This window comes from Biomphalaria glabrata, chromosome 8 (genome assembly GCF_947242115.1).
Source record: "Biomphalaria glabrata chromosome 8, xgBioGlab47.1, whole genome shotgun sequence".
Lineage (NCBI taxonomy): Eukaryota > Metazoa > Mollusca > Gastropoda > Planorbidae > Biomphalaria > Biomphalaria glabrata.
In genome coordinates, this window is record NC_074718.1 from 39,362,280 (window position 1) to 39,470,607 (window position 108,328).

General features: G+C 33.6%; 7 protein-coding genes across 8 annotated transcripts; 5 read left to right on the forward strand and 2 right to left on the reverse strand.

Annotated features, from left to right (window-relative positions):
* The first annotated feature begins 18,500 nt into the window (after nucleotides 1–18,500).
* LOC106076327 (malignant T-cell-amplified sequence 1-like) lies at nucleotides 18,501–27,662 on the forward strand. The gene is made up of 6 exons (XM_013237187.2): nucleotides 18,501–18,612; nucleotides 22,016–22,168; nucleotides 22,816–22,916; nucleotides 24,010–24,143; nucleotides 24,256–24,323; nucleotides 26,158–27,662. Exons 1-6 carry the CDS (start codon nucleotides 18,602–18,604, stop codon nucleotides 26,237–26,239), a joined length of 549 nt encoding a protein of 182 aa, XP_013092641.1. The 5' UTR covers nucleotides 18,501–18,601; the 3' UTR covers nucleotides 26,240–27,662.
* A 2,858-nt stretch (nucleotides 27,663–30,520) lies between these two features.
* LOC106076318 (putative methyltransferase-like protein 7A) lies at nucleotides 30,521–33,073 on the forward strand. Its single transcript, XM_013237175.2, has 2 exons — nucleotides 30,521–31,178; nucleotides 32,801–33,073. Exons 1-2 carry the CDS (start codon nucleotides 30,657–30,659, stop codon nucleotides 33,038–33,040), a joined length of 762 nt encoding a protein of 253 aa, XP_013092629.2. The 5' UTR covers nucleotides 30,521–30,656; the 3' UTR covers nucleotides 33,041–33,073.
* A 2,878-nt stretch (nucleotides 33,074–35,951) lies between these two features.
* Nucleotides 35,952–38,414, reverse strand: LOC106076275 (thiol S-methyltransferase METTL7B-like). Its single transcript, XM_013237140.2, has 2 exons — nucleotides 37,767–38,414; nucleotides 35,952–37,545 (listed from the first exon to the last, which is right to left on the reverse strand). Exons 1-2 carry the CDS (start codon nucleotides 38,271–38,273, stop codon nucleotides 37,306–37,308), a joined length of 747 nt encoding a protein of 248 aa, XP_013092594.2. The 5' UTR covers nucleotides 38,274–38,414; the 3' UTR covers nucleotides 35,952–37,305.
* A 3,693-nt stretch (nucleotides 38,415–42,107) lies between these two features.
* Nucleotides 42,108–57,728, forward strand: LOC106076248 (transmembrane protein 272-like). 2 transcript variants are annotated; one of them, XM_013237116.2, is made up of 6 exons: nucleotides 42,108–42,211; nucleotides 46,791–46,890; nucleotides 47,783–47,896; nucleotides 49,458–49,517; nucleotides 50,446–50,649; nucleotides 52,227–57,728. In XM_013237116.2, exons 1-6 carry the CDS (start codon nucleotides 42,170–42,172, stop codon nucleotides 52,409–52,411), a joined length of 705 nt encoding a protein of 234 aa, XP_013092570.2. In that variant the 5' UTR covers nucleotides 42,108–42,169; the 3' UTR covers nucleotides 52,412–57,728. The 2 variants fall into 2 exon arrangements, with proteins under 2 accessions (XP_013092570.2, XP_013092577.2); XM_013237123.2 differs by lacking the exon at nucleotides 42,108–42,211 and adding an exon at nucleotides 42,439–42,726.
* Nucleotides 57,729–62,019: 4,291 nt separating this feature from the next.
* Nucleotides 62,020–68,846, forward strand: LOC106076264 (ras-like GTP-binding protein rhoA). Its single transcript, XM_013237131.2, has 4 exons — nucleotides 62,020–62,458; nucleotides 65,180–65,346; nucleotides 65,879–65,976; nucleotides 66,215–68,846. The coding sequence occupies exons 1-4, from the start codon at nucleotides 62,428–62,430 to the stop codon at nucleotides 66,510–66,512; spliced, it is 594 nt and encodes a 197-aa protein (XP_013092585.1). The 5' UTR covers nucleotides 62,020–62,427; the 3' UTR covers nucleotides 66,513–68,846.
* Nucleotides 68,847–76,465: 7,619 nt separating this feature from the next.
* On the forward strand, nucleotides 76,466–87,253 carry LOC106076237 (hyaluronan mediated motility receptor-like). Its single transcript, XM_056038540.1, has 8 exons — nucleotides 76,466–76,693; nucleotides 79,349–79,408; nucleotides 79,602–79,670; nucleotides 81,539–84,368; nucleotides 85,017–85,108; nucleotides 85,381–85,514; nucleotides 85,819–85,948; nucleotides 86,860–87,253. Exons 1-8 carry the CDS (start codon nucleotides 76,648–76,650, stop codon nucleotides 86,877–86,879), a joined length of 3,381 nt encoding a protein of 1,126 aa, XP_055894515.1. The 5' UTR covers nucleotides 76,466–76,647; the 3' UTR covers nucleotides 86,880–87,253.
* Nucleotides 87,254–90,454: 3,201 nt separating this feature from the next.
* Nucleotides 90,455–107,688, reverse strand: LOC106076225 (chromosome-associated kinesin KIF4-like). Its single transcript, XM_013237096.2, has 26 exons — nucleotides 107,534–107,688; nucleotides 105,724–105,963; nucleotides 102,356–102,549; nucleotides 101,945–102,034; nucleotides 101,186–101,352; nucleotides 101,001–101,095; nucleotides 99,951–100,070; nucleotides 99,574–99,749; nucleotides 99,005–99,066; nucleotides 98,619–98,855; nucleotides 98,111–98,231; nucleotides 97,931–97,981; nucleotides 97,206–97,501; nucleotides 96,674–96,818; nucleotides 95,964–96,074; nucleotides 95,774–95,857; nucleotides 95,417–95,533; nucleotides 94,814–94,957; nucleotides 94,573–94,676; nucleotides 94,367–94,416; nucleotides 94,093–94,172; nucleotides 93,576–93,746; nucleotides 92,975–93,055; nucleotides 92,783–92,851; nucleotides 92,607–92,699; nucleotides 90,455–92,376 (listed from the first exon to the last, which is right to left on the reverse strand). Exons 2-26 carry the CDS (start codon nucleotides 105,959–105,961, stop codon nucleotides 91,963–91,965), a joined length of 3,510 nt encoding a protein of 1,169 aa, XP_013092550.2. The 5' UTR covers nucleotides 105,962–105,963; nucleotides 107,534–107,688; the 3' UTR covers nucleotides 90,455–91,962.
* Nucleotides 107,689–108,328: the final 640 nt, after the last annotated feature.

The window sequence follows — 108,328 nt, forward strand, 5'->3', positions numbered from 1 at the left end:
GATAAAAGGTATTTTTAGATTTTAAAAAAGAAAACTATAATAAAACAACAAGCAGTAATAAAAACAAAATATATTAGTTTAGATATATTTGTTCGTCGTAAATGTGTGTTTAAATTAGCATCATTAGCAGTACAAGAATATTTTTCCGGTCAATTTTGTCTAATTTACAAAAATTATTAAAAAACTAAATGTCTTTTCAGAAAGAGAAAACTTTTTAAAAAAATGAAATAGATCTATAAAATTTTATTTTATAAAATGCTGACAAAAAATCTAATCTAATTATTTACCTGAATGTACGCGATAAGATAAATTAATGTTGCTTTTTTTTCTTAAATTCTTATGTTGTGACAAAGATGATGGGCTGTAATATATCCTGATCATAAAATTATGAGAAAATAAATATTTGACATTACTTGTAACAAAAGTTCTAGATATAAATATAGTTGTATGCAATATTCTTTTAACAAAAGTTTAAATTTATTCAAGTTTTTTTTAATTATTAATCGATTTAATGTTTTAATAAAGTTTAATGTTTCGGTACTTAGATTACTGTTGCTAATATATATATATATATATATATATATATGTATATATATATAGAGAGAGAGAGAGAGATGTAAAAGCAATTGCAACATACGATTGCAATGCTTTATTACTTTTTTTTTTTTTTATTGGCCACTATTTAATTCTATTTTTAGAAACATATTAATGTAAAAAGATTTAGTTTTACATCCGTGATATATTTTTAAATATTATATTTTGCTATTTTTGGATAATAATAATAATCTTTATTGTCCGTATGGAAATATTTGTCTTACAATTTGCGCATTACACCTAACAAAACCTTGTAACTAAAAAAAAAACAATGTACTCACCAGGTTCACTCATAATTTACATGTGAAAAGTTTATATCTTAATGATTTGATTGCCAGGGGCAAAAGAGTGTTTGTGTCTGTTTGTCTTTGCTATCGGTGTCTTGTATCTATTTTGTGAAGGTAAAATCACAAATCCTGACTCAAAGGGTGATTTTTCATTTCATGAAATCTGTTTAGCTTTTTTATGGATGTTTTTCTCAACCAGCTGCCCAAATGGGATTAGGTTTTTGCCAATGACTTTACCAGCAGCATTTAGGGTTCTATGGAGCTTATTTTTAATTTTAATTCTTAGATTGCCATACCAGGCAGTCATATTAAAACTTAAAATATTGCAGATGTGAGCGTGATAAAACATTAAACGAGGACAGTTTTCTCAGTATTTTCTCAGTATTCGTAATCTTTGCTGCCCTTTTTTGCTGATATAATCAGTATTTGCAGTAAAATTTAGTTTATTGTCGAGGATAGTACCATACTACCAAACCAAGGTATTTAAAGTGATCTATGTCATATAAGTAGCTAATTCGCATATCATTAGTTCTCAGTCCACAGGTTGTAAATTGTTTATTTGGCCAGAACTTCCCCTCAAGTTGAAACTGGGCACAATTATTTCTTGTAACTGACTGAACCTGAACCAGAATCAATAAAAAAAAATAAAAAAAATAGCCAATTAGTTAAATGACTATTTGTAATTAATTATTTTGTTTGGTATATAACTTAAACTAATAATTGAAACACACATTTACGATGAAAAAATATATCTGAACTAATATATCTTTTTTGTTTATATTGATTGTTATTTTATTATAGTTTTCTTATTTAAAATCTTTTTTTTTAAATCCCTAAAATGTGACCTCTAAAGTAAAGAAAGTAAACGAAGGATACTGAGACAAGAAGATCATCCCCATATGTAAAAACATCAGGATAACATATAATTTTCCTGATTAGGCCTATATAGATAGTACCATTCTTTACACAACACAGACTCTCAATGACATAAAATTTTTAGTACTTGAAAAAAAAATTCAAAGCAGTGCATCATTGGAAGCTTTATTTTTAATATGGACTACACAGCGGACTGCAATATGGACCAAAGGTAATGATCCAAGTACCGGTAAACCAAAACAAAAACAGTGTCACGCTTTAAGAGGTCACAATGTGCATATGCGAAGACCTGTTCGGATATATGGGTCAAAATTTTAGTTGTGTATCAGACCGAAACGACGTAAAGTAATTGAAAATATATTTATGTAATAAATGTAGGTGAACACAGTAAGATAGAAGCTTCGAAGAAAGGGTCAAGAATTATATAACTGACTAAAAAGTAAAAAGTCATTTGGGAGACTATAAAAGTAAAACAAGTCTGGGAGATTGGGGTGTTGTTACTCGGTCGTTAGTAGCTTTAAACCAGCGGTTCTCAACCTTTGTAGCTCCGCGACCCCCTTACACAATTTTTCACTTGGTGGCGACCCCCCATCCATAAATTTTCGTTCATAAGCTTTGGTAAATATGATTTAGCTAATGCTATGAAATCGTTATCAAAATGTAAATAACTGATGTTACTTCCATGGTTAGAGATTGAACATATTGCAAGAGCTTTATTTAGTGTAAAATAAAAAAAAATTTGTATATCTTTTACAACATTTTTTTATTTAGTTTTTTTTTATTGCTGTTGCATACTTAATGCCATTTTAAGAAAAAAGACTAGGCTTGGAAAACGTAGATTCTTTGACACAGCAAACTTAAGCTATAATTGCCTATAGTGTTGTTGCGACAGTATTTTCAAACACGCCAAGTTATTGCAAAGGTTGAGATATAAGAGATCTATAGATAAGTTCGGTTTTTTAAAAATGCGCATTCGAAATTTAAAATACCCAGATTTAAGTATTAATATACCCATATTGGTAGGGCCGCGTTAATCATTTATTAGATCTATTAAAGCATGTATATATAAAAGATATTATTATTAAAAAAAATATATTATTATATAAAAGATATAGTTGTGAATATTTACTAAAAAAATTAAAATAATAAATTTTTTACTTTTGCCAATTAACACTCTGGCTGGCAAAAAGGATGACTCCTCAATACTGTGAAAAGACGATAACTGCATGAGTTGGTTTGGAATTGTATTTTGTAAGACTAACTTTAAAAAAAAATATCCTTTAAGAGAATAAACGAAAAAAGGTTTGTCAGAAGAAAAGCTGGCTGGACTACGCAAATAATGGACCAGCCTCTCTCTCTTGTTAATTAAGAACATTGGTGACCGGGAAAAGTGGAGGATTTAGTTACGCGGGACAGATGATAATGATTTCATGTACATAAAAAAAATCCAGATTTTGTGTAAAATACCCAAATATGAAAGTACTGAAAACAGCTATTTTAATGGGGTGGCCTTAAAAAAATAACTTTTGTGACGATCTTTTATTCAGGAAAATTTTATAAATCACAAAACATTGTGAGAAAATGGATGAAGTTTTTAGAGATCTAATAAAATAAAGCGTAGGAAAGTTTTACTCTCATTGAAGGTCAGTCCATGTGACTGGAGGAGTAAATTTCTTCTTTTGCATCCTCCTGAATTTCTCCATATTGCACCATGCGTGAAAATGATGCGCGACGGCACTCCCCTAGTAAAAACTAGGAGCTGTTGTTCCATTAGTATAGTTCCATGGTTGAGTTTGTTTTTATTTCACTAGATTATGATTACTTTTTCTGCATCAAGTTTTTTTTCTGTATTTAGACTTGATAACTAGCAGGCAGAAAAAAAAAACATGTTTCAAAATAATGTGTTGTTGGAAATGGGAGAGGATGTTGCGAAAATATCTCAAATAACTGCAAACAATAGATCCAGAAATCATATTTAGTTGCACTGCTATTGATGTAATGCTTGTGGCAGAATCATTGTTGCTAATATATATCGATGATACATACAGCTAGTTGCGATGCATTCTTATAATGACTCATTCTGTATCCACTGGCGGGGGCTCCGCCCTGTCCTGTACACTTTTCATAGCCTTTCTTAATGATTTGCCCAGCTCACTACGGTCCAAAAAACTGCTATATGCTGACGATATTGTCCTCTGGTCAACCGGGAAGAAAGCCGACCAAATTCAGGCGGCACTTCAAGCAGACCTCCATACCATCTCCTCGTATTGCGACAAATGGCAGATTCAGATAAACGTTGCCAAAACGACCTGGCCCCTGTTCAGCCTAGGAATCGACATCCTTAAGGCTCCATTCGAGCTTCAACTCGGTGGGCTGCGACTCCAGCGTGAAAATACGCCAAAATATCTAGGGGTGACCCTGGATAGAAAACTGTCAATGCTCCAGCACGTCCAGGAAGTTGAACGAAAAGCCTCGGAGAAGTTAGCGTTATTAAGAAAGCTGGCCAGCACAAAGTGGGGTGCCAAAGCTGACATGCTACGCACATTGTATCTAGGGGCAGTCAGATCACAAATCGAATACAGCTATACAGTTCAAGTATATGCTAGTAAAACTGCCCTCGAATCACTCGACCGGGTACAAGCACAGGCTCTACGGTTCATTTGTGGCACCTTTAGGACAAGCCCAACAAACGCTGCTGAAATCTTTACAAACGTGGCACCCTTATATCTTAGGAGGGAGAGGGCAGTACTTACGGCCTACGAGCGCTATAAAAGGGGCGACTCTAGGCTACCCACCTCAATTTTAGTGCGACAGTGGAGAGAGAGGAACCGCATTAAAATGCGATCGTTCCTACACATAGCGGCCAATTTGTCAAATACAGCTGGACTCTCCACTGATAGAATTCCCATTAGGAGAATCAGTACGTGCCCTCCGTGGAGGAGATTGCCGGCCCCACATATAAACCTGTCCCTGTTAGGGCAAGAGGGAGCCACCAAGAGGCGATTAACACCTGCCATTCTCCAAAATTTGGCATCCATTACTATAAAGTCCTACCCATCAGATGCCATATTCTGTTATACCGATGGGTCGGTAATGAGGGACCCCGATAGATCGGGGTATGGGGCCCTTATTGTCTACCCCGACCGGACTGAACCAGATAGGCTCTCTGGTCCATGCGGCTACGCTGCATGCTCCATGGATGCCGAACTGAAAGGGATAACTAGAGCGTTCGAGGCCATTAGGGCCCGAATGCTCGAACGCGAGACTAGCGCCACTACGGTGGTGTTAGTCACCGACTCTCGCTCCAGTCTCCTAGTTATGGGTGGCGGCGGGGGAGGGTCGCCCGTAATAGAAGAGGCAATCGGCGCCGCAGATAACATCCGCCGAGCTATTGGAGCTGTCGTTTATATGCAGTGGGCGCCTTCACATTGCGGCGTGAAGGGCAATGAAACGGCAGACGCCCTCGCAAGGGAGGGTGCAATGGCAGCCACACACCTCGAAGCACCAAGCACGTACTTACAAGCAACGGCACAAATCCGAGCACTCATTCATGAGAAGTGGTTAAAGTCCTGGGAGGAATCCGACAGAGCACGTGGTGTCTGGCAGCGCATGCGTCACCCAGATCGCGACGATCCATGGTGGCGACTGAGGAGGTCAGAGCAGTCACTAGTTGCGCAGTGCAGGACGGAACACTGTCCTATTGGGGCATACTTTGCCCGGTTCCGCACTAACTTTGACTCCCGATGCCGTCACTGTGGAGAGAGCGTCGAAACAGTGTCGCATGTCTTGTACGAGTGTCCCCAGCTCCGCGAGCTAAGGGGGGACTTGCTTGTGCAGTCACTCGACTTGTATGGTAGCTATGAGGCACTACGCCGGACGGCTAAGTTTCTTGCCAGAGCACTACGGGAGGACTAGTCCTTCCTGCTCTGATTTTTCAATAGGAGTTCATCTCAGGTATCCACTGGCGGATCCAGAACTTTGGAGTGGGGGGACGATTTTTTTCCAAACCCTATATAACCCTAACCCTATGCATAAAGTGCGTACGGCATATATATATATGTATATATTTGATATATGAGAATAAATAAGACTGTTTCTCAATCTTCGGCGAAAAAAAAACAGTCATGGGAGAGCGCTGTAAGGTTTCTCAGTGGGGTTCGGGGCGAAGCCCCGACACCCAAAAGCGTTTTCTTGCATTTTTCACTGCAGAAACGCATTCTCCTGACATCTACAGCTCATTATTTATCAGTGGTGTTCGGGGCGAAGCCCTGACGCCAAAAGCGTTTTCTTGCATTTTTCACGGCTGAAACGCATTTTCCTGACATCTACAGCTCATTATTTATTAGTGGGGTTCGGGGCGAAGCCCGACGCCAAAAGCGTTTTCTTGCATTCTTCACTGCAGAAACGCATTCTCCTGACATCTAAAGCTTATTATTTATTCTATTATAAAGGACCATTTGAAAAATGTTTCAAAATATTCTAATATGAATTTATAGTCCCTGAATGCATTGCAAATAAAACCGATTTGTTCCTTGAAAAGATAAGATACCACACATATTTAGATTAAGGCTTTGAGGATCGCCGCCGAAAAAAATAATTATTCGATAAATAATATTCAATAAAATTCAAGCATAAATTGTGAATTATAGTCCTAAATTTATTTAACTAGAAAAATATGAGATAGAGTAACTAATCTCAACCGTGACTGTTATATTGAAAAATTTTGTTTGAATTATAACTTTTCCAAAGCAAAGTCTTTCTTAAAATAGTTATGATAAATTCATCTGAAATTACACAAACTCTGTCTGGAAAGGGGAAGGCGGAAAAATGAAAACGATTAATCCTCGCTCCTTTTTATAATTTCTGCTAATGATTGCATTGTGCATTAAAGAATAGGGTATGGGCGACTCGATATAAGAATTTACTTTATAGCATATATAAATTATATTAGTGACAGATTTTTTTAAATTTTGTAATTTCTTACTATAATACAAAAAGTAAAAGTATTGGTTTGTCCGATGGGGGGAAGGTGATTGCATGTATCGCACTTCCACCTGTTTATATTATATAGATATTCGACTAATTTTGTTCACATACTATGATTTCTCCATAAAAGTAGGACCGCCCCCCCCCCACTCGAAAGTTTATGGTGGGGGGGGGCGGATTGACGCCATCGCCCCCTCCCGACCCTACCAAATCGGCCAAAATACTAGAAGGGGGGCGGCGAAATAATCTAAAAATAGGTTGAAATATAAATAATTAGAATATATTATTAACATAAGTAATAAATTCGTATACAAATTGTGTGAATTCTATACTAAAAGTCGTCCCCCCCCCCTTTGGGGGGAGATCGGCCGAGTGGGGGGAGGGGCAATCGCCCCTACCGCCCCCTCCCCTGGATCCGCCAGTATCTGTATCAGACATTTAAATACAGCAGCATCTGTGCAGACATCATAAATATTTTTCCAAGCGGTCTTTTACTTTTCCATTTTTTCCCTCTGTGAACAGTGTCATTAGATAATAAAATTGCACTAAATTTAGTAGAGAATTTGGTTCCAATCATAACACCATGCCAAGAGTTAAGACCCTGGCAATATTAACTCTTGGCATGGTGTGAGATTTCATAGCTCTGGCGATTCTGAGAAACATAAAATAAAAAGCTTCAAGGGCTGATGTGTTTTTATTAGGGTTTTTTTTCTACCTATGTCTGGATTTCTTTCTCTTTTATCAGCATTAAAAACTAAAATACTAGATGACCTTATCCGCAAAGCTCGGATGTTTGTTCGGCCTCATGCATTTTGCAGAGATAACTTCATTACAAATGACCCATTTGTCACCCCAACTTTTTAGTTTATTTTATTGATGCTTAACAATCGCTTTATATTTTGTGTCATAATAATGTAAACTAAGTAGTTCCCCTTTCCCCCGCTATTGGGAATGTATATGCATATCAAGCATGGTACAACACGTTAAAAAAGTAAAATAAATTTTAAAAACTTCCGATGAAAAACATTTTCCGACGGTCTTAGGCGACCCCTGGCAAATGGTCATTCGACCCCCCAAAGGGGTCGCGATCCACAGGTTGAGAACCCCTGCTTTAAACAGATAGGACAACAAATCAATGTAGGTGTATTAAATTCTAAATGAATTAAACATGCAATAAATTTGAACACAATTCTTTTAAAACAAACTATTTATAAATATAAACAATATGTAGGCTATGTAGTTACAAATGAAATGATAATTTAAAATCTAAGTCACTGCAAATACGTCGTTACTTTCTCGCGTCTCTACAACTTTCACAACAGTCCTTTTATTTCTCTTGAATTACGTCAGACCTCCTCGTGGTTTCACTACACGACAATTCGTTCACTGACATTTCGTTCACCGACAAATCGTTCACGACTTTTCGTTCACGCGACTATTCGTTCACTAGACATTTCGTTCACCCGACAATTCGTTCACGCGACATATCGCTCACGGACTATTCGCTCACAGACAACTTGTTCACCGACAACTTGTTCACCGACATTTGGTTCACGACAAATCGTTCACGCGACAAATCGTTCACGCGACTATTCGTTCACGGCACTGACAAATTGTTCACAGACAAATCGTTCACTGGATAGTAACATATTGTTAATATTATATATTCTCATCGCGTGTTTAATTTATTTACATTAAAACTTTTGTAGCTATTATTTCCAAATGCAAAAAATTTCTAGAGATCAGGTCAAATCCGAGTTTCTTTAATTTCGTTGTTGTTGTTGTTGTTGATATTTTGTTAATGAGGACAGTATGTGATACAAATTATACTTAAAATAAAAAATAATAAAAAAAGAGATCTTACAAGCTAGCTGAAAAATGTAAACGGGACTTCACTTTACTATAGGTAACATTTTTACTTTCAACATGTAGGCCTTCTTTTACACTCATGTCCATCATGTAGTCTTGTTCGACCTACCCATATTTGCTTATCTTCTTAATAGCGGTCCAGATGTTTAATTAACATACCCATTTTATTGATATCGTATTAACAAAAACAAATCTTATCTTATATAATACAGACGTTTCTTCTAAAAAGAAGATTATTACGTCCTACGCGTCATGCATTCTGCCAAGAGACTGGTTTTCCTGGCTAGCTCAGACACACTAGTATTTTTTCCACAATCCTTGCAGTGTTTTTACGAGAGATAATTTAGATATTTAACAATGGTACTAGATTTGGTACAATATATGGTTTCACTGTTCAACTCTGAACGTCACATACTAGATACAGGTCTAAGGTTGATACTTATCAATTAAGACATCTAAGAAGAAAAAAACTAATTACATATACAACACTAGGAAATATTTTGGTTCCCTATCAAAAAATTATAATTTATTGCAATACAACAAAATAAAATTGTTTCAATAAATTTGTTATTGAGGTCCAAGCAATCAAATTAGTCTACCAATGGGTGGTCACATATAGAAACAAGGTAACTAAAATAAAAATAAAATAAAACTTCTTTTAAACTTGATGGAAAGTACTATACTAGTGTCTAGTAGATATTTTCAATGTTTAACAGATTGATCATGTGTATAGGCAATGTCCAATAAAGTTTTATTACTTCCAGAGGAGCCAGTCTGTGTAGCACTCCACTAGGCTTGTAAGATCTCTTTTTTCTTTTAAGTATAATTTTTTATCACATACTGTCCTCGTTAACAAAATATTAACAACAAACAAACAAAAATTTACAAAGAATTTCGGATCAGGCCCGATCTCAAGCAATTTTTTGTTTTTGGAAATATCCAGTGAACGATTTGTCTGTGAACAATTTGTCTGTGAACGAATTGTTAGTGAACGATTTGTCGCGTGAACGATTTGTCGTGAACCAAATGTCGGTGAACAAGTTGTCGGTGAACAAGTTGTCTGTGAGCGAATAGTCCGTGAGCGAATAGTCGCGTGAACGAATTGTCGGGTGAACGAAATGTCTGGTGAACGAATAGTCGCGTGAACGAAAAGTCGTGAACGATTTGTCGGTGAACGAAATGTCAGTGAACGAATTGTCGTGTCCCCAAACTCACCAGCCTACCCAACCAAAACCATACGCTCCTTTTTCCTCATTGTTACACCATAAACACTCACATACACTACACTGGGTCATTGGTCATTATTTATTAGACATTACTATTAGCCGTCCGTGTTTTATTCACGTCTTATTATTAGTTACTCAACAATTATTCACGGTGCTTTATTAAACATGTACTAATTTGTCTAATATTCATGAGATTTGTCAAATTAATTTACGTTTATGTTCATTGATGGAATAGTAATTTTGTTGAGTTGAGTTTGAAGATATTAAACTCATTGAACTAGTAATCAACACTGTTTTTTCTTTGGTGTGTAGAGGCACGTCCGAATCTGCATACGTTAGTATTATGAGAGACAAAAGTCTAATTGATAGTGTAAACAAAACAAACAAAAAATTTAACACATACCGGGTAGGTTAATGAATTATTAATGAATGAAAATTATTTTTATTTTCAATTTATACACATTTAAAAGACTTTTCAATTGCCACTATAACGTGTACAGTTTTTAATTAAGTATTTTATAGTACTTTAAAATAGTTATTTGAACACAAATAACTGTCCTCAACATTAGACTTTGTAATGAAAAATTGAGTAGGCCTATAAGTTTTCAGCCAACAAGTAAAGATAGATCTATTAAGAGTCAATCAATTGACTGTCATTGCGAGTAACTACGCTTCCAGGAAGGGCACCATCTTCCAACGCTGAAGCCATTCGATATGCAGTTTTTAAAAAGTGATGGGACATACAGGACAGAAGCATTGCAGAATAATACACTTTTGATGAGACAAATAGACCAGCCTCACTCTAGCAGCACATTAAAATTGTAATTGTCTCAAATCAACAGACCAGATGCGAAACGGTTATCTAATGACCACTTTAGAAGAATCGAGATATTTTTTTTACATTGCCTGACGTCAATCTAGTCATTCTAAACAATTCATAGGCATAGTAAAAACAGGTGAAGTCAAGGAAAACGGATTCTGAAACCAAGAGTGATCTTAAAGCAGTGACTACGGGGTAGACAAGTCCCAAACCACAATATGGAGAGAGATGAGGATGATTAAAGAACGCTATGAATCATGAAAAAAACATTAGCCTTATCTCTGGGTGCAAAGTGAGACAAACGAAAAATGTCTGTTTTCTCTAATACAAAGCAAATACCACCTTAACATACGTTGTGTTTGAACAGGAATGTCTCCTTAGAATATAGATGTAGGCTACAATCACATGTTTTATCACGCTCACACCTGCAGTATTTTGAGTTTTGATATCACTGCCTTGTATGGCAATCTGAAGACTGAAAATAAAAATAAACTCCAGAGAATCCTAAATGCTGCTGGCAAAGTCATTGGCAAAAAAAAACATGCCCCATTTGGACAGCTGTTTGATAAAAACATACATAAGCAAGCTAAATAAGATAAGATAAGATAACTTTTATTGATCCAATCAAATGGGAATTCGGTTTGACTACAATTGACAACCTCAGCGTAACTACTGTACAATAATAATATTGATGCACATACAAACGACATTCACACACGAAAAACACATGCACACTCATAACCAGCGCTTTATAAATAGACTTCTATGTACTTCTCGATGACGACAGAATGTTAATTTTTAATGTTGGTCATCCAGGGTCTATTATTACTGAATGTTTTAATTTCCTTCTTTGGTACAATCATGTTTTCACAGAACTGGATGTACGAATTAACAGTTGTGGTAAGTTTATCTGTCTGGACAGTTGTTTACAAACATGTCCCAATCTGTTTGCTCCAGACAACTTTGTAGCTGCAGAATAGCGTCGTCAGACCATGACTGGATGGACTATACTTCTGGTTTTCTTGTTCTAAAACCGGTTTGTACATGGGTGTAAGATGGATCATTGTGTGGTCCGACTCTCCGAGGGGAAATAACGATCGAGATGTGTAGGCCTATGCCATCTTTATGTTGCTATAACACATGTCCAAGGTTTTATCGTGCCTTGTGGGACAATCAACATATTGAGTATATGTTGGCAAGTGTTGAGCTAACGAAAGATGATTGAAATCTCCCATAACTAGTCGGGCAGAACTTTCTGTCACAGTCAGAGGCACAATGTCTAGTATATGTTTTGTTGCTTTCTCTGTGTTGGCTGTGGGTGGTAGGCTATATGCACAAGTATGACGTAAAAGTGTGTAAACTCTCTCGGCAGGTAGTATAGTCTGAAATTGTTACATAGTAGTTCAATATCTGTCGTACACACTTTAGTTTTGATTAAAATATTGTTGACACAACAGTACTGTTTATTGACATAAATGGCGCCAGTCCTCCTCCTCTTGTTTTGCCACTATCTCTTGTTCTGTCTGATCTGTACAAAAGAAACGCATCCAAGTCTACTGATGCGTCGGGAATAATTCCATTTAGCCATGTTTCAGTGAGACAGATTAGCAAACTTTCACGGTAGAAATGTCTGCAGCAACAATCAAGTTCGTCCATTTTGTTATTTAGTGATCTAACATTGCCAAGACAATAGGAGGCAGATAGATACTTTGTCCTCTTTTCCTGCTTTTAACTCGAACTCCTCCTCTACGGCCTCGTTGGTTTCGCTTTGTCTGTGTGTTGATGGGCTCATGTCGGTTTGTTATGTATCGGCTATTTGTTTCCAAGATGGCGGGTGTGTACATATAGATTCATTGATGATCATTTATTTATGCTATCCACTGAAACACTGGTTTTTAACATGCACACTTATAAAAAAAAAAGGTTCTAGAAATAAAAAAATCAGGTCAGGATTTTGTGATTTTACCATCACAAAAGAGATACAAGACACCGATAGCAAAGACAATCAGACACAAAAACTCTTTTGTCCCCATGGCAATCAAATCACTAAATAAAATTTAACGATCTGATATAAACTTTTCACATGTAAATTATGATTAAGTCTGGTATGAATGTATATTTTGGTTTTCTATAGTTATCATGTTTTGTTTGGTATAATGCACAAATTGTAAGACCAATCTCCATATAGATAATACAGATTATTATTATTATGTTAGAAAAGAACGAGTAGCCCCTATTCATTCTCTGGCGCAGCTATAGGGTCGAGTTTCGTTAAAGGGAAACAAAATTCATCGTAGTCCCTTTATCAGTTTCCACTGGTGAATTTTCTAGTTCTTCTTCTTCTTCTTCATCGTTCTCATTGTTATGTTGGAGTGTTCATATGACTAGACCAATACATGAGATGAACTGCGCAGTGGTTTCCAAATCAGGGAGCTCCCATATAGTTTTCTTTCTATTGGGGTGATTTGGGGCCAATGTCTTATACGGGCCTCTTGGTAGAGAGAGCAGTTTTGGAGGACGTGGTCGGCATTTTCTGGTGATACTCCACATGGGCAGATTTCACTGGTTCCAATTTTGAGCTTCCGGAACATGTGTTGTCGCATTCTGTTGTGTCCGGTCCTGAGTCGAAAGATTAGACGTTGGTCTTGTCGGGATAGCTTATAGTAAGCATCATCTTTCTTGTGATTTGGATGGGAGCTCGTCCATTTCTCATTTATTTTATCTACAATTAATTTCTTCATTTCTTCTGGATAGAGAGCAGAGATTACTTGTGAGTTTGTTCTCCCACTCTTGGCGAGTGTGTCAGCCTTCTCATTTCCTGCTAGTTGTATGTGAGCTGGTATCCATTGAATGACAGTTTTTTTGCTGTTGTGGTTGAGCTTTGTGAGTGCTGTTCTGAGGTTTTTAATATAAGGGGAATCAGAGTTTTGCAGGCTTTGGAGGGTTGTTTTTGCGTCTGTTAGAAAGACAATCTGACAGTGAGGGGAACTTGGATGATTTGCTAGCATGGTAGCAGCTAGTGCTAGTGCTTCCCTTTCTGCTCTGTGACTGTCAGAGAGCTCTCCAGTTGCAAAGGATTTTTCTAGTTTTCCTCCATCTGGCCATTCGATAAGTATTCCAGCTCCTCCATTAGTGGTGGCTTTATGGGATGAGCCATCCGTGTAAACTCTGATCCACTGATTGCTAGGGTAATTGGTATGTAGAAAACAGTTCACTATTTCCTTGAGCTCTGTTGGTCTGTAATCAGATTTTCAATATGGTCCCTTATAGTAGGAAGAGGGCTTTCGTCCCAGGGTGGAGATTCATTATAGTGTATCGAGGATTCCAGAGTAATTTTTTCAAGTTGGTGTTTCTTTTTTAGGTTTAGAGATTCCTGTATGAAATTGGTCCTTTTGAGACGTTTTTTTTTTGCCAGTTTTGTGGATTTTTGTTCTGAGTGGGTGCCTCTTCAAGGTTTCCAATTTTGTGAATTGGGAAAGGATTTTTATTTCTCTTCTTTCATCCAGAGAGATCAGGGCAGCGGTTTCCTCCATAGCTCTTATGGGTGTTGTTTTGATTGCTCCTGTCATTATCCTTAGACCAATATTTTGAACCTTGTCTATTTTTCTAAGGTTGGTTTGGGCTGCTGAGCCCCATGCTGTGGCACCATATTCTAGTACAGGTCTTACATAACTGGTATAGGTCTTTTTCAGGATGTTGTGATTTGCTCCCCAATCTGTGCCAGCTAATTTTTTCAAGAGGGATAGTCTCTGGATGCCTTTACTCTGTGTTTTATCTATTTGGTTTTTCCAGGTTAGTCTCGGGTCATAGGTGACTCCAAGATAAGTAGGGCTGTCATTTTTTTCTAAAGCTTCCTTATCTAATGTTAATTTTATTGTTTGTTGTTTTGTTGACAGTGAGAATATGGTATATGTTGTCTTTTTTGTGTTAATGGACATGCCCCAGTCTTTGGACCAATTATTGAGTTTATCAAGAGCATCTTGTAATCGAAATTTCGATGTTCCTACATATTCTTCTGTGCTAATTAAGGCAAGGTCATCTGCATACATGCTGCTCTTAACTTTTTTGGGTAGGTTTTGATTTAGATCGTTTATGAATATTAGGAAAAGTGTTGGGGATAGGATTCCTCCTTGGGGGACACCATTTTTTATACCCACTGTGTGGCTTCTTTGTCCTTGCATGCAAACTAAGGCTTTTCTATTATTTAGGTATTCCTTTATCCAGTTGTACATTCTGTGGGATATGTGATGCTGGATTAGCTTGAGCAAGAGACCTTGTTCCCAGACTTTGTCAAATGCTTTTTCTAAGTCAACCCACACAATTGTTGTTGATTTCTTTTCTTGAAAGCCGTCTTCTATTTCTTGTGTGATGAAGGCAATTTGATCTTCTGTTGATCTGCCTTTTCTAAAGCCAGCCTGGGCTTCAGTGAGTAGGTTATTTGACTCAAGGATCCATGTCAGCCTTCTATTTATCACTCTTTCCATCAGTTTGCAGGTACAGCTAGTGAGGCTGATGGGACGGTAGCTATCCAGTTTATTTCTTGGCTTGCCGTGCTTTAGTATAGGGATCATAATGGCTTTTTTCCAGATGTTTGGAATTCTGCCAGATTTCCAGCTAGCATTGAATAATTGTAGCAGTTTTCTTTTGGCTTGAGGACCCAAGCATGTCATTTGATATTTTGTCTGGGCCCGGGGCTTGTTTTGGTTTGAGGACTTTTAGGGATTCATCTAGTTCCTTCATTTTAAGATTAGTGGTCATTCCCAAGGAGTAAGCTGGATTGTTTTCTTTAAATTTATCTTGGATTTCTGAGTTTACATCTTTATTTCTACTTTCATTAATTTGTATTTGTCCTACGCTTTGGAAAAACTTAATGAATTCATTTGCTGCTTCTTGGCCTTTCAGGGGTTTGTTGTCCTTTTCTATTACTATAGGAGTTGTTCTGTTTTCTTCCTGGTTGAGACATTTGGCTATACGCCAGAGTTTGTGGCCATCTCTATCTACGTTGAGTTGTTCTGTTTTTTCATGCCAACTTTTCCTCATGGCGGAAAGGTAATTTTTCCTGAAAACTGCGTTAGCTGCTTTTAGATTTATGTTATTTTCTATACAAGGGTTATTTTCTACTGTGTTTCTGGCTTCAATAGTGGCATTGTGGAGTTGTTGAAGGTGATCAGACCAGTTGGGGATATAATCTTTTCTTGCTCCTCTAGGAATTGATTCCTTAGCTGCTAGGAGTATTGCTTTGGAGAAAGCTGAGAATGACTTATTAACCTGATTTGATTTGCAGTTTATTGAAGTTGTATATAGGTCTGTGAGCTTTGAGAATAGGTGCCAGTTGGCTTTTTTGTAGTTCCATCTGGGGATGGTGGAGTTTTCTGATATTTTGAAGGAGGTATCGATACTGATCAATATGGGTCTGTGGTCGCTGGTGGCTAGCTGGTCTGCAACTTCTCTAGTGCACTTTTTGGATAAGTTGTCTGTTGCAAAGGCTAGATCTGGAGTGGTTGATGTTAGCCAGGCTCTTGAAAAAAAGGTTGGTTTGTCCTCAGGTTTATTTAGCAAGATAAGTCTGTTCTCTGCTTGCCATTCTTCAATTTCTTCTCCCCTGGCATTTAGGTCTGGGTATCCCCAGCTCTGAGAGTGACTATTCATATCTCCTAAGATTAGACAGTCTTCTTGGTCAGGTATTTGAATGTGGTCAATCTCTATTTCCTTGTCTGGTGGGAAGTAGCAGTTAAATAGATTAATATTTCCATCTGGGAGAATTAGCTTAGTTCCCATTATTTCTGATTCTGAGGAGTTGGGCATAGTTATGTCTGTGGTAGGGATATCATTTTTAATGAGGGTGAGGATTCCTCCTTTAGGTCTGATTTCTCTATCTTGTCTCTAATGGAGAAACGAAGATTACTGTTCAAATGAGTTTCTTGGATGCAAGCTACATCAATTTCTTTCTCATGCAGAAATATTTTTAGAGCTTCTTTTTTCTTTTGGATGCCCTCTGCGTTCCATTGTAAGATTTTTAGACTTTTGGTCTTGGAGTGTTGGCCAGTAGTATTTACTTTCTTGTCCCTGCTCCTGGCTCCACAGGCAGAGATAGAAGAACCACCAGCTCGCTTGTGTGGGCTCCTTCGAGGCGGAGAGCCCGGCCCCCTACCTGTGCGGCGGGATTCCACAGGCAGGACGCCACATCTATTAGAATCGTTACTGAACTCCAACATAGATGAGGTTGCGTGTCAATGTGTTATGCGCCAGGAGGCCCATTGACTCCGACTTCAGCCTGCTTTTCTTTCTGGGTGTGCTCCCATAGCCTTTGATCATCCAAGATCATCTGCAAGGCAGCAGGTGTTTAGTTTCGGAGTTTTCTCTCCTAGATGAACTGCTATCCCTAGCTAACGGGTTTCATCTACCCGGGTTTAGAGTTAGAGCGCCCTATACTCGCTTTTTGCAATCATTTCCCTGGATTTCTGAGATGTTTTTAGTAAATATTCTAACCACTGGAATACTTCACCTCATCCTCCATGACTGCAAACCAGTTGGTCCGCGGCTGTTTATTTGCTATTCACAGCTAACCCTTATATCTAAGGGTCTTTCCCCTATCCGCCACCTGGGGACGCGCTTGGTAGAAGGTGGTAGCTCCCCCAAGAATTTTCTAGTGATGTGGCAGGTCTGCAGCAGTACCGCCCTCTGACAAGCAACGAGGATGTTCCTAGGAATGTTAAGGGCCTTGAAGGTATCTGTGAGGTCAGTTGTTATTATCCCCTCGGTTGATATAACAATGGAGTATATATATTGTTATTTGGATAATTTCCATAGAAGCTTTATCTCCAAGCCTAGGTTCCCATATTTTCTTTGTTTTTCTATCTCAGTTTTTCTTAAATTATGAGACATTGGTACGGCAATGTCGATAATGGTAACGTTTTTTTTTCTTTTTTATCAACGAACAGCAGATCAGGGCGATTGAAATCTACCGTTTTGTCGGTCAGAATTGGCGTATCCCAGTACAGCAGATGTTCAGTGGACTAGAATCGAGTATTTATAATAAGGATGAGTATCCTTACCTATCAAATTGTTTGTCAAAGCCAAGTGTTGGTGTATTAGCTTTGCAACTTGGTTATGGCGACCTATGTAGGCTGATTCTGATATGGCTGAACATCCTGCCATAATGTGTTTAATCGACTCACCCACATTTTTCACATTTTCGGCATTTGTCGACAATATTGAGTTTTAGGATATGCTTCTCGTATTTTTTGTTCTAATTACTCTGTCTCGTATTGCTGTAACAAAGCCTTCTGTTTCAGGGTAGATATGACCTTCTTTTAGCCAAGTCAAGGAAGCAGCTTTGTCGATGTTGTCCCCATCTAATAAAGCTGGGAATATTCCGTGGATTTTTTTTTCTTTCCATTGTCGAATCGTATGCCCTATTATTATTATTATTATATTTATGTTAGAAAAGAACGAGCATTAATTCTATAGCGCTGCCATGGTCAAGTTTTGTTAAAGGGAAACAAAATTCATCGAAATCCCTTTATCAGTTTCCACTGAGGAATTTTCTGGTGATTTGGCAAGTCTGTAGTAGTACCGCCCTTTGACTTATTATTATTATTATCTAGATCTGGATGTGGCAAAATATGTAGGTAACATCTGGGGCTGCGTAGCCATATGAAATACTCCATTCCTTATTAATCTTCGGACTCGAAGACAAGCCTTATTATTATTATTATTATTCTACGTGATGAAAAAGAACGACTGATGGACAACAATATATATAATAATATTATATATGTCTGTGATGTATATTTAGATCTTATTATATGGAAACTCAAATTTAGTTTAGACAACATTTATCTTCGTAACTTAAAGAGCTACCTTTCTATCCATTTATTCCGGTTATTTCATGTGGCTTTGCTACACTACAGAAACTCGTTTTTAATTACTTAAATATAAACATGTTTAAAAAGTAAGATATTTAACCTCTAGATCTAAATAAATGACGTAATCTAAAATTTAGATCTGGTCTAGAATTAGAAAAATAGATCTGATTATCATCAATTCATTAATTATTATATAAAGTTAAAAGTAGATCTAGTCTAAGTCTAGAGTCTACTCAGACTCAGACGACTCAGTGAGTCTAGTCACTGGTCTGGACTCACTTAACTCACTAGTTTCTAATTCTAGATCTAAACTGATTCTATTTATTATTTAACACATTATTATTATCTTAGACTGTATTAATAATAATATAGACATAGATTAGATAATCAGTAGATTGGTAACCCAGTAAGCCCAGTAGATCTACTAGAAATCTAGAATCTAGATCATACTAGATGAGTTAGATTAAGTTAAGATTTCTAATCTAGTAAAAAAAAATTATAGTTTAAATAATAGAATACTAATTGTACTAAATTCTATATATCTAGTTTAAGTTATTTATATATTATTATTAATATTGTAGATTACTAGCACTAGCCCAAACTAGCTAGATCTAGTAAAATTTATCATGACTCATAAACTGATACTGATAGATCTAGTTTTCTAGAATCTAGCTAGATCTACTCCCTAATAGAATCTAATTGGTAGAGTGATGCAGTAGACTAATCTAGTCTGTGGTCACTTTACTAGGCACTTGACTTAGTCTTACTTAGATCTAGAATTCTAGTAGAGATACTAAACTAAGTCTAAATAAGACACTAACTATCTATTTCTTCTTCGTTCTCATTGTTATGTTGGAGTGTTCAGATGACTAGAGCACTAGACTCTAGACCAATACATGAGATGAACTGCGCAGTGGTTTCCAAATCAGGGAGCTCTCCATATAGTTTTCTTTCTATTGGGGTGTTTTGGGGCCAGTTGTGTCTTATACGGGCCTCCTGGTAAAGAGAGCAGTTTTGGAGGACGTGGTCGGCATTCTCTGGTTATACTCCACATGGGCAGATTTCACTGGTTCCAATTTTGAGCTTCCGGTACATGTGTTGTCGCATTCTGTTGTGTCCGGTCCTGAGTCGAAAGATTAGACATTGGTCTTGTCGGGATAGCTTATAGTAAGCGTCACCTTTCTTGTGATTTGGATGAGAGCTCGTCCATTTCTCATTTATTTTATTTACAATTAATTTCTTCAATTCTTCTGGATAGAGTGCAGAGTTTATTTGTGAGTTAGTTCTCCCACTCTTGGCAAGTGTGTCAGCCTTCTCATTTTCTTCTAGTTGTATATGAGTAACTATCTATTGATAAGGCTTGTTTTCGAGTCTGAAGATAAATGAAGAATGCAGTATTTCCTGTGGCTATGTAGCCCCAGATGGGACGTATACATATATATATATATATATATATATATATATATATATATATATATATATGATATATATATACCTGTGTATTATATGAAGAATCAAGAATGAAAAGTCTCCTAAAATTCTCCAAAAAATTTGTCCACTCTCCTAAAAAAATTTGTATCCAATATTTTTGAAAATATAATTTTGCTTATTACTTGCAAAATATGTGGGGGGAAAAAAACAACAGCATTACTAGGCATTCTGATCGAATCACTTGTTAATGAGCTGACCAGTGACGTGTCTACACTGCCTTTCACTCACTTGTGAAGGGCGACCTCGTATTTGAAAATGACCTTGGCTCAAGCAAGCATTTCACCTGGCATTATTTTTCTCAAGGCAGTGTAGAAATGGTTGTTTCCATTCATTGCTACCACTGAAGACGCGCTAGGTCTAGTCTGTATTGACTATTGTCTATAATTAGAGCAATTACTAGAATAATCTGTGGCTACATCCCTCCAGGCCCTCCATCACCTAAAGTCTTCTTGTTGTAAGTGTGACTTCGCATGGAAAGTTCGTAAATCATCTAGCTAGAAATAGTATCTAGATTTAGATATTAGTTAGATCTAGTTAAGATAATTCGCACCTAACCTGCAAACTCCGTGAATTTTAGTGACTTAGATCAAGAGTCTAGATTTGACGAAAATATTTCGAACACAGCTGTGAAAAGTCTGTAATAGTTATTGCGATTGTAAAAGCCAGGGAAACTACATAGTTGAAAAAGAAATAGTGCTTGAAAAAAAAAACGCTAATAGGTCGAATACCCCTCCCCCCCTCGCATCCATTAATTAGTAAGCAAATGTCAACTAAACATACAAATAGGCCAGTATATTACAGGCTTTGTTTATGAGGAGGATTTAAGCACAGTTAATAAAAGAATAAAACATTACCTCAAATGCACACCATAACTCTAGTATCTATAAGATACACATAGGAACTAAAAATGTACATTTCCACCACAGAGAAGGCATGAAGGCATCTCTAAGAATGTTTCTTATTTTTAAAAAAATGGAATAGCAACCATTTGTAATGTTCTTATTAAATCTTTGATTAAAAAAATGTTTGTTTGAGGCTTTGGGATGACAGTGAAGTTGTTACTTGAGTAAATGATAACTTTCATTATATATTTTCTGTGGACACAGCTGCTGACATTGTTTCTGTTCTGGGTGGGATGTTGGCAAGATATTTATTATTTCCAAACTCAAGTAACAATAATTGATTTGATAAATTCATAGTTTTGTATATGTTTTACAATGTATCATATATATATATATTATATATATATATATACACTGTTATACATCATACATTTCATCCTTTAAAAACCTCCTAAAATTTTGTCATGGAAAAGTGCTTCTAACCCTGAATTGTAACTTCCTCTGTGTATTTTATGTTATAGCTCATTTACATTTATATTAAACTTAATGATGTTTGCTAGTGTTTTCATGATTTACGGTTTCATAATTTGTTATCATAATTTATGCATATATAGTGCATGTTAGCCATAATGTATAATGTTTATATGCTTGCATTAATATACTCTGGTTTTTTCCACATCCATTATTCTATTAATAATTTTGTACAATTTATATTATATTTTATATTTCATATTTCATTGTTTTCCACACAAAAAAACTAATATAGTTATAAAATATAGATTTTACTTAAAAAAAGAAGATGATTTCATCCCTCCTATGTATGTTCCTAGTTTGCATATATCCTATATCAATATATTTACCAGGTACTAGTATTAGGTCAGTGAGAATATCTGATTGCAACTCAGATTGTATCATTCACACAAATCAATATATTCTGAGTAATTCAGACAAAGTAAAATTGATAAAATCATTATTAAGTATATCAAATAAAAGCAGTAATTACTTTTATTTTTTTTTTTTTTTTTTTTTTTTTGTAGTTAAGAAGTTTTACTAATTTTGGTTGGTCTAGTTTGTAAGACAAATTTTCTCAAGGTTAAAACAGATGTGTATTATTATTAGTAGTATAATGCATTCATATTTTAATATTATCTTTAAGATTCGATGATAAAGAGAATGTTGGAAACACAAACATTGCTAAATCATCAGTTCAAAAGGGCATTCGGAACCAGATTTTAGATCAGTTTCAACACATTGAAGATTATTTGGATCAGATTATGCCCAAAAAGGAGCCATTGAAACTTGTTAAATGGTAAATATACAAATTGATTCTATTCAAAAGTAAATATACAAATTGATTATACTCAATATCTATTGAAAATAGACTAAAACCTTTGTTGCCTACCCACCTAGGAGAAGGAAAATTCTAACCCCCACAGTCTTGCGGCTAAACCCAAACTCGAGAAAAGCTTTGGGAGTCAGATCTTTTGATGAAAATTTGGAGCTTGTATTACACTGTACAGAACTCTTGACAGACACTGCTGACCCCATACTATATGGGCTATTGTCATTCCTTTGAACCCAAAAGCTGCATGGGAAGGGGGGAAACTGCTCTCTACACAATAATGCCTAGATGAGCCATATATATAATATATATATATATATAATTTATTTATTTATTTATAGTGCTATAATAATTTTCAGAATTATTGGGAAAACATAAATTGAAACATTACACTGAATGATGGACAGCACTAACCAGGAGTTATAACACCTGCGCATAGAGCTATAAAAAGAGATCTCTCTCTTACCCCTTACACATGCACTTTGAATGCTGGAAGATTAAGTAGCTTAAACATTTTTAATTTGCAGTCATGAGTATAGTTATTCACTATTTCTAACCAAGACATTATTGAAAAGTAAATGTTTATCTCTGTTTCTTTAATTTATCTGTTTCAGTACAGAACACATTGAGCTGTTAAGTAATCAAGCTGGAGAGGTTCTTTTCTTTCGTCAGCGTGAAGGGCCATTGTATCCCTCACTAAGACTTCTACATAAGTGTAAGCAGATTACTTTCTTTGATGTTATCAAGATTTATTATAATATTTTATTGACAAAAAGAGCTTTGCTGATGATGTTGAACCATTTGACTCATAAATACAGTTTAAGTATAACAGCTATTATACAACAAACAAATGTTTTGCCACTCATTCTAATATGCTAAAACAAGTATAGAAGGTACTCTTTTGTCAGATTGGACATTTGAATGTAGATCTAGTATATTTTACTACAAAACTATTACAGGCTTTCTAGCTTCCCATTGGTGTTTGGTACAATTAAGTTAATAAAATTATAAAAGATAATTTTCAAAATTAATACTTTTTTCATTTATAAAGATAATTTTCAAAATTAATACTTTTTTCATTTATAAAGATAATTTTCAAAATTAATACTTTTTTCATTTATAACTTTTCTAAAAATCAGTTTTTAAGTTATTCTGATTTTTTAAAACCATCAGTTAAACATTAATTGTACCAGTGTGAATTCACAAGCAAGGCTATGTAGTTTGTGATTTAGAATATCTAAATTCAGAACAAATTGTTCGAATCCTGGGATTTCAAATTCTTTTTGGGGCCTTTAGGGTGCCTCTGAGTCCAACAAGCTGACACTTGTTGGGGAAAAAAAGGCTGTCGGTTATTGTGCTGGCCATGTCATCCTTGTTAACTGTGGGCCACAGAAACAAATGAATTTTCCACCATCTGCCCTATAAGTTGCAAGGTCTGAAAAGTTTATTTACTTTACTTATACTTTCTGCCAATATTTGCTTACTGCATAAATGGCCTGTCTTGATTTAAGAGGCGATCATTATGGGCTTATATTCCCAGATATTTCTTATATGATTAATGTCTAAATCAACTCTTCTCAAACTTTTGGTACCAGTACTCACTAATATTTTTTTTGTTTTGGCATTAGTCATCTTTGTAGAGCCTGGATTAATAATGGTTAGTCTAAATCATATCAATACATAGTTTGTACTTATTCCACAGAATTCACATTTTCCCCCCTTTATTAGTTAGGAAACAGCATAAAATATTTTGGTTGAAATATTAAATCAATTCAAACTGTGTAATAAAATTTTAACTTTTTTTTTAGATCCTTTTATCCTGCCGCATATGCAAGTTGACAAAGGAGCTATTCGATTTGTTTTAAGTGGTGCCAACATCATGTGTCCAGGCTTAACTTCACCGGGGGCTCGTATGACCAATGTTGATAAAGATCAGATTGTTGTATCCTTGGTTTTACATTGCATAGGATAATTGTTTTTCTTTAATTGACATTTGTCATAATGAAATTCATCTCTCAAACTTTGATTAAACATAGAACTTAACCAATATCTAGGCTATTATGGCTGAGGGTAAACAACATGCTTTGGCGGTAGGTCTGACCAAAATGCCCACAGAAGAGATGTAAGTAATATTTTCTTATACTATTCCTCTAATTAGCTTGTAAATTCTTCAAGGGTAAAAAAAAAACAACAAACAAAAATGGAATCTGAGTGGTGGACATGGATCTTGAAAATGGCTCTAACTATTTTCCTTGAAATTTGAGAGTTTATGTTTATGTTGTTAAAAAACATTACTAACTAATTTGCCAGACAGGGGAAACTTTGGTTAAAATTAATTTTGGTCTGAAGTTTTAGATAGTCTGTATTTTGAACACACATACATCAGCAGGTATTCCTTCATGTATAAATTAAAAAGTCAAATAAATAGATGTTCAAGAACATATTGCACACCATCTTCTTCTTCTAAGTCTGGACCTATATTATAGGCCATCTGAGATTGTCTAGTAGAATTGTGCGTCACACTTGGAACTTGAAATTTGAGAGTTTATGTTTATGTTGTTAAAAAACATTACTAACTAATTTGCCAGACAGGGGAAACTTTGGTTAAAATTAATTTTGGTCTGAAGTTTTAGATAGTCTGTATTTTGAACACACATACATCAGCAGGTATTCCTTCATGTATAAATTAAAAAGTCAAATAAATAGATGTTCAAGAACATATTGCACACCATCTTCTTCTTCTAAGTCTGGACCTATATTATAGGCCATCTGAGATTGTCTAGTAGAATTGTGCGTCACACTTGGAACTTGAAATTTGAGAGTTTATGTTTATGTTGTTAAAAAAACATTACTAACTAATTTGCCAGACAGGGGAAACTTTGGTTAAAATTAATTTTGGTCTGAAGTTTTAGATAGTCTGTATTTTGAACACACATACATCAGCAGGTATTCCTTCATGTATAAATTAAAAAGTCAAATAAATAGATGTTCAAGAACATATTGCACACCATCTTCTTCTTCTAAGTCTGGACCTATATTATAGGCCATCTGAGATTGTCTAGTAGAATTGTGCGTCACACTTGGAACTCTTAGGCCAGGAAAAGTGAATAAGAGCTCCCTTCTACTAGCCTGAAGTGGGCAGCGAGTTCCTCCTTCCCGCCACCCTGTCTGGTGGGGTGGTGAGACTTGGGGTTAAACTTAGAGTTTGATTTTGCTTACACTCCGGACTTGGGGTTTAGACGCGGCCAAAAGCCGCACCACTGTAACCTCTGCCATGCTAACTGTGCAGGACACGCCATTTATGCAATGGCCACTTGAGGGACAGCACCTGGACGTTGACATATCGCTGCAGCTCTTTTTCATCCCCGCACAGTGCAATGTGGGAGCCTTGTTTCACCACCCATTTTGCCTAGTCATCCCCTCTCATGTCAGTTTCCATCCATCTACACCGCAGAGGCAGGGCAGCAAGCCTATCGCCAAACTCGAATCTTCTATAAGACTATACCATATATCTAGATCCAGTAGTCTAGTCTAGATTTACGTCTTTTAATGTTACAATGCCTGGAGCTGTATCACCAAACTAAAATTTTATAAACTCTAGTTTTATACATGCACTTAACTAGGATTTTTTTTTTAAGAGCAAAATAATTGCTGTTACAAAATGTCATCTGCTTCATAAAAGAGGAATAGTCTTTTAAAACAACTTTTTTTGTTACTTCTTTTACTATAAGAATACTGCTGACAGTATCAAATGCCAGGGTTAAAATTCTAAATTTGTCAACCTATAGTATTGTGATTACAACCTGTAATATAGAAAATCCATTTTTGCAATTATGTCAAAGAAGCCTTGGATATCATTAAAGGGTACAAATAGTGTACTGCTCCCATTCCCCCCCCCCCCCCCCTCCATTTTCTATGCATGTTTAAGAAATCGTTTTCACATTGATTCTCTGCAGATTATCTAAAAACAAAGGAGTCGGTGTCGACAACATACACTTCTTAAATGATGGACTCTGGCTTATGAAACCTATAAAATAGTCTTTTTTTTTTTGGTTTTGTTTTAGCAAGGAACTGTTTAAATATATAAATGTAAATAAATTATATGTATTAGGTGAAGTGTTGGTGTGAAAGAATGTTGGTTAATATATAGATTAAATACTTTTTATTCAGTTATGCATTTGGTAGTGTATGTCAGTTACGTATTGTCAATTTTTATTTATCTATTTATTGTATTTTTTTTTAAGTGCATTATTATGAATGTGCTTTTTATGGGTACTCTGGGAGTATACCTATATATATAGTAGATAATACTGATTATGAAAAATATGTAAAAAGTATGATTTTGAAATGATTTAACAAAGTTTTTTTCGTTTCTCAAAATTATTAAATAACTATTAATTATACTAAAATAAATGAAAACCAATTTTTCATAACTTTTAAAAATAGTTTAATTAGATTTTTAATAAAGTGAATTATAAATTTTAGATACTTCATTTTTCAGATTCATTCTCTCTGTTATCCTTGGGCCCCCTTTCCCCCCCCCCCCACACACACACAAAATAAAAGAAACAGTGTTCAAAAACATTATTACATTATTGTTTTAGCCCTTGTTTAAAACATTCTTGAGCATTGTAAAAACTTAACTGATAGTATAAAGGTTATGAAGAGCCTGTGGGCAAGTGATCTATGGAACTATACATGATGTCTCGAGTTTGAGGGTCTTTAGTTATGATATGACTTGCTTAGTGCATGGGTGTGTTTTACAATTATCTAAAGTTTTGTTCAGACTTTCCAGAAAATGTGTTTGTACATATGGTAATTCAAATTATCTTTTTGTTTAAAGAGAGTATTGTTCTAACTTATTATGACTGACACAGAAAAAAGTTTATTACTTTGTGTAACAAACTTAACATTCAAGCGTTTTGTTTTTTTTTAAAGTTGTTATAAAACGTACACATTTTCACACATTTCTGGGCAGATATATAACAGTATTTAATAAATGTTGGAGTGCTTGTCTGCCACCATTCCCATGTAGATTGGTAGATCGTTATGGAAATAATTTGTTGTTAAAATGAAAGGTTTACGTCTACATTTTAAATACAATTTTAAACATGCTAAGCTTACTTCAGCTAAACATTCTCTTTTTTTTTTATACTCATTTGTTTTTTGTTGCTGCTTGTTTTAAAACAAACTTTGAGGTAATATTTTTCTAATACAGCTTTATATAAGATTTTTTAAATGCCATATTAGAAAATATTGAAATTTGCCCTCTCTTTAATTCTTTCAAATGTTTGTTTCAAAAATCATGAGAAAATATTTGTATTGGATCAAGCAAGGTGTCGGTAGTAAGTTAATGATTAAAAAGTAGAGCACATTCTTCAGGTGACTCTGCTCCTCTTGTTCTCAAAAGTGTCACATTTTTGCCTGGAATCAAAATAAAGTCTGTTTTCCTTTTGTTTTATCTTATTTTGTCAGTTGTTTTGATTACTTATAGTCGTCTGGAATCATTATTCTCATTGATTACTTTATACCAGTATAGTGGTTTAGTTAGTTCTACTCTTACATTTTTTTTAATTAATTTTTTTTGTATGTCCACCCAGCTCTAATGGGTAACTGACATTAGTTGGGGAAAAAGTAAATGCATTTTTTTAAATTTTTTTTTGTGCTGGCCATGACACCCTCGTTAACCATGGGCAACAGAAACATGTGACTTTTACATCATCTGCCCTCTAGATTTCAAGGTATGAAAGGGGGTCTTTTTTTTTACCCATGGAGGATTTCAATGTTAGCCATAGTTTCCAGCAAACATCTCCCATCATTAATTTCATGCCATTCCCTCAGCCTTTACAAACTAAATAACCAACCTTTTCCATGTCCATTTTAGCCAGTGTCTATTGTATGTGGTTTGCACGGTTTATGGTTTAATCACTGTCATTTGTCTCTGCATTTATATTACCCATAATTAGTTCATGGATATTAATATGATGTATATTTTAAGCACCGGTACTGTAGCGCTAAGCATATAATTAAAAATGTTCTCAAACTGCAATTGGTTATCACAAATAAGAAAAAATAATGAGTTATTGCAGTGATGGGCAAATTAAAGCCCTTTTGCAAAATCCAACTCAGCAAAAAGTTCGATCTGGGCCATCGTATACAAGTGTAATAATAATAATTTAAAATAACCATTACACTCACAATTTAAAAATCTAGTTTTTAATGCGAATTTTTTTAAATGGGGTAATGTGGTGAATTATGATAAATATGACGTGGTACTGACTACTGGGGAAATACCAGGATCAGATGGAATTCATGCATAAGCTATTCAGGCTAGAAAAAATGCAACCATCGTTAGGCCTATAATTTAAAAAGAAAAAGGGAGACCGCTCAGATCGAAAGTTAGGAAGGATTTCATTGCTAAGCATTGCTGGAGTACTTCTAAAACAGTTGCTGATCTTGTCAGAAAGTAGTGGCTTTCTACAACAAATATGATTTTCTCCGTACGGCAGCTACAGAAGAGCTATCATTGATTATGACTTGTCTTTGGGTTGTTTGCCTTAGATTTATTGCAGTAATGTGATGCTATGTGACTTTATCTAAAACCGGTTTGTGCCGATCTTGGATAATTGGAGGCCCTAGGCAAACTGAATTTGGTGGCCCCAAATGAAATAGAAAAACAAAAAATAAGACTCGAAAAAATAAGATTACACAATTTATTAAAAATTTAGTGTACCGGTACCCCCAACAATAACATTGAGCACAAGTTTCGCTATTTCTTCTCTAAAAAAAATGTTTAGACTTGTGAGAGGCAGCTGCCTAGTTTGCCTATGCCTAAGGCCGGCCCTTGGAGACTGTTCCCATAGAGTGAGGCTCTCATTTTCCCCATACAAAGGTTATATTAAAATAGAATAGCCGAGCATGGGCCAGTTCTCTCTCTCAACATTTCCCGTTGCTACGTTAATTTACCAGCACAATGTCCCACTGTCTTCATTTCATTTTTGTTGTTGTTGTATACAGGGTGATATGTGGTATTGGTAGGCCTACTTATCTGAGCTGGGCACGTCTAAAGACAGAATTCCATAAATCAAATGAAAAGTATATAAGATATTATATATGTATTATTATTATTATAGCTTTTATATAGCGCAACTTTCATGCTTATAGCATGCTCAGAGCGCTTTGATCCAATCTCATTTGTGGACCAGTAGGGGGTATCTAGGAGTTGGTTTTCCGTGCTGCCTTTAGACAGATACCCTTCTAGGTAGCCAAGTTCAAGCGCACTTAGCCTCTCGACCACGCTTCCCAAACAAATGGAAATTCACTACATCATTATTATTAACAATAGGCTTCCAACACAAATAGGCCCACTGAGAATAATGTCACGATGCAATTAGGTCGCCTTTAGAGCAGCGCCCTCGAAAGTTTTTATTTCTTTTTAAAAATCAAACCTATTGTATCAAGCTGATGGTGGTCTATCATTTCTCATTAGTAGGCCTATTTATTTCGTACGATGCTTCATTATTGCTAGGAGGCATTTTTTTTTAAATTGCTTAATTTTGTATAGCGCAAATTTTAATGCTTATAGCATGCTCAATAATGCGCTATGGTCGAATCTCTTTATTGTAGACCAGTAACGTGGGGGAGGGGATATTTGGGAGGTTTCCGTGCTGCCTTTTAGGCACCCACCAAACACAACTCAGCTCGAGTTGGGAGTTTAACTCGAGGCCACCCCCCTCCCATTGATACTAGCCAAGCGGTTTTTGTCTCAGTCTTTCTAGTGAGCTTTGCACAATGACGTTCTTGATTTTATAAGTGTTTGGACTAGTACTTGTAGTACTTCTACATAACATGGTGTACACTGTACACAATTTTCAAGTATGTTCTTATTTATTCAACTCTACAAAGAAACATTTGAGTCGAGTCCGTTCATTCCCGCTGAAGACGAGATTAAAAAAAAAAAAGGCAAAAAACATTATTTGTTTTGACAATAGACTCTTAATCTTCCTCTTTACATTTTCTTACGCGTGTTTCTAGGGCAGGCCACACAAATCTAGTCAAGCATATAATGTTAATCAATAACTTATACTCTTCTTTTACTCTCTATTTTATTGATTAATGATCAAAATGTATTACAAAGAGCAGATTAATGATTAGCTTTCAGTGTAAAAAAAAACAATTCTACCCGCGCACCCCCCCCCCCCCCAAAATTAGATTAAAAAAAAAATACCAACACTGCTTTTCAAATCACTCTGTGATTCATAAGATCTATTATATATATAGGTAGTTAATGTTTGTAAACATATCTTTCCTATCTTCATGACATGAAGATTGACATAGAGACAGATATAGACTTTATCATAATGCTCAGATTGAGTCAGATCTACTACTCAACTGACATGTCATAGTAGTCATAGTCATCACATCTAGATATATAATATATATTTACTATAGTAAAATGGCAGAAGCAGATGCTGAACTCCACAATCGACTTATCTATTATGTTTTACCAACGATAATTGTATGTTACATTACATTTCGTTGGTGTGGATTCAAGAAAGCCAAATTTCAAGCTTTTCTTTGCAATCTAGTTTGCAGTTATGTTCACAATAAATTCTGTAAGAAGGAAAAAACATTACTCTTTGACCAAATGAAGAATTATGAAAAATCTAGGTCTAAAACGCATGCTGCATTTACGATACTAGAAATAGGCGCTGGAAGTGGCATGAATTTTAAGTTTTTTCCCTCTGGAAGTGAAGTAACTTGCCTTGATCCTAATCCATACAATGAAAAATATATTATTGATAATTTAAGAAAAGCAGACAACAATATCAGACTTGTCAAGTTTATTAAAGGTTTTGCAGAAAATATGCCAGATGTACCAAGTGATAATTTTGATGCAGTGGTGTGCACGTTTACCATGTGCTCAATAAGAAGACTAAACGATGCTGTTGAAGAAATAAAAAGAATTTTAAAACCGGTAAATTATAAACATTTTAGCCTACCTCCCTTTAGAATTTCAATACCATGAAAAATATGTTGAGATCTCTGAATCAACCAGAAAAACCAAAGACTTTGCAGAGTTTAAACTCATAATTTACAAATTTACATGCAAAAGAGCTTTAAAAAGAGGTTAAGAACATTCCACAAAAAAAAAAAATACATGCCCAGATTCAGACCTAGTGACCATCCATTCCAACTATTTTGTATGTGAATGGGTAGTTAGAAAGTTAGCCCAGCTCAAAAACTTCTGGGGAGGGTTATGCTCTTATTGTTGTCACAGCCAGGGGGCGTCAAATGGGATAAACTCGACAAAACTGCTCCTTTTAACAGGCGCAATGCTAAGGCTTCAAGAGACATCTAGAGGAAAAATCAGGCTTTGGGAGTATAAACTATGATATTCCCTTTGGCAGCTTCTGAAACTGAGTGCTGCAAAGATTTCCTTTGCATCACATCAGCATGTCAACAGAGGGATTATGACACATGGGCCACCCATGATTTCTTTATCTATGGCATTTTACGTCTCGAGAGACAATCTTTTCCCTTTGCAACTTCTTGTGTGACTAAAGAGGCCAATCCTTGATACACAGCTGCGGTCGCAGGTTGGGCATATATGTAATCACCAGGCGCAGTTGCATTTTCACCCTTCTTTCTGCTTCTGTTGTGTATGGTATCTGCAATCCGAGATCCTTCCTTTATGCTCTCTCTCCATGTTGATCTATCCAGTGCTACTTTTTCCCAGCTGCTAGTGTCGATTTTGAAGAGCTTCATGTCACGTTTACATACATCCGTATACCGTAAAAGTGGGCGACCAGCGGCTCTCCTGCCTTCTATTAGATCACCATACAGAATGTCTTGTGGAAGTCAACCTACTGGCATTCTATGAACATGCTGCTGATAACAGAATGGATATCCTGGCACCCTGCTTACTTAGCTCATTGATTATTTTATCTTGCCACCTTATTTTAAATGAGTTCTTCTTAAGAAGTTTAGTGTTCCTTTAATGATGAAGTGCAAAGCTTTTATGACAAAAAGTTCACTTTTGGCTGATTTGTTTTAAGGTTATTGAGGGTTCTCAGGTTTGTTTGAATCCTGGTGAAGACAAACATTTTGAATTTCTGGATTTTTAGGGTGCCCCTGAGTCCATCGAACTGTAATGGGTACCTTACATTAGTTGGGAAAAGTAAAGACGGTTTGTCATTGTGCTGGCCACTAGTGGCCACATGACACCCTTGTTAAACTTGGGCCACAGAAACAGATGACCTTTACGTCATCTGCACTATAGATTGCAAGGTCTGAAAAAAGATTTTTAAAAAGTATTAGAGGATCAATAGCATGTAAGCATAGTGATTTTGTCATGTAATTATATTTTTTAATTCATTGTAAATTTATTAGAATAATAAATGTAAGCAAACAGTGAAACTGTCTTTGTCATGGTTCATACAATGCTTGTGGGCATAAATAAATGTTTATTCCTTACTCATAAAGCGACATGTTTCCATTTCCATATTGACTAAATTTTTTAATTTAGATATATCTTTGCAGTTTTAGGCTAGACTGTATTTTGTATTTGAGTTGCATATTTATTTTTTTTTAAATCAGGGAGGACACTTTTTTTACCTGGAACATGTAGCAGCTCCAAAAGGTTCATGGATACGTTACTTTCAAGACAAACTTCAGTGTATTTGGCCATACATATCTGATGGTTGTAATATTAATAGGGAGACTTGGAACATTTTAGATCATTCAAATTTCAAAGAAGTCCAGTACTGTCATTTCTCTGCAAGCACATGGCTGGCATTTTTCGCCAGGCCTGGTTTGTATGGATCAGCAATAAAATGAGATAAATTTATAATTGATTTTAACAATTCTAAATGCCTGGTTATTTTTATTTTTTAAATGTAATGTGAAATCTTTTAGAAATGTGTAGAATATGTGTGTGTTTTTAAGACATAAAAATGTATCTGTTGCAAATTTGTTAAAGTGAGAATAAGCCATAAAAGTGTGCTAGGTTAAAAAATATAGTGCTGAGACATTTTTGTATTATGTTCAGAAAGATTTTGCTGAGCCATCAAGTGTCTTAGGTTCAAAAAGATTATGTTGAGCCATTAAGTATGCTAGGTTAAGAAAGTTTGTGCTAAGCCATCAAGTGTGTTAGGTTCAGAAAGATTGTGCTAACACAAGGCCTTGCTGAGAAATATATATATTTGTTAAGTGCCATTTTTTTAATCTGTCACTGAGTGTACCGGTATTTAAAATATAACAAGCAAGAGCTGAAATGTTTACTATTACAAAGCTTATATCAACTCACTCTGTGTCTGGTAAAAAGTGAGTACTCATTATTTCCCCCACACCCATTCTCTGATCAAGTTGAAACTTTGCACAATTATTCATTGGCATAGACAAAACATAAATCAATACAAAAAAAAGTAACCAATAAGAGAATTAACTACTGGTAATTAATCATTTTATTTGATACCAGCAAGGGAAACTTATACTTCAGTATTCACAGATATGGTTAAATATGTTGGATTTTGTCCCCTTAAATAATTAACGCTATTTCTCCCTTTAATCAACTTGATACTTTAAACAATAATTTATTGTACCAAACAAAACACGAATCAATAAAAAAAAGTATTCAATTAGTGAATTAATTATTGGTACCGGTAATTAATTTTGTTTGATATTGAATAAGGGAAATAACTACATAATTGATATAGTTTTAGGGGGGCAATTCTTCCACTTAAGATAAGCTTTGTTTTTTTTTAAAAAGCATTTAAAAAAAATATTTTTCTTATTTATTTTATCAAGTTTTGCTAAAAGACAAGTACAAATACCTTTTACTAAGAGTTTTTTCCATTTTATTTACAAATGTGTCATCTCATCTCTGCCTGTGGTCCCTTCTGGGGCATAGGCCACCAACCAGCTTCCTCCAGGCATCTCGGTTCTGGGTGAGTCTCTCCAACTGTCCCCACGTCTTGCCAATCTGCTTCCTAATCGGGGCGCAATGTGTATTTGATTACTATTAATTAGGAAATTATCTTAAAGGCCACCTTTTTTTTTAAAATTGTTATAGAAATTATATGTATTTGTCGGTGAGATCACAATTTTGTAAATGCATTACATCAGTTGTCAAATAATTGGAGTGCTGGATTATTTAAAATACTGCATTTTATGTTTGAAGTTTCATTACCTACACACTTTAGAATAATTATAAATATATAAATTTGTATGCATTAAAGTATTATTCTTTAAAGAAGATGTTCCTCAATTGAAACTGTTAGAAAATTAGAGAAAGTTCATTTAGCCTATAACTGATAATTGATAAGTAGATTAATAATTAATAATAATTAATAAGTAGATTAATAATTAATAATAATTAATAAGTAGATTAATAATTAATAATAATTAATAAGTAGATGCCTCACTATCAATATATTGCTTAAAACATAGTCTAATGAGAAATATCAATAAATCAATTTGCTAACACTGAATGGAAACAGAATTCGGTCCACCTTTGTTCCAGCTTTATATAGTTTATTGAAAGGGTGTGTTTTGATAGAAAATTTTATTTACACTAACACTGGCAATTTATTTTTTACATTCAATAGTATTTTAAGTTGTGTGGAAGTGGAAATTATGAAAAGCAAAATGTATCTTTCATTTTAATTTGGAAGTTCAATCTTTTAACCGTTATGTCTATGACTTGATGGTCTGACTGACATTCCCAGTACCACATAGCTGTATATTACATTAATAGTTTGTTGAATCCTGGTTAGGAGAATGTGTAATCAATAAATATGAAAATAAGTAAAAATTGTTTACAACGAAACCTACTGTGTCTCCAAGGAGTGAAATATTTTATACAAAGCTTAAATTGATTCACTCTGTCTGTCTGGTAAAATGTTAGTGTACATTATTTCTCTTGCACCTGATCTCGGATCAAGTTGAAATTTTTCACAATTATTTGAAAATTATTTCTAGTACCTGACAAAATAAAAATCAATAAAAAAATTAACCAATTAGTTAATAAACTATTGGTAATTAATGATTTTGTTTCGTATCGAACAAGAAAAAGTAACTGAATTTGACAGATGTGGTATAAATTGAGTTAGTCCCTTTGAGGAGGATAGGGCCTCTAGTTCTAACAATTTTTAATAACTTTTTTATGCATTTAAAAAGCATGACGGTAACATTCACACAAATACCCCCCTCCTCTTTTATTTTTTCCAAATGGTTCAGGCAAGTTTGTTAGGATCATAGTGTATTAAGAAAGCTAAAAGCATGAAATTGCGCTAAGCAACATCAATTGGTAAAATATTTATTTTTGCACAGATTTATTATTGTTAGTCTAGATCTATTAGAAATTTAAATACCGGTACATGTCTGATCCAAACTATTTTTTTTTCCTTATTTTAGCATTGGTATATCAAGAGACATCATTATTTTTTTAAAACATTTATATACCTACACAGTTTTTATCCTTAAAAAATATTAAGAAGACCCATGCCTTGCATTGATTATCAATTGAGTAGATTATTTTGTTTTGAATGTACTGATGGGCATGATACCTTATTTTGTAATACAATTAACAAAGGTAGATCAATTTAAATTAACTAGTAGATGCACAGTTCATTGACATTTTGCTTTTTACACAAAATCTTGTGGAGATTCCCTTCTCTTTAAATTTCATGTAAATTATGTTATGCCTATCAGAATAAAAACACATAAGTAGTGCTCAGCCTGTGCACTATTAAAATTCATACAGTTTTTAATGGTTGGCATATCTTTATAATTGTAATATTGAAGTACACTGTCTATTAAAATGTGTAAAAAAAAATAATTAATAAATAAAATACAATTTTTAAACATGTAGAAAGAAATTTTGATGTTTTAAACATTCTATATGGTAAGAAACTTTACTTCTTCTTCTTCTTCTGGCCAGCTTTTTGCTGCTGAGCTGTCAGCTCTTGTGCCAAGGAAATATAGTGTGCTGTTCTTTTCAGTTGTTCAGCACTGCTGTTTTGTAAAATGTTTGACATGTTTCGGATGTTCCTTCAGAGTTGAAGATAATTACTTCCTAGTCCAAACCTCCCGCAGGACGACGGGGGATGGGAGCGGGCAGGGTTTGAACCCGGGACCATTGATAAATCTGAACGACAGTCCATCGCGCAAACTGCATGACCAGGCAGCCATCAATTTGTACAGGGTATTGGTTATGTTGGGCTGTGGTGGTAGTAGGGTCTGCCTACGGTGGATCAGGAAGGGGCATTCAAAGAGGATATAGTTTACGGTTTCATAAGGGTTGCAGTGTCTACAAAGGGGGAGATGTGTGGAATTTATTTTGTTAAGATGAAGAAACTTTACAAAATATGTTAACAATTTTTTAGATAGACTGCTATACATAGGCAGAGATGAGAGATGATACTAATGGGAAATGAATATATATAAGCATAAGCATATATAAGTTTACTTTAGTTAAAAGCAAAAACACAATTATTTTCAAAATTACTATATATTATTACTATTATCACAAATTTACAGCTGCAATCTATGATGGAGTTTGAGAATGATTTCATGTATATAGTTTTCTTAACATTTTCTTTGCCCAATTGTCTACTAAATATTTGTTATGAAATGATGATAAAGTATTGATTCCTCCAAAACTAGAATCTTTTTTTTCCCTTTTTGTAAGTTTTGAAATCTTATAATGACAAATTACCGTTTTTTTTATTTTTACAAGACAATTCTGCAATTCTAAAAAGGGATACATTTTCTAGACCTATATATTTTTTAAAAGTATTATTAAAAAAAAAAAACAGACAAAAAAAGTAGCGTTATGAGGAAACCTAATTGCAAATACAAAGCAATGGATGTATAGGATTTTTACTTTCAAGGAAAAATAGTTTTCATAGCTTTCATTCAGTTTTAAAAACCCTTTGGCTTTTTCCATTATCTCATGGGTATAAAGGCATTTACTCAATTCATTTACAGTTAAACATTCTTTAATAAAAATAAAAAACAAAGTTAAATTTTTGTCATGAAGCATTTTCAATGGAAATTATGAGAGTTGAAAAAAAAATTGATATGAACATATTAAAAAAACATTATTTTGTAGCTGATCCATACATGCAGGGTTTAGCTAAAAATGCTAGAAAAAACTTTGCAGTGAAAAGGTGATACTGAACATCTTTGAAACTAGAATTATCTAAGAATTTCCATGTTTCCCTATTAATATGCGTATCTTTAGCAATGTATGGCCAAATACGTTGAAACTTGTCTTGGAGAGAACGTAAATGCGAACCCTTATGTGCTGCTACATGTTCCAAGAAAAAGAATTTTCCACCCTGAAAATAAAACAAACTTTTTGTATATTGAAATATTTTCCTGGAAAAATATTATCAATGTTAAAAAAAAAAAAAAAGGACATGAAAATGTATTTATTTGTCACAAGTGAGAGATAACATGAACACATTATTGTAAAACTGACTATATATATAATAAGATGCTCTTGCAAAGTTCAAAAGCTAATATATAATATGTAATATAAATCTATGACTATTTTTACCGGCTTTAAAACTCGTCTAATTTCTTCAATGGCGTCATTCAATCCCTTAATTGAACACATGGTAAATGTACACACCACAGCATCAAAACTGTCACTAGGCACATCTAACATATTTTCAGCATAACCTTCGATAAACTTGACAAGTCGGATGTTGTTATTTGCCTTTCTTAAACTATCTATAACATACTTCTCATTGTAAGGGTTAGGATCAAGACAGGTTACATCACACTCTGAGGGGAAAAACTTGAAATTCATGCCACTTCCAACACCTATTTCCAATATTGTAAATTTGGAATTTGTTTTTAAACTGTTTTTATGATCTTTCAACTGTTCAAACAATAAAGCCTTTTCTTTATCACATACTTTGCCATGAATATAGCGACAAACCAGACTGCAAATAAAGGCTTTGCATTTTGCTTTATTCAATCCAAACATGCGAATGAAAATAAAACAAGCAATTACTATTGGAATAACATAGCACAGAAGATAATATTTGATTTCTTCCATTCTGTCTAGGCTAGATTTATGTCGACTTAGTCTTTAGACAACGATCTGCTCGATATCTACTTAAAAAGATATATAGACCTAGATCTATAAACAGTCTAGACTAGACTGAAAACATAACTTCGTTCAGCAGGTCTAAATCAAGTCAAGTGGATTTTTCCAATTCAGAAATCTCAAGAGTAGTTTTAATAAAGTCCCAAGAAATAACAAACAATTTAAGAAATAATAATAAATGTTTCGTCATTTATCTGTTTTATATTTACCAAATAGTAGCCTAGATAGTAGATAGTTCTAAATATAGGTACCTGTAAGCTATTTTTTTTAACTCTTTACCAATGATATAGATTTACGTTTGAAGTTTGTATCACTTTCATTACTTTTAAATTATTTATTAGGTCAATGGAACAGACGATGGATCACCACAAATACAAAGCTATGGATCTATCGAGCTGTCATCCACCCTACATTGCTCTATGCCTCAGAAACGTGGACAGTGTACAGAAAACATGCAAAGAAACTGATCATGAACCACTTCCACATGACAGAAAAATACTGAATGTCAAATGGCAAGAAAAAAATACCAGATACCAAAGTGCTACGAAAAGCGGGTGTGCAAAGGATCCACACAATCGTGATGCAGTCCCAGCTGCGATGGGCAGGACACGTCAGCAGAATGGAAGACTGCTGCATCCCTAAACGACTCCTGTATGGCCAATTAAGGGAAGGAAATAAGCGCTCGCAAGGCGGACAAAGAAAACCCTAGAGCTTAAAGCTAGCTTCTCTATAGGCGTTCAGCATAGACCCAGGCAGCCACCTGGGAGACAGAGGCACATGACAGAGCATCGATCATGAAAACTGGCCGCACAGGTTGTTGAGGAAAAGAGAACAGCGCTGGCAGAAGAAAAGCGCCAGAGAAGAAAAGCAAGACCAATGACACTAGCAGTCACTAGCTCCAGCTGGGATAATCTGCCCGGTGTGTAGCCGAACATTCCGGGCTCACTGTCATTTAAGATTTCATTTAATAAATTATTAAATTGTTTAGGTATTAAAAATAATATTAATTGCAATGTGCGTATACATATATTTACTTTTAGTGCCAAGGTTCAGCCCAACAGACACACCATACACACCCAGTTATACATAAACTAATTAATAAACGATAATGATTTAAATTAAAACTATAAATTTAATCTAATGATATTTATACAATGAAATGGCATATGACTATTGAGTTGACTAATCGTCTAATGATAAATGAATACAAGTAGGCTACATATGATATGGTTCAAATTAAATACTTTAATAGCATTTTAAAGAAATAGTATTGATCTCATCAATATTCCATTTCAAGACAAAGATTCATATGGAAATGTTCATGGTAACACAGATCTATCTTCTAGCCAAGATTAATGTTCACCAACAATGAAGATAGCCAAAGTTCATGGTAGCACCAAAGTCACAATGTCAACAAGACTGAATGTAGAAACCTGGAATCTAGAATTTGAAACCTCAGACATGAAACTTGAGACTTGAAACCTCAGCCCTGGAAACTGAGACCCTCTAGAAAGACAAATAACAGATTCTTCTAATCCTCTAATATAATTAGGCCTACGAATACGACCGAATCCATATTAAAAAAAAAAAACACACTTTACAATGTAAAATAAAACTCACCCTAAACAGGGGTAAAATAACCCTTCAAGAATATCTACCAAGACCAACGATAAGGCTATCCGGTAACGATTAGACACATATGGAGAATTCAAGAACTCAGTAGATACAGCTTGGTTCTACAGCCCAAGATGGAGTGAATCTTCCAAACGATCAAGAAGAAAAATCTTGACGTCATACGAACATTTATGACGAAGCGACAAGGGGAGAACACTAACACTACACAAGAAAAATAAAAGCGCAAATGACGTCATCGCCTATTGATGAAAGCGGCGCTATTAAATTGTGAACATTTTTACTTAGCAACTAGATCTAAATAAATAGGTCTCACCAGTCACAAGAGGAGGCACAAAACCCTCAGTCCCCTGCATGACAAAAGTGGCCATCATCGAACCACGATGGACGAACTATATATAATAGATCTATGTGATAGTAATTTTAAAACTATTTTAACCGCTACACCTTCATAATCTCATAGTCATAGCCGGACATATATAGCCTATGGGAAGAAATCAAACTTTAAAAACAAAATTAGTGAACATTTTATGTATATACTTTATTATTAATTGAAATTTACTTAATATTCTTTATTGAGTCGCCCCCTCTTCTGCAGGTTATAAAATCCAGTAGTTTATTACTTTAGGAGCAGGTCAACGACAACAGGTAAAGAAATATAAACAATCATTAGTAAATGTAAAATAGGAAAAAAAAGTAGAGTTGCAGAGACGAAACAAAAAGTCTTAAAACAACTGTAATGGATTAAGTAAATGGACATATAAGAACTTAACACACACGGACCGGTACGCGCTTTTTAAACAATATCTCCCCAGATCTGAGGGAAATAACCAAGCTATGTCACTCAAATACTCATTGTCATTGTGGATTTTTTCCGTATGCTAAAAATAGAACTGTTCACGATTTGTACCATCTTTTTTTTTTTTCTAGAATGTGGGGTAGGGTATAAAAGATAGTGCCAACTAAGCTTTTTTTTTCATCATGGTTAGTTAGCGTAATTATTTTTTTTTCGCCTTGAGCCGCTTGAAATTCAAAGGCGAAAGAAAAGTTAATTCACATCATTAAAAACAAGACAAGATTTGATGAAAAGAAAAGTGACTAACAGGTTGCATATTAAAGCTCTTCTTCTCGTCGTTTGGATTTTTTAAAAAATGTCACATACATTTCTAAATAGACAAATGAAATAATACTAAATAATGAATAATAATAATGAATCATACAAAGAAAAATGAATTTTTAACATAACGGACAACTTATTTACAGACACATTTTTAGTCAAGATAATTGTGCTAAGAATGTCGAATATTTTTTTTTTCAATAAAGTGTTATTATAGAGCTGTACAGTAGTTGTTTTTTTATTATAGAAAATTTATAATTTACTGATACTTCTGTTTCACCATGTTTTTCTATCCTATTCTGAGAATTTAAACATTTTTTATTTTATCATTTATGATTTACAATTTAGAATATATGCTTATATATAATGCTTTGCTTTATGGTTCTTTATTATTGGAGGGCTCATATGTTAACCTCAAAACTTCTTTAGCTACGTTCATGGAATTCGGAAACTGCAGCTTTGCCTTAATATTTTTTTTTTATTAGAGAAAGGCTGCTTTAACCCTAAAACCCATGTACCATACGAGTGTATGTGTATTTACTGATGTAACCATTAATTAAGATTTGTGGTGTATCCATGGTTTAATGGTTGTGTATATATTATAGGCTTAAAAATTCCACGTCTAGGTCTGTCTTAGTTGAGTTAATATAAGAGTGTGAAATTAGAAGATGAAAACCAGCGAGAGACTATGGGTACGTGACAGGCGTATATATCTTTAGTGAGTCCTATATCTTGTTAAAATTTTCATTATTTCATTTGTGTTTCTACATTGAAGTTGAAAGCTGTGTATATTCATTTTTAAAATCCTACATCGGTTTCGTTGTAGTAAATGCAACGGTCGATTTCAAATAATCAATGTATACCCACCTTGGCTATAATAAGCTCACTGAAGTTAAAGTATGTAGCTTTGCTTGATCCCCCCCCCGGGCTACATGGGTCAAAGCGTTGGGGGTTTAGCTTCAAAATCCACCTCCCCCTGAGAAGGGGAATCCCATATTCATAAGGTTTGCACACATTTTCCTATTATTCATTTTTTCTTTATTAGTCAATTTCTAAATCATACTAAATGAGTTGGCACATCTAATTGGAAACAAACATGGCGTCAATTGATAGTACTCGGAATGCTAAAGAATCCTCTGTAAGTATTTGCTTTCATCTGTAGATCTAAATAGAGATCTAGATTTAAAAAAAAAATCATTATCTAGATTTATATTTTATTCTCTGTATTACAGGTATGCATTTTATGTACCGGTAACCCATATGACATTATTAGAGCAGCTTAAAAAATAGTCACTTTTTAAAAGAAATGAATGACTGAGAAATAATCGGGAATATCCAATACTTTTTCTTAAAAAAACGTCATAGAAGTCATCTGACCGTAGAGATCTATAATTTCTAGATTGACTAGATCTAGTCAGTTACGAGATTCTGTTTTAAGAATTACGTTATAGCTCTAGCTTTAAATATTATAATATTGACTATTTATACTATGATTTACTATCTAGAAAGTAGAATCTATTTAGATCTAATTCTACTAAGTATTGCAAGATTTTAAAATCTATTCACTATTGTCACTATTGACACTAATGCAAAATTTAAAAAAAATAATAATAATAAATAAAAGCCAAAATGAGTATCACTGTAATCACACTGGTAAGTAAGTTCATATAATAATCAATGCAATAACATAAAGTAGAATCTAGATTCTAGATCTACATGAAAGCTAAAATGTCTTATTTAAAAAAGCAGCTTTAAGTTTCTGGCTAATTAAGAATTAAGGCTTAAGGATTATGTATTTTTTGTAACTGATACTTAGGAATACTGTACATGTTCAATTATAATTGATACTGTTATAACTCTGCCATGCGCATCGCCATGCAGGCTAGTGCAGAAGGTGCGTACTTCTAGAAACCAGACTAGGAAGGATGTTGACCTTAGGAAGGAGAACGATTTTCGCCTAAGTCTAGAGCCGAAGTGGAAAGACTGTGCTAGAGACAGATGTTGTGTATTTGTGATGTCCTGTGAATAAACATCCCTGCCTCCTTGAGTTGCCTCAATAAAGTTATTACATTGGTGACAGAAGTGGGACTGGGCGACTCAACGGAGGCCTGAGGTAGGAGCTTATGACATCTATGAAATGGCTAGAAGAGCAGTAATTGAAGGAACTGAAAGTAGAGCTCGAGTGTAGGCATCTGAAACGCTTTGAAAAGAATAATGACATTCTTAGAGCACGTCTTCAGCAGGCTCTGAGGTGGATACAGTCTCTCCAGATATCAGTGAGTTTCTGAAAACTATGAAATCGCTACAAGACATATACGACTCGATGCATGAAGAAATTAAAATGAGGGTGAACATGATCGGGAACAAGGTGGATGAGATTGTATTGAAAAAGGAAGGCCAAATAGACCCAAGTGATAAAATGGTGTTGCAATCGAAAGAAGGAATAGACTCATTAATGAAGGAACAGTTACCAGGTCAGGACTGTGGCTGCACGAACAGTGGTGATGGAGGCGCTGGGGATTGTAGCGCCATCTGTGACTGTGTTGTGGGCTAGTCTTGCGGGGGTGACTTTCAAGACGAGAAACTTGATGACGATTGCTGCGAAGATCTCAGCGAAATGTTTCGAAACGAAAGAAACATGAAGAAACTAGGGAAGTCTGCTATGTGCCGTAAGATTTTGTTCCTAATGTATCTGCAACAAGTACCTCAATGAGCAGAACAGATCAAAACAACGTTGAGTCTGCATCCAAGCTTGCTGCTGTGGACTTTAAAGATCTTTGTTTATCTGTCAGTACCTTTGATGAGAACTCAAACCATGAAAGCCTCAAGACCATTTCTGATTCCTTGCCTTGGATGTCATTAGATGAAATTGCGAATACAGGGCCCAACATTGGCCGAGACAGAAACAACAAATTTGACTTTGCCAGCGACGTAAGAGAGAACTCGATGCTTGGCAACTGCATCCAGGCGATTGACATGAACTGTATATGCGGCGCCCTGCGGGGACAGTGCCCATGCCAAGAAACCCAGCTACAAGATCTGAACTTAATAGAAATTTGTACTTCTGCCCACATCAGTGAGAGTGACTTGAACGGTGGTGAATTAATTCCAGCAAAACCTGATGCAGTGGTGGATGAACATTACAAGGATGCTTCATGGGCATACCTTACAGATGAGGCTGAGAAAGACTATGTGCTTGAAACCATGACAACGTGTGAGCTTACAACTGTGTCATGAGACGTCCATGGAAAGGTCCGCTGACTCAGCGTCTTAGAATAACAACCCTGGAATCTACAGTGATTGCCACAACCTCCATTTGTGTTAAGTGGCTGGCAACCCTGACCTCCACTAACTCTCCCTGTGTCAGCTGGCTGGCATCAGCAACTATCGTCATGAGGTCGAAGCAGCGACCACAATATCGTCTCAAGCGTAGACTGGCCAACTGGAAGAAGAGAAAGCGACGGCTGTGCAAAACTATGCAGATGGCTTCTTGGGCGACAGGCAACCTACCGTCTGTGGTTCCCACCAATCTACCTCCACCTGAACTGTCAAACCTCCACTGCACTATTTCTTTTCGAGACGAAAAGCTCTAAGAAGGGGGCAATGTTATAACTCTGCCATGCGCATTGCCTCCAGGCTAGTGCAGAAGGTGCGTTCTTCTAGAAACCAGACTAGGAAGAATGTTGACATTAGGAAGGAGAACAATTTCCGCCCAATTCTAGAGCCGGAGTGAAAAGACTGTGCTAGAGATAGATATTGTTATAATGTATTTGTGATGTCCTGTGAATAAACATCCCTACTTCCTTGAGTTGCCTCCCTTAAGTTATTACAATACTATTATCCATAGATCTAAATGCTGTTTTTTTTAGGTCTAGTTGAAATTAAATTTAAAAAGAATACACAAGTAGGAGTATAACTTATGTATGTATTTTAAGTTTAGTTGTAATGGGAAGAAGTATTAGGTCTAGTAATTATCTTTTTTGAGGCAGGTTAAGTAGAAATCATATATTTCAATTACCTTTACTTTTTTTTACTTTTTTTTTTTGTGGGTATTATGGCCAGCACAAAAAAAAAATCAAAGCATTTCTTTCATCATAAAATTTCAGGTACCTTTAAAGTTTGGTTTACTCCCCAGATCCTGAGTAATATCTCTGACCTCCATTAATACTTGACAATAATTTAAGCCAGCGCTTTACAACTTTTATCACACATCCCTTCAGTTGTATCCAAAGAATTACATATTTATAACTGTAAAATGTTTCACCTATTTCAGATGTTCCTTCAGAATTGAAGATAATTTAAATCGTAGCCCATACTTTCTGCAGTATGATGGGGGATGGCAGCAGGTGTTCTGTTGTCACAGATAAATAAATAAAACACTGTAGACATTAATTAATAATAACAATAATAATAACAGAGATTTTGTGTTTATACAAGTAGATATACAAGACTATCCTTTTTTTTTATTACTTCACATCCTACTTTCTCACAAAACATTCACAATAAACGATGACACAATATAAACATATTAGCTTAGCAGCAGGGTATGAACTCAGAATCTTCAAGATGACCGAACATCAGTGTTACGACACAAGACTCTTCGAAATAATAATACACTCTCAGGTTATTACTCTATAAATACTTTAATATTACAACAAGTTATGTAAACATGAACATTTCATTTTCTCTTCCTGTCAATTTCTCCCGGCTTCCCCTTTTTAACATCCCTTCCATTCATTACACCAATTCGCACCTTTATTCATGCACACCGTGCTGCGCTACGACTGTAACAATCAGTCCAGTGTGCATACTGCATGTCCAGGCAGCCGTAGAGATAGAGTTTAGAAAATTAAAAATAAATTTTGTTTCACTCATATTCATTGGACTTTTTGATTCATCATTATCACTGCTATTCACAATTTATGGTATACTATGAAATATTAAAAAGGTAAAAAAAAAAGTTGGATTTACAACTATTTCTAGCTTTGAGGAGCATATTTAAATTAAGCTTCTAAAGATTTTTAAATACTTGATTCTGGTGATAGACTATATTTAATACTAAATAAATACATAGTAACTTATGGATACATGTAGGATATAATTATCTTCTGTTAAAAAAGGGCTATCTGCAATTGATAAGATAAGATAGAGCACTCAAGTGTTTATGTTATAATCTGAGTAAATAATTTTATAGTTATTCCTTGCAGCACTTCCTCTTACATCAATGTAAAATATTGAAAATGATATTTATACTTTAATGATTAAGTATTTTAACTTTAAAATGCCTGGATTCAATTTGTAATAATATAGAATAAAAAAAATATTTAAAAGCATTTTTTTTTTTAATCTGTGTTTCTATGTAAGAAAAAAACATTCATATCTAATGGAAATAATTAGCAGTAAAAATAATGATTGAACTGCTGTATTATTATTATACACTGTAGTTGTGTGTTTTTCTGTTTGTTTTCTTTATGTAGTCTCCCTTGTTCTCATGTTCAGTGTGTTCAAGTGTTTTTTCTCAAGTAAGGTACCAAGTATTATTTACCTATTAGTGTGTCTTCTTGTTCATGTTAATAAAATGGAGTTGTATTTCATACATCTTTGTTTGTCGTTGAACCATAAGTGATAATATAACAGTAGTATTAGTTTACATATGAAGTTTATACTTTCTTATACTATGTAGACAGTAAGTGAAAACAACTTGATTGTATTTCCAGAGAAATGATGATGTAGAATCTCCTCCTCAGTATTCTGAAAGAGATAATGTTCGACTTTCTGGTGATGGTCTTCCAAACTATACTCAGGCAATTTCTAATGGTAATATACATTTATTAAATTCTTAAATGACCTTCATAGCTAGACTAATTGTTAAACTGTTATTGTTTATTCAAACTAAAAAGATATAGAATATTGGATATTTGTAAAAAAAAAATTTTGGCAACTTGTATTGCTCATCAGTTAAAATTGTAATAAATTAGAAAATATTTTTAACTAGTTTCTATCGTTCTTAATATTAGTGGGTTTGTGTGTGTATGAAATACAAATGTGTAGTTTTAACCTTTTGTTTTATACCAACTGGGTATGCTATTGTAAAATACCAGTAGTGTATGAAAAAAGTGGTAAAACTAATTACCAAAATATTTAATATAAATTATAGCTTGTTTGTTTTTTAATCAACCTATGATAAATGTATTAACATAAAGCACACATTTAATTCTGGCTAAACATAGTTAAATTGCATTATAAAACATTTCTTGATTGGGCATCATTACAAAGTTTGCAACTTTCTCTAAACATTTAGATCTAAAATATGCTCACTGAATGTCTGGAAATGGTAAGGTAAATGAAAATAATATACTGGTATAGTATAACATCCATCCCAGTGGCACTACAGCCCATGGAGGGCCCTGGCCTGCTGTAGCACATCGTTCCATTCTGATCTATCTTGGGCTCTGGCTTTACATCATTAAGCCACTGTGCTCGTGGTCTGCCTTTGGAACTCCTATCTTGTTTTTTGCCAGTGAACAATCTTTGCTCCTCTGTTCTCAGACATTCTTTCGAGGTGACCTGCCCAACATAATCTGCTCCTTTTATTTCCGTTACTATGGAGGGGTCCATATAGTATAACAAGTAAAGTTAAACTGACATCAAAAGTCTACAACTTACTGAATTTGATTTGTCTAACATTTCTTATGTCATGGAATGACAGATCCTCCTCCTCCTTCATATGATTCATTATATGGAAGAGTAAAGGCTGCCAAGGGTGAATCTACTGGATTACTTCATTTCTTGAAATTATTTTTGATCATCATTTTATCATCAGGTAGTGTATACAAATTTGTTCCCTGCTGTCTGTGTTTTTTTTGTATTGTTGTTATTAATTATTTTTTATTAGATATATGATAGTGCATTACAATATCAAATTGTAGGAAAATATCACCCAAAATGTTTTGGTTGATTTAAAGTTTTCTGAAGCATATAATTGCATATAATTTCAATGATTTCGTAAAAGCTGAGCACAAAATGTACTTCGTTGAGTCTTTCTGAACTAGTGTACAATTACCTGGGATATTAAAAATTTGTACGCATAGATATTGAAACTGTTGTTTTGCAGTTGCATGGTGGTACATGAAAATCATTCATTTTAAAGCCTAAAATTAATTTAAAGCTGGAGCACTCTTTTGCTGACCACCCTAACGTTTGTTTAATATGTTTCGGATGTTACTTCAGGAAGGAATTGAATTACATCCTAGGCAAGTCTGGGAAGCCTTACTGAATGGTGATATTTGCATTACTCACAGCAGCCGGGTTTCTGTCCAGGGCATTTGAGGATTTAAGCCTCTCAAGCCATCACTCAAATAACGTTTTAGGATGGCAGCTGGCAGGGTTCAAATTTGTGACCATCATGATAACAATCAGGAGTATACCACATGACCTGGTATCTGACAATCAGGAGTATACCACATGGCCAGGTATCTGACAATCAGGAGTATACCACACGACCAGGCATCTGGTAATCAGGAGTATACCACATGGCCAGGCATCTGACAATCAGGAGTATACCACATGGCCAGGTATCTGACAATCAGGAGTACAACCCGACCAGGCATCTGGTAATCAGGAGTATACCACATGACTAGGCATCTGGCAATCAAGAGAGAAAATTTAAAGACCTGTTCAATATTCAATCTACTTTTTATTTCCTGAAATATCTTTTTTTTTTAATTTATTCACATTTTTATTTCTTTGTTGAATAAAAACTGCTCTAGGATGTCCTTTCAATGGTTCCTCATTTGAACCTTGCCCTCCCTGCAATCCAGGAGGAGGTTTGGGCTAGGAGGTATTAATCTTCTACTCTTAATTGGAATCTTACAGGTCTAAGTCAACATTTTATTGATAAAATTCATATGAAAACCATGGCAACAGCCTTAAAATTCTGCTATCACATCCTTGTTATTTCACTATTTTCATAAATGCATTCACACTGCACTGTACCATTTAGCTTAAGATGTACATTAACAATGATAGCCACATTTCCTATTTGGTTGAGCTTTTAAAGAAAACTTATAATAATAAAATAAATAATAATAATAAAAAAATATGATTTTTCCAAGATTTTCTAAAATTAAGAAATTATTTGTTTATAAATCTCATTAAACAAATAAAATTTAAAAAAATGACATTCTTAAAAGCCATCTCCTCCCTAATTCTTATTCATACTGTATTCCAAATAAATGCTGCTTTATATAAAGTATATATATATACATATATGCATTTACTATGTTAGTCTTAGAAAAAAATGTATTAATATCTTTTGTTTAAAAAAATCTTTTGTCTGCATTTATGTATTTATTTTTTGAATTATTCTTTTAATTTTGTTGCAGTTTTAGTTACAATTCTCATCGGAATCTTTATGTCTGTGCCTATTTCTATGATTGTTATGGGTATGTTTCTAAGTTTATTGCATCCTCTATATTTATTTATTTATGCTGATTGAGATATCAAAATTAAAATAATTAGGTGAAATTTTGTTATGAAAATACAGTAGATTGAGTGATAGTGTACAATTGAGAAATGGGACTCAAAACATACAATGAAGAGAACATCAATATTATTGACATGATTTATTGCTCTATATATAAGCTCTTGAAGCAATAACACTTTAAAAAATATTTTTTTATAGATTTAACAGACATTTTCAAACCTAACAGAGCACTACAAATAACGATGTTCATTTGAGAATATATAGTAAAGACTTAGTATTTAAGGTTCAACAGTTGTGTGGGGTAGGACACCTATCTCATATGTGGAATGACTGTATGCCACAGACAAGCTTAAATGAGAAAAGCATTACAGAGGTGCCCTTCAAAAATACCATAAAGACCAAATCAGGCATCAGTCTGTCTTCACTGTGCTAGAGAAGAACAGCTGGTAACAAAAGAGTTACAAAAAAGACAGTGGAGAAATCTTACCAAGGCTGGGGGATATATGGCTGAAAACAAGGCTGATGAACTTAAAATAGACCGCTGTCAGAACAAATTTGTCTGCACTAGAATGACTAAATATCTAGGTCTCAACTGGGTCTCTGTAGCCACTTGAAAAATGCATTCTTTCTAAATATTCAGGCTCAAAGACAATTCCTTACTAGGTCTGTTAGCTAGATAGTCTGGTGCCAGTTTGAGTCATCACTTGGGTGTCCCCTTGTTTGTGTTTATATGTAAATACTTATATAAATATGTATATATATATATATATAATTTTCTCATCCAAAACAAAAATTTATGCATATTCCTAAAACTAAAAAATGTATTGTAGTGTCTTAGGATATTGTACAAAGTATGTGTACTTTTACATTGTTATATTTTTTTACAGGTGCTTATTTTAAAGATGACTGTCCTGCAGAAAAAATGATCCCGATATATTTAATTGTTGCTGGGTGTTTTGGTTGTGCCAAAAATATAGTGAGCCTAATTCAAAGAGCCCGCAAAACTGAAGCGGAGAGGGAAGAAGACCAAAAGAATGTCAATCCAATTGAGACTTTTGTTAGCTGCTTTTTATTTGCTTGGTTTATTACTGGTAAGTCATAACTAATTGATAGATTGTAATTGGTGATTTTTTTATAAAAAAAAGGACACAAATGGATTTCATTAGACATTTCCTGAAATAAAAACGTGTTTGTTTTTTCTCTTCTTTATTTAAATCTATTTAATTTTCACAAGGACTTACATCCAGATCATGATGAAGCTTTTAGAATTCCATTTATTGCTAGGATTGTCATTTGTCAATAGAAAATTGATAAACTATTTGGATTAATAATTAAAACTATTTGGATTTATAATTTTAAGACAGTTTTTACACTTCTAAAATTGAATTCATTGCTGAGATCATAAATCTATGTAAAAAATCTTTAAAAAAATAAAAAATTAAAAAAAAAATTAAAACATGTCAACAGTCAGTGCCCATGAATTATTTCTCAAGAGATGAACAAAACAATAGATTAAGGCAGTGGTCACAAAATAGCCAAATATATTAAAAAACAAATATTTGAAATTTTTAAATAGAGCCTTTTTTTGTTTAACTTAAGCCTTGCTTTAGATGAGACATTTTTATGGAAATAATTAGGATTAATAAATACACTCAAACTTTTTTTGTGGAAAATATGCCATTAACCTGTTTAATTTTAACCATACATTAAATAAAATTTGGTATAATACTTATTTAGATATTATTTTAAAAAATATAACACATTAAATTATGTAGAGCTAAAAGGTTTCCTTGAAAAAAAATAAATTCTCTGCTAATGTGATTGATGGTCTTGCATTTCCTTGAAAAGGAAGAGTAAGCCAAGTTTGTATGTAGTTGTCTTTGATAAACAAATTTCTTAAATTACTCTTGCTTGAAAATGATTTTTTTCACATAAATATGTAGACCCTAATATGAAAAGAACAGCAAGTGCTAGTTTCTTCAATTGATCATATGAGTCAGGAATACTAATCTAAAAACTCTTAAGTCAGCGCAAAGACGCTCACATTTTGGGATCCATATTCATCTATCTGAGTTGCGCTACAGCACATAGGGGGCTGTGGCCTGCTTCAACACATCCTTCCATTCAGATCTCCTCATACCCAAACTCTAAGTTGTTGTAGATCTTCCTGTATGTCATCAGTTCATTGTATTCATGGTCTGCATTTGGGTTGCCTGCCTTTTGCTTTTACTATTTTTTGCTCCTCTGTTCTCTGACTTTCTTTCAAGGTGACCTGCCCAGCAAGTCTGTTTTTTTTTTCAGTTACTATAGGTGGTTCTGCATACAATTGAAGTAAGGAAGTAACTAGCTTTTTAAATGCTCTTGAATTCTGCTTTTAACTATATTGATACATGAAATATTTGCGGAAGGTCAAAGAAAGAAGATATAAACTACAGCCTAAACTTTTTTCTTTTAAGTTGGTATGATACGATGTAAATTTTACCTACTTGATCCGTGTTTATAGGCAAATAACATCTAAATGGACACTTGTAGGATGTAATTATCTTCTTTTTGAAAGAATGTATGTAATTTATTAGATAAGATAAGAAATGTCCTTGTGTCCCTTATAAAAAAAAAATAATTTTATTATTATTTCACTCAACCAAATTTTAATTCCTTTTGTATTCAGGCTGTGTGTATATTTACCGTATCAAAGATGAAGTCCAGTTTGAACATCCAAACAACGAATACTATTGTGATGAGAGACTATACTTATTTGCATTTTGGATCACAACGGCTGTGTACATCATAATAGGGGCTTCTTGCTTCTGTGTGTGTTGTGTTGGTTGTTGGGCTTCTCTTTGTGGAGACTAATTAGAATCTTAGGCTCAGCTTCAAATAGTATTTTCACTTATTAAAACAAACTACCAAATTTAGTTGTTTGTTTATTTTAGGATCCCTGCTTTTCACTGGAGATATTTATAGTCATTACAGTTTTATCTTTTTATTAAAATATGCCATACTGGTACTTTTCAAAATATATATGTATATATATTAACATTTTTAAGACATTTAAAATAGTAAATGTATTAAAAAAAAAAACTATAACAAAAGCTAAGCTTAATTGAAACAATGTATGGTAATGACAGGATGAAAATTTTTATTTTCTCCCTAATTCTTTATAAAAATTAAAATAATGATTAACTTTTTAGTTGTAAAAGGCCATCCAATGATAATCTTATTTCTTTTTTTTTTTTCATTCCTTTATGTTAAATGAAAATGCAAGTTTATGTCTGTATCATTATTTTTTAACCTGAAAAAAAAATAATTTAGGCAGAATAATCTGGGGTTTATGGAAATTCATAATACCAGTATTTCATATTTGAGGTAGAATTATTTTTAAAGATAAAAATAATAATAATAGAAATATACCTGTGTTATGATTGAAGACATTTGTCTTTGCGCCTGTGTATTACACATGATAATATATTATTAGAAAAGCAAACAAAATATATGTTCCTGCCACAATTGTACTCAAACATTACATGTGACATTTAGCATCAGAAAGTTGAATTGACTATTTCTGTCACAGTAAAGGGAAGGGGTGATGATGGGCACCATGTTGGCCTTCCCTGTTTAACGTTTTAATAGCTTTGTGTGGATTGCTTTAAAGGATGTTTAAGGGGAGAGGGAGAGAATCTTTGGTTAACCTTGTATATATACTTTTTTTTTCCTATTATGCTCCACTATTTAAAAGTGAATCATAGACTTCCTTGGTTATGAACTGACCTATACTGTTGCATTTTGTTGTTTGTTTTTTAAGTGCCATGTACTTTTTAACCATTAATCTTAGAAACATGATCTTTACATCATCTGACTTGTAGATTGCAAGGTCTGAAATGGGTACTTTACTTTACTATTGTTAAGCTAGGTAATTATGTGGGAGGTTGTTTTTTTTTGTTGTTTTTCTTTTTAGCCATGTTCGTTTTGAAATATTAGGATAGTGATTTGGTTGCTAGGATATTTTTTTTATTAATGCTACCTTTATGGAGTAAGTAAATAAATGACTATACCTTTCTATGCTAAACAAATGCTATATTGATGGCTACCTGATCGTGTGTTATGCACTCTAAACTGTCATCTCGATGGTCCTGTGTTCGACTCTGACTGCCCCCATCCTGCGGGAGGTTCGGGCTAGATTGTATTAATCTTCATTTTTGATGGAAGATCCGAAAGATGTAAAACAAAATGCTGTCTTTATTAACTATTTATAAATTATTGTGGTATTATGTTATGATATTGCAAAAGTAAATTATTTCTTTATTATTTAATTCATTATTAAAACTCAGTTACTTTAGTACAGTGTTTCCCAATCTGTGTTCCACAGAACCCTAGTGTTTGGCGAGCCCTGAATAGGTTTTCCACGGACTACTTGAATGATTAACTAATAATAATAATCTCTTTAAAAAAATAAGCAAAATGTTCCGCTAAATACTCAGCATATGCAAAGTGTTCCGTCAAGAAAAAAGCTTGGGAAACACTGCTTAAGTCATTCCTATGACTAAAACTCCATGTAAAAAAGTATCCTTTTGTTTTTATTGAGTGATTTGCAAATGCTTCAGAACTTAGATCCTATTATCCTATAAATTACAGATATTACTTCAAAAGAGAAAATAATTTCTCCATTCGCATATTCCTGTGGCAATCTAGTCATGCATGTCAATAAGTGACTTTCAATCTGCGAAGTCATTGGTTTCCCTCGCTGATTTCATTATTTTTGTAGGCCTAATGAAGAAAAAAAAAAAAAGAAACACTATATAAGGGATTTTGTCACCCTTAAAAATAAAATGAATTTAGCTGACATCTGACGAAAACATATGTGTTATGCAATGCTCATTATTTGGTGCTTTTTGACTGATTTACACTTCTATAAATATTTGACTTCTAACGACTTTTAGTTTGGTATTTAAAAATTTGATTTTTTTGTTTGTTTGTTTTTTGGAACTTGTAACATACTTTGAACTGTATTGTGCATTTGTTAAACTTTTTTTTTTTTTGCATGCTTTAAACTAAAAATTTATTTTTATGTCTAAGTTTGTTTATCTAATAGAATTTATGAATAACTATTCAACAACAATTGCTTTTCAAAAAGCTAATGACTTGAAGTTGTCTGTAAAATTGTTTTTATATTTAAACATATAATCTTTTCTAACTAATCTTATATTGCTCAAAACTATATTCTTTTTAGCCATTTTAAGGTTGGCTTTGTTTCTTCTAAAAAGATTTTTGAATACACATTACAGTATGTTGCTATGCCAAACTTTAATAATGTGTGTGACCTAATGACTACCTTTGTACCAGTATGTCATAATAATCTTCTATAAATGATAAGTACTGTACTAGCCCACAATTGTATGAGATAATATCTCGCTATATTAAAAGAAGATAGTTATTGGTATAAAATTAAACCAATAAAAATTTTCTAATGTACATTGTAAACTGTGTAATGTTAATAATTTCTTTTTGTCTGTAGATCATCTCAATTTTGTATCAATTTCTCCTTATAAATCAAATTTGTATAACACTAATATTACTTCTATTAATATGAAGCTCCCATAACTCCTAACAGTAATTTTTTTTTTCATTTATGGGCAAAGTTTGAACCAAAGACTCATATATACTACATCTAGACTGGACATGGAGATTTTTTAACACTACTAAAAATGTCGTGAAAATTTTTTTAAAAGTTGAAACAAGGCGTTGTTTTGTAAAGTAGTAATAAGAAGTAAAGTTGTTTTTTTTTTTTTCAACCCTAACCCATGTAACATAAAATTTAATTTTTAGATCTAGATCTAAAAATTGAACATCAAAAATAAGAGTACTCTTGTCTCATAATTATTATTTTGCAATTCTTAGATACATAATCTAGAAAGATCTAGGAAATCAATCTATTTAAATGTACATAAGATGATTAAAATCAACAGACATGAATTATTTCGATCTAGGATTTTTAAAACATTATCTCATTGGAAACTAACAAGAAATAGCTTTGTTTCATATATTGGCGTGAATATATAATTATGTGATTAATAGCCTATTCTAAAGAAAATCTGAGAAATGATTTTGCATTTTTTCTAAACTTTGAAAACTAAAGATCTAAGACAGAAAAGATTGATTGGGGCGACTTCCATTAGAGCTTGAAAAAGAGTTATGTACATAAAAATCTATATATATAGGTCTCCGAATCGATCAATCACGGATAAGAATCAGTTTCCGGTTTCTAGTCTAGATATAATATATTTGTCTATGGTTTGAATCATGAAAACCTTAAAATAAAAATGTTAGAAACAGAATTTCCTCTTTTTTGTTCACTTGTGACTTAATTTTGTATTTTTTTTAAATCTTTATATTCTATTCTATGGGGAAAAGATAATTAAAATTGGGTTTAAACATTTCCTTCTTTAAGATATTTTCCAAAAGCTAACTTTTGTGTTTTTATGGTTTCTGTGCAGTTCCCCAACATATAAATCAATAGAAGTGTGTTTTATTTTACGTGCTTTAATACAGTTTGTGTTAATGATTAATACTGTCATTGTGATGTACTTTGAGAAGGATTCAGAATCAATTTTTGTGCTCCACTTCCTTTCTAAATGATTCAGACTTTTTTCACAAAACTTCAAGGGCCTATTCTAGTGATTTCCTTGACTGCAACCAGCTTTTGACAAAAGTGATTTAGTCTTCTTTAGCAATTATGACACTGTTCAAACTGTAAGAGCTACATAAATAGCCTTTGTAAATAAGTTCCTTTTTACATTTTTAAAAATGTATTGATTTAAAAAAAAAAAAATATGTGTCTCTGAAGCAATGGGTGATAAAATATTGACTATTCTTATGAACTTTTTCTCTACTAATTGACTATACCAGCGTTGATTTGACACCATAAAATTAAATTAATTTTTGGTTTTATAAACTTTAATTGTGTAAAAAGAGCATGCAATCCTATTTAATTCTAAAATAAATATAACATTTTCTAATAACAACCAAAAAAGTTATTAAAGTTAAATCATAACAAGATAGTGAAATACAAATTAGCAAAATGAATAATTTCATTGAAACGTGAAAAATAATTGTGGAGAGAAAGTGTTAATGGCTGTCAATACTGCCTGACATTTTTTTAGTCAAAATTTGTGTTTGTATAACTGAAAGCTTATATATATGGCACCTTCTGTCTCTGTAAACAATGGATGCGCTCAGATGAGTCACTGGTTTAGGTTTTGTCTTCAGATGGGGCAAAATCTGATGTGACTTTTTTCCGATCTTAGGCTATTCCCTCCCACATACTTTCATTGATGCCTGTGGTTCTCACTTGAGACATTTCTATTGGTTAGTCTTGGTTATGCGAAGTTAATCGATTAGCAAATGAATGTAAATTCAATGATGAGACATTCTACAGTTCTGATAAAAGACTGTTTTTTTTAACTAGGTAATAACTTTTGTAAGTTTAGGGGATGGTTAACAGACAATTATATAATGTAAAATTGTGCAATATCTCAAAAAGTGCATTTCCTTAAAAATTATTTTGAATGTTTTTATTTTTTTTGTGTTTGAAACTGTGAGGCTAAATGGTAGGCACTTTGCTTCTGAACTTAATTCTTCTAGTTTCATTCCTGGTGAAGACAAGATTTTAAAAGTGCTCACAGCTTTATTGGGAAAGTAATATAAGTTGTCATGAAAAGCCTAAATCTGTAAATCTGCAAATTACACCAATTAAATTTAGCATTCTAATGCCAGTACTCTTAAAAAGTAAAAAGATTATCTGAAATGAATTGGCCTTATTTTTGTGTTGTGAAGTGCTTTTTTTTGGTTTAGATAGTTTATAGGTGAAGGTATGTTCATAAGTAGAAATATATTTGTGTAATTGTAATGCTCTAAATATTCTTTCAAACCTTCTCCTTACCAATAAAACTTACCCACTCTTTGTTACTATATATATTGTGGATTGTGTGGTTATATATGTATATATAAACACATATTTTTCAAAAATTCTTTTCTTGCCATTGTTTATATTGGTGTTTAATTGATTGTTGTGGGTAACTCCACTTGAAGTGCCCAGCAGATATACTTTTTGAAAACTTGTTAAACTTTTGCCTTCCTATCTAATGTCTAATAAAAAAAAATTCAGATAATCCAATTATTCTGTGTAGCTTTTTATTATTTTATTTGTATTATTTACTTTTTTCAACAAGTAAAAATACTGCCAGTGTTTGTTGTACCAGTATGTTGTCTTGTAAGTTTATGTCAGCAATTTGTTGTACTGGTTAATAGAAGTTTTGGTTAAATAAATTGTATTCAGAGCACAATATATGAGTTGTGGCTGGGGGGTTCTATTCCTACTTCTGTGTTTGTCAGCTCAGTTAAGGAGGCTTTTATTGTTATGGTTATCAAAGTTAGGAAAACCATCACAAAAAATGGGAAGAAAATTATTGTTCTCATTTCTTGGTGTCATTTTCTTTTTTAGTTAAGGGCATCTATGTATGTTCCTGGAACGTCTTATGGAATAATGTTTTTCATTCATTTGGGACAAAAGTCCTAAAAGTGCATTTTTTATAGTTGTTTAAGATATATCTTTTTATGTTCTTTATGTTTAAAGTTTCTGTAGAAATTGAGGTTTTATAGGGTGGGGTCACCATGCCAAATCCTCCTCCTTTCTCAGCCAGTCTTGGGACCTAAGTCTAAGTATGTAAGATAAATATACATTATTATAGTTGTCAAAAATAATAATAATTTATAAAACGCAGCTTTTAAGCGCTGTTAACCAACATAATGTAGGCTCAAGGGGCTTGTTAAAGATACAAAGCATTGTCAAGGCAATATCACTGTTTTAAATTTATTAATAATAATCAATTGTTAGTTAATTCCAACTTTCAAAAGTGGCACCCCCCTCCCCTTTCTTGAAAAAATGTAGTTCATTTCATGTCTCCCTTAGCTATAATAGTGAAGAAATAGCACAATTTTTTCATAAAAATCTGTCACTAATATAAGTTATATATGCTATATATATATATATATATATATATATATATATTAAATTCTTTTATGAAATCGTCCCCCCCCCCTCCCCCCAGTTTTCTCTAATGTTAAATGCAATCATTTGCAATTTAGAATTCATGAGAAACTTTTAAACATAAAAGTAACAATTGAGATGAGTTTTGAGCCCAAATATTATTTTCCTAGACGCTTTTCACAACCTTTACTCAATCTGAGAATTTTCTATTGTATAAAAAAACTTTGGGACTATAAATCACAATGTATACCTAAATCCTAAAAATTTGTTTGTTCAGAACTTTGAATTTTAGTTCTGTAACAAAGTTACAAACAGGTGTATTGAAAAAATGTTATCACTTATAAATGAATGTCTTTTTATGTTCAAATATTTTTTTTCATAGATATTTTTTCTTCAGCGTTGACCCTCAAAGCTTTAATCTAAATGAACTTTATCAATCTGTGGGGTATCTTTTCTTTTCGAAGAACAAAACGGTTGTATCTGCAATGTAGTTAAGGCCTATAAATTCATATTAGAATTTTTTTAAAGTAAAAACATTATTCAACAGGTTCTTAAAAATAAAAAATTAGACATTTTGTGCGCATCAAAACGGTCCAATATCCAAAGAGCATTTAACCATCGTTCTGTTGGCGTCTTATGCTGAACAAAACTGGCCTACTACAAAAGGTCACGCTTAACATGAAGATAATATTATGATAAATACGCCTAATAAAGATATACTTTCACTACGCTACTTAATTTGACTTGTCTTTTTAAATAGGATGAATAATTAGCTCTCGATGTCACTAGAATTCCTTTCTGCAATTTAGGAATGCAAGAAAACGCTTGGTGTTGGGGCTCCACTGTCAAGGGAAGAGCCACCAACTTTAGAAAGTTGAGAAACTCTGCTCTAATTACAACACCACTTTTTGTTTGTGTAGGATTAGGGTTTTCTGGGCGTTAAGAGTTTGGGAAAAAATCGCCCCCCCCCCCCCTCTGGATCCACTAGTGCTTACAGGGATGAGGCTAATGCTTTTTAGCTGTTTGAGTTTTGAGTTTTTGGCACTTTTAGCTGTTTGTAACGTTCTTTGTCATCATCATGGTTAAGAAGTTGGGAAGACCCGTTCAAGCAGTATCTTAATGTTACACACTCTTTCTTGCCGTGCGATTTTCAGGATCCTTCGGAGGCAGCCCAAGTGAAATGGATTTCATTTTCCCCTCGTGCTTTGCCTGAGTAAGTCCATGATTCACTTGGGTAGAATAGCGTGCTCAAAGCACATAGACCATGGAACTATACTAAACCTTCTCTTATGGTGTGTATGTGTTTCTATGGTGATGGTGAGAAAAAGTTAAAGATTGGTTGGTGGCTATGCAGTGTGAATGATGCAAGAAAAGCGGCACTGTCGTAAGCTGTCTTGGGTACACCAGACGACTTCAGAATGCCAGAGTGAAATGACTTGTTTTTGTAGTGGATTATTAGCTTAATCTGGACCGTCTATACATTTTAGTAAATACTATTGCAGAGCGTCCTGGCTTAATGCAGTAACATGAAAGAAATATCAACAAACAAAAGGCGCAAAATCGGGTCACTAATTGTAACATTGCTTATAACTGAGTTCAAAACGCGAAACAAAACTAAACTCCCGCAATATGCATGAAACTTAGATTTGCTCGCCTTATGGTCGCCATGTTAGCATGGAACACATACAGAAGACTTAAGAAGAGAATGAGACCAGATTTCTAAAAACTGATAAGGGGGATGGAGAGTCATTCATCGATGGTCATATGTATTGCAGCTGCCTTTAGTAGGCTTATATTATATAATGGTCTAATTTTATGAGCTCCTAGATCTAGATTTGTCAGTAAAACTCAAAATCATTATAGAATTAACAGAATTATATAGAATTATAGAAATAACATAAAAAATACAACAAAATATTAGCTCAATTAATATTTTACAATATCTAAAGTATTTCTTGCAAATTAACTGAAAAATATTTTCCCGTGCTATTTTGTTCGCGCTGTTTTGTCGTAGCTTATAACCGGTAACTGCCACTATAAGTGTTTTGCCGACGACGAATGCGAAGTTGGAGTGTTCTCTGCATTTTTTAAGGCTGGAACAAGATGAAAGCCAGGGCATTATTTATGGTAGGGACGATATTGTTTTCATAGCAGTTCCCCACTCTCCGAGCATCTGATGTGCCCAAAGGAACGGAAAATATCCAATACAGTTCGGGATCAGCTGCTTATGGGTCACCAGCTCCTGAGTTTTCCTTATAGTTGCTCTTTACAAAGCCAATCCCATGTTTGGATGTAGCCGCAAGGCAGCGAATGTAGGATTAAAGAGTTTCCCTTTCTCTAGGTGGGTAGCCAGCCATGCTAATGAGCACATCCTGCTCGAAGCTTTTTTTGGTTTAGGCGCCAGTTGCTTGCCTTTGCCACTTTTCCATGGCATTGGAAGCATTTTATTGATGATGGGGTGTTTCCGGCGACAACAACATAGTGAAACCTTGCTAATGTAGATCCATTTTATCAATCTAGTGCGTGTGCAGTTCATCATAATGTACTCCGCAATTATAGCTAAACCATAAACCCCCCTCTCCCTCCCAAATAAAAAAAAGGAAAGTCTTAGCCTACAAAAATTAACCACTACAGACCTAGATCTAAATAGATATAATCTTGATTGTATAGACTACTAGATATCTATACTATCTCTCTCTTTCTGTCTCTCCCTACATCAAGATCTAGAAATGGGTTAAAAATGCACACATAATAAGTAGGCCTACGGTAAATTAAAGATCAATCATCAACTAAATTAATCAAAATAGTCAGAAGAGTTGTCTAACTTGAGTGTAACAAACATTGATTTAGTCATGGAATGATTTAGATCTAGAATCTAGATCTAGTCAATAGATTCACTAGATCATGGGTTCTCAACCTGTGGTCGCGACACCTTGTAAGTTGAATGACAATTTGCCAGGAGTCGTCTAAGACTATTGAAAATATGGATTGTGCACTACATATACTTGCTATAGAATAGCCTAGGCTACTATGCTATTTCAATTTTTCTGTAAATAGTCAAAAAAGTTTGCAACATAAAAATGGTAAAAAAAAAAATGGAATAGTAAATAAATGTATGCACCGAAGATGCAATTTTATTTAAATATTTATTTCAAGACTATGGCCTATATTATGACAATTGTTTTGTGGTGAAACCTATAACTTTGCCAATACATATCAAATATTTACGTTAAGTGAACTGTTTTAGAACATTATGAAAAGCACAGTAACTTAGGCTTATGATTTTTACGGTTGGGGGTCGCCGCGTAGTGGAAAATCGTAAAAAAGTTGAGAACCGCTGCGCTAGATCTAAATTTCAGTGCAAACCTAAATCGATCCAATATTTTTCTAGATCAGTGCAAAGTTGGATAAATGTTTGCAAAGTTCGGCAACTCTTATTTATCGGGTCATTTTGTTATCATTTACTAACGTAAATAGAATAGAATTAAATAACACTATCAACTGTTTCTTAGTGAAAATATAGATCATTAGGTTATAAAAAATATATTGATTCTAGAGCTAGAAAATAGCTAGATTAGGTCTATAATGGAATTCTAAGTATGTGTCCTACAGAGTCTAGTGACTATTACTAGTCTAAGTCTATGTAGTACATTTTTTACGATTATCTAGAAAATCTAGATCTAGTATAGTCTAGTTATGCGGAAGTAACACTAAACTGAAAACTCTAAACATTAATAAAAATAGTAGCACTGTTGAGTCTGAGTAACAGACGAGAGTCAGACTGACTCATTCAACATTGAGTAAAGTAACTGTGAGGTAGCTAAAAATGGGTTGTTGTACTTCCCAAGAAAATTCAGGTGCAGTCAACTTACTATTTATTGTTAATATAACTTTTAGCTACTAAAGATTGTCATATTTTCTAGTGTTTCTAGTTGTTATAATGTTTAAAACCTTTAGAACTTTAACATGTTTGTATTAGGGGTGTACCAGATAGTCACTCCGGCTTCTGCCGAATATTCAGCCTTTTTAACTATTTGGCTCCTGCCGGATAGTTGAACGAATAGTAACCCCTATAATGTAATAGAATGTATTCATGTTTATATTACAACATATAATAAGGCTTAAAGCTGTTTAAAAATAGGACCTGTATGAATATGCACCAAACATCTTTTATTATAAAGATAAAGCGTGTTAATATAATAGAAATGAATTTTTACATCATAAATGTGCTTTACATACAGAGCACATTTTTTCATTTTGTCTTGACCTTTGAGTGGGTTAGTTAACATGTTATATTCCTTGACTATTCACACTGACCAGACGTCTGTCTAGCTGTGCGGGTATATCTCCAGAGGTAGAGATGAACAACTCCCACCCACTTTTTATTTGTTTAGCCCATCACATTGAGTTTATTGATAGACAGGTGACCACAAGTCAATTACTATGAACATAGGTTTAATGTCAGCATATTGACACTCTCTAGAGGTCACACCTTACGAGGGAACTGAGTTTGTTTACTTGGTAGTAAATCTTTTGTCAGGGGGCTGGACTTCAAGCCACACCTCTACACGGGTAACCAGGTATATCTCCAGAGATAGAGATGAACAACTCCCACTTTTATTTGTTTAGTCCATCACATTGAGTTCATTGATAAACAGGTGATAGACAATAGAGATATGATGGACGTAGGCACTCTCTAGAGGTCACACGAGGGAACTAAGTTTGTTTACTTGGTAGTAAATCTTAAATAGGGGGCTGGACTTCAAACCACACCCCTACGCGGGTAACCGGACAATGAGTTTGTTTATTTAGAGAAAATCTTAATTACTTGGCTGGACTAGAGGCCACACCTCTTCATGTGTGCCGAGTTACTTGGCTATAAATGAGTTTGTTTATTTAGAGAAAATCTTAATTACTTGGCTGGACTAGAGGCCACACCTCTTCATGTGTGCTGAGTTACTTGGCTATAAATGTCAATTAGTAAGCTGAACTAGAGATCACACACCTAAACGAGTGACCCTTTGCTACACAGAACACAAACCGCAAGATTTCATAGCCCAGTAGGCCAGTAACTTATTATTTTGTAGAAAAAAGTTCAAGGTTCAGATTGGTTTATATTAGCATAAAAGACACTACCAGACCTATCTTTTAAGGGAGAGCTAAACACCCCCTACGCCTAATTTTATTAATTTAGTCCTTGACACTCAATTTATTGATAGACATTAACAATTTTCAAGCCAGAATGGAAAAACACAACGTGCTAAGACAGCATACTACACTGTAAATAAATATTACGGTTGATTTGCTTTTCCTAACGTGTTAGCTTGAATATTACTCCTGCGTTAAGAATCTTGATTTGATAACAATATTGTTAATAATTTGGGAATGTCAAGTAATTCCTCGTTACAGTATTTTTACTTACGATGCTTACTTAGCCACTGTGTATCAGGCCAGGACGACTTTTTACACACCTGACACCCATAGGCTTACTATCGTAACAGTTACAGAAACCATGATAAAATCAGTAATAATTAAGGAAGATGTTTCTTACATACGTTCTTTGCATTATAGCACATAAAACAAAAATGTGCGTGTGTGTATTTTTTGCCTTGTATTAAAACCTTTAGAAAAAAAGGTAATTTCATTTTTTAATTCTATTGACTTAAATTATAACAGATAACCTTACAGTAAAGTTTAAAATCGCAGAAAATAAATTGTACTAATAGTTACTGTCAGTATTAAGCCCTTGAAGCTAGAACCAGAAGCCTGATGATCAGTTGTTGGTCTGAAATTCATGAATACATACATCCACCCACTATACAAGCCAGATTGCAATTTACTTTTGAGAGATTTACTTTAGTAACTAGTTAAATATATACTTACATATTTTACATTGACCCCCCACACACACACACCCTTTACAGTTGGTGGCTTCGAACGTAAACACACACTCATGCTACACAAATTAGTTAATTAGGCCTATCTGTTTATAAATACTGTTAAACTTTAATTCATCAATCAGTAACAGAGTTTAAAACAATAAGGTATATAAAAGAAAAAAATTAATATGAATATAGGAATGTTAATGTTATTTAATAAGGTATATAAAAGAAAAAAATTAATATGAATATAGGAATGTTAATGTTATTTAATAGTTTTGCAAAATGTTCAGCAACACAAGCTATTTACAAGACATGTAGGTATCCGGCTGCGGCTTATGGCGAATATCATATTTTACCATTCGGCAATATCCACCTCTGGCCGAATATAAAAAAATACTATCTGGTGCACCCCTAGTTTGCATCTATTCTTGCAAATTGAGACTAATAATATATAAGGATTATTCATAAATAGATCAAAATCTCTTTCCAATTATTTCTGTAGAACCACAGGCTAAAGCTAACAATTATACTAGTTATTCTACTTAAAAAATTATGTCTGTAAAAATGTTTAAAATCCAATTTGAATTATTTACTCTGTTAACTCTTCAATCTCTGCATCATTAGGAGTTTTTTTTTATACCTTAAGAGTCCTTATTACCATCTTGTTTTTTAAGCTTTTTTTTCTTTACCAAACAGAAGAAGCTCAGCGTAAAATTGCTGTTGTAGGTGATAGTGGTGTTGGGAAGACTAGTCTCATTCAGAGATTAATGACAGATGACTTTGATGAAAATACGCCTCAAGAGTACATAGCCTCAGCTCTGAAAGTGGATGAGAAATTGATTGAACTGAAAAAAGGAAAGAAGGTCAGAAACTTTACAAGTAACTGAAAAGATATGTGTAAATGTTTTTGTTCATTTTATTATCATTAATATTTTTTTGAAACGCTTAAATCTTACATAAAGTTAGTTATTTTGTTCAGTAGTAGTTCCATTTTTAATTGTTTACTAGATGGTTTTTGTAACTTAATTTGAGGATAATTAGATCCATCCACTTTCTTCTTTTTTTTATTTTGCTTATTTTAATTGTTTTGTTTTTTAACTGTCCTATTTTAACAGTAGAACTCTATGAGACATTTTGCCTTGAAATTAAAGTAGATAATTTTTTAACCATTTTATTTTTTTAACTTTACAATAATATTTTATTTATTCATTATTTTTTTTAATGACCAATTTTCCAACATTGTCAATGTTTTTATCATTGAAAATTTTGAAGAGTTACTTTTTGTCTTAGATCATAGGTAATTTTTTAGTAAGGTTTAAAATACAAATAATTAAGGATGTGAAAAATTCATTTTGATTTTATTACATTTTTACTTTTTTTTTTTTTTTTCATAAGGTACGTCTTTTTATATACGACACTGGTGGTCAAGAAACTTTCAAACATTTGAGAAAATTAAACTATCCTAAATCTGACGCAGTCATCATTTGCTTTAGGTGGGTTTTCCTGTGCTTTACTTAGTTAAATATTAAATTTTGATTTTGTTATGTATGATATACGGGACCCTTGTTAACTATTGGCCACAAAAACAGCTAAACTATGGTACTTTGCTACCCCTGCCTTAAATTGTTGGGTTTAACTTTTTAGAAATTAGAAATAATCTTATTTTGGAATTAGATGGGAAATGCAAGTATTATGTAAGTATTAAGATTAAATTTCTTTGTCCCTCAACAGTGTTGATAACATAGAGAGTCTACAGAATGTTAAAAAGAACTGGGTGCCGGAGATGCAGAGGCTTTGCCCTGGCATACCTATGTTGCTAGTCGGGAATAAAGTTGACATCAGGCATGAAAGCGAGTCCATAAAAAATTTTGTCCCCAGGGGCAAAGGAGAGAACACTGCCAAAAAAAACAAGATGGTTGGCTACATAGAGTGTTCTGCCAAGACAGATGAGAAGGTCAAGGATGTATTTGAAAAAATCGCACAAGTTGCACTCCAAAGAAAGGTCATTAGAAAAGAGGAGACTGCTTAGAAAAAAGTCAACATTTTATTTGGAACATGTATTGTATATTTATTATAGTGTAAATTTGGCAGTGGTGAAATAATCTAGCTAATGTTTTATATCTTGCAGATGTCTACTTATTAAACATTCAGTATAAAAAAAATGTAACACATAAATAGGGATAAAATTAACTATCTGAATTGCTGTGCACACATATTGCATATTTAATACTGCTGGAGCTCTGTGATTACTTAAACAAACTTAATGTTTACCTTTTCCTGTTGTATTTGTAGGTTACTTATTTTTTATAAATTGACAAACTTTTTTTTTTTTTTTGGGGGGGGGGGGTAATCATACAACAATGTTTAAAAAATAGTTGAATGATGTAATTAGCAGGGGTTAAGTTTTTTTTACTTCTTTTACAGTGACTTGTATGATATTTGGTAATTTTATACATACTCTAAACTTTAAGCTTTGTGTTTTAAGTGGCGGTCTTTTAATGTAAATACCACCAAAGAAACTATTTTACTGCTGGTAAAAGGGTACCTAACATTTCAATTTGAGAAATCTAAATATCAAATTTGACTTATAAGGTGTTGTTTTTTTTTTAATATAGTATAATGGCCTAACCTACGATTGAGACATTTGGATGTCATTGCTGGAATTCATTGGTTGCACTGTAGTGTAATACTTGTTTTGTGGTAAAATAGTTTGCTTCTTTAAAAATCAATGTCATAACATTGACTGTAAGTGAGGATGGAGTGTGATGATGATTTCAAAACCAAGGCCATCTATTACTCTTGTTCAAAATTATGTCCAGAAGCCCATAATGTGGAAATTTGTCCATACTGTCTCACCAGGTCTTCATTTAAAAAGAAAAGAAATCTGATCAATGTCTATTTAAATAATTGATATATTTATATACACATCTTCCTTTCTTTCAATTTAATGAGTTAATTTAGTGTGCTATCTTGTAAAATAAATTGTTCATTCTTTGTCTTTTGAGTCTCAAATTTTACTTATTTGCTTGCTCTGTTCCGTCTTAATGTTGCTTGTGATTCCTCTGCTATAATGGCCACTAACCATAAATCTCCAGAGATCTTTGTTCTTTCCAGCTGATTCCAGATGTAACTTATTTCAGCTTGCTTTGACTCCTCTTCAGCTTGTTTGTGAGTGATGTTCAAGTCTGCTTTATTTAGGCCTACCTTTCTTTTCTTCCTTGACAAGGGGTCTTATAATTTAGCAGCCAGGAGTTATCAAGTTTGTTTTGTATATCATGTAAAATGTTGAATATGATGAATAAAAATTTGTCAATGCAAATAATAACTAAATAATTTAAAATTGTAATTAGATTTGATTTCTTCAATATTAATGCTACATTTCATTTTTTGTTTACCTGTCAACCTCAAAAGTTCATGGCATTGCTGTGATTTGTTTTCTTTCCATTTATTTTGTGCCTTAAAAACATTTTTTTCAAAAATTAATTTTTTTGTCTTCAGATTAATGTATATCTCTACTGTGTATTTTTCATTCAAGCTTTACATGATCAAAGATTTTTTTGAACCTTTTATTGACTTTGTCAGATCCTGTTTATGTTATTTTACAGAAGTATGTCCTTTATTCATGCAATTATTTAAGTAATACCGGTATGATGAAAAGTATCTTGTCAACATTCCTACAATGGAGTTTCTAAAATTAATACTTGTGTACTTATATGCTTAATACTTAGTAGACTATTGATCACTGAAATGTAATTGACCATTTAAGCTTTTTGTGATGGGTTTTGATTGCTTTAAGTTTAATACAGTGCTTTGAAGATTATTCAGAAAAAATTGTTTAAGGTCCAACTGTGTTCTGAAAGAAACTCCCTTACAGCTCTTTAGTTATACCATAAATGTCGGCCATGGTAAAGATCATACTAAAGATCATACTATCCAATTTTTGGTATGACCTGTTTCAATTTAAAATTGTAATTACTCTTTTGTAAATTAATTCTACTTGGAAAACATTTTACTACTTTAAAAATATTACATCTATGCCTGTTAGTTTTAATATGTATTCTTACTGAAACTAATGCAAATCATTTGATGAATAACTTTATTTCAATCAATTTAGAAAATAGGCAATCTGCATAGTCTCTATGCCACCTTTGTATCATATGTACGTTTTGATTTGATTCTTAAGTCAGTCATGTATTTTATTGTTATACAATATAAGTGTGTATATTTAACTTGTAAAATATTTTTAACATTGTAACTTAGTACAACAAATTTAATAAGACTATAAACATCAGTTGTATTTTTTTTTAAATAATGATATTACCAATTAGTAAATAAAGAAAAACATTCATAAGAATTAACATTACTTTATTTCTAGAGTCATTGCATCATTTTCAATAATAAAAATGAATTGTATTCTAATCTGGGCCTAGAGAATGAATTACATTATGTATCTGTCAGAGATAAAAGTGAATAGGAATAACTGAATACAAGAAATGAAGTAGAAAGGTTATCTTAGAAACAGCTGCAATGTAGATATCAGTTTTTCAACATGAGACAAAGGAAGAAAAATATGTCTGACAGCTATGTCCCATAATCACCTAAACTGCATACAGTGGATTGGAACAACTTTTAGAGGATTGTTTTTTGTTTTTTATAAGTTTTGAATGTTCCTACAAAAAATAAAATGAATTATGTCCTAACAGCCTGCAGGACAGCAAGAGATGGTAGGGTTCAAACTCAGGCCTATCAGATGGCAGTCTGAAGCTCTTACCAGGCAGCCATTATGTGTGTGGACTAAATTCCTTTCAATGATTTGTCAACATGCAACAACTAGTGATGAGCCAATAGGTATAATGGTGACATTGTTCTATACACAAATCTAAATTTGGAAAGTTGAAGAAATCTTTAAAAAAAGTAGTATTTTGTTATTTAACCTTTTTATGATAGAATTTATCTGTGACTTTCATTAAAAAAGTATCTATTTACTCATTTCAATTTTTTTTTTACTTTTGATCACTTGAGGACTAACAATGCAACAAATACACAACTTAGGTTCATAGTTAAGTTCATCAGCTGGTAATGCATTTGAAGGGGTGGGGGTAAGTAAACATTTAAAGAAATTTTAAAAAAAGATCTCATTACAAACAAACACAAAATTGAGTCGATGTGAATATTTATACTTTGTCATTAAAAACAACATAGCTTTGGTTTCTTAGAATACAACACTAAACATTTAAGGAAGAGTAGGTTACCCAACAAAATAAATAATCAACATTGAAACCTATAGCCCTGTGTAAAACATCTTCACAGAGAGTATGTACAGTCCCTATATTTAGCCTTGTTTAAAACATCTTCACAGAGAGTATGTACAGTCCCTATATTTAGCCTTGTTTAAAACATCTTCACAGAGAGTATGTACAGTCCCTATATTTAGCCTTGTTTAAAACATCTTCACAGAGAGTATGTACAGTCCCTATATTTAGCCTTGTTTAAAACATCTTCACAGAGAGTATGTACAGTTCCTATATTTAGCCTTGTTTAAAACATCTTCACAGAGAGTATGTACAGTTCCTATATTTATTTCTAATCAGAAGCTGTGACAGTAGCCCTTTTTGTCACCACTTCAATTTAAAAAAAAAACACAAACTCTGTACACCCATACAGTGTAAGAGAAATCAATGTTTTTTCTGTTTTTATTTTAAAAGAGTGTCAAAGCTATGGCTCAATTAAAGAACTACCAAACATTAAATATTGTTTCATCTACATGTATAGTGAAAATAGTAACATAGACAATACAGACAATTTGACTTTTGATGCTATACTTGGATAACAGTTTGCATTATTACACTGTTTTTTGTTTTTTTTTATAACATAAACAAAAGTAATTAATGCAAGAGCAATCCCCAGCATTATTTCAAAAGATAACACCAAGGCACAACACTGTGGCTGGCCAATCAGTTGAAACACACATGCTTTATAGAACCACTTTGAACTTAATAACATACTTGGCCTATATATCACAAATTTTACATACAGGTATATCAAATGACAAGATAATTATGCATATCCAGATGTTAATCTAGCAATGCATATTAATTAGAGATTTAAATTCTACTAAGTCATTGGTCCTCCTGGCTGATTCAGACAACCCGTTCCATGCTCCAGTGGCACTAGGAAAACATTCAGATAGATTTATCTACTTTCAAAATAGAAACATTTAGATCTAAGCATTTCAAAAGATATTGTTTATAGGGAACTCGTAATTTTGGAGCAGGAAGGAAATCATTTTATCAACAGAATTACAAGCTGTTTTTACAAACGAAACTGGTGATTTAAACAATTTTTTTTAAAATCCTCTGGTGCTGAGATTAACCGTGACCTAGTAATTGAAAACGGTCTTGGATTAACCTGCAGTTTTCCTTTGTCGTGATTATCAATTAAAATCTCTGTAAAATGTACATGAGTACAATTACAATCACGATGTTTTCACTGGCGGATTTGGAGAGGGGTGGAAATAAAATCCTTATTTAACACGGGTGTTCTCCTGTGATGCTGAAGTTTATAAGGTGTGCAATAGTTTTGAAGTGGCAAAAATTAAATGTAGCCTATATATAGTAGATTCTCCCCCCTTCCTTTTTTTTTTTAAACATCTTATGAGCAGGTGATTTGAATTTCTCGTGTTTATGTGGCCAATTAAAGGCCACAATGCGCTCTTTAAATATCTTATGAGCAGGTGATTTGAATTTCTCGTGTTTATGTGGCCAATTAAAGGCCACACGGCGCTCCTGTCCACAAGGAGTGCCTACTTATAGGCTAAAGCTGATGGCACGCAGGATGGTGCTAAAGTTGCGCATCACAAAAATAATAGCCTTCAACGATATCCTCTTTTGGGCAGCCATCTGTTTAGCCACTGGGACACCATATAGCCTATGTTAAACAAGGTTATACATTTGGTATAAATAAGTCAAACTTGAACATGGCACTTTGGAAATGGAAGACCATGGATATACTAGGCTGGTCTTATGGTCCATGCCGCGAGACTGGCAGACGTCGAAGTCATAACGATTTTTAACTATCTGGTCGATATTTTTTGGCACAGGAACGTATATGCCTTCGTACTGCCCTGTGGACAGAGGATACGTGTCCTGTTTGGGAAATACTAGGTAGAGAGACGTTGAGCTGGACACTGCCCAGAGAAATCTCTCATTCTCGGTGAAAAAGAAGATGTCGATGAAAGGATATCCGGTTTCAACAGGGTAAAATTTCCAATGCATGTACTCAGTAACTGCAAGGACGTAGCCGTGAATGCAGGACAGGCCGTGCCGGACCAGCTTCCAGTCTGTTACATTGATTGTGATGTCAATGTCATCGTCCCAAGGAATGATACCCCCGTGACGATGCACGCCAAGCAGAGATCCCTGTACAAAAAAGTACTCCACTCGCATCAATCTAAGGGCCTCTGCCATCACCAGATACGTGTGAAGCAACTGCAGCTTCTCGATGGCCGTTAGTGCTGGGAGAAATCTCGTGTGCTCCAGGGTGCGCAGCTGAGCGCCTTTCACCTCACTGTAGACGCGTACCTTGCTGGCATCGATATCTGACGGCTTCACCACAGGCTCCGTCTTCACGGGGCACGAAGAAACTGGCTCCACTGCCAGTGTGTTTTGTGTGAAAAACTTGAGGGCGAGGACGTCCAGCGTTCCCATCTCTCTCCACGCGTAGGGCCAGACCGGCTGGAGGACTGCGTTTCTTAGGAAAGGGATAAAAAGTATGACGAATATTAAACCCAATGTACTGACTATGTAAGCAGCCTTGGAGCATGAACACAAAGGAATACACCTGAACGTCATTTTCTTCACTCTCTGAAATAGAAGAACAAGAAAGCTATGTGCTGCCATTTATTAAGCAATGAGTCTATCCCGTTACTCATGGAATATGTGCGATCACTATGGCACGTCGAAAAATGTGTACATACTAAGTGTCATTTAAGTTCATAGTGTCATTCTTATGCAACACTATACTATAATGCAGGGCAGACTTTGGATATAATTCATAAAACCCACTTAAGAGAATCGCGAGCTTTTGTAATAATTCCACAACATCAAATCAGCCACCACTTTTAAAGGAAAAGAATAATGTTATCAACTGAATAAATCCGATATGCCTGTAAAATCAAAATTTTCTTGAACAACTGCTAAACATGAACAAGTACCACACATCTCACCGCCTTTCTAAATGAGCACGATACTTTGAAAAGACGGGCTGGGCAATGGGGAGAAAACTAATCAATACTCTGTCCCTTCGATTTTTTCCGTGGTCTGCTCTGTGGCCTCCCTATGGAGCGAAGCAAACCACGCTGTAACTGTAGACTGCTGTATGCTCTACTGTTCCATCTTGCCCACTCTTGTCACATCTATATCAGAGGCGAAGCCCTTCGGCACCAATTTGATCAATACTGTCACATCCTTTAAATCAACATCAAAGGCGTAGACCTGCTGTTTGATTATAAAGGGGACTGGGCGAATATAAACAATAGAAGGATTGGACACATCGACCAATGTGTTAGTTTATGTTTGAAATACAAAGCCAAAGATAAGGAAACAACAAAGGGTGCTAGTATAATATTAGCTGTGTATAATCAATACCAAGAATAAATAAAAGAACTAATCATGGATGGATGGATGAATAGATAGATAAAGATAGATAGATAGATGGATGGATGGATGGATGGATGGATGGATGGATGGATGGATGGATGGATGGATAGATAGATAGATAGATAGATAGATAGATAGATAGATAGATAGATAGATAGATAGATAGATAGATAGATAGATAGAAAGATAGATAGATAGATAGATAGATAGATAGATAGATAGATAGATAGACAGACAGACAGACAGACAGACAGACAGACAGACAGACAGACAGACAGACAGATAGATAGATAGATAGATAGATAGATAGATAGATAGATAGATAGATAGATAGATATTATTGTTTCCTGAAAAAGAAATCATGGATTTGTATTTCGCAGTTTGTAATTATTTGTTTACAGATGCAATAGTTAACGGTGCATGTTTAAACAGTTCAACGATTATTGCTAATCATTTACATTTTCACTGCACTGTTCTTTAAAAAAACAACACTTATATAATACTTTTAGGCCTAAGTAAAACGAATGTAAAACACTTCCTTGCTTTCGGTGCTAGCGCTAATAGTCTTTCTTATGACATTGCTAATCTTGGTTAACTTTTAGCAGAGTAATTTGAAAACAGCCGTTCGTTGCAAGCCACTGACTCGTTGACGCTTGTAGGCTATAGTTAGAAAAATTCGAATTGAGGATAAATTATTTCTACAAATATATTCCAATATTTCAACTGGACCCATTTCAGGATTCAAATACATTTCTACGGCTCTTACTTCTTCATAAAGTTCCTTTCTATTTCTGTCTGATCGGTTTTCTGTAGAATCAATAAAGATTTTGACTGTAGGCCAACAATAGTAACATCTTTCTGCAAATCTTCGTTGCTCTTATTTATTATTTATTTATTAAAAAAATAAAACTCTACTCGTTTTGTATAAAATTTCAAAAAATGTCTTTTGGCGATGTTTAACATCTCAATCTGTCATTTAATGCATTTATTGTTGTATGAAGTATGTCACAGAAAAAAAATTGTTTTTAGGGTCTCTCAATGATTTATATTGATAATCATGACAATTTTGTAGGTTGCTCGTATGCCTATTTCTCGCAGGCTTGCCATTGATTTCAACTAATACAGCTTGACTTACTATTTCATCTGATTTTACTTTACTTCTACTAAAATTCTCCAACTGTCGACGTATCGCTCTTGACGTCATACTTGTAACTAAAACTCTTAATCTTTCACACGACCTAACTTCCGGCCACACCTAACCCATGTTCACTATTTACATTTTCACGCTTTGTATTCATAAAATTCACTAAAGTACAATAAGTTACAACATGTTAACTATTTTGATTGTAATAGGGTCATTTAAAAACATATTTGTCATATTAAAAGGCATGTCTTTGATTCTGAAGATTAAGAATGTTTCAGTTCAAGTAGGCTTGACCCTGCAAATCAAGTTGCGGCCTACATTAATTGCCACACCTAGTGCAGAAAAAGCCCTTGTTTGCACTTGCAGGTCGCCTAAAGTATTATCCTGACCGTCAGCACTTGTCTTCGTCAATAGTTTTTTGTTTCATGAGAGCTCTTCTGATGTCTCTTTCAGAAGCCATCTACTGCCAACGATTTTCCTCTATGCTAGTAAGGGCAAAACGGAACCTTGGTTGATCTTTATAGCGCTTCCTGGGGGCACCTTTGTTCCATCTTTTAACCTTGTCAAAAAAGATCCCTTTTGATAATAAACAGAATACGTTCGAGGATCGTTTAGAATAGAACCAATGCTTACAGACTTTGGTAGGCGAATAGACCTATTCCGACAAATGCGATTTTGGCTATAGCCAGGTGGTTGTCTATGGTGACCAGAGCTTTTAGAGAAGTTACAAAGATACGCGGACGTTGGAGACACGCGCTCTTTCTTTCAGTCGCCCCGTTCTGCCTAAGGCCTAACATACTGTAAACCATGGCACCTCAAAGAACTGCCGACGGTCTCGTCAAGTCATAAAGGCTGATATACTCAACCGGCAGACTAAGCACTTATGGGTTCATAGAAAGAGAACACGTAAAAAAAAGAACTGTAAATGTTTTATCGCTGAGCAAGTAAAAAGAAAACGCCGGGAGAAATTCGACCGTTGGGACATAAGAATGTCTAGAAGAGTGGTAATAGCGGAGACGTTTTGAAATGTCTTCAAAATGTTTTGAGTCGATATTGTTGCAGACGTCTCTCAATAAAGATTTTAAGAGGTCGTAATTAGAAAATGAGACACGTCACACGTCTCTTTCATACATATTTTAATTTTTTAAACATTGTCAATAATGCCTAGATCTGGCGATGCCGCTAAATCAAGAACCTTCATGAGCGACACGCTTACAGTAATTAATCGTACCTGATTAGTAGGCCTACATCTATGTGCTTATATTATATGTATCCGTTAAAACGGGGAACAGTGGAAACTAGCACAGAATGAACCTGCAACCAGAAAGCATTGTCCACTAGGAGGATGTACAAGAAACAAACAATCACAAGATTCTTGACAACAAAGCACGCACAATATAAACTAGTTTTTTTTTTTTAAAAAGGGGGATAATGAAACAAGAAAAAAAAAAACATTCACGCGCACGCGACACAGAGTTCATACCCACCCGCTGCCATCCCCGTTATCCTGTGGGAGGCTTGAACTAGGAAGTAGACCAACAACTCTGAAGAATCACCCGAAACATAGTAAAACATTAAATATTTTAATTTTACAAAGAACATTTTGTTTGTCCCTTGAAAAATAAATTAAGCGCCGTGGCCTTGGCCCGCTTCCCCCAATATCTCGGGGATGGGGGTTTGGTAGGGGTGCTCCCTACATTTTGAGAAACGCTGGTCTAGATCTAGTCCAGTAAAGATTATAGGAGATTTTCACAATAAACGAAACAATGTCAACGACAATAAATTAAACTACATTATTGCCAACTAAAACAAAAAAGAATATAGACGGTCTATATAGTAAAATACCACTGACTGGCTGATTCATGTAAGGCCTACTCTATCAAGAGATCTCTTAAACTAGCAAAGGGATTCACATGAAATTTCGTACACAAGTTCCTTTAACCACTTAGGTGCTTGCTCAGACGCGGTTTCGACAGATTGGCAACCTGAACACCGCAAATTATTATATAATTTTCCGCATTGTAAATCTAGATCTATGAAAATCTCCAATGAATCCTCTTTCCCTTTCACAATTTCTGTATCTGAATGTATAGGTCATAGACATAAAATATATAGGTCTGTGATGGGAAGCTACTGTTGATTGGTCGAAACGTTAAAGCTCTTTGAACCCGCTTTGTTTAACTTGAATAACAAACTAGAGAGAGTTACACAGTATTTGCTTACGCTAATGTCAACAGACTGAAACTTTGGAGCATTTCATTAGGCATTAGACTACATTAGAGTGCTATTGGGCTAGAGTTTTAAGTGCTTAAGTAGAAATCTAATCTAGTTAGCTTAGTCTACATAATATCTAATCAAGGAAGATGGCTTTTCCAAGAGCCAGAATCAAAAGATTCAATGAAACAAATGGTAAAAGTAAAGTTAAAGTAAATCACTACTAAATGATTCTCTTAAGTCTTAAAAAGTTAATCTCTACTCTAAACTCTAGATCTATAGTCAGTATAGTAGCTTCTTATATTAGGCACAGCTCATCAAATTCTCCTTTTAGAAACACGTCGCTTTTTTTGTTTATAATTAATTTGTTTTTATGTTTGGAGCTAAAAACGATGTTTCGGGACAGTGCATGTCCAATTTAAGATAAGTTCCTGTATTTTTGTTCCGCTTTTCCAAAGCAGATGGCAGTTTTTTAGATTCTCGGTAACCAAGTATGTAAAGCTATTGTTTAAACCTCTCCCGGCAATTCATACCCATATAAGGGATGAAGGCTATATTATGAGCCTGTTTGATCGTAGGCTGGTGGATCTATCAAAATAAGCTTCCAAACATCTTTAGAAAGACATTCCAATCACATTCATACTGTTAGCTGTTAAATAAAATTAAAAAAGGAGGTGTTTCAATGAATAATAATGAATTAAACACATTCTCCTATAGTGCACAAGGCAAAATCGTAATAAGAAATATTATTGGGATTAATAAATCTATGATTTTTTTCAATAAATAAATGTGACCTAGATCGAGATATCTAGAATATATAATTTATGAATGAAAGAAAAAGTGCGGGCTGCTAATTTGAAGCCAGAGACCATGCCCACTGCAGGTGATCACGCCAGGCGAGCGCTGGTGGTGAGGAGAGGTATACACTAAGCGTGTAGTGTCACAACCTATCATACAGGCAGTGGAGGGAAGGGGGAGAGAGTCATGAAAAGAATTATAAGCATCTATGGGAGGGAGGGGATGTAACAAAACGAACATCCAAATTATGAAAAGAAGAGGGTCCTTGGATGGGAATTAAAAGAAAGAGACAGAGAATACATGTAGCCTAGTTGAAAATATCATGTTTGTTGGATTATAATAATTAATTTATAGATCTATAATTATATAGATTTATTTCTGTTTCTACACATAGATTATATAGGTAGGCATATATATATATATATATATATATATATATATATATATATAGAGAGAGAGAGAGAGAGAGAGAGAGGGGCAATATACTATAAATACATATTGCAGAAGTGAATCTACTTCTTTTAATACAATCTAAATAATTTTTAATTAACACAGATATAATTTATTAGCAATAACATAGTGGTGTTTCTTAACGGTGCTCGATGTGTGCTGAAGGAGAAAGCACAAAAACTGCGTTTATTATAGGAGTATGAAGTGACCTGATTTATTTTAAAATAAAATCTTGACTATGAGTGGTAATTCAAAGAAACACAGCTATTTTTATAGTCCTTTAGTTGCAGAATAAGAATCTGCTTTCAGTTTTTTTGTAAGTTAAACCGTCACCAAATAAAAAAATAAAATAAAAATTTGACCTAGTTCCCGAATACGGTGTGCCTAATATAAGAATCTACTATAGTCACAATCTTGAATCTAGTGATCTACTATGAGTATTACTAGTATTACTAATCTACTCAAATCTACTGGTTCTAACTTCTAGTGACTAGTCACTAGTCAGTTCTAGAATACTACTAGATCTGCCTCTGGTAATTTGTAGATCTAGATTCTAGATCTACTAAGTAATTCATGACATTCATCATAATACCATAATGATGACATAATCATTGAATCATTGTGATTGATTTTAGACATTCAGTCACATTCTACTGATTCTAGTCTATAAATTAATATAAATAATAGACTAATAGTATATATTCAATGTATATTATATTATTTATATACTTATACTATAAGTTTATAAGTATACACAAGTATAGTCTATTAGATACTAATAATACAACAATTAATAGATCTATAATTAGTATAATTATAGATTAGATTCAATGAAACAAATGGAGTAAATCATAAATGCAGTAGTCTAGTTCTAGTTTAACTAGTTAGTCTACTTTTTTTTTTTAGTATGGTTATTATACTATTTGTACATATTAAATTTTTATTAAATAAAAGCTAGTCTTAAGACTTAAGTATAATTACCATCAAAGAACGATATATATATAAAATTACAAAATATTAAATAAAATATTTAAAATACTTCCACTTTGAATTTAGACATGCTGTATACACCAAATTGTTCAGAAATGAATGTCGTATAATATTCAGTTATTTAAAAAAATCGATAATTTTGACCCATAGGGGGGGTTTAAGCTGTCCTTAAAGTTCAGCTAAAGAACCTTTGGTAATTAGGTGTTATTGGAAATCCACCCTTCCCAATTTCCAGTCCCAAAACTGTTGAACTATCAAGAGTCAACTGTGTCAGTATTGAAATCTAATATAATTTACATTTGTTCATTACTACATAGCTCATCATTTTATCCAGACTAGAATTTACTAAAACTATATCTTGCTGCTATATTGCTATAGATCTATACAATAGTCTTAATTTTTTTGTTATTAGATCTAGACCTATTCTATATATTGAGACTAGATTAGGCACTTACTTGAGTTACATAGTAAGATGGAACAACTGGACTGTATAGAGTGCTTTTAAAAACTTTACACTGTACAACATTTATTTAAATTGTAATTATAAATTTTCTAAAGAATATTTTATGTATGCTAAAAAGGTGTATAACTTTGTTTTTACTTTGTCATTAGATAATATTCCTGGAGTCGGCAGTTACAATCTGTTAGGTGATCACCATGGTCCTATTAAAGGTCTGCCTTTTATATATTTTTATTATTATTATTAATATATATTGTATTGTATCCATCATATAATATTTATAAATCTTAAATCTATGTTAGCTTATTAAAAATAATAAGAATTAGCTTACAATAGATAACAAAAGAAAAGCCCCAATTGTAGTTTTTATATAAATAAATAAATATGTTTACTTTTTTTTTGCAGACTTAGACCTCAACAGAACAAGATCCCTTAACAGATTAGATCAAAGTGGAAGGACATATAAAGACATAGGTAAAATAAAGACTTCAACAATCTATGAACTTAGGCTAGGAAAAATATAATCATTAAATGTTGCAGGATTAATGACTTTTAAATTAGTAAAAGAGTTTTAGTGTGCATGAGGATTGCAAAGTCAAATAGTTGGATTCCAACCTTTTCTGAATTAGTTGGGAGTTATTTCCATATATATATATATATATATATATATATATATATATATTAAGCTCCTCCTTTTGATTGAAGATGAGCACATGCCCTATTGACTTGATGACGGTAAAGTCCGATCCTCGCTTTAAAAAGCCGGCTGCATATGTGGCATGGGTATGTTTGGTCAGTTGCAGATAGGCCTGCTTCTTCTCTCAGCTTATATATAATTTAAAAAGAAGAAATTTTAACAAATCTAAAAATTTAGAAGATAATTAATTAAAACTCACTCATTCAATGCATTAAACAACAGGTAAATATAACCTTTTGTATGTTTAGATAAGCATGAGAAACGAAAAACTTTTTTTTTTACTTTTGAAAATATTAAAGTAAATTTTTTATTTCATGTATTTATGGTTGTTGTTAACCCAAGGCTTAATCTAATAGCTTAGACCCCAAGTTCTCATTTCTGTTTCATAATTGAGGCCTATTGATTTATTGCCGCTAAATGGTTATCCTATGAAAAACTGTTTTGCAGGTTGCAGTTATGGCACATTCACACTCTCCATGCCATGTTGTTCTTTTCTGGAACTCTATCCGACATTAAAATTATTCTATAAAACATAGTGTAAATAAACTAAAAGTAGTTATTAAAAATAAACTAAGGGTAATAATTTTGTGCAGCAGATTAAAAACCATCTTATAACACTGCATTTCATTTTCTTAGTCTCATGTCTAATTTAAAAAAATATATTGATGTTTAATTAACTGATTGGGTGTGGTGGCTGATGGGTAAACTGCTTAGCTTCAAAACCGAGGTGCCTCTGGTTGGAATATTCAAGACTGGGAATTTGAATTTCTGGATTTTTAGGATATCTCTGAGTCCACCCAACTCAAATGGGTACATGACATTATTTGGGAAACAAAATTAGTTTGTCGTTGTGCTGATATATGACACAATCATCAATCGTTAGCCATAGAAATAGAAGACCTTTACATCACCTGTCCTATAGATAGGTCTGAAAAGGGAACTAAATCAAGTGAAATTATTAGCAAAAACCTTTTGGTAATTGATATACAAACTTGTACTCTAGTGTCTTCTCTAGCACAAATTATCTAGTTTAGTACAAAAGATAATATATGTAAATAATAGATATTTTAAGCTAATAATATAATAATAATAATAATCTTTATTGTCCGTATGGAAATTTGTCTTACAATTTGTGCATTACACCAAACAAAAAACATTATAACTATAAGAAACCAAAGTGTACATTCACACCAGACTCACTCATAATTTACATGTGACAAAGTTTATACCAGATTGTTCTTATTTAATGATTTGATTGCCAGGGGAACAAAAGAGTATTTGTGTCTGTTTGTCTTTGCTATCTGTGTCTTGTATCTCTTTTGTGATGGTACAATCACAAAATCCTGACACAAAGGATGACTCTTTATTTTGAGGATCTTGTTAGCTTTTTTATAGATGTTTGTCTCAAACAACTGCCCAAATGGGGTTTGTTTTTTTGCCAATGATTTTACCAGCAGCATTTAGGATTCTATAAAGTTTGTTTTTATTTTTAATGCTAAGATTGCCATGCCATAATTAATAAGACCAAAAATGTAAATATACTTGAACTATTCAGGACAGTATTTTTTATTAATCACTATAAACCTAATTCCTATTTGATTGGAAATTATGTCTATTCAAGGCTTTTTTTTTCCCCCTCAAACAGGGTACAGACTAACAGACAACAATGAATTGCCTGGACACATAGAGTCCTTGCACATGAAACTAAAAGAAGCGCAAGACCAAATCAAAAGCTTGGACATTCTTCTCACGGGGGCCAACAAACAAAAGGATATATTGGAAAAAGAATATAAAGTCTTGGAACAGAAGTTGTCTTCATGTAACAAAAATCTGAAAGAGCTAGAAAGTGAAAAGAACAAATTAAACAAAGCCATTTCAGAATTGCAGAAGGAAAATACAGATTTGGAAAGCAAAAGAGCCAGCGCTGAACATGAGAGCCATGCTATTTCTGCTCTGCTGGAAAAGGAAAAGAACATTGTAAAGAATCTACAGAAAGAATGCTCGTCACTTCAGTCTTATGTCTGTAAACTTCAGAATGAGGTGAAAGAACTAGAATCAGAGAAAATCAAATTAACAAAAAACATTTCAAAGTTAGAAAACACTAAAGCTAATTTGGAGAAAGATAGGGATGCCATCTCTTCTTGTTTGAATGAGGAAAAAGAAAGGTATAAGAAAGAATGTGCCACTTTAATGTCAACAATAACACAGTTGCAAAGGGAGGGAAAAGTCTATGAAGAGGAAAAAAATAAAATGGACAAAACAATCCAAGAGCTAGTGACAATGAATGCCAGTCTAGAGAAAACTAAAGATATCATTGCTACTCAGCTTGAAGCCGAGAGAGACAAGTCACAGAAAGAGTTAAAATCATCCATATCAGTATTACTAGAGGAATCAGAGGCAGAGAAAGTCAAGTTAAGCAATAGAATAACAGAGTTACAGAAAGAGACATTAGAATTGGGAAAGAAATTAGAAAATACTGAACAAGAGTTTCAATCTGTTTCATCCCAACTTTTGGAAGAAAAGAGTTCAGTCAGCACTATCAAAGAAGAATGCTCAGCAATGAATTTTACCATTTTAAAAATGGAGAATGAAATAGCAGATTTGAGAACTGAAAAAATTAATTTAGTCCGAGCTTTATCAGAGTTAGAAAACGTTAGAGCTAGTCTTGAGAAAGACAAAAATGCCCTCTCTTCATGCATAGAGGAGGAAAGAGAAAAGTCAAAAAAAGAATGTTCAGTTTTAATGTCATTAATAACAGAACTAAAACAGGAACATGAACATTTTCACTCGGAAGTGGTTCAATTAAAAATAACAATTAATGAGCTAGAGAAACAAAATGCTAGCTTAGAGAATGATAAGAAAGCAATTTCTTCCCAATGGGAATTCGAAAGAGATAAAGCACAGATTGCACTTGAAGAATCAGAGGCAGAGAAAGAGAAATTGAATGCTATGATATCAGAGGTACAGAAAGTGTCATTGGAGTTGGAAAAGAAATTAGAAGATTCAGTACAAAAGTGTCAAGCGATTTCTTCTGAACTGAAGGAAGAAAAGATCTCAGTCAGCACTTTCAAAGAGGAGTACTCATTGATGAAGTTAGCTGTTTCATCAATGGAAACTGAATTAGCAGATCTAAAAGCTGAAAGAACAACTTTAGTTCAGACTATGACAGAATTAGAAAATGCTAGAATCTGCCTTTCTTCTTGCCTTGATGAGGAGAGAGACAAGTCAAAGAAAGACTTATCCATTTTGATGTCATCGGTTGTAGAGCTAAAAAATGATATTGAATATTTTCAAGTGGAAAAAAATCATTTAAATGAAACCATCAATGAGTTAAAGATGAAAAACACTGGGTTAGAAGAAGATAGAAAAGCCTTGTCTTGCCAACTGGAAGATGAAAAAGAAAAGGCAGAGAGACATCAAGCAGAGTTATTGAAAGAAAAAGTCAGACTAAATGATATTATTGCTGTTTTGCAGACAGAATCTTTAGCATTGAAAAATGAATTAACTAATTCCGTTCAAGAATGTCAAGTTCTTTCAATGCAACTGAATGAAGAAAATGTGAAATGTTTAGAAATGAAGTCAACTATCTCAAGATTGAATGAAGAAGTTAGGTATTTGGAAAATACAAAAGCTAGCCTGGAAAAGGAGAAGGATAGCATCTCTTCCAGTTTGATGGAGGAGCAAGAAAAGTTTCATAAAGAATGTTCAGTACTGACATCTTCAATCTTAGAATTACAGACCACATTAACAAACTATGAAGACAAGAACAATGTCTTGAATAAAACCATACTAGAACTGCAATCTAAAAATGCTCATTTAGAAAATGATATGAATATCATTTCTTCCCAGCTAGTTGCTGAGAGAGTCAAGTCAGCAAAAGAGAATTTTGAGCTTAAGTCAACCATATCTGCATTGCAAGAAGAATTTCTGATAGAGAAAGACCAGTTGAAAATTACCATATCTGCATTGCAAGAAGAATCTCAAACAGAAAAAGACCAATTGAAAATGACCATATCAGAATTACAGAAAGACACCATAGAATTAAAAGAGAAATTAGATTGCACTAAGCAAGAGTGTCAAACTGTTTTGTCTCAACTGCATAAAGAAAGGGAGTCTCTAAACCCATACCAATTAGAAAACTCAGAGATGAAATCAACTATTTTGAATAAAGAGAAAGAAATAGCAGATTTGAAAGATGAAGTTAGAAATCTAGCTAATACTTTAGTGGAATCGGAATACATTAGAAACGACCTTGAGAAAGGCAAAAATATCCTCTCTTCTTGCTTAGCTGATGAAAGGGAACAATTCAAGAAAGAATGCTCCGTTTTGATCTCATCAGTAGCAGAGCTGACGCAGAAGCTTGAGCACTTTGAGAATGAGAGAAGTAACTTGAATCAAACAATACAGGAGCTCAAGACTATGATTGTCCATTTGGAAAAAGACAAGGAAGTTTTGTCATCACAGCTGGAAGAAAAGTAAGTCCAAGATTATTGTTTGATGTGATCTTAAGGGAAGATGATGTAAAGGTCACCTGTTTCTGTGGCCTACAGTTCACAAGGGTGTCATGTGGCCAGCACAATGACCAACCGCCTTACTTTTCCCCAACTAATTTCAGGGACCCATTAGACCTGGGTGGACTCAGAGGTGCCCAAAAATCCTTAAATTAAAAATCCTAGTCTTCACCTCAGTTAAAAGATGTTAACATTTAATCTTTAAAAAGAAAATTATTATTTTTTTATTTTTTTTAAATTACTTTTGTATAGCGCTTCTTTCATGCCATAGTAGGCTCAGTGTGCTCTGGTTTAAACTCTTGTGGACTTAGTGGGGGAGGGGGGGAGTATCTGGGAGAAGATTTCCCCTTATTGTAAGGGAGGTAACTGGTATCTTTCAGTGCTGCATTTAGGTATGCAGCAAACACAATTCAGCTGAAGTTGGGATTCAAACTCAAGCCCACGTGATCAGATAGGTAACTAAGGTGCTACTCATCCATGTCCCAACAAAGTCACAATTTTGTATTGTTTTAAAATACCTGTTTCTCTTAGGGATCTATTTGTCTGCTAAATGGAATGAATGACTTGCACTTGAACAAAAATTTTTACAATTGTTTTATATTTTATCACCAGCTGGAAATTAAAATTTGAAGAGCTAGAAAGAAAAATTGAGCCTTTCAGAGAAGCCTTGGATAATTTTGAAATGGAAAAAAAATTCTTGTTGGGTTTGTAGCATTTATGTTTGTATATTTTCTGTTTAATAATTACTCAGTGATTTGCAAATTTCTTAGTTATTAATTAGAATTGAGCATTTTTTGTTGGTTAATAATATATTTTACAACAAAGATACTGATACAAATCTTATAGACGAGCATATCTCAGTGCAACAGGTAACAATACTTACTCTTGTCATTAGGATTAGTCTTTGAAAAATATATTTAGAGAGCTACTAGAAAAACAACTGAAAAGTGACTGATAACTTTGTTTTTATCATCAGAAAGAGACAAATATACAAGTGAGCAAATGGAAAAGCTGACCAAAGAAGCCATTAAAAACATGGGTCATCAAAACCATCGCCAGAAAGTCAAATATGTGGAGACTTTGAAAAAGGAAAATTTAGCTTTGCACCAGGTTTGTTTTCACTTTTAAAAAAAACGGTCATGTAAACATTAACCAAGATACCCTCTTCTTCCCTCCTCCTTTCGCAACTGCCATAATAGTCTCCCAACATTTTTTTGCTCTATTATTACAAATCTTGTCCAGTTTTCTTTTGCAATGCCGTGTTCTATTTATAATTAAATATGCTTTAGATTGCTAGGGGGATTGCTACTACACAATGTCACTCTGTCACTCTAGAATAGTCTAGATTGTTTACTAATACTTCAGACAACTTTTAATGAAAAACTGAAATAAATAATTTAATTAACATTTTCAGAAGTTTAAAGACACACAGGTTGAATTACAAAGACAGCTGACTCTGACCAAGAAGTACAAAGATAAACTTGATAGATTGGAAGGTTCCAAAGTGACACAGACACCTGGCAAACCAAGAATTCCTTTAAAAGGTAAACAAAAGAAGCTTTTTGCATAATAGATGCAAAAACTACATTTTTTAAAATTCTAATTCAAGCATAGGACTAGGATCTGAGAAATAATAAGGAATTGTCTTCAATTCTGAAGATTAAGGATTATTGCAGCATTTCACATGTGATGCAGAGAAAGCCGTTGTCTGCTGGAGGTGTATGTAAAGTTTTCTGTTTATTGTCTACACCTGTCTTTGGCAAGGGCTTTTCTTTAGGGGGTTGCAGGTTCTCAAATAAGTGTCCTGCAACCTTAATAGAACTCTCAAGCTGTCTCTTTCAGAGGCTATTTGTTGCCAGCTGCTTTTTTTCTATACCAGTGAAAGCAAAATGGGCACCTTAGTTGATCTTTATAGCTCTTCCTGGTGGCACCTTTAGTAAGCTCACAAAAAAAAGATCACCTTTGGCATGCGGTCATCCCTCAGTTGATAATTTATATTACCATTGCATCAAAGTCTCAAAGGCATAAACTGAAGGAGAGAGCTTTTGACTCTCCCTACAAGAGACATGAGTTCAGGTGGAAGCTAGAATGGGGGGGGGAGATATCTTTGACATGGCTGCCTGGTCGTGCGGTTTGCGTGCTGGACTGTCGTTCGGACTTATCGATGGTCCCGGGTTCAAACCCTGCCCACTCCCATCCCCCGTTGTCCTGCGGGAGGTTTGGACTAGGAAGTAATTATCTTCAACTCTGAAGGAACGTCCGAAATAAGTAAAACATTTTAAAAAATTTTTACAAACATGCTTCCACCCAGCCCAACAGTTTTAAGGGATCTGCATTTTCTTGCCATACACTCATAATAGCAGAAGACAAAAGAAAAACAAAATTAACATGTGTCTGTGAGCTTTAATATTAGTTACTTATTCTCAACTATAATTTAGACTTTTTTTTTTTTCAGAGAACAATTTGGAAGCCTGATGTTAAAAGGAAAAGGATTTTATTTTTGTAAATAAATGTATTCATCTTTATGCTCAGTAATTTAAGATAGCATTTATTCATGTTCCAGTTGTTGGGATTTTCAAACATGATATATTTAAATAAATGATATTATTTATACCTCAAGATATACTAAAGTCAAGAAATAGATTGTTCTATGTAACCTTGTTTTAAGAATGAAAAAAACTATGCACACTTATTAATATACAGTTGTTAATGTTTTGTACGCCAACTTCTTACACAAATCTTGTTTAGGTGTGTTTTTTATGTTTGTTTTAAGGAAAAGTTTTAGAAATTGAATGTATGATGTGGACAAGATTCAATTTAATGTTTAATAAAAAAAAATATTTATCTTATATTTTCGGTTGAGTTTGTTAGCCTTATTTATAGTATGTTGAAGGATGTGTTTATTATGTCTATGTAGTTGTGTGGATAAGGCTTAACTTGAAGCTTGGCTTGAGTAACCTTGCGATTTAGTGCTAAATACTGACCAATACGAAGGCACGGTGGCTGAGCGGTAAAGTGCTTGGTTTCCAAACCCTGGTGAAGACTGGGATTTTTAATTTCGGGATCTTCGAGCGCTTCTGAGTCCACCCAGCTCTAATGGGTACCTGACATTAGTTTGGGAAAAGTAAAGGCGGTTGGTCGTTGTGCTGGCCACATGACACCTTTGTTAACCATAGGCCACAGAAACATGACCTTTACATCATCTGCCCTATAGACCACAAGGTCTGAAAGGGGAACTTTACTTTTTTTACTAACCAATACACACAGAAATAGCAACATTAACCAGCTAGCATCAAGCAAGGGACACTACTGTAAAAGATTATAAATAAATAATCCAAGAAGATGGAATCTGTCCAATGTCTGTAAGTCCAGAATGCAGATAAAGAATAACATATCTTTCTAGTTCCAAGTGACTATTGTATTTCAGCTACCGATACTTCTTTTATGTCGCTGAATACTTTTTAAACATTTACATGCCGATTCTTAACGAACCCACTACGAGTATAAGCTGCTGATCAACAGAATATATGCAAGTATTTTTTGTTGGTACTATAAAACTAAGATTTTTATAACTGTAGGCTTATGTTAGGGTTCAAATTCTTGGTTTGTCTTGTGTTTCTTGACTTGGCTCCTTATGCTTGTTAGGGATGTGAATATTTGTTACTTAAATATTACTGTTAAGAACAATTATACTTCAATACACATTAACTCCAGCACTCCAAGAATATAACAATGGTATTTTAATATCCAATATAGCTCAAATAATACACATTAAATAAAGCAAGATATATAAATTAGAGAAATGTCAGGGGAATATAATGAAACTTCCAAAAATGAAAGCAAGATGTAAAGAGATTTGGAAATAAGACCAAGTCAATAAGATGAAGGATGCTGTGTTGCCTAAATAGCATCAACCTTTCTCCTGTAAGGTGAAGTGCTTAAATCTTACAAATATAGAGCTTACCAATACTTCTGTAATATATGTATGTATATGGGTGCTACATACTTTTTTCCATGATTGGCAGTGTCCCTTTACCAACCACCCCCATCCAAAAAAAAAAGGCCTAAATACACTGACTATTCTTCTGTTCCTTAGTTCTTTTTGTGTAGACCTTGTCCTTATGACATTCCCTTTCAAACCTTCTATGTTTCAGACGTTCCTTCAGAGTTGATTATTTGCCCGAACCTACAGCAAGGGTTGCTGGCAGGCAGGGTTCAAATCTGGGACTATCAAGCTGGCATATACTACATGACCAGGCATCTATCTCTAAATAAACAAATGTGTTCTTACAGCTATGGACATATCAATTTGTTTTTACTAATTGTCTACCATCATATAGACTATATAAAAGCTAAAATAATAATATGGCTTGTCCTAGAGTCAGAAGATCAGTGATGAATGTAGTATTTCCCGTGGCTGCGCATCCCCAACTGTGACCTACATATTTTGCCACATCCAGGGCAAGCATAACCATTGTCCGCAGGTGGTCGATTTAGATTTCCTTTTCGCCGTCTGCATCTGTCCTCAGCAGCGGATTTTCTTTTGGTCTCAAATGTGTATCCCGCGGCCTTTGTGAGTAACCTCCAGCTGTATCGTTCTAAAGCCGCCTGCAACCAGGTGCTCTCTTCTATGTCAGCTAAGGCAAGTTGGTTTATCTATAAACCTCAGTGAAAACAGATGTTCCAGAAGTGACCCAATAAAACCTACTCAGCCCCAAAGATCACCGTAAACCAGGGGTTCTCAACCTGTGGGTCGCGACCCCCTTGGGGGGTCGATTGACGATTTGCCAGGGGTCGATTATGACCATCGAAACTATGGATTGTTTTGTCTACTCTTCTATTGCTGTATGTGTGTGTGTGTGGGGGGGGGGTCGCGGCAGAGTGGGGGATTGTAAAAAGGGGTCGCCGAGCTTAAAAGTTTGAGAACCGCTGCCGTAAACGGACAGCACCTTAACGTGGTAAGAACTTAAATATAGATTACTAGTCGACCGGCGGAGTAGCATACACCGTTATTTTGCAGGGCCGGCCTTAGGCCCCTATGTGACCGCAGTGTGCCCCGCACTTTCAAAGGACCCGCGCTATGGTGTAAATTGTTAAAATAAACCATTTTATAACTTATAACAAAATATACGAAAAAGTCATGGAAATATCTGAAAATTATTAAAATATTTTGAAAACTCAAAAAAAAAAATAATTGCAGAAATAAGAGTGATCTTTCCTTTACTTCTTCTTCTCATCCAAACTCTTGAGGGAAGAGGAAAATTATATATATAGATAGATATATACACACAAGAAAGGCCCATTGAGTAATGGATATGTAAATATGGTTTTAAGATTTTGACTTTCAAACTAGATAAATATCCTACAAGTAGAACAGTCATGTCTGGTTAAAAATTCAGGGCAATCTATTAAAAGTTTTAATTAAGTAAAAACTGTGATACTTATATGGATCTACGTCCAAACTAAATTCAAAATTATGTGTCAATAATGTTAATTGGTCCTTTATCAAAACCATCAGAGTTTCCCTTTAAATATTCTATTCAAGCATGTTTGGCAGATAACATTAGCAATGGCAGCCAGTACCTTTGTCAGAAAGTTTTGATTCCACCATTTGAAGGGAAAGCAGTGATATGAGGTCACAAGTTATTCCAAGACCACATCTCAACTGATCAAAACCAAAGTATGTGGCTATGATCAATCTTAGCCTGTATTAAACAAAGAAAAAAACACTTTTAACTTCAAGCCAAGAAATTTGATTTCATTTAAACAGTAGAAAATATATATAGTTCGTCCATCGTGGTTTGATGATGACCACTTTTGTAATCCACGGGGGCTGAGGGCTTTGCACTGGGGTTTTGTGCCTCCTCATGTGGATGGTGAGACCTATGTGAGCCAGGAATGTTCGGCTGCACACTGCTTGAACTGGAAACTACTGCATATGTAATCTCATATAATGAGCCTTCTAACATACTGAGAATGCAGAAAAAGATGATGTTACTATCTTATGGTATTGAAACATATCCTTACTATAAAAAAAAACAACAAAGAAATTTAATTTGAAAAACTTCCTTTATTCTTTAACAACATAAATATTGTTAAATCTATTTAATAATGGCCTCAAGTTCCTATTAGGCCTACAGTTAAGCAAAACAAAATCTAAATACCATTTACCATGTGAATAATTTTCTAAACCAAAGTAGCACAGATCACCCAGAAACATACATACTTTAAAAAACATTCATATCAAAAACTGTTACAATGATACTGATGTTCTTCACATAGACTTTCTGAAAAAAAAAAATGGAATTCATTTGCTCAGTTATATCAATTCACTCTCTATCAATACAATGTCATCAACAAACCTAATACAGATAACCTGGTTACCAAGATAGTAACATTCATTGACAACAAAACAAAATGTAACTAGAATATTTTGAACAATGTAATAGGCCCTAAACAAAAATGTAAAAAATACAATATTTAAAAAGAAAAGTAGAAATACTTGCATGCGGACATTTTATCATGTGTTGTCAATTTCTAATAAAAAAAATTTTCTATAACTTATAAAATTTAGTTTTACAAATAAAAAAAAAAGTTTCCCTTTATTACAATAAAAATAATCAAAGATACTATTATATCTTTCATATTTGGCAAAGAGCATTGTATATTTGTAAAATACTAGGCACACTTGGCTGGTAAGTTGTTTTTTCATGATGTACAGGTTTGTCTCATAAGACTTTCACTTTTTAAAAAACTATTTGCATAAAGGATAACAATGACAGCATGCTGTCCAATGCGCCCAATAGCATAGCATAGTAATAGGGGGGTGGTTAACTATTTTATTCTTTCACTCAACATTTTACAAATCATTTGTTTATCAAAACAAAACAATTTCCCTCTTTCTTTCACTAAGTAGTTCAACTTACATCTTTCATTCATACAGTGTTAACCAATATAAACATTATTTAGAAGTGTATAAAAGATGATTTAGCTTCTACATTTCATGTGTGTACAACTGCAGCCTCTATGAGCATTGGAATGACAGAGACCAATTAAAAAACAAACACTGTAGCAAAAAAAAAAAAATCTAAACTATAAACATAAATGTTTTAAAAACATATCAACATAAGAAAATATATATTTACAAATCTATGTATATTTATGTAAATCTAATGACTGCACAGGAATATTTACAAAATAGTATCATCAAATAAACAACACATAGAATGTAATAATTTGATGAGACAAAGTTAAATAAATATATACAAATGATTCTTTAAATTACACAGTCCAAAAAAGTGGGTCAGTTGTCAATCCATATGGGTGAAAACATAGGCTTTCAAATCATAGGCACTAGTTTTGATCATTGATCAGATCCAAGGCAACTATCAACGAAATTGTCTATTACATTATTTACCATCATTAGTATGTCAGGTCATTGAAGAATCTGACATTAGTAGTCTGTCAAATTATTGAACAATCTACCATTATTAGTCTGTTAAGTCATTAAAGAATCTACCACTATTAGTCTGTCAAGTCATTAAAGAATCTTCCATCATCAGTCTGTCAAATCATTGAAGAATCTACCAGCATTAGGAATAAGTGTTCGCTTCCTTCTCTTCCTTTCTTGGCTTGTGTTGATTTCAATATCATCAGGGTCATCACCTGAACGTCTTTTAAGAAAACCTGGAGACTTTTTAGCTTCTTCTAGAATGTCTGCTTCTTTATCATCAGTATCAGTAATAGACTGCAGCTTCTTCACTGGGGGTTTCTTCATTCTGAGCCTGCCCTTGGTTTTATTTTCCTTTTCACCCTTCTCAGCAATATTCTCTAGAGAACTATCTGATGAGCTTTCCTGCTTGGTCAGTGCTTTGTTCCGAGTTTTGCGCAACGGTTTGACCTCTTGCTGAGCAGGGGGTTGGATCTCATCAACAACAAAGGTACTGTTTAGGGAGCTGGAACTAGGCTCTTCCTGAAAAATAAAAAAAACAAAACAAATCAATTAAGGAAGAAAACAAAAAACATGTCATGTTATACATGTACTTTACGCAGTTTTAGATGATTATATTTACTTGACATATATTTCAGGACTACCGAAGACAGATTTACTTTATTTGATTTGAGTTCACTCTCCAAACAAGAAATGAGATATTTTTTTTTAGTTTTAATTTTGATCCTGAAAGTATTCAAAGTAAATATTACCTTTGGCATGGGATTTAAAAATGGAGAAGATGTATCATTCAAGTCAGGCAACAAGTGGAAACCTTTTGTTTTATACATCATTCTTGTAATTTGCTGAAATCAAAGAATGGTTCAATTATTGCCACATTCATGCTAACACATTATCTAATGATATCTCAATATTTGTGTAAGTCTACCTGTTGCATTATTTCACACTCTTTTTCTTTTGATCTCAGCTGTTCCTCTGTTGATTCAAGTTTCTGAGCCTGAGAAAGAAACATTATAATAATTTATTGACAAAAATATTTTTAAAGCAGCATTATTTATAGTCTTCCTTTTAAAACAGGGTTGAAAAACTAAATGATAGAAAAGTAAAACAAAAGTCTTACCAAGAGTTTAGCTTTGTCCTTAAGTTTGGCATCTGTAATTTTTCCTCCATTTGGATTATCAGCATTTAACAAGAAGAGTGTCTAGTAGAGAAAAAGTGATACAAATGTCATAATTTTTTTAAATTCTGTTAAAATGAAATGTAAAAGTATTACAGTGGCGTAGCTAGGGTGAGGGGTGGGCCAAATGAGTGTCCGAAATTTGTTTTTACATTAAATATTACATTATCTCATGTCATGATGTCGAATGTCTAAATGCAAAGGCCCAAAAAGAGGCCTGCCTAAGAAATCTACATTATCTTCATTAGTCAACCATTTGTGTATGCTATGATGATTATTAATATTAAACCTGAGATAAAATCTATTTTTTGACTGTCCAATAGGGTTACCTATATAAACATAAATCAAACAACTATAAATTAAAATGATACTTTTGAAAGAATGCACATTGCTGTGAATGTGATAGTGATTAGTTAAGGTCAATGGAGAGAAATTAGCTCTAACAACATTGGAGATTTAGTCCATAAATCCTCTGGATAGAAGAGCCATCCAATAGTAAAATGAGGCTTCTTAGTAGTTTTTTTGTTTTTTTAAAGATGCTTACCTTTTCATCATGATCTCTTGTTATTTTGTTCAATTCTCTTTCATGTTTGCTCTGTAGTCTGCTGATTGTAGCCTTCAACTCTTTCACTGTGTCCTCATCTTCCTTTTCTTTATCTTGAACTGTTCTTAACTCTCCGCTTGCCTTTATACTATCAGCCCTGGCTGACACAGCCTAAAATGTTTTGTACAATGCAATTTTATGCCCTGTAACTAATGCTCAAATTCTTATATGGTTTGAATGATGGCATTATGAGTTAATGCACCATTGTACTAACTAAATAAATTGTTAGAGTTAATAAACAAAATTTACAATTAACTAAAGTGATTTATTTGCAGCCTTTATCTCTACATGACATAGCACTTAATCTAATGACTTTTGTAAAATAATGAAAGATCCCAATCCAGGTAAAATTAGAATGATTTAAGCAAAAGACCAAAGAGGTTTAGAATAATTACATCAATAAAAACAAAGCTCAACACCTAAATAACTAATTAGAAAGTAGATCTTCAAATCTTACCTGATCTAACAGAAACTTTAAGGCACATTTGGCTTCATTCATTGTATGCAGACTTTGCCATGTGGATTTTCCTTTTGATTCTGAACAAAAACAATTGCGTATTAGATTATAAAGAACTCTACACCATGAAACTGTGCTGAAGGACTGTAGGTTGTAAATTTTTTAATAGCTTCTCATAACCTTGACACCAATTAAAATTAATTTTAAAGGCCATGTTTTTCCCCATGAACGTAAGAAACAGTTTGATAAAAGTGCTCTTACAAAGATTTCTTACCTTGATCTGCGTCAACAATTTTTTGTTGTAATTCTTGGATATGAGCATTACTGATGAAAATTAAAAAAAAAAAGATTTTTGTTTAAGTTAATGATCAGTACGCTCAATTTTCTTCTCAGTATCGATTTGCTAAACAAAATCAAGAGCATATACAAAACTTAAACTTTTAAATTGGAACGTGAAAAGAATATAATGCCAAAGCTTACATTAATTCAATGTCAAGTTCAAGAGATGTCATTTGCTTTTTGATTTCTTTCTCCTCAAAACTGATTTCATCTGGTTCACCATTTTCTCCAAGCCAAGAGAATTTCTATATAAAATAAAAAAAAAACAAAAAAACATGAAAAATAATGAAAAAAACAACAACAAACAAACTTGTAATCAAAGCTATATAAAGCCACATTAACCAAATCATTTCATCAAGGTATAAATCATAATAAATGTAACCTTTGAGAGTGGACCATCCTCAAGTTGATCTGACAAATATCTGAGACGCTCTGTCAGGTTCTTTCTGTTTTCCATCAGTTGAGCAAGATGATACTGGGCTTCCCTCATGCTCACCTTGACATCAAGTTCATGGCTTAACCATTTCTGTAAAACATAGAAACTTCAAAAAGTTAAGACTGCCTTGATGAATACCTGTATAAAAAATACATTAAAAAATGTCTGTATAACAAATACATTTAAGAATGTCTGTAGAACAAATATATTTAAGAATGCCTGTAAAACTATTGGATAACTTAAAAGAATTCATTCTTCTTCATCCTTCTCATTGTTATGTTGGAGTGTTCATATGACTAGACCAATACATGAGATGAACTGCGCAGTGGTTTCCAAATCAGGGAGCTCTCCATATAGTTTTCTTTCTATTGGGGTGATTTGGGGCCAATGTCTTATACGGGCCTCTTGGTAAAGAGAGCAGTTTTGGAGGACGTGGTCAGCATTTTCTGGTGATACTCCACATGGGCAGATTTCACTGGTTAAAAGAATTCAAATTGATAAAATGTAAGCCACCTGAAAAAACAAGAGAAACATACATGACTGACTTACCCTCACACGATTACCAATACTAGTGGAGTCATACTTTTCAAGTTTTCCTGTTCTCTCTGTTTCAACCTCTTTCTGCTTTGCTAGCGCCTCTCTTAGACGTTTATTTGCAGCAATGGCCTATAACAACACAGTACAAAATAGCAATAGCGTAATTTAGAACAGATAAACCTAGTTAAAATATTTTTGACATAATGGTTTCTATTGTGGGATCAAATTAGAAAATTAACTATGTTAACAATTAAAACATAAAATGCTTATGAATTGAAATAAGTTTTTTTTAAAAGCAACATTTGTAAGAAATGAAAATATTGTAGATTTTGAATGAATGAAAAAAAAGATGAAAATGAAAATACCAACCTCTGCAGTTTTCCTCTTTTGAACAGACTGGTGTTTTTCAAACTCTTTTTTCAATCGCTGAAGTTCAAATTCACGTTTTCTATCCTAAAGATAAGATATTTGAATCATGAAGAAAATTGTATTGTTCCACTTGTTCCATAATATTTATGATTGAATAATTAAAAGGTAGAAGGAGGTGTGAAATACTTACTTTCTGTTGCAACTGCAAAACTTCTTTGTCCTTTTCTTTTTTCCATTTCTGGAAATTAGCCATTTCTTCTTTCATTTGTTTCAAAAGCTTTACACGTTGCTGTTTTAAACTCTGGTATTTAAAAATTAACAAATTAGTAGGGTGAATATGAAATGAGTACAGCAGAGGCCTACTTTGTAATATATTTTAATTTATGTTTTTAAAGTTAATTAAAAGCTAATCAAACTATCAAATATATATACTTTTCCAGTGATAAAAATTTAGAATAAGAAGTTAAATGATAGACCAATAGACCATGGAATAAAAAAAAAAGGTCAAATATGTATATATTTGAACAAAACTTTCTCCCTGAGGAATGAAATCTAAATGGGTAATGTATGTTAAATAAAAATAAAAGAGGCTGTGTTGTAGTGATAACATGGACAAGAGAATCATCTGGCAAGATGTGCATCACAAATAAATGATTAATGCAGTCATTTTTTTGTGGAAATAGAGCAAGTAAAAATTTTACAATGTAAAAAAAAACAACAAAAAAAAACTTTTTTTTATTGTATAAATATAAGTGTGTATAGATTTGGGCTATTAAATTCTTAAACTTTCCACCAGCATTGGTTTGGCTGACAGACTAACAGAAATTTCAAAAGCTAGTGAGAGAAGAAGAAAGTTTATAGAGGGGAGAAAAAAACAATCTTTATTTTTTTTAATGTTACCTGTATTTCAACACTAAGACGAGAAACTTGTTTGTCCGAGGATTCTTTCATTTTAACAATTTTACTTTGTTCAGAAATCTTTTTCTTTAGCTGTGCCATCTGCTGCTCCAATTCTCTAAGTCTTTGTCTTCTCTGTTCAGCCACTCTAGATACATGTCATCAAAATCAAGGTAACTTTTTTTTTTTAAATCAAAGTTTTCTCAGTAGTGAAATAAATGAAAGCTTGATATAGACATACATTTAGAATAAAGATATAAATTTTATGTATGTATGTGCATATTAAAGAAATCTAGTCTTAGTTAAAAGCGATGCAAAAAATACAATAACCTGAAAAAAAAAGTTCTACGTTTTATAAAAGCTTTTTTGTTACTTAAGGTGTAAGGTTCAGTAGGTAGTTACCATAATGATTTTAAAATGATTTTCTAATATTAACTACTTATTGAAAACTAAAAATAGTTGCAAGAAAAAAAAATCATCAGGGAGAAGTAAGGACTTTGAAGCCACAGTCTTGTCAACAAAACCAATGACTTACTTGGCAGCATTAGTATTGGTTTGAGCATCTTGAAGTGTAACAGTGAGTTCCTCCTTTTCTCTCTCTAGCTGCTCTGTCTTAGCTTTAAATTCTTTGGCCATCTCGTCGTACTTTTGCCTCATGCTATCCATCTCTTCATCTGCCTTGCTCATTTTCTCAGCCAGGGCTAGTTTGCTGGTCAGCATTTTGTTGATCTCATTCAGTTCTCTGTGAAGCTCAGCTTGCCTCAGCACATGCTTCTGAGCAATGGCTCTTGAATCTGGGGTCTGCATCATTTCTTCTGTAGCTGCATTTTCCTAAGAGAAATTTCAAGAAACATGACCACAAGAACATGAAAAAGATAATGTGGACAATGAAGGCAAACTAGAGTTGCTTAGGTCAAGTCACAATTAGATACAGTCTCAGTGATATCAGTTGAAAGCAGGACAGAGTACATGGTTACAGCATTAGTTTCCATTAAAAACACAAAGATAAAAAAAAAACAGCTTAGAGACCTAAATGGTGCCCAAAAAAAAAAGGAAATACTCATTTAAGAATTTAACTCCAACAGAGTTGTGATGGCCTTCCCCATGTCGAAGTAAATCAGACCGGGCATACTTAAGTAGCAAGGAACATGTTATACAGTAATAACAATACACATGTTTGACAAACTAATGCAAAGTAATTAATCCTTGGCCTGTTTAAATAAATAAGATTTATGCTGTTCTAAAATAACAGTAACTTACATCATCACTTGATTCCAATTCATCTTTATTTTCTTCTTCATTTTCTTCATCCTATTTATGTAAAGAAAAAAGACAGTTGCTTTACAGAGCTGCAAAAAGGCAGTAACAACAATATAATCCCAAAATGATAATTAAAAGCCTCAAATGTTTTCATTTTAATAAATTCTATTCAATGTTTACCTCAAACTGACAGGACACATCTCTTACAGATTGAGTTAGCTTTTGTAATTTTTGAATTTCAGCTTTTAACTGTGGATTGTTTTCCAAATCCATACTAGCACTCAAAAGGTCCAAGTCAATTCTAAAATAAAAGATAAAATTCAATAACAGAACATATTTTTTTTTACCACAAAAAAAAAAAATAAATAAAAATAACCCTAAACTTTCTTTTCAGCAACAAGTAATTATTGAGAAAGAAAAACAATAATGCTTTTAAAATTGTGCAAATCTTAGCTGAAATGGGTTATAACTTGACTACAAGATCATAGAGCTACTTATTTCTAGTTAAAATTTGGTGTATATAGGAATGGGGACATTCCTGTGACACCATTCAACTTACATTGGTACATTATAAAAGCAATATTTCATTGTATAGAACACAAAATAATGACCAAAAGAATGCAGCTGACTACAACTGCAGTGTCAATATGTAATATTTGCTATAAAACTATCCACAGAGAAAACTTACCCAACATAGTCTTTAACTTGATTGATTGTCAGTTTCAACTTTTCATTACTAGCTTCCAGTTTGACCACCTGATCCAACATGTGTGTGCTCTGACCAACTGCATGCTGAAGCTCTTTCGTCAGGTGATAGTTTTCTGCTTCCAAAGTTTTGATTCTCTCATGCAACTTCGCTATTTCTTCTGCGCTGGTGTCAGCTGTTGACACCACAGTGTTACTGCTGCACACGCTCATACTGGTGCTGCATAAATAGGATACTAATCATTAACATTTGTCGGATATTGCACAATAACATTTCAAACTAAAAGCAAATAGAGACACATGAGAACAGACTGGTCTATTGCAATAGAGTTATGATACTTGCTCCTCTAACCTGATGTCAACACTTACTCAGACTTCACAGTAGACAAGCTTATTCCTCCTTGTAAAAGTTGACCCTGTAACTGTTGTACCTATTAAAATATAGACATTTATGAGCAAATAGGACTCAGTATTATTTCAAGCACACAATCATACTTAAACTGTATTGTGCTTCTTTATATTGTCAAAAACCTACTCTGTTTTAAAAAACCGTTTGTCCCTAGCAGTTAAAAAAAAACAACAAAAAACAAGTCTAGAAATTTAATATGTATAGCCCATAAACTTTAATCTCTACTAAATTAATATAATCAACTCAGACTATTGAAAAAGTTACAATGAAACATTTTTGCCCATGTAAATAAAGAAACTAATGGGCATGGTGCATGAGTTGGTAAACCTCTCGACTTCTGAACCAAGAGTCTCAGGTTTAAATCATGGGATATTGAATTTCATGATTATCCTGAATCCACCCAGCTCTAATGGGTACTTGACATCAATTAGGAAAACAGATTATCTTTACACCATCTGCCCTATAGATTACAAGGTCTGAAAGTGGTATTTTACTGTACTAAATAAATAAATAAGACAAAAAACCATACCAAAGTCTTCAGTCTCATTATTTCTGCTGCTTGTGGATCTCTGTTAATGATTGGCTTGTTCTTGATCTTTCTGGCACGGTCAGCATATCTCAGAGTATTAAGTGTCTCCTCAATATTGGAATCAGCAGGGCTTACACAAGCTATCATCAGGGTGTGGCTATTCCCTCCCAGCGAATCTGTCATTGGTATCCACATTGGTGCAATTAGTATATTATTCCATTTCCCAGTGGATTTGTAAAGTACTTAGTTTTTCTTTAAAATCTTAAGTAACATTTAAAAATGCATCTAATTCAGAAATTTTAGTGCACCAAGTCAATGCATTAATACAAAATATGCTATTAGCTATTGGAGAGTTTTATTTTTATATAAAAACCCACCTTGTAGTATTCTTGTCAGTTTAGAATCTCTGTAAGGTATGTGACTTCGTTTGGTTCCCTCCTCACCAAGAGCACTTATAACATTACCTAATGCTAACAGGCCTCTGTTAATATTAACACCTGCATAAAATAATGAAATATTGAAACTGAAATACATACAGCTTGATATCAAGATTATTGTGAAGTAATTAATATTTAGTTGCAGTATCACTCAAAATACTAAGCTAAGGGGAGTAGCTCCAAATCACAATTAGAGTGATATTACAAAATCTAATAATAAAAAATACTTTAAAAATAAAAAAGATGCCCTTTAAAACGATATACAATTCCAATAGTGTAGGTTTTACAAAAATACTAAAAACTAAATATAAAACAAAAATCTTTTCAAAGCCGGTGCACCTCCCCATCACATCAGTTGCTGCTGGTACCCTTCAACATTTATCCAAAGATCAATAAAGTTAAAAAGTAGGAGCTTAGTAGGTATATGCACCAAACATTTTGTTAATATATAAATGTGCACTTATCGTGAGCATTAACTGGCTTCCACTGGAGGCCCTTAGTTGAATGCTGTGTTATGCATATTAATTTGTCTCAGTTACCATTAGATCTATCATAGCATCATATTGAAAAGCTAAAATAAATCTAAAAACTACTGTCTAGATCCAGTCTTTACTTTCTCATTTCATCTTCATTATCAGTTGTATTCAGTATATTATATATGCAGTAAGGGGTCTAACAATTGAAAGGTCATGAAAACAGTCCAAGACAGCTAAGGAAAAACTATCCAAAAAATCCCCCAACTTTGAAAGCCCTATAGAAAGTGAAGTAAAAAGACAGAAAAACAAAAATTGAAAAAAAATGGAAACGATCTATATTTCTACTTTTCAAAAAACTTCAGCCAGCTCTAAATAACACCACTGGACACACAGGAAAACAAGAGCTATGCAACTTTCATTTTGGCAGGCTTAATTGTAACTAATGGGCTAACATAATGAAGAAAAGAAATGTAACTTTAAAATATATTTAGAGTCTATTTTGTTTATTTCTAACCTTCTTTAAATCTCTCTCCTTCAGCTTGGGTGCGTTTACATCTTTCTGAACCGGCCAGGTCAACCAGATGAAATTTGACTTTGCAGCAGTCATTTCTGTCAATTGGTGAAATATGATTATCTCCACAAGAACTAAACTAATGTTTTAACAACAAATCAAATGTTGACCTGATCTTATCAACTTACATGTCATCCTTCTTTCGCTGGTCAATGTTAACAGTAAAAATGGCATGAGAGCGACTAGAGGTGTTATTCATGGCTGTTGCTCCAGTTGTTCTGCTTTGGGACCCTTCACTCAAATATTTCATCGTCTCCTCAAAGCTTTTGACCTCCACTTCCTTTAAACCCTGAATCTAATTTAAAAAAAAAAAAAAAAAAAAAAGCAAATTAAATTAAGCATTTTCTAAAATGTAAGGAAAAAAAAGATTATTATTATGCCTTAATAAATGCCTCAACTATGTTTACACAATCAAACTGACAGAGGATTTTAAGTCTGATTCTTTACTGGCCAACATAAGACTAATATGTAAGACAGAATGACAAAAAGCTTAGTAAAACTCATAAGTGCTAAACTTTGTAAGCAACCACCCTTATGTATTCCTTGTTCAATCCAAAACGTTTCATCCAACCCTCAATTTTATACTGACAATCATGTACCTTTTAATTAATAGTAAAACAAGTCTTAAAATCAGAATATTCTAAAGATGTATTATTTAAACATATTGATAGAAGACACAATGTCCCAACCATTGAATAAATGCAACTAATTTGACAATTTACCATTAACCTCAAACAAAATTTTAGAAATGAAATTTTCTACACTAACTAGTTTTTCTAACAGCACATTCCCAAAGCTATAAAATGTTTACTTACATTGTTTTAAAATGTCTAGATAAAAGAATAAATAGATAAGACAGATGCAATGTTAAAACTATAGGTACTGACTTTAATGCCACCATTGGTTTCTTCTCTAATACTAAGCTGCTCCCTCTGTGATGCTGAGCATAACAAGTCATTCAAGTCTTCATTGTAGATCTGTTAAAACAGCATTTTTAAAATAATAACAGATGCACAAATAGTGACACCATCTACTATATGTTTTAAATTCAAATAATATTAAAGACTCTATTGTAAGTAAGTGTTAAGGATGTTATAATGGTATAAAAAAATGTTTACATTTTGAGAAACAATAGTAATAAAAAAAACAAACTATAAATAGTCAACAAAGTTAAAAGAACCATGGATCTTTTCACTTGAAGATTTTGGTTCTTTCCTGTCATTGGAGAATCTAGATTAAGTCAGTAAATTTCAAGCTATTTTTCTAAATTTAAGTCAGAGAGAAGAATAACAAAATACCTCAATGTAGGAAACCGTCACTGTATAGTCCATATTGCAGTTGTCATTGATATTTTTAAATATGTCTCTCAGAACTCTAGGAATGACTCCCATGTCATCTTCATCTCCTTCCAGTGATGACTTATAGCATCCACCCATTGTGAAGGTTTTCCCTGAGCCAGTTTGACCATAAGCCAAAATAGTAGCGTTGTAACCTGAAAAACAGTTTAACAGTTTAAGATTAAAGTCTACCATTTACACTTCCTAACTTTTCACACAATAAGCAAGCAATGGGAAAAAAAAACTTAAAAAAAAAAACAACAAAGCTTATCTAAGGGAAGTAACTGTTAAGTACTGCCATTTATTTGAAAATTATGGGTTTATCTCCCTTTCTGCTATATCAAACAAAATCTTATCTTATCTTATATAATACAGACGTTACTTCAAAAAAGAAGATGATTACGTCCTACGCGTCATGCATTTAGTCATGCATATTAACCAATGACTTAAATTCTGCCAAGTCACTGGTTTTCCTGGCTAGCTCAGGCAACCCATTCCATGCTCTAATAGCACTAGGGAAAAAGGAGTATTTGTACAAATTTGTCCTAGCATATGGGACAAGTCTTTGTTTGATTTTTTTGTAGTTTCATCAATATGTGGATTCCATGACAGTTTTTCATTTATTATAACACCTAGGTATTTTGCGTTTTTAGTCTGTGTTACTGGTTTGCCATGAATAAGATAAGTGGAATTAATTTGTTTTAGTTTTTTTGTTACTCTTAACAACTGACATTTTTCTGGGTGGAAAGACATGCTCCAATTTGATTCCCATTTCTGTAATTCATCTAATTCTCTTTGTAAAATATCTGTGTCTTGTGTTGTTTTTATTGTTCTATATATTATGCAATCGTCTGCAAATAATCTGACTTTTGTTCCTGAAGTAATACAATTTGGTAAATCATTTATGTAAATTAAAAATAGTAGTGGACCCAAGACTGTTCCTTGAGGTACACCTGAGTTTACTGTTATCGGTGTTGATTTAGAACCATTTATTATTACAGTTTGTTCTCTCCCTATCAGAAAGTCTTTAATCCACTGATGCAGTGGACCATTAATGCCGAAATATTTTAATTTTTTAAGCAAGCTATGGTGGTGAACTTTGTCAAAAGCCTTAGAAAAATCTAGTAAGATAGCATCTATTTGTTCACTATTATCTAAACCTTTTGAAAAATCATCAATTAGTCCTATTAGTTGTGTTTCACATGATCTATATATATTTCCTAAAGCCATGTTGGTATGGTGTGAGGACATTATGTTTGTCTAAGTGGTTTATGATGTTGCTACATATTATGTGTTCTAGGATTTTACATGTGATGCTGGTAAGTGATACTGGTCTGTAGTTTCCTGGGTCAGATTTTTCTCCTTTTTTAAATAGGGGGGGTGACATTAGCTTCTTTCCAGTCCTTTGGTACTCTGCCCTGGTTAAGTGAAGCCTGAAAGAGTATTTTGAACACTGGGGCTAGCTCATTACTTAGTTCTTTGAGTAATCTAGCTGAAATACCATCAGGTCCAGAAGCTTTATTTGGTTTGGTGTTGGCTAATAGTTTTTGAATTCCATTTTCTTGTGTTACTATATCTTCTATGTTGTCTACTTGGTTCAAATTCAGTAATATGTCTTTGTCTCCTGGGGCTGAGAATGCTGATGCAAAGTATTTGTTTAGAATGTTTGCTTTAGTTTCATTATCATTATGTATTATGTTATGTTCATCTTTTAATGGCGCTACGCCTGTTGTTTCCATTTTCTTAGACTTAATGTATGACCATAGGTTTTTGTTGTTATCTTTAGATATTACATTGTTTATGTATTCACTCTGCAGCTGTCTGCTTACTTTTTGGGTTAAGTGTTTAATTTTTATATACTTTTTGTAAACTCTTTCTGCATTACTTTCTTTAAATTTTCTATATAGGTTTTCCTTCTGTTTACAAAGCTTCTTTAGTCTATTATTAAACCAGCATTTATTTATTTTGTTTGATGTGTATTTAGTTGGTATATGATTTTCTATAATGCTTTTAAGATGGTTTTTAATGAAATTCCAGAGGTCATCGACTGGTTGGTTAATGTCTTTTTCTAATAAGAATGTTTGTTGAAAGTTTAATGCAGCTTGGTGTAGTTGTTTTAGGTTACATTTATTCCAGAGTAAGATTTTTCTTTTGGGTTTTGTATTGGCTACTGCTTTTATCTGACTGTGTATTTTTATGATCTCATGGTCTGATAGACCAGGGATAATATCATAATCAACTACTAATCCAGGTCTGTTGGTTAAGAAGAGATCTAATGTGTTGTTTAATCTAGTTGGCTTTTTAATGATTTGATCTAAACTTAGGTTGTGTAAAGTTTCTATGAAAAGCTCATTTATGTCCTTAAGGTTTTGGTGTTTATCTATGGTTAGTGTTTTCCAATTTATATCGGGTAGGTTGAAATCACCCATAATCCAAAAAACTGCATTTTTATTTGTCTCTTTAAGTGTAGTAATCTGATTACATAGTTCCTGCATGTATTCTAAACTAGAATTTGGTGGTCTGTAAATACTGCCTATTATTAGGGATGTTGAGGTGGTATTAATTTTACAAAATGTTGATTCTATATTTTTTGAGTTAGGTAAGGTAATTTCTTCTGCTATAAGAGTGTTTTTTATTGCTAAAAGAACTCCTCCATGATTATCAGCCCTATCTTTTCTAAAAATTTCATAATTACTATTGAAAATTTCTGCATTATAAATTTCAGGATGTAGCCAAGTTTCTGTGCCTGCAATTATGTCTGGTTTCTCACATTCTAATAATGTAAAAATGTATTAAATAGTACTAAATAATTGGTTAATTTTTGAATTGATTTGTGTAATGTTATCAACTACGAATAATTATGCAAAATTTCAACTTGTTCCAAGAATGGGAAGGAAGTGACAAAAAAATGTGTCACAATGTAATAAGGGGACTAAATCTATATAAAAATCCACATCTCCTATTAAGTAGCATTTTGGGAGATGGGAGAAAAAACATGTTCAAACTATTTACCAAACAGACAGAGTCAGTTGATATAAGCTTCGTAAAAAAAAAAAGAATAAAAAAAAAAAAGAGAAACATGGTAAGACTAATACAACATCATCACAATACATACATATGATCCTTTTAGTCCAACTTTTATAACTAAAACATACAGAGGACTAAATACACTTTTTTAAAAATGTATTTTTTTTCCTATTAAAGTTTGATAGTATTTTTAAAAAGCATTAGTACCATTATCTGACAACTAAAGAAAATGTAAAATAAAATCTACGAATTGGCAAGAAAAAGTCTAAATAATGTGCAGTACTTTATTAGCTTAGTTATACCTTTAAAAATGCTTGCTATAAGCTTTTTGCATGCTTTGCTATAGACATCCACTTGTGGATCATTAGGTGCAAAAGCAAAATCGTAAGTAAAGGCTCGATCTTTGCCTAGAACAACTTGAGGCTCTCCTGATATTACTTGAAGACAAGGCTGACAACCTTCCTTCACTTCTTTATCAATAAGTGGGCGGCACCGCAGTGCCACCATAACAGGAATAGTTTTCCCTTTGTCATCTGTCATTTCTGTAATGTAAAATAACATAATTTAAGAATCCAGACTTTCACAAATTCATTTATCAATTTATATTTGGATATCAATTAATTATTATTATATTTTAAAGTATGAATTAGACTCTAGGATAAAAATTTACAAAGCCTAATAGTAAAGGTAGTACACTAAATATCAAAGTTACATCAGAATAATTAGAATTGTATGACAAGCTTTTTCCAGAAGCCGATGTTGGCAATATCTTTTAGAATTCACAGATCTAATTACTTTCTCTTTTGGTTTTTTACATCTTTAACCAAAGATTTGGAGAAGCCACTTGTTTTGCAATAGAAAAGTCTTAGTGTCTAGAAATCAGTTTGCTAAAAATAGTCTCATTTCACAAATTGAATTCAGTGACTGTTGTAAAGTAAAACAAGTATGGAAATTATGAAGATAACTTGAAGAAACTGATGAATTTGAAAGAAGATTTAAAGACCTTAATTGAAAAAGATACAGTGTAGATATTTTTATCATTTAAATTATATATAATATATAGTAAGCCTTCTAATGGACTGTTAAACCGTGAAACCTTGCAAATCAACTTGAACTGACTGAATCTTTTTATATAGACATACCTTCAAAAATGAAATAATTACATTCAATCTAATAATCTCTTAGACTTAAGGCGTGGTAGCTGAGTTCTTGGTTTCTGAAGGGGTCTTGGGTTAGAATCTCAGTAAAGACTAGTATTTTGAATTTCTGTATTTTCATGGACCCCCCACCAACAAAGTTTTCTAATATAATGGGTACCTGACATAAGTTGGAGAAAGTAAAGGCTGTTGGTTGTTGTGTTGGCCACTTGACATTTCCATTAAGATTAACCGTCAGTCATAGAAACAGCCCTTATAGATTACTAATAATTATCTCAAATTGTTTCAAAATGTTGCAATCTTAGATTTCAACAAGTCAAAAACTTCCTGAAATCCATTTTTTTTTTTACGTTTCTATATCTACATTTATTTTGTGAGCCATTTTTTTAAATGTAATTGTGTAATTGAAATTAGAAAAAAATCTGTCAGAAACAGAGTGACAGATGAATCATCATGAATCATGATCATGAATAATGTTTAATTTAATGTGTTTTTTTTTGTAAAAAAAAATGTTGCAGCCTCACGACACACTTCACCATCATGATCACTTAACACAGTGCTCAGAAGACTCTAGTCTAGACTAGACTAGATAGTGATAGAGTAATGTTACTGTAACTAGTCACGACTAGTGTATTATACTGTATAGGCCATAGATAGAGTCTAGTCAAGTCTAGTCTAGAGTAGTCTAGACTGACTCTGTGAGTACTCGAATCTTGATTGATTCATCTAAAAAGTCAAGTAGACCTAGACAGACTGTCACAGTGACAGACTAGATTCACTAAGATTCTAGATTATAATTATTTATAGATCTAGATCTAGAACATTAGATCTAGATATTAAATATAATTTATTTAAAGATAACAGCAAACTGCATTTTTTAAAATTAAATAATCTATATATCTAGAGAGTCTGGTCTTAGAAATAGATCTAGATAGCTCTATAATCTAAAACTTACTTTAACTTTACAGATTTTAGATCTCTGCTTTGAAAATACCGCATCCGCCTTGTTAAATGAATCAACCAATGAAAATTCTCGTATATTGTTGCTAGCTATGTAGAATCTCTCTCTATATATAGGCTGGTGACAATTGTTGCTTAGCACAAAAAGTGTTTATAATGACATTAATGTTAATTAATATATTCTATATATCTACTCTAGATAAATCTAGACATAGATCTAGAGATTTTTTTTATAGATCTAGGTCTCTAGCCGACTCTAGCAGTGGCATAGCATCGTATTCGTGTGCCCAGAGCGCTCGCAGGATTTTTACAAGGGGGTGCAAGCTGGACGAGAATATTATATAGAAAAGAACTGGTGAACCCCCCATCCCTATCAAGCTATGCCACATTAAGTGCACTGTAAATACTTGTTGCAGGAAATAAAAAAAAAAACTAAGCATGTGAAAAAACTATTTACTGTGCACGGTGATAAGTTTATCGGTGCGCCCATGCCTCCCTATACCAGTCGATCAAACAAAAACTAACTGCTAATTGTCAACTGTGTCAATAAACTCTACTGATGAATTGCTTATCTTCGAGATGGACAATCTGTTGATCAACGCCTATCGTGCTAACAGTGTTGATATTCATCTTCACGTTCCAACTCTTGTATTGTTTTAGGATGAATACAAAATAGGTTAAAATGATAATTATTATTGCTCGAAAAAAGAAAATAACCAATCAAGATAGGGAATGTAAAGCCGTGTTCCGTAATAGCTCCCAAAATCCAAACATGTGGCTTTAGCTCGAT

Excerpts from the sequence above, each read along its gene's own strand:
- LOC106076275 (XM_013237140.2), bottom strand. The coding sequence starts at position 38,273 with ATGGAAGAAATCAAATATTATCTTCTGTGCTATGTTATTCCAATAGTA. Across the intron at positions 37,546-37,766 it reads TTAGACGAGTTTTAAAGCCG|GGTGGAAAATTCTTTTTCTT; the intron begins GTAAAAATAGTC and ends TTTTATTTTCAG.
- LOC106076248 (XM_013237116.2), top strand. The coding sequence starts at position 42,170 with ATGGCGTCAATTGATAGTACTCGGAATGCTAAAGAATCCTCT. Across the intron at positions 46,891-47,782 it reads TACTCAGGCAATTTCTAATG|ATCCTCCTCCTCCTTCATAT; the intron begins GTAATATACATT and ends ATGGAATGACAG. Across the intron at positions 47,897-49,457 it reads GATCATCATTTTATCATCAG|TTTTAGTTACAATTCTCATC; the intron begins GTAGTGTATACA and ends ATTTTGTTGCAG.
- LOC106076225 (XM_013237096.2), bottom strand. The coding sequence starts at position 105,961 with ATGACAGATGACAAAGGGAAAACTATTCCTGTTATGGTGGCACTGCGG. Across the intron at positions 94,677-94,813 it reads AGGATGGTCCACTCTCAAAG|AAATTCTCTTGGCTTGGAGA; the intron begins GTTACATTTATT and ends TATTTTATATAG. Across the intron at positions 94,173-94,366 it reads AATTGTTGACGCAGATCAAG|AATCAAAAGGAAAATCCACA; the intron begins GTAAGAAATCTT and ends GTTTTTGTTCAG.
- LOC106076327 (XM_013237187.2), top strand. Across the intron at positions 22,169-22,815 it reads CCATTGAAACTTGTTAAATG|TACAGAACACATTGAGCTGT; the intron begins GTAAATATACAA and ends TATCTGTTTCAG. Across the intron at positions 24,324-26,157 it reads AAAATGCCCACAGAAGAGAT|ATTATCTAAAAACAAAGGAG; the intron begins GTAAGTAATATT and ends GATTCTCTGCAG.
- LOC106076318 (XM_013237175.2), top strand. The coding sequence starts at position 30,657 with ATGGCAGAAGCAGATGCTGAACTCCACAATCGACTTATCTATTATGTT. Across the intron at positions 31,179-32,800 it reads TAAAAAGAATTTTAAAACCG|GGAGGACACTTTTTTTACCT; the intron begins GTAAATTATAAA and ends TTTTTAAATCAG.
- LOC106076237 (XM_056038540.1), top strand. The coding sequence starts at position 76,648 with ATGGCTTTTCCAAGAGCCAGAATCAAAAGATTCAATGAAACAAATG. Across the intron at positions 79,671-81,538 it reads AAGGACATATAAAGACATAG|GGTACAGACTAACAGACAAC; the intron begins GTAAAATAAAGA and ends CCCCTCAAACAG. Across the intron at positions 85,949-86,859 it reads ACCAAGAATTCCTTTAAAAG|AGAACAATTTGGAAGCCTGA; the intron begins GTAAACAAAAGA and ends TTTTTTTTTCAG.
- LOC106076264 (XM_013237131.2), top strand. The coding sequence starts at position 62,428 with ATGGGTTGTTGTACTTCCCAAGAAAATTCAG. Across the intron at positions 62,459-65,179 it reads TACTTCCCAAGAAAATTCAG|AAGAAGCTCAGCGTAAAATT; the intron begins GTGCAGTCAACT and ends TTTACCAAACAG. Across the intron at positions 65,347-65,878 it reads AACTGAAAAAAGGAAAGAAG|GTACGTCTTTTTATATACGA; the intron begins GTCAGAAACTTT and ends TTTTTTCATAAG.